The following is a 144,179-nucleotide window of genomic DNA, read 5'->3' on the forward strand; positions in this document are numbered from 1 at the left end:
AGTTGGCCCATTCAGGAACAAACACGACCTAATTTGCTCTCTGGTTTAGTCTAGGGCTTTGGGACTGATGGTGGGGGAAACAGAGCAAGTGATGGGTGACAACTACTGCTCAGGGAGCAAACACCCACGGTGCTGATGCCATGTGGTGGTCTGGATTCTATACATTGCAGACTCAGCACGTGACCCGTGAGCTTGCCTGGCCAATTACCTTAATGAGTAGGGAAGGGGGTCGTCTGAGCAGAGGAACTGACCACCAGAGAAGGGAAAGAGGGGCTTAAACATCTTTCTAGGAAGGGTGTGTACAAGCCTGAGCAGTCAACTCACAGTGGAGCAGCTACACAGGAGTGCAGTGGCAAGGTCTGCCCCTTCCTCAAGTGCAAGCTGGGGCACTTGCAACCTTCCTTCTTAAGGCTTTTTCTAGGTCTATGCTTTTATCTCCACTGGGTTTGCAACAGAACAGTAAACTGATGAATCCTGCAATCAGAGCTGATGATTTGGGGGATGGTCTTGGACCATCTGGACTTAAGTCACACTCGAGAAGAGGACATGGAGTGCTTGATATTTCACACACAAATCTTACATCTTCTAAGGCTGAGGTTGACTTTCACATTCAAATAAAAATGTGAAAATGAATCGTGACTCTGCTATATGGAATATTATATCTAAATAAAAGTAACTCCCAAAGGCTTTGTTTCCTGGCTCATTTTGGGTAAATTTTTAATTATTTAAGGTCAATTTAACCAAATAATGAATATCTACATAGCCTCTCATTCCCTGGCCCAAGAGCTAGTGACAGCATTTCCCATTACACAAATAAAAATGTAAACAAAATTTCAAAGGAAAAAAAAAAAGAAAAGAATGTTGAAAAGAAATACAAATCAAAGAAATTTATTGGTGTTGACAAAAATACATAATACAGAAACCAAAACAAAACACAACAGAAACAAAACCAGAAACCCCACCCTAGTGGGCCCATGTGCCTGATGTACTGACAGTGTGCCGACCCAGATGCCCCCAAAGCATGGCACTTAATTCATGAGGACCTCCATCTGCACCAGCCTCGCATTGGTGTCCCCAGACGTTCGGTACGGTATCATTCCAGCAAAGGTAATCAGGGTGCGGGCTTGACTTCGGAGTTGCTGAGAGAGAAGGGAAGGAAGGGAAGGAAATCGGTTAACTTTCGAGTCAGGGCACTATTCCATGTTCTTCTGTCCTCTACCCCGGGGTGTCAGGGACAGATCCCTGGTGGGTAGATGACAGTCATACCCTCCTCTGTCATATTCCTTCAGCATGACACAAAGTTAACAAAGCTCGTCCCCCGAAGCCCCTGTTCCACAAGCATCCAAACCCATCTATTAAGCAAAAAGCAGATGGGTTTGCCAGGCAAGCCGCCTCGCCCCAACACATTTGGCTAGCTTTTGACACAGCCCTGAGCTTCAGAACTGCCTGCTCCAATCTTCTGAGCCTCTCTCTCTGGCTGGTTTCTGTCCATCTGCTTTCACAGGGATCTGAGTCTCCAGAGCCCCATGAGGCCCTTGTAACACCGGAGGCAAGGGCGGTGACTGTGCAGTCCCAATCTGGCTCTCTTCCTCCCATGTATCTTTCCTCTTCCTTCCTTTCATTCCTCCTGTTTCTCCCTTCCTGACATAAACTTATCTTTTAAAATGTGCAGGAAGTTCTTATGGAGTCAACTAGAAATTAGCATTGTGTTCGATTTATTAAAAGGTAAGATTTGCAGACCTAGCACATCTTTTTATTTTTTTAAGCTTGAGAAGAGCAGCAATCCCTTTAATGTTTGATTTCCTCTGGGAGCCTCCTAACATGAGATTTATCCAGCTGCCAGGTACTAAGGAGAAAGAGCAGTTTTGGGTCATGTGGTCTCATAAGAGTGCAACAGATTCCAAACCAGAAAGGTGGTGCTTAGCAATGTTTCTCGCGAATGCTGGGATCTTACAGAGTCGCGGTCCTCGATGACTCGCTGGGGCCTGGATGACGAGGATGGACTTGTCCCCTTGAGCCTTTTAAACTGTGTGAACAAGATGTTCATGGTGGCAAGAAGCACTTCTGAGAGGTTGTGCCTGATCTACATAGAGAGAAAAACAGAGTAAAAAAAAAAGAACCAAGCCTTTGGGGCCAACCACAGATGGAGGGAGGGTGGGCTGCTCCAGGCAGGCCTGGTTGCATCACTCCTCACCATTGCCAGGTGGAGAGCCACACAGTCACCCAAAAGGTGCTCATGGCACTGAAATGTCAAGTGTGAGAAAAAAACCCAAGCAATGCTGCTCAGGTCAGGTGGTTACTGTTCCTGCTCCTTTATGCTGTTTTTCCCTTAGTCAGGGGCAGCGAGCCAAAAGCATGCTGACATCTGGGTAGCATTAGGCTTAGACTGGCCAGCAGAATGGCTGCCATTAAATAATTTGAACTTGAATGTCAGGAGGTACAGGTGCACACGCTACTTCTCCACACTCCCTACCACTCCCCACTCTCTCAAACTCACTGGGCTGTTTCCACTGGATCTGCATGGCCCTACCAGAGTCCTTGGTAGCGTCTACAAGGCCAGGCCCTGGTGTACTACTTTAATCCCTGATGCAATGAAGGATGCATTCAAGGAAAGGCTAGAAATAACAAAGGAGCAAGTGGCTAAGGGTAGAAGCCACAGCAGGTATAAAGGAAAGGTCAGCAAGGGGCAAGACCTTCTGAACTGTGTGTACCACAGTAGTCAACATCCCTCTTCATGTGCAGAACTGGCCTTACTTCTTTCTCTAAAACAGAAACCTTTTTTTTTTTTTTTTTTTTTTTTTTTTTTGAGACAAAGTCTCCCTCTATCGCCCAGGCTGGAGTGAAGTGGTGCAATCTCAGCTCACTGCAACCTTTGCTTCCCGGGTTCAAGCAATTCTCATGCCTCAGCCTCTGGAATAGCTGGGACTACAGGCATGCGTCACCACGCCCAGCTAATTTTTGTATTTTTTAAGTAGAGACGGGATTTTACCATGTTGGCCAGGCTGGTCTCGAACTCCTGACCTCAGGTGATCAGTCCGCCTCAGTCTCCCAAAATGTTGGGATTATAGGCGTGAGCCACTGCACCTGGCTGGAGACATTTTATAAAAGGCATATGCTCAATGAGGAAGAATTTTAAACTGAAGGACCACTAGTGACATCCCAGAGCCAGGCAGCTGGTTCTAGAGTCTATAGTGTCGACAGCTGAGTTGAGCGTTTGTAGTTGTAGAGAAGAATTTACCTGGGCCACACACTGGAATGACTGGGGGAGGTCTGGGCTGCAGCAATCAGGGAAAACAGAATCTCTGGGGTCTAGGCATGAGGATTTTTAGAAACTTTTCTAGAGATGCCAGTATGCAGCCCAGCTGAGTACCCTAGGCTAGATGCTGGCAATATGATAGAAACCCGATAGACGGACAGTGGCTCTGGGGCATATGGGGTGATAGCTTAGTCCACGGTCACTGCATTTGCTTCTTTAGACAAAACGGATTGGCTGGGCACGGTGGCTCACGCCTGTAATCCCAGCATTTTGGGAGGCCGAGGCGAGCGGATCATGAGGTCAGGAAATCGAGACCATCCTGGCTAACACAGTGAAACCCCATCTCTACTAAAGATACAAAAAATTAGCCGGGCGTGTTGGCGGGCGCCTGTAGTCCCAGCTACTCAGGAGGCTGAGGCAGGAGAATGGTGTGAACTCAGGAGGTAGAGCTTGCAGTGAGCCAAGACTGCACCAATACACTCCAGCCTGGGCGACAGAGTGAGACTCCTCCGTCTCAAAAAAAAAAAAAAAAACCATAAAAAAAACCCCAAACAGATCAGGGAGGGCAAAAGTGGCAGTGAATCATGATGTGTTTCATGTACCCAATGGAACTACTTAAAGATGATCAGAGTTAAGCACTAAAATACCCTCTAGCACAAGTGGATAATAGAAGAATTAAATCAGACTTCACAGGATCAACCAGAAACCTGTTTCTCCCAAGAACATGTCAATCACTGAAGTGACTGTATTTTCTCAATTAGGAATTCAGACAATAATCTGATGGGGATGTATGCACTCACAGAAAAGCCAGGCCAAGGTATCTGAAAGGGAACCACTCTGGAAAACTCAGTCTGGACAGTTACTGTAAGTAGAATTCTTAAAGCTGTTAGGTACAGGAGAAGAAAAAGCTTTTGGTGGAAGTGGGGAAAAAGGAATTCCATAACTCAGGAAGAAGGAACTTACTTCATCACTGAAATTTCTGAAGGCTGCCACTCTCTCTTCCACACTTTCCTGATTCAGGGGCACCAGCTTCAAGCGCTCAATTATCTGTTTAAAACAACCACCGGCCCCATGTAACACAACCATCAGAGTCATTTCATCTCTCTACATGTAAAGTCAGCACATCACATACTCCAAAGGGCTTCTTCATAGAAAACGCCATTCCCCCTTGTACACACAAAGGCTTTGATTCTAACTAGCTAACTTAATTCTTATCCTCATTTTCTGACACAATTTTTAAAATTCTGAGATTTCAAAGTACTTGAGAAACTTGTCTGTTTTCTGATTAAAGGGGAAAGGAATAGGAAAAAAAAAAAAAAAGCAACACAGGAAACTCCTTTTAAGTCCCAGGATTGTACTAGTCCTTCTTCATTTAACAAACATACTGGCAACAGCCCCTTTGTTTTAAGTAAATTCCATGAAGTGTTTTGAATTTTCAAGGGTGTACATTAACCTGCACTTCAAACACCTTTCCTGAAACTTACATCAAAAGCTCTATCAATATGACCACTATGATACTCGTCAAAAAAGGTGATCAAGTCCAAAAGAAGATAGAACGTGGAGTCCACAAATTTATTTGCGCTTATTCCTTGAGCTCTATACCTAAAAGACAAAAACGGGGTGGGGGTAGTAAGAGTGTATCGTGAATTTCTGTGTAATCCGTAACAGTGGAACAGCATTTAAAAAGACAGTGGGGTGTGGTGGCTCATGCCTGTAATCTCAGCTATATGGGAGGCTGGGGCAAAAGGATTGCTTGAGGCCAGGAGTCAGAGACCAGCCTGGACACACAGTGAGACCCCATCTCCACAAAATATTAAAATATTAGCCAAGTGTGGTGGTACATGCCTGTAGTCCTAGTTACTCAGGAGGCTGAGGTGGGAGGATTGCTTGAGCCCAGGAGTTCAAGGTTACAGTGAGCTATGACTGCACTACTGCACTCCACTCCAGCCTGGGTGATACAGGGAGACCCTGTCTCAACATACAAAAAATACATAAAAAGCATCAAAACCTCTTGAGCTCTCTGGGTGAAGTTAATTAGTGTAAAATGGTGTTTATTTTGAAAGAGCCAAGCACTGATAGTGGATTTGGTATGAATCCACCTATAGGTACTCCACATGGAGTGTGGTTCTCTAGCCTTGACCATCATCTCAGCATCCAATCTTCATGAAAGGTCGTGATGGGCAAAAAGCCCAGCGGCCATCACTGGGGATTGTTTGCTAGGTGGAGATATCTCATTTACCAAATAATGTTCTTTTTTGTTACCCCGGGAAGGCACTCCAAATCCAGTTTTCTCTGGGTCATTTTACTAGGAATATCTACAGAGAGCGCAAAAAGTAATGTTGTTAGCCTCAGCCTGGGACTTAAACTAGTTAGAAGTCTGATAATTCAGTTAACTCACTGGGGATCCAGGTAGTCTGAAACACTGGCCACGACACCTCTAAGAATCTCCCCCATCCAACCATCACTAGCTTTGGTCTTGAATGCCTTTGAGAGGGCTGATGAAAGTATATAACAGTATATAGGTGAGCATAATGCTTAAAATTAAACTTCATGTGCATGATTAAAATACTGAGATGCCCTTTCATACCCATTTCTTTGGCAAAAATGTTAAGTTTGATAGTACCAAGTACTAGTTCTGATGTGGGGACAAAGGAACTCACACAGTGGTGGTGGCATGGTGAGTTAGTGGAACCACTTTGGAAAGCTGTCTGCTGTTACCTAGTAAAGCTGAACATGCATTTGGGTGTGCATGGGTGGACATAGGTGTCCTGGCACTGGCAGTGGCACCCTCAGGGTCCCATGGAGCCAGCTCCTGGCTTACCGTTCGGCAATGGAGAGTGCCATGTTCTTCAGTCTCTCCTTGTTGGATTGCGGGGCACTGATCTGGGGGACGACAGGGCTCAGCAGTTTGTTCATCAGCTCCAGTACCTTGTCAGCATTCTGCTCAAGTTTTTTAAATTAAGGAAGCAATCAATAAAGTAATCAATAAAAGCAACAAATATATAATGCCCCCTACCCACCAAAGAGAACTTTCTGGGGTGATGGATGGAAATGTTTGGTATCTGGATCTGGATGGTGCTTACAAAGATATACACCTATCGACAATTCGTCAAGCTATACATATAATTGTTGCACATTTTTCTACATCTTAATTATACCTCAATCAAAACATTTTTTACCACCTCCCAAGTTCAAGCAATTCTCATGCCTCAGCCTCCTGAGCAGCTGGGATTACAGGCATGCACCACCTTGCCTGACTAATTTTTATATTTTTAGTAGAAATGGGGTTTTGCCACATTGGCCAGGCTGGCCTCAAGTGATGCGCCCGCCTTGGTCTCCCAAAGTGCTGGGATTACAGGCGTGAGCCCCTGCACTTGGCCTACAGCTGCTTTTTTGTCTACTTTTCTCAGTTGATAAAGGAGAGAATGCAATCTTGTTTAGGTCATAGAATCCTTAGCAGTTATCACATATTCTTAGTCATCATTTGTTCTTCGGTAGAAACATGTATTCTAGTCCTCTCAAAACGCCCAGCTGTGGTCTTATTTTCTTTCACTCCTTCCTGCACACTGATGTGGTCTTATTTTCTAACACCCCTGTTCCCCAGTGTGTCTGTGGCTGCCAGGGTCAGCATAATGTCATTTTCAACAGTGGCTTCACCATTGAAATGTGATGGATGGTAATTCTGCTGCCAAGTGAGACAACAGTTCAATGCCTGCAGGACATCCTTTCAATATGTTGTTTGGTCAGAAAAATCTTATGGGCAGAAAGAATGCTGTAAAATGGGAATTCTGTCCTGACTGGACCATTAACTGTCTAAGCACTAGAGCAAACGCCTCGGCAGGGAGGGTGCTACAACAATGACACTGTCCAAGTGGCTGCACATTTAATGCCAAAAGGCCGGCAGACCTGTGAAGTGCAGAAGAAGGAAGCGGGCACACTTTACCTTGGCAAGGTCATACAGCTTTGCTGCCTCTTCAAACAGTCCTTTATTTTCTGCCACGGAAGCAACTTTGTTGATAATAGGCTTTGTGTCGCTAGTAAACTTATCTATGACTCCAGGCTGACAAGACAAATTATGGAGGGGGAGGAAGAGAGAGACGGGTGCACAGAGCTATTATTTTAAACACAGAGAAGCAATTAGGATCCAAAAAATACTTCAAGTGAAATTGCTTGCCCTGGGCAACGCATATATTTCATCAGCCAGACTCTGGCTTTCTTGAAGATATAAAGTCCTATTAAAACTATAAAAGAGACCAAGGAAACTACACATGAAAGGGCAGACTTACTAGAAGTACAGAGGAGTCAGCAATAAGACATCTGTGCTTTCTAATTTTCCAAAATGACCCAGAGAGTCAGTGAAATCAATGATTTTAAATTTGCTGATGAGTAGGAACTACAGAGAAAAATCAGGAGGCTTAGAGAAAATATCTGAAAGATTTTGGATTTGCTTTCTAAGACAGATGGCAAAAGGAACTCAGTGCTGAAAAAACACACAGCAAGTGGTAACAGGACATTTCTTTTTTTTTTTTTTTTTTTTTTTTTTTGAGACGGAGTCTTGCTCTGTCGCGCAGGCTGGAGTACAGTGGCGTGATCTCGGCTCACTGCAAGCTCCGCCTCCCGGGTTCACGCCATTCTCCTGCCTCAGCCTCCCGAGTAGCTGGGACTACAGGCGCCCGCCACCACGCCCGGCTAATTTTTTTGTATTTTTAATAGAGACAGGGTTTCACAGTGTTAGCCAGGATGGTCTCCATCTCCTGACCTTGAGGCCCGCCTCGGCCTCCCAAAGTGCTGGGATTACAGGCATGAGCCACCGCACCCGGCTGGTAACAGAACATTTCTTAAAAAAAATCACCATCACCACTCAACAGCAACTAAATGGTCAGGACAGCATGAGAGAGGCCTTAGGCACCCTGGGAGAATGAAGGCAAGTGCATAACATCTCTGCCTGGCCATTCTGCTTCTCTGCTAGCACTGGACTCTCAGGGCTAGACCAGGTCGAGGTGGCTGGACCAGGTCGAGGTGACTTGCCCTGCCACTCAGGAGGCAGCAGAGGACAAGGTCTTATCTATGTTTCTAGCTCTGTCAACTCACACACACCGGGAGCCTCCTGGCCCCAGTGCAGCCTGCTAAAGAACAAACTATGCAAGGTGCTCAGCACAATGCCTGGTGATTGTCATCACCCAATAAGCAAGGCTACTGTCATCAGCACTGTCACTTGCCTTTCTTCTGAGGTAGATGGTGTGAGCAGTGTGAGTGCATCTACAGATTGCTGGGTCCAAATCACTCATTTTTACAAATGAGAAAAGTCAGTCCCTGAGGGGCAAGTGACTTTCCAAAGGCCACAGGGAGATTCAGGGTCAGGACTGGTCTCTGACAACAGGACCTCTGACTCTCCTGCCATGACAACCAATGGGCATAGTGAGTCCTGAAATCCCTCAAGCTTCCAGGAGTATTTCCAGGGTCACTGTGGAGTTCAAAGCCCTTGGAAACTGCATTTTGAAGGAGGTCAAGTGCACGTCTCACTCTCCTATCTTGGGAGAATGGGTGCAGTAATCAATTTCTTTTCCTTGCATGTTTTCTGAGCCAAGAATGGCAGAAATGTATAATAGCATTCTCAGCTCAAAAAATGACAGGCATGAACAAACGAATATTCTGAACATAATAAAAAAGCTATGTAATCACAAATTAACATATTTTAAGGAGAAATAAGTGTGTGTAAAACCAAGGTCATCATTTGGGCCCATAATTTTCATTCCATTTTTTAAATTAAGCAACTCTGTTCAGATTTGCATCTTTAGTACCTTGAATCTTAAAATCTAAGTGTATTCTTTTGATATTTATAAATCCCCAATGGCTAACGAACATTTCTCTAAGGATGCATTTAACTCACCTTTCTACTTCCGTCATTCTCTAGTTTCCCAAGAATCATATCGAACTGTGAAAGGAAAAATGTTTACCCAAATTATTGGACAAAGATATAAACATACTCCATAAGTCTTCAGAGAAAAAAGAGGGGAATCAAATGGGATGAATGGGATAAGTCTTAACGCAACTAAAAATCAGTGTGACTGAAATAAATATTTTCATTGTTAGAAACCAAAGAAACTCCAAAAACTCCCTAGGCCTTATCCACCACAACCATATTGAAGTAAACACACAGTACGGAATGAGCATGGGACATGCACACTGAAAACCATGGGGAGGAGAGAAAAGGAAACCCACTCACCTCTCGGCTTTCAATCACAAGCTCACTCACACAGCGCAGAAACATGTTTTCTCCTTGACTATCTTTCTCATCCCTGAAAGGGAAAAAAACAACTCAGTTTCCAGTCTGGACATGAGGTCTCTAATAGTCATTCTCAAAATGGCAGAAATTGAAACTAGCTGAAGTCAATGGTCAAAAGCAAATGTTACCTGAGGAAATAGAAGTACTGGAGGGCCTCCCTTGGGTCCGTGGACTCAAACTTCCGGGTGTACAGCATGAGGAGCCGCACAAAGTTCAGCCGCCGCATGCAAGGAGGGTCACCAGGCTCGTGGCTGACTGCATTGTGGGGGTCAGAATGGGTCACAACCACACTGCCCCTCTGACCCATGCAACCCAGAAACTATGGACGCTGAATCCACAGACCCAGCAGCATCTACTCCTGCAGCCCAGTCAATGTTTGCCAATATAAACTTTGGCCGGTCCCTTTTACCATCCTATCCTCAATTCCTCCCCAGGCCGAGTGGAGAAAACAGCACTTTGCCATAAATTACTAATATGCTGGTCTTTGAATGAAAAGATAATCCAACTGACGATTATGGCATGTGCTCTGGGATGACTCTGCTGCACCAATAAGGAACCCGCAGCCATTCATCCACATTTACTTCCTCTCTCTCCCGACTCTCTCATCCCAGGCAGGTATGCACACGCCTGGCTGGGGTTTCCAATGTCATTAAAGCTAGCCCTAATGGGAATCAGACCCATAACTCTAGGGGCTGCTTCTTCACCATTTTCCAGGCAATCAGACTGGACACAAAGCCAGCACTCTGAACAGCACTTTATATACTTAACTTCCAAGGGAATACTAATGCTGGGGGGGAAAGCAGGAACCCTTAACGCTAATCATCTAAAAAGCTCAACTGCCCACATGCTCTAAAATGACTGGTACCCTTTGCTCAAATCCTTATTGGTTGTAGTTTTGTGGCCACCGTCGCCCAAAGGGGGACGTGCTGTGGTTACATTACTGTCAACCCAATCCCAAATACTCACGGAGCTGAGCACTCTGTCCGGAGGACTTTAAAAGCAGCTTCAGCTCAAACAGCACCAATGCTACATGGACAGCATGGCAGCGCAGCCGCTCCATGCGGAAAAGAAAGGCAATTGCTGCTTCAAACTGCGCTGTCAGGAACAGCACTTGGAAGTAGAGGAAGGGTTGCTGGTTCACCGTAAAGTGGGACTCGCCTAGGAGAGAGGAGAGGAGAGGAGATAAAACCAACTCAGAAAGAAGGTGCTCACTGGTGGCCCAACCCCCAGGCAGCAGCCCTGTGAGCCCACAGGACTTGCTGGACAGCAAGAAAGCACCAGATTGAGTCTGAATTGATCAAGGGGGCCTTGAATACAGTAAACTGCCACGTGAAATGTGACCTGGCTCCTCCACCTTCTCTAGACCTCATAACATTACTGGAAACTGTGACTGTGCTGTAAAACTCCAACTGCTTGCATTAGGTGGGAGAGAAACAGAGCTAAGGACCTTAAAATGGACCACAGACAGTGTTCATCTCATTTACCCTGTTAAGTCACTCAAGGAGAGAAATGAAGATTTCAAAGGAGTTTCAGTTTACTCACAGTCACAGAAATCTGAATGCAACAACTGGTGACCACTATTTGGAATCTTCTCTTCTTCTCAGTTTTTAAAAAATACGGGAAAAAAGAAGAAAGGCTGTTTCTCTCTCTCTCCTTTGTGCTCAGATCTAGTGACTGGTAAGATCTACTAGGAAGCAACAGCTAAGTCTTCTTTGTCTCTCCCTGAGCATATGTCTATTAGAACAGTTCAAAGAATTAGAGAAAACAGATTATTGTGTATGACCATATAAGTTTTATGCATTTCTTAAGGCCACATGCCCTTTATTTGAATTTGGAATGGTAGTTTTGTTGTGTTTTGCCTGGACAATCTGGAAGAAAGACAAAAGTTCAGAGATGAAAAATTTTCCCAGAGGAAAACTGAAGTAGTCACCTTAAGTGGGCAAGAGAAGGGAAAGGTGGTTATGTCCAGAATCTTACCATAGTCTTCCAACAACTGTTTCTGGAACTGTGAGAGAGTAAGCCTGTCTTGTGGGGAGCTGGTGCCATCGTCGTCAAAACACACTTGGTTCAACTAAATCCCCAAGAGAAACACATGCATTGGTACAAACTACACCCTGAGCCACATGCACAGTTATAGCTGTTCAGCAGCCATGCTCAATGATGTCAGCTGAAAGCTGTGTTTAAGGCTATGGTTATGAGCTAGGAATTACACAACAAAAAATGGGGACAGGAGATGAGGAACCCACTGGTCCTGATCACTGTATTGGCACCATACATTAAGCAGGTAAAATCTTTGTGGGGACATGAGCACAGAAAAGGGGTAAGGCCCTGCGCGGGCAGGGGAAACAGTGCCTACCTTCAGCCACAGGTAATCCTCAGTTTTGTCCGCCACTTCACTCTGGTTGTCGGTGACATCACATCTGCCAATGATACAGTACACGGCCCGCTTGTAGGGATCTGTATTGTTTCTGAGGGCCCTACGGTAATGCAGCCGGAGTTTGTTTTCCGTAGCTGGGGACAATCTACAGACATAAGGGAACAGAAAGACAGATACACACTCAATAAAGATCCTCAAGGGCATCTGAAAGCGTCCCAGGTCCCAAACACGTAACAGCAGGGAAGCCTTCCTTCATCCGGGGTAAGAGACACTGTCTCTGCCCCATCCCCTCTCCTCGGTACCATCGCTTTAACCTGACTTGCAACTACCAGCACCTGCATCTATTGGCCTGCAGGTTTTCTATATGCTGAGGCCTTCATGGGCAGGTGAGAAATGCCAAGGAATTAGAACTCCACTCCACACCCCAGCAGCACTCAAGCAGTGATGGACAGGAGTGAATCCTTCCCTTAACTGTCTTAGCCCCTCTCTGGCCTCCACACTCCCTTATTCATGTGAGATCACCTCCTAAACAAACAACTTGCATTCAAATCTCCTTCTGGGGGAACCTTAAGACATTAACCCTACTTTAAATTCTAACATGAGCAAGACGGGGGCTTGTGGTTTGAGGCAATCTCTTGACATGACATTATTAATGCTGCCAAGAAAAGTATCCTAGTTTTTCACAAGTACAACTACAGTAACCGCCATCATTTCTTCTACATACACGTACATATATATATAAAACCTCAGTTTGAGTATGAACTTAAGTCCAATTACATTAGCAAAATCCAAGGAAAATTAATGCTTAGCAGTTCCTTAATGCAAGAGAACTTAAAAAGTTAATGAATCAATTCAATGATTATATTTCAATTTTACTAACTTCTAATTCTAGCCTTTAAGCTACGAAGTACATGACAACCTATTTTCATATTGGTTGACCAAAAAAGCACTAAGTGTTAACAAGTGTAACTTTTAAAAAGTCCCATTTTCTAAAGGATCCTTGATGTGCCTTAGATTTACAGAATAAGTCAAATCATGCTTCTGAACCTGGCCCTCCCTTGTAGGAACAGAAAAATTCCCAAACACAGATGCATGCATGCCTAGACATCAGTGTCAGAATGGGGCATTCTTTTAATGTTTTCACTCCTTATTCCCAAGAGAGTTCTATGTGCTTTCAAAATTTCCTCTTTCCCCCAAGCAGAAACTTGTTTTGGGCCCATCCAGGGAAAAGAGAATAATGATAGTGAAGGTTGCCCCTTTGATTCTGCATGGCTGCCCCTGGGTGTGCCACCTCATTCACCATACCTTCTGTCCTTGCTGTTCATGTACTCCTGGAACCAGGTTTTAAACTCTCCCAGCTGGTGCTGGGCTCGATTAACTACCTGTGAAGCGGCAAGCAGGTCTCCACAGCGCATGCAGTAGTAAATTAGTGCCCACACAGGATGGCCTTCCACCTCTCCATCCTAAAAGAGGAATGTTAACTGCTCAAAATAAACAAGGAAAAGCTGACTGCTTTCACATGTGCTAAAACCAAGCTAAGCCCCTCTCCTTTACAATATGTCACTTAATCTGCAGAACAGCTCCCTGCAGTGAGAACCATTAACAGCCTTTTCCTGTTTTACAAACAAGGAAACTGAGGCATGGAGGGGTTAAGTCATCTGTCCAAATAAGCCGTTAAGTGGCAATATGGCTCCAGAGCTTTTCCTCTGAAGCGCTATGTACCCAACTTGATCCAAAGCCACCCTGTGGTTTTTCCATGGAATCCCAGGGGCCCATAGTAACTGGGTAATGTTCTTTTGTGATAATATACACACATGCACTCCTACAATCCCACAAAGCAAAGGCTAAAGATGTCACTGACCAGTAAGAGACTATCCTTATAGTACTCAAGTTTATAAAATGTCATAAACATTTTACCCAGTATCTTGGCGTCAGGTACTGCTGGGCACTGGGGATCTGAGGGACAGCTCCGTTCCCACTCTCTGAATACTACAGCTTATTTATCCCAAGTCTGGTTTTGCCATTTGTCTGCACAGCGGCCTGCGCTTACGCTTCTGTCTTTGCTTTTCTTCAACTCCTCCAGAAGTAGACTTCAGGCCTCCTTTCTTGGCACTTCCACTCTTCCCTCAACAGGACTCTTTCTAAAACCCAGATCTGAACTTGCCCACTTAAATCCCTTTGAGCTGTTTAAGTCCAAAGTGCTGGGTCTGGCACTTAAGCCCTTCACTAGTGGGCCCCAAGCTTGAAAAGCCCTACTGTGCATCCAGTCCTCCAGATACTCTCTCCTGCCTCCATGCATTTGTGCATGTGTTACCTCCTCCTGGAATACTCTTTTCCAAAACTTCAGGTTGGTGAACTCCTATTCTTTAAGAGCAAGTGCAAATCTCACCTTCTTTATGCAGCTAATCTCCTCTATATCCTGCCACCCTTTGCATAAGGCTCCAGTTTAGGGCTTTGCATTACTGTATGATAATCTCCCCAACTGGACCATGAGCTGAGAACAGACCACATCCTAAAAACTACATTCAACTCCATTCTTCCAGCTGTTTTAGCCAAAAATCTTAGAAGTCATCCCTGACTCTGCCTCTCACACTTAAATCCATGTTCTTCAGCAAGTCCTATTGGCTTAGCTTTCAAAACATGTCCAGAACCCAATGACATCTTCTCCATGCACTCTTCTCCACCCTGGGCTGAACAACTACCACCATCACCTGGACTTCTGTACTATCAGCCTCCTAAGAGGTCTTCACCTTCCGTCCTCACCCCTCTCTGGTCTCATCTCCATACAGTAGTCTCCACAGATATCCTCATTTTAACTGAAAATGCCCATCTGAGGGCAACTGCTCTGGGGGTGTAACTGATCACACAGAGAAAGTTGTCAGTACCTGTAATCCAGGCAAGGGAGCTGGAAGTTTAATGTTCAGGAAACTTCGAACCAATTGGTAAGTCCCAGGCACCCCGCCCAGCTGGGCCTGATGCAAATTTCCAAAGACAGTCACAAGGGTATAATTCTTATAACTGGAAAAATTTTAAAGGAAAAAACAGGGAAGATTGAAAACATTTATTACACATCTCTATGCCCATATCCATGACATTACACTGTAGCTTGGAAGGGCAGGGCCTAGACTTCAAGCTCAATGCAGAAGAGGAAATAGTACATGCCTAATGAAGCAAATTACATTACTCAGTGGGCTGTGGATCACAGTGGATTTCTCATCACTGCAGAAACTCAAAAGAATCCCTGGAGGAACACAACTGTGGACTTCGAATACATTAAGGGTGGATATACAGAATAATAATTGCTCCAGCTCACAGCCTAATGCTCTGGTGGGTTCTTGTTAAACTTTTTATTTTGAAAACTTTCAAACCTACAAAACATTAAAAGAATAGTTCAATGAATGCACGTAACCTTTTACCTAGATTCACCAATTTTTAACATTTCTTTATGCTTTCTCTCTACACACACACCTAACATTTTTCTCCCCTCAAACCACTTGAAAATATGTTATAAAAATCAGGGGCTATTTTATCTGTAAATACCATATGGCTCTGAAGAACTAGGACCTTCTCCTGCCTAACCTCAATATCATTATGATACCAAGAAACTTAACATTAATTTATTATTATCAAAAATATAACCCACATTTCTTAATAGTGTCCTTTAGTTTTTAAATCCAGAATCTCATCAAGAAAATATAATTGTCAAGCCACTTTCCCTTAATCTAAGATAATTCCATTAATTCTACCCCTATTTTTGTCTTTCATGACAATGATCTTTTTTTTTTTTTTTTTTTTTTTTTTTTTTTTTTTTTTTTTTTAAGAGGCAGGGTCTTGCTGTGGTTCCCAGGCTGGGATGCAGTGTCTATTAACAAGTGCCCTTATTTTTTTGAGATGGATTCTCATTCTAGTTGCCCAGGCTGAAGTGCAGTGGCGTGATCTTGGCTCACTGCAACCTCTGCCTCCTGGGTTTTCAAGCATTTCTCTTGTCTCAGCCTCCCAAGCAGCTGGGATTACAGGCGTGGGCCACCACGCCCAGCTAATTTTCATATTTTTAGTAGAGACGGGGTTTCACCATTTTGGCCAGGCTGGTCTCGAACTCCTGACCTCAAGTAATCCTCCCACCTTGGCCTCCCAAAGTGCTGGGATTACAGGCATGAGCCACCACGGCTGGCCCACAAGTGCCTTTAAAGCACTCTACAGCCTCGAACTCCTGAGCTCAAGCAATCTCCCCACCTCAATTTCCTGAGTAGCTGGGGCTAGAGTTACACACCACCGTGCTCAGCTGGACACTGACCTTTTATTTACAGAGTCCAGTCCAGCTGTCTGGTAGAATATCTTGTAAGCTGGATCATTATTTGATTCAGGTTCAACTTTTTTGCCAGTAGCCCTATATAGCTAATGCTGGCACTTCCCACCGAATCCCACAATGAAGTAGGTAGTAGGTTCGCTTCTTTATTGGTAACACTAGATATGATTCACTTGCTTGAAAGACGTCCACCAGATTTCTCCGTTACAATTTATTATTCTCTTTGTACTTAATAAGTAGTCAGTGGGGCAATACGTGGAAGTCATGCAAGTATTCTATTCACCAACAATCTTTTACTCAACGGTTTTACTTTCCATTGATGGTCCTTGCTGTACCAGTTATTACACCAGTGGTCGCAAAATGATGATTTTTCTACCATTCCCTCTTCATTTATTTGCTTAGCATGCTTCTTAAAATCCTCTGTAGTGGTTTTAAGTGTTTCCATACAAGATTAAATAGTCCAATTCACAGATACCCAAATATGTGGTTAATGTAATAACTTTCTAAATATAATATATGTTCTTATCAAAAACAGGAGACTACCTCAAAAACTCAGGTGTTCAACACCAGGTTAAGTAAAACAACACAGAGAGTGAAACAACCTAAATCTTAATAACAGGAAACAGACTCAACAAAAAAATTTTTTCTCTTTTTTTTGAGACGGAGTCTCGTTCCATCCCCAGGCTGGAGTACAGTGGCGCCATCTCGGCTCACTGCAACCTCTGCCCCCCGGATTCAAGCGATTCTCCTGACTCAGCCTCCTGAGTAGCTGGGACTGTATACAAGTGCATGCCATCATGCCTGGCTAATTTTTGTATTTTTAGTAGAGAAGGGTGGTTTCACCATGTTGGCCAGGATGGTCTCAATCTCTTGACCTCATGATCTGCCTGCCTTGGCCTCTCAAAGTGCTGGGATTACAGACGTGAGCCACTGCACCCGGCCGACTCAATGAAATTTTATGCAGTTATGAAAAAAAATACAAGTCAAGAACGGGGGGAAAAAAGAAATATAACAAGGTAATAGGAGCCTCTAGATGGTATACGGGTCCTCCCCTCTTTTTTCACGTCTTATTTTTAGCATCTTCCAAAGTTTCTATAATAAGGATGTATCATTTTTATAATGAAAAACAAACAAAATTTAACAAATGTTAATGAGTTCCCCATCATTGGAAGTTTTTTTTTTTTTTTTTTTTTTAGACGGAGTCTTGCTTTGTTGCCCAGACTGGAGTGCAGTGGCACGATCTCGGCTCACTGCAACCTCTGCCTCCCAGATTCAAGTGATTCTCCTGCCTCAGTCTCCCAAGTAGCTCGGACTTGTGCTAGGTGCACACCACCACACCCAGCTAATTTTTGTATTTTTAGTATAATTGGGGTTTCACGATGTTGGCCAGGCTGTTTTTGAACTCCTGACCTCAGGTGATCCACCCACCTTGGCCTCCCAAAGTGCTGGGATTACAGGCGTGAGCCACTGCGCCTGGCCTGGAAGTATTTATAAGCAGAGGTTGGATAAGAAATTGAGGAGTTCTGTAGCAGTCAGGACAAACAGATGCCAACTATGGTCTCTTCCAATTTGAAGTAAGACAGTCCATGTGCTGACAAGGGCCTAAACTGAAGAAGTCCAAATTCCTTGAGGGCTAAGAAATATATATCAAGCCTCAAATCTTAGAATGTGGCAGGGAAGAGACAGACCAATCTTATATTTTCACAACATTTCAGCCTTGTAATTGAAAAATTATTTGGGACTGGTCTACTTTGCCATCTGGTGCATTACATCACTTGAACTATTATATGCATACTGTCAGTGAATCAGCAGCAGAGAAAAATATTTTAAAACTAAGTATAATTATTCTAAAATACCACCCTTATCAAAGGTGACAATGAATGCTTACAAAAGATGCCATCAGAGAGTGATGCCACTAGAGTGAAAAATAAACTTAAGATTACAATTATGAACAGGAAATTCCCAAATAGCTCCAAGAAGCACTGTTAAAGAAATTAATGGAACAAGATAATTTTTAAAACTAAACGAAAAGACTAAAAGAAATGGACTGGCTTACCAGCAATTTAAAACCAAGGAAAGCAGCCTAGTACCACTGGTGAAGTCAAACACCAATGTTAAGGATTAGGGTGATCAAGAAAAAAGTAGTCATGAGCAGTCATACACTTACACTCACTGAAAAAAAATTAAAATTAAAAAAAATCCTAGGCCAGGCATGGTGGCTCACGCCTACAATCCCAGCACTTTGGGAAGCTGAGCCCAGTGGATCACCTGAGGTCAGGAGTTTAAGACCAGCCTGGCCAACATGGTGAAACCCCATCTCTACTAAAAATACAAAAATTAGCCAGGCATGGTGGCAGGCTACCATGCTAGTCAGGAGGCTGAGACAGGAGAATCGCCTGAACTCTGGAAGCAGAGGTTGCACAGAGCCGAGATCACACCATTACACTACAGCCTGGGCAACAAGAGCGAAACTCCATCTCAAAAAAAGAAAAAAAAAAATAGCTAGGCATGGTAGCACACACCTTGGGAGGCTGAGGTGGGAGGACTGCTTGAGCCTGGGAGGCAAAAGTTGCAGTGAGCCCAGATTATGCCACTGCACTCCAGCATGGGTGACAGAGCCAGACCGTCTAACAACAACAACAAAAAAATTCCTGGAAGTTTTTATATAGTATAAGAAATTCTGACTCATTTTGCCAACTGGTAACAAATAAATGCTACTATGTATGTAGGTTCTTTATGGCTGAAGATCGATAAACCCAAAACTTAAACACAAAAATTCAGCCAAAGCTTGGATGAATTATTTTATAAACCCTTTGTTCCTATACTAGGAGAATAAAAATCCATTTTGAGCTCCAGATTTTTCTTAACCAGGGAATGGAAGCTAGTGAGTGTAATGTGTCTGATGGTGTTCATTTCAATAGCTCTCATCTAATTAATATAGTATTTGGTATAAAAACCTATTCTCTGCTGTATCAAGTTTGAATTAGCTCAGTAACATACAAGGAAATTTTCTGACTTCCTAATGAAGTATTGTTTTATTGACAAAAGGCAATCTCACTGCAAGGCTGCTGGCAGGTGCAGAGGCTGAGTGGCAAAGGCCTGCAATTTAGCAAGCGTATTCAACTTGGCTTTCTCTTCTCAGGCCAGCAGGGAGGGGCCCAGCACCCTGTCTCTAAAATAAAGAGATTCTATTGCACACTCATGACAACCCCTGCTGGCCAATTCAGAGTTGGAAGGAGTGTCCACAGGGAGGGATGATGGCATGGGTCCTACTAACGAAGGGAACAATACTTTGGGCACAAAGGCACTGCCACAAACCCCTCAGTGACCAGCTCTGATTGGTGAGGAGGTGGCAAAGAAACCCAGGCATAAATCACAGGCTCAGAATCATAAATCATAAATCATATCAGCTCAGAATGACCCTGACTTATGGGAATTAACCAAGTAGAGTCAGAACAAAAATAAGGGGAAAGGAGTTTTCCTAGGGTTTGAAGGTAGTAACATGCCTGGGAGTAAAATTAAAATGTGGAAAGAGAAGAAAAGAGCCTAAGGAGTAATGGCTGAACCACATTAGAAAAAGATTATGACCTAAGGCACTACGGCCTTACGTATTAAGAGAGTGTGGAGAAAGAAAAAGGGAATTCGAACAGTGCTCACTTACCATGATTTTTTAATGTGTGATTTTTATACCACTGCAGAAACAGTCCTGGTAGGGAAGTGAAACAGGATTTCTGAAACAGGATTACAACTCTGAGCCTTGTTCAATTTAACATAATAAATCTTAAATTATACCTACAGCACACTTAGCCTGAGGACAACTTAAGATCTGAGAAACAGTTGACTGCAAGGGATGTGAAAGCCAGCCCCACTGTGCTACTGCTGCCTTACCTCTGCTCAAGGTACGCCAAGGCCTGCCTGACAAACTCCATGCGCACTTCCACGCTGCTGCGGTTCTTCAGGATATCAGTTGCCGGTGTCAACAACACGTCTGTCATTTGTTTTACCATGGTCCACATGTCAGAAATGCTCTGCACATAAACGAAACTGCATGTGACAATGCTGCAGGGCCAGAGAAATTATCTAGTTCTTTGTGGCACTCTGACCTCCAAGGTGGGCAGAATGTGGTGGGGGATCAGGTTAATGTCATCTGTCTGTGACGGCTAGGCTTAAGCTCAGTGCAGAAGATGTGTCTCTGCTGGCCAGACTTCAGAGTTCCATCCACCGATGAGCACCCCTACCCCTGCCCTGAGTTGGTTTTCAGATCAATTACTATTCCAGGTCTGACATAACCACGTACATAATTAAAACCACACACAAGTCGCAAGAACACTGAATCTCAGCAGGTTATCCCTTTGGAGAGAAGGAATCCATTTATAGTCATCTAAAGTTCTAGAAGTTTAAACTCAAAGAGCTGCATTTCAGTCCTTACAAGGTTATCTGAGTTTCTAAAGGCTTAAAATAAGAGTTTAACCTAATAATACAGGTTTTTGTCCTCCCAGAGACGCTCCAGGGGCCACCGCTCTTACCTTACTTGGTGAGCGTCACAGCCTCCCATTTTCCTTCCCACTCACTCCCTTCGAAAGACGCCTCCCAGGAAAGGAGCGGGCGTTCTTTCCTCAGTGTTACCACCACACAGCTGGGACTCCCTCTCCCCAGAATCCTTCTGCCTGTAAATCGCTCCTTAAAAACAACGTGTTCCCTGAACCTTTGGCAATACTTTAAATGTATGAGTCCTTGCAGGATAGCACTGATTGGAGAAAAAGCAGGTTTATACTTGTTCCAAAGCAAAAGAGAAAATCCTGTTTTCATGGTCTCTCTCAAAAATTAAAATTTTAGAATGTCCAGACAAATGTGACTCTTCCTAGGTGGTGGAATGATTGGTGAAACCTGACTTTCTTCTTTAGATCTGTTTACATTGTCTTATATTTTAGTATTTAAAAAAATTAAGCTCGAGACCATCCTGGCCAACATGGTGAAACCCCGTCTCTACTAAAAATACAAAAAATTAGCCAGGCATAGTGGCGGGTGCCTGTAGTCCCAGCTACTCGGGAGGCTGAGGTAGGAGAATCACTTGAACCCAAGAGGTGGAGGTTGCAGTGAGCCCAGATCTCACCATTGCACTCCAGCCTGGGCAACAACAGTGAAACTCCATCTAAAAAAAAAAAAAAAAAAAAAAAAAAAAAGAAAGAAAGAAAAAGAAAGGAAAAAAAAAGTTACTTCTTTTTTTTGAGAGACAGGGCCTCACTCTTTGTCACCCAGGCTGGAGTACACTGACATGATCATGGCTCACTGCAGCCTTGATCCCCCTGGACTCAGGTAATCCTCCCACCTCAGCCTCTCGAGTAGCTGGGACTACAGGTGCATGCCACCATACCTGGTTAATTTTTCTATTTTTTGTAGAGAGGAGGTCTTGCCATGTTGCCCAAGCTGGTCTTGAACTCCTGGGTGCAAGCAATCCACCTACCTCAGCCTCAAAACGTGCTAGGGTTACAGATGTGGGCCACGACACCGGGCTGAGCAATTTTTAAAAAGACAAAAAAAATCTGTGTATGGGTGCTTGCTTCCATAATAGCCTTCCCTCCTTTCTTCCTTCCTCCTAGCCACCTACCAAGTAGTCATCCATCCACTTTTTTTTTTTTTTTATTTTTTTGCCCTTTATGGGAGAAAACTGGCCAGGAATAAGGGGTGAGGGAAGAGAATAAATAAAGGCAGTATATGTGTGTGTCAGAGGAACAGAACCAATGGTATATAAAGAATGCTCACAAAGGCCCCACCAAGTCAAGTTCGAGGGCTCACAGGTGTGAAAAGCCATCACCTTGACAATTCAGCTCTCATTAAGGAGCCTTCTAGATTGTGTAAGGAGGGAAACTGGTGAGTGGGGAATAAAAGCCTGACAGGACTTCAAAGCAAATACGGCTTGAAGAGAACTCTTGTGACTATCAATTGATACTAGCAGGGCCTTTTGAAGATGCATTTTAAAAAATTCATCATCAAGAAAACCACCCAAAGTTATTTAAAATAAAAATGAAGAACAGTTAACATTTCATTCCACAGAATGGGGTGTCCCCGCAGCACATTTCAGCCAAATCGGCAAGTTGCTAGCCCCATCGGAACACTGGACCCTGGTTTCTACTTGAGTTAGCTCTAGGTGCTACCTTATCATCCAGCTCGGCAACAGAAGCACAAAGGTCCACCAGGTTAGGCTGCAGGTGTCCATTTACAATTTTCTCATTATAGATATAAATCTGAAATGATAAAAAGCAAAGTAAATGGCACAGTATTTTCTCTTCTTTTTAAACCTCCTGAAGCAGGCAATGGCTGGCAGAAGCTTTGGCCAACCTTTCCTTCCTCGGAGTGGCTGAGCCATCCACACTGGCCAGCTCCCCAGTTGCGTTGGCGTTGTGGGTAACACACCAAAGCTAACTGCCACCCCACCTTCCAAACACCTGAGGAATGGGAGCAGCGGAGTCCAGGGGGAGAAGAACCACAGGCAGGTCTGTGCCTCTATGTCCTAGTGAGGAAGCACCCAGGGGAAGACAGGAGAATGGAAGGGCTCTGGCTGCTGCTTCCTAATAACCAAGGCAAAGGACTCAATTCTTTCAAAAGGACTGAATGGCCTTGGTATAGGGTTCATGGATGGAGTGGGGAATGTTGGGCACTGCCTCCCTCCACAAGTGTTAGAACAGCATGTGTGGCACATGTGGAATATCCATTTCTCCTGGAAAGAATCTCTGTTCTTCAGGTAAAATTTTCTTAAGGAAAATGAACTATGTGATATTTAAGGTATGGGAAAGCCACTCTTACTTTAGATTTTATTTTCAAGGAGCTACAATGATGATAGTAGAAATCATAAATTCACTCTTCTAGATTCAGAACTAGTTAAGTCCTGGTAGGGAAGTGAAACAGGACTAGTTAAGCTCTAAATCTTAACTAGTTAAGTTCTAAATCTTCTTGTGGAAGATTCTACTTTGTAAATGAAGTCTTTGCTCTCCCATGGTAGTCATGTTAGACAAATCATGACCCTGTTGAACTGTAGTTTCCTCTACGTTAAATGGGGAACATCAGTATCATTCATCTTCCAGGGCTGTTATGAAGATTAAATGGTTTCGCTGGGTGCAGTGGCTCACGCCTTTAATCCCAGCACTTTGGGAGGCCGAGGCGGGTGGATCACCTGAGGTCAGAAGTTCAAGACCAGCCTAGCCAACATGGTGAAACCCTGGTCTGTACTAAAAATACAAAAATTAGCCAGGTGTGGTGATGCATGCCTATAATCCCAGCTACTTGGGAGGCTGAGGCAGGAGAATCACTTGAATCTGGGAGGCAGAGGCGGAGGCTTCAGTGAGCTGAGATCGCACCACTGCACTCCAGCCTGGGTGAAAGAGCAAGACTCCATCTCAATCAATCAACCAACCAATCAATAAAATGGTTTTAAACCATGACATAGTACTTATTCACTCAATGAGCATTTCTTACAGGCCTTGCTTTGCAAGGTACTGTTCAACATGGGATATAAAGCTTCACTCTTTAGTGGAGAGGACAGCCGTGTAAACAGACACAACATTACGGTGTTGTATGTGCAATGAAATGTTAGTTTAATGACATCTTTAGTCTTTGCAGGTGTAGAAGACACACAGTCTGTCTTCTCAGAAGCCTGTATTTCATCAGGCCTCTCTCCGTGGCAATAGAGGAGTCAGCCATATAATGAAGGTGAAGGGTAAAGGATGCAGATGCACAGGGGGAGTAAAAAGAGAGGTATAAAATTGGAGCAGGAGGAAATAAATGAAGGCCAGTGGCAAAACATGAGGGGGTTGGAAGGAGGGGATTTCATGTGTGGGAAGGTGATGAAGCTGCGGGTTTCAGCTGCCTGGAGTTTGACGTGGCAATGGCACCCCAAAGAAGAGAGACTTTTAAAAAGACATTTAGAAAATTTCTCTCAACAAAGGGTAAAAGAGGGACTTCTGATAATACCATCAGCTAACCAGGTAATTCAATTCATGTGGAACTCCACTGACTAAATAACTGGCAGCTGAAGAGAGACCCCTTGGTTAAAGAGCACAGGGTCTAACAGTTTCTCACTGCCCCCTGCTCACCTTCACAGCTGCTCTGTTTTTGCCTCCAACCACCCTACTCCAGGCTGGAGGAAGATGAGGTGGGTAATGTTGAGGGTCACAAGTAGGACTCTTGGGTTCCCTTCAAAGAAACTGGGAGGTGGTAATGGCCGAGCAGATATTCCTGGACCACTGCTGGTGGAGGATAATCTTAAGGGGATGGAGGCCCACTGCCCTCAATTCAAGAAAGAGGATATTTTTCCTTCTTTGTACTTTGTGGGAGAAAGCAGCAAATTACAATAAAGCACAAAGTCGGCTGGCACTACTTTAAAAAGTCAATTCCAGCTATGTATGGTACTCAGGGTGGTTTCAGTCCAACAGAATTCCTGTGCTTACCACAAAGCATCTCAATCCATATCCATACTATTGGATGGTCCTCATCTACAACCAGAAGGATGACCCCTAAAATATTATGAGCTTTTCTAGGACAACAGTGGTATTAAGTAGTGAATACACTATGCTTATCAAGACAAAAAAGCATTTAGAAAATTTCTCTCAACAAAGAGTGAAAAAAGGATTTGTTAATACCATCAGCCTACCAAGTAATTCAGTTAATACGGAACTCCATTTGCTAAGCAGCACAGTTACCTGAAGCTGTACTGTACATGGGACTATTGCCAAAAACGCATACTGAGATGCTGTGGTCAGTGTAAAGGACAGATTTCAATTTCCTCAAATCAAATGTGAGTAATTCTATTACCCTATTTGATAGAATTCTCCAGTGGCCTATGGTAAAATATTAACTGGTTCTCTAAATGAAAAAATACAACTTGCTTTCAGGGTTTGACTTTTACAAGTTTTTGTTTCCTTTTACTCCCTAGAGGTTCACAAAGGCTTTTCCTGGCTTAATCCCCCTTGAAATCACACTCACCTGCCTCGCATAGGCCATCTCGATGTTATCCAGAGAGCTTCGACCAGGGAGTCCCACATCACTGATGTAGCTTGGCTGTGGATAAATACACATTCAGAATCAGTTAGGGACAGTATTCAGTCATGTGAAGAAATAAAATCACATCATAAACATATTCTTGTCTTTAACAGAGCTGTGAAAAGTCTGTTTCCTAGTTAAGAATTCCTCAAAATGATGATTTTAGGGATTTCAATAACATGCAACTTTTACTGTGAACACATGAGAAGAGAGCAGGCATGAGATTGGATTAACTAAAAAAGAGTGAGGGGCTGCATAAACCCTATCGATACCTCAATGACTGTTTCTGGAAATGTACATCTTTCCAATATTCTGTTTCAATCTCAAGCCCCCTCTCTACCTCATCTTCCCTTCCCATGTCTTCACACTAGTGAGGCCATTATTTTTATCAGTGGGGCTCTTTTTCTTCAATCACATCAGGCAGTTGAGGGAAAGCAGTTTATACAAACACCTGATTCAGACATTTCCACACTAGAGTCCACACTAAGACAACAGCTGCTGATTACTTTTCTGTTATCTGAAGATGTGAGACCAGGGCAAGTTGGACATTCATTCAGCAAATATTTGCCAAGTGCCTGCCACATGCACAGCTGTGCATATATCCATCTCCATAAGAACAAAAACAAGTCAGCCTGCAAAGCCTGTCCCCAAAGAGCTTACAATCTGAAGAGGAGAGTGCAATAAAAATACAGTCATATATTACTTAACAATGAGGATAGGTTCTGAGAAATGCATCATTAGGAGATTTCATCATTGTGTGGACTTCATGAAGTATACTTACACACACTAGATGGTTTGGCCTACTCTACACCTACGCTGTATGCATAGCCTATTGCTCCTAGGCTACATACCTGTAAAACATATTACTATACTGGATACTGTAGGCAACTGTAACACAATGGTAAGTATGTATATATTTAAACATAACTAAATATAGAAAACACACATAAAAATATGGTATAATCTTATGAAGCCAGCCACCATCACATATGCAGTGCATGACTGTGTATGAAAAAAGTTTCAGTCTTTTTAAAGAAAGAATATTCATCTTTAGCTAAGCTTATTCCTTCTATAAAGAAATACAGATCAAAATTAGGTAAATTCTTAAGTTCCCACTGACTAGTTTGTACTGTAGCATAGCAGAGATCAAATTCTTTAAGCTTATCTCATTTATAAAAAAAAGCTGAATGTTCCATATACTAAAATCTAAAATAAATCAGTTTAAACTAGGCTTTCTGTGAAACCAATAGGGAAGATAACAGCCAAGCTTCCCAGCACTATGAAGCTGGTAAAAGGAATAGTACAGTGGGCATGCACCAGGAGTTGGGGAGAGAGTGGAGGGGAGTTATCAGAAAGGCAGTTTGAAGCCCTTGGTTCTGGAGAATGAACACTGGACTGTCAAGAACGCCTGGGTTCCAGGAGGGCCATTTCACTCCCTGGCTTTGGGTTCTGGAGCAAAGCACCTCCTCAGATTCCCATTAGTCAAATGAAGGGGCTATCCTAGGTGATCTTGAGAGGTCCCCTCAGCTCTGATCTCCAGCTAACACTGGTATTAAAAGAGCTTAAACAGTTCACTGATCTGGGTAGATGCTGCTGGCTGGCCCAATGACCATTCCCAATTCCTACTTCTCACATCTTTACACTCTGCCACCTTTCAAGCTGGCATTTAGAGTTATTAGGTTGGTGAAAAAGTGATTGCAGGTTTTGCCATTACTTTCAACGGCAATCACTTTTGCACCCACCTAATAAATGTACCCAATAGTGTGCTGGTGAATGTTTTTTAACAGCCAGCTCTTGGGAAAAGGGACGATGGGTAGCATTGCTGGTGTCTGTGGTTTAAATTCTCCCACCATGGCAGATTTCAAGCTACTCAAGGTGATATCAACTAGACTGCAAATTCCTTGAAAATTTAACAACAGGTCCTCATGTGCTGATCCCTATACACCACTGAATACACCCTTTTCCAGACTCTACTGCAGCAAGGAATGGCACACCCTAGTTCTAGCCAATGAGATGAAAACACAAGCCTGCTAGTATACTTGGGGATAGCTTCTGCTTTTACTGATTAGAGGGTTGAGGCAGGGGGCCTGTCATGGTTTTTCAGCTCTCTCCCCTTCTTTCTGCCTTGAATGCGAATATAATGTCTAGAGCTCCTGCAGCCATCTTGTGAACCTAAAGTAGATGGATGTGCTAGAGAGGGTAGTGTGCCAGGACAGAAAGGTGTTGGGTCCCTGACGGCACTGCAGAACTGGATTAACATCAACACTCTCCACACCTGCAGACATCTTGGTAGGTGAGAAATATACACCCCTATTCAAGCTACTAAAGCTCAAGGTTTCCACTACTCACAGCTGAAAGCATTCCTACCTGAAACACAGATTTAATTTAAAAAACCACTGGGTTACAATAATAACAACAGCTATTAATGAGCACTTACTATGTGCCAAGCACTGTTTGAATTTCCATGTTATTAACTCCACCACCCTATGAGGTAGGTACTTTTATTTATTTATCCATCTTACAGGTGAAGACACAAAGGCACACACAGAGAGGTGAAGCAATTTGCCCAAGTTCACTTCAGTAGGAAGCAGTGGAGCTGTGGCTTGAATCCACAGTCTGGCAACACACTCTGTACTCTTTGCTACTGCTCTATCCTGCCTGCCAGGGCAGCCCAGGGCAACTCTCCAAAAACAGTCATCACAGAACAGTAGAGAGTAGTAGTAGTAGTGGTAGTGGTGGTGGTGGTGGTCGTGCTGGTGGTGGTAGTAGTAGTAGTAGTAGTAGTAGTAGTAGTGGGGGGGGGGGGGGGGGGGGTAGTAGTAGTAGTAGTAGTAGTGGTAGTAGTAGCAGCTGGAAATCCTGGATCCACTACTTATAACAATGTGACCTGGAGCATACTGCTGCCTTTAAGCCTCAGTTTCCTTAGCTGTAAAGTGGGGGTGGTAATGGTATCCACCACATAGGATTGGGATGAAGATTAAATGGGGAGAAAAATGGTATGAATCCCTACCTCACAGCACTGTTGTGAGGAATAAGTGGAAGACCTCAACACAGTGTCCAACATATGGTCAATAAACGCTAGCTGTTATCACTTTATAAACAAAAAGAAACCACCACAATGAACACAGGAGCAAATCCTACACTCAACAACAGACCTGGACAGATATGGACACCTCAGACAGATGTGGACACCTGGACAAATATGGACACCTCAGAAATATGAACTAAAGTATTTTACTTTGTGCAGGCTGAAAGTCTCATTTCATTTTTCTACAATGAATACACATTCCTTGTTTGATGGAGGCCCCCCCAAGCCCCCCGGCCAGGGCATTTTATACTTCTGGACTCATTCTGAGTCTTCCTATTAACACTGTATTAAGGACTGTTCTCTAAGACAGCCACCTTTCTAAAACAGAGCTATCCAAAAGCTGGAGATTCCGCAGTCTTTTTACAGGACACAGCACTAAGCCTGTTAATTCCAGTAACCTAGTCAAGGAGAATAAACAAGGAAATGAAAAGGAGAATAGCACTAAAGCATTTTCGCAAGGACACAGTTGTTGTAGCTAAATATACATGAGCAGCCTTGAGAAATATTTTCCAGTGCTAAAAACCTAATTTTTAAAATTATCCATTTAAGAAGTAGCTGGGTTTCAGCCTTCAAATTTCCATTTAAATTAATTTTGCCTAATGCTCTTGTTTTCAAAGGTACCTATCCTTCAGTTGCCCTTGACCAAGCCGCTATTTCACCACACATAAAGTCAATTATCCACAAGAGGATGTGTACGTGCACATTCCTGAACAGAGGAACCGGCAAATATTTAGCTGGAATTCCACAGCCAGGGACTGCCTGAGGGCTGGGAAAGTCACCAATCTCTGAGGTTCTCTGCACTGGGGCTTGGCGGAGCCATAGCAAGGACGACAGGACAAGATGACAGGAGCAGGGAGCCAGAGACCAAAAGAGCAGGGAAGACAACAGGGTTTCTTCTTTTAGAAGAAAACAAGCAGCTCACCCAGGAGTCTGGAGACAGACATGTGAAAAAACAGCAGCCTCTGGGAGCACAAACTGAGAACAGTCTCGTCAGAGTAGGTGGTGTTCCCAAGACAGCCATTCCAGGACAGGATGGTGACCGAAAGTGGCAGGAGGGAACCGCAAACTTTTATTAAGCACCTACTATTGTACAAAGTGTATCCAGGGATGCATAAAACTCTTTTCCCAAGGAAAGCACATTCTAGTTAGAAAAAAATGAAATGCAGGCAGGGTGTCGTGGCTCATGCCTATAATCTCAGCACTTTGGGAGGCTGAGGCAGGTGGATCGATTGAGTCCAGGAGTTCAAGAACAGCCTGGGTGACACGGCGAAACCCTGTCTCTACAAAAAACAAAAACAAAAATTAGCTGGGTGTGGTGAAGCACGCCTGTAGTCCCAGCTATAATACTTGGGAGGCTGAAGCGAGAGGATCACTCGAGCCCAGGAAGCGGAAGTTGCAGTGAGCTGAGATTGCGCCACCGCATTCCAACCTGGATGACAGAGACCCTGTCTCAAAGGTGGGGGAGAATAAGAAAAAAAGGAACGCAACTAGCACTCCTAGCAAAATGAATATAGGGTAGTAAGAAATACGATGATACTGCAGACGGAAAAGAATTTAATTTCTAAGTGGAATGTTTTGGCTTTATGTAAGCAAAACGGAAACACGGTGATTAATTTACAATAGTTAGCTTTAAAATCTGTAGGCAAAAGTCCAGTACTACTAGGAAAAAAAACACCAACCAGGGACCAGGGAGGACTAGAGTCCTAAATGCAATCCAGCTAATAACTGTGTGATCTTATTAACCCTACTAATGATTGTGTGACCATGGACAAAATGAGAGGAATACTTGGGCCACACATGGGCTGGAACACTATTAGAACTACTAAAAAACGACAGACACCTATGTGTACTAACCTAGGAGAAGTTGTAAAATATGTGAAAAAACATAATGCAAAATTATAGGAACTAACATATAAAATGATACTATTTGAGATAATAAATCGATAAGATATACAGATGTGCATGTAAGCCCCTGGGAGAAACTGGAAGGGTGTGCATCACTGACAGGTTGTGTTTGGGTGCAGGATGGGGAAGAGCAGCAGAGTGGGTCTACATTCCTCTACTGTCAGAAAAGCGTGCAAGATCAGACAAGGGCTGTTGAGTTGAGGTTTTTAAAAAATCTTTTTGAAAGAGCAGCAGAACACTTTCTATACCTGAACTCCTACTCAAACCCCTAACAGGTGAACTGGGTCCATCCCCAAGGAAACTGCCAGGGACCCACAAAATACAGCTCAGAATCCTATGGTCCACAGTTTTCAAACTTAGTTCATATGCTACTGTATTTCATTTCATCTAATAGTTCACCTATTGTAAAACACTGTTATGTATCAATAAGAAATTTTAAAATGCTGTTAATGATATAATGCTGAATTTAAGACATATCCTGATTTGAGAGATGTTGAGATGTAAAACAGATGCATGACTGATAAGTGATGGAATATGGTATTAAGAGTTATCAAAATTAGAGACTATGTTCAACATACACTGTTCACATATCATAGTGTGGAATGTTACCATCATTATCTATACTTACTAAGCCACAGTTTAGCTTCTTTAGTGAGATTTCTTGCTGAGTCATGTTCCAGACAATACATTAAGGGATTGCTCATTGACTATGTCTAATACCACAAAGCAGCCACTAGACTACACTCAGGTTAAATTTACCTTTAAATGTTGTTTTAAAAGTTGGCTAAGGTACATCACAGATTCCCCAAACTGCTCAAATCCTGCATGCTGTCATGCAAGCCTCAACAGGGAAGTTCTTCCTCATGCTGAGCAGACGCAAAAACTGGGATGTGAGGATTCGCAAAAACTGGGATGTGAGGATTCGCAAAAACTGGGATGTGAGGATTCGTAGCCAGGGGTCTCATTTTAATTTCAAAGCACATCATTTTTATTCACACCACAACTTAAAGAGTTAGTAACAATCTTTCAATTCCTACTTTCCTCTAAAAAGTATACCTTTCTCTTCCAATGATATCCTAAGGAAATTAATTTCCCAAATTGACGCTATGCTACTGAAGCATCATTTCCTTTATTAAAACTTGCTAGGGGGGCCGGACGCAGTGGCTCACGCCTGTAATCCCAGCACTTTGGGAGGCCAAGGCGGGCGGATCACGAGGTCAGGAGATCCAGACCATCCTGGCTAACACGGTGAAACCCCGTCTCTACTAAAAATACAAAAACTTAGCCAGGCGTGGTTGCGGGTGCCTGTAGTCCCAGCTATTCGGGAGGCTGAGGCAGGAGCATGGCATGAACCCAGGAGGCGGAGCTTGCAGTGAGCCAAGATCGTGCCACTGCACTCCAGCCTGGGCGATAGAGCGAGACTCCGTCTCAAAAAAAGAAAAAAAAAACAACTTGCTAGGAACAGATATTACCACTGTCTCCTTTAGAAGGAACTGGGGGAAACTCCTGTTATTGGAAGGTGTGGGAGAAACACATGTTTCAGAAACCACTATATCCTAGTCTACTTTTTGCTAAACGACAACAACAAAAAAAAGCTTTGAGCCTCTCTTTATATTAAATTACCAAAATTTGGACATTTTCCTTCAAGTGTTAAGGTCAGCTCAAAATTATGTGAAGCTGCCTTCTTAACTAATGACTCTGTATTCCAACGGCCTTATTCCTGACAATAAGGTGCCCAGAAAAGAATGTTTTAGATATTGTCGTACTCCTTTAATTATCTCCTCTATTTATATGCAAAGATTTTTTTGATTCCTAACAATACTTTATAAATCAAGGAAAACACTTAAAAAGGGATGGATCCATATTAAAATGATTAAAGTAAAAATGTGTATCTTACCAAATACCAACAATCGCACAAAGAATGCTAGAATATACTGACTGTGTACGCTATGCTAGGCACTGGGCCGGCCACTTTACATATTCTACATTCCTTACAACAACAGTTTTTTAAGAAAGACATTCCATGGCCAGACGCAGTGGCTCACACCTGTAATCCCAGCACTTTGGGAAGCAGAGGAGGGCAGATCACTTGAGGTCAGGAGTTCGAGACCAGCCTGGTCAACATGGTGAAACCCTGTCTCTACTAAAAATACAAAAATTAACCAGGCATGGTGGCACATGCCTGTAATCCCAGCTATTCGGGAGGCTGAGGCATGAGAATCACGCCATTCCACGCCAGCCTGGGTGACAGAGTGAGACACTGTTTCAAAAAAAAACAAAAACAAAATGATATTTCATAATGAGGAAGCCCAGGCTTGGGGACCCAAAGCCTGCTGAATACCAAAACCTGTCTTATGCCTTTTACATTGTGTAGTCTCCCATAAAGACGGTGGACAAGGTGTCCGTCCATGTGAAGTATCACCTTTCCATTATTTTGAAGGAAATTATATGGAAAAGGCCTATAAAAACACAAGGTTCCACATACACACTGGAATGGTTAAATTTAAAAAGACAGAAAACATCAAGTGTGGCAAGGATATGGAACAAATGGAATTCTCACATACTGCTGGTGGGAGGGTACACCAATACAACCATTTTGGAAGACAGTTTGGCAGTATCTACTAATGCTGAAAATATGCATACCCTCTGGCTCAGTAATTCCCCTCTTAGGTGTACCCAACAGAGATGCAAATATGTGCTCACCAAAACACACAAAAATGCTCACAATAGTACTATTTATAAAAGGACTGGAAACTAAAAGGTTCACCAATACTAGAATGGATAAACAAATTGCAGTTATACTGTTTAGCCATGAGAATGAATGGTTTAAAAGTACATGCAATAATATACAAAAGGTTACATAAAAGCAGCTAGAAACAACAGTAGATACTGTATGACTCCATTTACATAAAGTTCAAAAACAGGCAACATTAATTTATGATATTGGATGTCAAGATAGTGGTTTCCCTTGTTGATAGGGGGTGGTGACCAGAAAGGACCACAAAGAGGATTTCTGGGGCGCTGGCAATGTTTTGTTTCCTCATCTGGGTGTGTTCCATTTGTGATGATTCACTGAGTTGTACACTTTTTAAAAAATTTTTAATTTTTTGAGACAGAGTCTCACTGTGTTGCCCAGGCTGGGTGTACAGGCTGGGGTACAGTGGTGCGATCACAGCTCGCTGCAGCCCCAACCTTCTGGGCTCAAGCGATCCTCCCACCTGAGGCTCTTGAGTAGCCCAGACTACAGGAGCGTGTAACCATGTCCAGCTAATTAAAAAAATTCTTTTTGTAGAGACGGGGTCCCACTATGTTGCCCAGGCTGGTCTCAAACTCCTGGATTCAGGTGATCCTCCTGCCTCAGCCTCCCAAAATGCTGGGATTACAGGCGTGAACCACTGCACTCAGCCTGAGTTGCATACTTAAGTCTGTGCACTTTTCCATCTATACGTTATACATCAGGAAAAAAGTTCAAACAACAAACAACAAAATCTGTAAGATTCCAGAAAAGGGCAATTCTCTGGATAATCTGAAGAAAGACCTGTATGCATCACTTGCCAACATTTACAAACTACTCTGCCAGGTGTCACAATAGAGAATAGCAAAAACATAGATAACTCCCTTCCAAGGGGACTTGAGGTCAAGTAAGAAGAGTCTACTAAACAGACTATTCTATTTTTAAGAGAAGAGCAATCAAGAAAGAACATCCCATTATCAATTTATAATTACATCCAAATCCCAATACAGAACACAACCTATTAACACCATTTTAAAAAGTGAAGTTTATAAAACCATGAGCTGTTCTAATTATTTGCTCAGATTCACAAAGAATTGAGAAACATCAGGCTGACCAACAATATTATACATTTGGTTTTCATTCGAAAAGACTCTGATTTCAGTCTGAAATCGTTTTAAGTCTAAGAAATAAGGGACAGGGTCCTTAATGAGCAATTTCCCAACACAATGACTTTGGCATCTATTTATTTGGGGGCTAGTTTAATAAAACAAAACCAAAAACCCTGGTGTTTACATCAGGAACAAACCAGGAAGAGATACCGGATGTGCAGTTACCCTTTGCCAACCTACCTATCCTTGACCTAGACTTCAGTAGAGTAAGAGTCCACAGGTCAACTGTCCTGGGTCTCACGAGCATATTATGTGTCTCTCTGAGCCTCAGTTTTCTTATCTCGATGTGCAAAAAGAATCTTAGCTACTCATGAAACAACTTCTGGGGAAAAAAAGACATCAGGAAGCACTGATGATATTACCTGAAAACATCTAGCACCATAATTTTTGTAATGTAATTTTAAATCTTCACCTCTAAATTATATGAAACTGCTTTTTAAAAGACAATAGGGAATGGTTATTATGGGTCAGGTGCTTTACATTATCACTATCTTCCCCAATAATCTCATTTCAATCAGTAAAGACCCTGAAGGTCTGCAGCGTTCATTAAATAACTTGGACAAAGCCTCGGAACTAGTCACTGCTGATTTGGAAAAGCTAGGAAAAAGCCCAGGGCTGTCCTCCCTCAACACCAGGGTGGTAAATGTGTGGCAAGCCCTGGCTCCCTCTGGCACAAAGGCAAAAATCACAGATAAAGGGAGACACTCTTTTTTGCTGCTCCTAGATGTAGCCTCAAAATCCCTCTCAGGAAAGACCTCTGGGATACATGAAGGGAAAAAAGAAAAAATGCAGAACAGAGCATGCAGTAAGCTAACATTTCTGTAAGAAGGAATGGGGATAAGAACATACAGTCTCATATACTTGTATAAAGACACTTTGCAAATTTACACAAGAAAGTACTAATGGTAATTAGCTATGGGGAAGACAAAGGGAGAAGAGAATAGGGTATTTGGGGACAGCGTGCTTTAATATTTGAATCATACAACCACACTGCATATATATATACGTGTATATATATATATATATATATATATATATATGTGTGTGTGTGTATATATATATATATATATTTTTTTTTTTTGAGAGGGAGTCGCGCTTTTCGCCAGGCTGGAGTGCAGTGGCGGGATCTCAGCTCACTGCAACCTCCGACTCCCTGGTTCAAGTGATTCTCCTGCCTCAGCCTCCAGAGTAGCTGGGATTACAGGCTCATGCCACCAGGCCCAGCTAATTGATGTTATTTTTAGTAGAGACCAGGTTTCAGCATGTTGGCCAGGATGGTCTCGATTTCCTGACCTTGTGATCCGCCCTCCTTGGCCTCCCAAAATGCTGGGATTACATGCATGAACCACCACGCCCAGGCCACACTGCCTGTATTTTTAAATTAAATTTTAAAAACAGGGAAAAAAGTCTCAACTTAGCACTACTGTCAGTCAGTTAACACTGGCAATTAAGAAAAGGGCTACTTAACATAAACATTCTATAATACACTGTTTCAATATATCCCTAATAGTTCAGTTAGTATGAAGTTAGCTACAGCCAAATGATTCACTCAACAAATATTTCCTGAGCATCTACAGTATTCCAGGCAATGGAGATAAAGGAATAAACAAAACAAAGATCCTTATCTTCACTAAGCTTACATTCTAATGCGAGAAAGAGACAATATAAAGACATAAAACATACACTATGGCACATAGAAGGATGTGCCAAAAAGAAAAATACAGCAAGAGAAGGGGATATGCAAACTGTTGAATAAGAAGGGGTTGGTTTGGATTTCAGGGCCTTGGAAGGTCTGAGATGGCAATGGGTAAATATCTGAAGGAAGTGAGAGACTGCCATGCAGTCCTTTGGAGGAAGAGCATTCCTGGCAGAAGCAACAGGAAGCACAGAGGACTGGAGGAAGCAGCAGGGCTACCAGGTTTGCTGAAGGAACCTGTAAGAAGCCTGTTCGGCTGGTGCAGCAAGAGCAATGGGGAAAGCAGCACAAGATGAGCTTGGAGAGGCAACAAGATCATGTCATGTAGGGACCCACATGTCAAAGTGAAGACTTTGGTTTTCATTCCATGTGAGATGAGAGTCACTGAAGGGTTCTGAGCAGAGAAGTGACTCAATCTAACCTGTCTTTTAATAGTTGTGTTCTTGCTGCTGTGTTGAGAAGAGACTGTAGCAGCGTGCAACAGCAAAAGCAGAAAGACCAGAGTGGTCAGCAGCCTCTAAGATGGCCCCAATAACTCCCACCTCCTGGTAGTCAAGCCCTTGTATAATCCTCTCCCCTGGAGTGTAGGCTGGATTTAGTGACTTACTTCTAACCAACAGAGGTGGGATACTACTTTTAAGTTATAGAAAGATAATAGTTTCTGTCTTGGGGGCTCTTTAGCTCTCCCTTGGACCCATTCCCTCTTGTTCTAGGGGAAGCAAGCTATCACGCTGTGAGCAGCACAATATAGAGGCCCATTTGAAAATAATGTCTGCAGCCAAGAGCCAGAGAGGACCTAAGGCTTGCCAACAGCCATATGAATGACCTTGTGAGTAGATGCTCCTTGCATCTAGCCTTGAAATGAGTGCAGCCTCGGCCAATATCCTGATTGTGCCTAGAGACCCTGAGCCAGAAATACCAAGTAAGAAGCTACACACTTGTTTTCAACAAACAAGGTTTGGAGCAATCTGTTACACGGCAATAACAACAACCAGTTAGGAGGCCAGTTCAATAATCCAAGCAAGAGATGACAGTGATTTGTACCAGAGTGTTAAAAGTGGAGGCAGTGAGAAGTGGTTGGATTCTGGGTATATTTTAAGATAGGGTTAAATGGATTTGTCAACATGTGAAAGAAACTGGGTGTGAGATGGGCAAGATGGAGAGAACAGAAGTGAGGCTGAGGTGTCTGATCTGAGCAAGCGAAAAACTGGAATTGCCATTTATAAAGATAGGGAACTCTGTGAGAAGAGAAGGGGGATAGGGAAGGAGTTGCTATCATGACTCAATTCTGGACATATTTAGCCTGTGATGGCAATGAGACACATAAGCAGAGCCAAGAAGGCAACTAGATAAATTAACACTGGCTAGATAAATTAACTAGGTAAGTTAACACTAAGGTTCAAGGCTGCAGGCGTAAATCTGAAACTCTTTGACATATAGATGATAGGTATTTAAAGCCCCAAGCCCAGATGAAATCACAGGACAGAGATTGAGAGAGAAACTGAAGAGGTCAAGGACTGAGCCCTGGGACACTCAAACCTGTAGACGTCAGGGAATTTGAGGAAAGCTCAGCAAAGGAGACTGAGAAGAAGCAGGCAGACATGTTGGAGGAAGTCCAGGCAAATGTGGCATCCTAAAAGCTAAGTGTTTCAAGGGCAAGACAGTGATCCACTCTGCCAAAAATACTAGTCAAGTAGAAAAGCATTCTTTGACTTCATGTTTTTATTAAGAGTAGTTTATCTTTTGCATTCAAGCTACCTCGCTTTCTTGAGTAAAGTCAAGGGCGTCTTCTCCTGATGCCAGCAGTGTGTGCAGAATTCGCTGTTTCACTTGCTCCCACTCAACCAACATTGACTCTCGATGGTACTCCTCAGCCATGCCGAAGGTCTGTCAGAAAGGAACAGAGAACAATGACCCTCAGGAAAAAAACAAAAAAAAACATGGTTTAAGACCCAACAGAAACCTAAAGCCCTCCTGACCAACCACTTCTCCATAGGTAGAGAAAAAGCAATCTACTTTAAAAATTATCTTTAAAGAATTTACTGGCTGAGCATGGTAGTTTACACCTGTAATCCCAGCATTTTGGGGAGCCAAGGCAGGCAGATTGCTTGAGCCCAGGTGTTCGAGAGCAGCTTAGGCAACATGGCAAAACCCTCTGTACAAAAAATTAGCTAGACACGGTGGTGTGCACCTATAGTCCCAGCTACCTAGGAGGCTGAGGTGGGAGGATCACTTGAGCCCAGGAAGTCGAGGCTGCAGTGAGCTGTGATCGCAACATTGCACTCCCTCCTGGGTGACAGAGCAAAACCCTGTCCCAAAACAAAACAAACTGCACTCCAACCTGGGCAAAAGAGCAAGACCTTGTCTCCAAAAATAAATAAATAAACTTACTGACAACTGTTTGCAACATACCGTATTTCACTGATTTTAAGACATTTTAATAAAACTTTGGTAAAATATAAACTTTTTTTTTTTTTTTTTTGAGACAGAGTCTCACTCTGTCGCCCAGGCTGGAGTGCAGTGGCGCAATCTCGGCTCACTGCAACCTCCGCCTCCACGGTCCAAGTGATTTTCCTGCCTCAGCCTCCCGAGTAGCTGGGATTACAGGCACCCACCAACATGCCTAGCTAATTTTTATATTTTTACTAGAGACGGGGTTTCACCATGTTGGCCAGGCTGGTCTCGAACTCCTGACCTCAGGTGATCTGCCCACCTCGGCCTCCCAAAGTGCTAGGATTACAGGTGTGAGCCACCGTGCCCAGCCCACATAAACCATTTTTAAGTGTATAGTTCAGTAGTATTAAGTACATTCTCATTGTTGTGCAATCATCACCACCATCTCTTAGCTACTGGCAACCACCACTCTACTTTCTGTTTCTGTGAATTTGACTACTCTAGGTACCTCACATAAATGGAATCACACAGTATTTGTCTTTTTGCGAGTGAAATAAGCCAGAGACAATCAGCATAATGTCCTTAAGAGTTGTAGAAAGTGTCAGAATTTCCTTTCTTTTTAAAGCTGAAAAATATCCCATTGTATGAATATACCACATTTTCTTTATCCATTCATTCACTGATGGACACCTGGGTTGCTTCCACTTCTTGGCTTATGTGAATAATGCTATAAACGTGGGTGTACAAATATCCCTGCTTTCAACTCTTCTGGGTGTATACTCAGAAGTGGAACTGCAAGTGGAACTGCATGGTAATTTTATTTTTAATTTTGTGAGGAACCGACATGCTATTTCCATAGAGGCTGTACTATTTCACATTCCTACCTGCAGTGCACAAGGGTTTCAATTTCTCTACATCCTCACCAACACTTAATACGTTGTTTTCTGGTCACACGTGGTGGCTCATCCCTGTAATCCCAGCACTTTGGGAGGCCGAAGCAGGCAGATCACTTGAGGTCAGGAGTTCAAGATCACCCTGGTCAACATGGCAAAACCCTATTACTACCAAAAATACAAAAATCAGCTGGGTGTGGTGGTATGTGCCTGTAATCCCAGCTACTTGGGAGGCTGAAACATGAGAATCACTTGAACCCAGGAGGCAGAAGTTGCAGTGAGCTGTGACTGCACCACTGCACTCCAGCCTGGGCAACAGAGCAAGACTGTCACAGAAAACAAAAACATAAAAACCATATATATATATATATTTTTTTCCCTGTTTTTTTGCTTGTAACCATCCTAATGGGTGTAAAGTGGTATCTCACTGTGGTTTTGATTTATGTTCCCCTAATGATTAGTGATGTTGAGCATCTTTCCATGTGCTTATTAATATAAACATCTTTATAAAAGCTCTGAAATTAGATCATATGTCATAGCAGTATTTTTTCTTTGTAGCATATAAAATAATGATGGATTATAAAATCAATAGTATCTTACGATATAATAAACATCTAAGATAAGAAAAAACAAGTTTCTCCCAGTGTTTTATATTATTATTTTTTCTTTTTTCTGTTGCCCAGGCTGGAGTGCAGCGGAATGATCTCAGCTCACTGCAAACTCCGCCTCCTGAGTTCATGCCATCTTCCCACCTCAGCCTCCCAAGTAGCTGGGATTACAAGCATGCGCCACCACAAACGGCTAACTTTTGTGTTAAGACTTTTAGTAGAGACAGGGTTTCACCATGTTGGCCAGGCTGGTCTCGAACTCCTGACCTCAAGTGATCCGACCGCCTTGGCCTCCCAAAGTGCTGGGATGACAGGCGTGAACCACTGCACTAGGCCCCAGTGATTTGATTTGATTTTTTAAAGAAACACTAATACTTTCGTAGGAGGAAGCAAACCAGTAAAAGAAAAAGAGCCTTCTGGGATTAAATTGCTTACCAGGCTACTCAAAGTTCTGAAAAGCCACTGTCTACTGGTAGTTGCAGGTAGCTGCCAAAATAAAGGCATTCAGAAGGAAAAGAAAAAAGAAAGGAAGTCTGGGGAGGGGGCAAGAGAGGGAAGAAGGAAGATGACAAAAAAAAAAAATCTGAGAATTAAAACAACATAGATATATTGAATTATGACCATTCTCAGCCTATTATTCTCCAATTGGCAGACGAGGTTTCCCATCAGCTTAAGCCTTTTCAAAAAGCCATTTCATTTACAATCAGATTGGCATCTAATTAGGCAGCAATAAGGGAATGAGTATTAGCAATGCCTGCTTTATTATTGGCAACACAGATAATTTATACTGATAATATTGATATGCATGAGCTTTGGGGAGATGTTAGAAAAATCACATCCATATACTCTTCCTACAATTGGGATGTTTCGTTTTAGACCAATATTTATTAAAATGTGAAAAAAGGACATCAGACATACACACACACAGACACGTGATTAGGAAGAAGGTTGGTGCGTTGCTGGACCCTTTTCTAATACATATTCTGCAGACACAGGAGAAATGATAATTACAAATTTTAAAAACAGTCTTCCAACTGGTTTTTTTCTTTTCACTGAGAGTCAGGCAGAATGGACCATTCCAGTCAGTTAGCCTGAGCTGAAAAATACCCAGAGAAAAACCTTTGCTTCTTGCTCACATCAGTAAACTTAAACATGAAAGTTATGCATTTTAAATCAAGAGACGCATGACGGAACACAAAGGTGGGGTGGTGGGGGGGAGAGATAATTTTCTTAGAAGTTGTCCAGAATGGACAAGTGTAAGCCACAATTTTGTCTAAAACTTTCCTATATAGTGGTCAAACCAACTGCCTCCTCAGCCTCTAGCCTCTCCTAGCAAGGTAAAATGGAGGGCCAGGTAGCACAAGGATCAGGTAGGGTAGAAGTAAGGAGGCAGGGGGAGGTTGATATGCTATACAGCCTACCGAGCTGCAACATGAAGTGAGCACACCACAAAGTGTAGCAAGTCTTTTTTCTTAAGGACAAGACCTCTGGCTAAGAGTGGCAGAGTAGCAAAGGCAATTAAAGAAAACAGACAATACATCACCCACAGAGACTGCTGAAGAGGACAGTGGAGACAGACTTTCAGCATCAGGTAAGGGTCAGAATGACGACAGTGGGAATTAACCATTCCCTGTTAATTGGGCTGCCTGCCTGTGTGCCAAGAACTCCTGCTTAGTACTTTGAAAGTAGTTTGAAAACTATCAGCTTTCCGGGTTCAAATCCTCAGATATATCTGAAAGTATGCCAGGCTACTCATTTAGAAACACCCTCACAACCTGAATGAACAGTGCTGTAGTTCTATTTACCATTAGTGTGATAAGGAGCTTCAAATAAAAATAAATGGCCCAGGCGGACAAATTGCTTGAGGTCAGCAGTTCGAGACCAGCTTGGCCAACATGGTGAAATCCCATCTTTACTAAAAATACAAAAATTAGCTGGGCATGGTGGCAGATGCCTGCAATCCCAGCTACTCGGATGGCTGAGGCAGGAGAATCACTTGAACCCTGGATATGGAGGTTGCAGTGAGCCGAGATCACGCCATTGCACTCCAGCCGGGGTGACAGAGCAAGACCCTGTCTCAAAAAATAAATAAATGATCCAATATCAAAATTCTCTTCCCTTCACTGCATCACCCCCAGCTTAGCTTAATTACATTAGAGGTAATGGAACATTCAATCTGTGGGCTAATCAGGGATGATCAGCCACCCATCTGTCCCATTCCAATCTATTCTGTTTATATCCACATCTGAACCATTGAACTAAAGTGCAAAGAAGAATGCTAACTAGAGGAACCAATGAGAGGGAATCAACAGAACTGCTCAACTAATAACTAAGAGAAGAGGAAGGCAATGAGAGTCTAAGGTGAGGTGGGAAGCAGTGATAAGAAACTCAAGAGAAAAGAAAAAGGATAAGCTGGAAGGGTATGGAGAGATCCAAAAATTAAAAGGAAGGCAAAACAAACCACAGAAAATGACAAGACAGTGGAGAAACTATTATAAATTAAATCTGAATCTTTCAAGTTATTGTTCTGTGTGGAAAATATTTCTCTTTGAACACAGTTCAGAAAAAAAGCATGGAAAGAATTGGGCAGCTGAATTAAGAGCAGGTGGGGAGCATTTGAACCCCATTTTCATAAAGGGAAGAGGGCAATATGCTTTGACTTCACACCCGTTTATTACTGCACTGTTGCTGGCTTTTAGAAACACTGCATATGTTCTGATAATGTTGTTCTGTTTTTGCTGGGATGTACCAAATGGGGAAAGACAGGACACACTTGTGGTTTTGTAGCTTGTTTTCTTGGCATTTCAGCAGGACACTGGCAAGTTATTCAAACATGAAATAGTCACAAAAATACCAGAAAGTTGCTCACTTTTTGTGTGAAAATGATTCTTGCTCAGTGGCAGTTTCCTGGTGTCCAGACAGGTCAAAGGTCTCCCCCTAGGCTGGCTCCCAACACTGGAATGCCTCCCTCACAAACACATATGCACACATTTTGCACTGTGGTATGTCACCTAAATGTTTTGGCTGGCTGCACATTTAGTCTCAGTATGGCACAATGTTCAGAGACTGCCAATTCCAGAAACACATTCTGCGGGGTAAATGGATTAATAAAGCTTGGTAGCATTCAACAATCCTAATTTAATTTCATTGGTCCTTTACAGCAGGAGAATCAATGTTGGTGAGTAACTCAATGTGTGAACCAAAAAAAAATCCTTTAAAAAATATTTTCAGATCTGAATCAAGTGAATTTCTTTGTATCTATGACTAAGTACTATTGCCAACAATATAATTAATGAAATTTTGGGGATTTTATTTATTTTTTTGAGACAGAGTCTCACTCTGTCACTCTGGCTGGAGTGCAGTCGCACGATCTCAGCTCACTGCAACCTCTGCCTCCCAGGTTCAAGTGGTTCTCCTGCCTCAGCCTCTTGAGTAGCTGGGACTACAGGTGTGCACCACCACACCTGGCTAATTTTTGTATTTTTAGTAGAGACAGGGTTTTGCCATGTTGGCTGGGCTGGTCTCGAACTCCTGACCTCAAGTGGTCCACCTGCCTTGTCCTCTCACATGGCTGGGACTACAGGCGTGAGCCACTGTGCATGATGGGAATTTTATTTTGATAATTAAACATATCAGTCATTTAAATAATGACTTTGGAACATTTCCTTATAAACTGGAGCTGGCAAGTCTCCCTGCTGCCCTATTTCACCTCAGTACTACCGAGCCATGTTCACCCTCACAGAATATTTTAATAAAGAACACTGAGAAGCAGCATTTTTTTCACTTCATTATTTTTGAACTACATAACTAATAAATAAATTTCACTGGATATAAGAATTAAATAAGTAAACAGCAAAATAGAGGTGTCACTTCAAGCCTACTCCCTTTGCAGAGAGGGCCACTGCTAGCTGATGGAATGTACCCTGCCAGCCTCCTTCCTGGGGAAAGCTGCACTTCTAGAACCAATTCCACAAGACAACTAGCCTTTCTTTTCCCTCACCAAAAGGCCCCAATGGCCCCAAAATCTCTTTCACTATAATGGGATATTATGGAAAGGTTTTGATATTTGGATCCTTGTCAGAAATAAATGGAGATAACTCACATGTTAGTAAACAATCTTTGAGTATCTTGCAGGACTGCTTGTTGCAGAACATTGTTGCACATATAATGGCTGCTCTTTGGCGGACTTATTTACCATCTTTTCAAGTATGGAGCTAGTTTTATGTGTGTGTGCTTTTTTTATTTTTTTTGAGCTTGGAGAAATTGTTAATATAAAAGGTGGTCCACTCATATTGTGTAATAAAAGGAAAATAAGTTGAAGGAAATTGTCAGTGATCACAGCTGCTTTTCTGAACTGCTGATTCAGTACAAACCAAAATACCATTTATACAATAACAATGAAACCACTAATTTCCTGGTGTTTCCATTTTAAGATTAATTTAATAGTTAATTGTCCAGTCCAGTGTCTCAGATGCATTTCAGTCACTAAATACATAGAGTTATAAAGCATGGTATTCTCCTCAAAAAATGGTTCCTGTAGAACTCTGTAGGAGAGAACTAGGCATGGGACAGATTCCAGCTTCCAGATCCTACACTCCCCTAGTATATACTGCTACCCCTCATCTGCTTTTTTTTTTTTGAGACAGGATCTCGCTCCTCATTCTGTCCCCCAGGATGGAGCACAGTGGCGCGACTCGGCTCACTGCAGCCTCTACCTCCCAGGTTCAAGCAATCCTCCCACAGCCACTGGAGTAGCTGGGATCACAGACGTGTGCCATCATGCTTAGCTAATTTTTTGCATTTTTTGTAAAGATGGGGTCTCACTATGTTGCCTGAGCTGATCTTGAATTCCTGGGCTCAAGTGAACTTCCTGCATCAGCCTCCCAAAGTGTTAGGATCACAGGTGTGAGCCACCACGCCCAGCCCTCTTGCCCTCATCTGTATACATCTACATTTTGGTTAATTTTCTTACCCTCTTCCGGGACTCTTCAATGGCAGACAGCAGGGCATTGTCCTTCTCATTCTTCAGGAAGCCCTATAAATGGGGGAAAAATTAACACAACTTAAAATTAACTTTCAAAAAATCAAAAGTATACTGCAGGACAAACAATAACCATAATGATATCTACTATGCTACCTACACCTCACAAAACTCTCCCAACTTGAAAACATCAACATAGATGACTTTTACAGATGTTTCTTAGTTTCTTCCATTCTGGGAGCACATGATGATTGTTAGAAAGTAAAGTCCCCACGAAACAACAGTGTGGGGTTCTATATCCCATAAACATGTAAAAAGTGGAAAGTCAAGACTGTCCTTCAAAATTCCTAAATGGCTCATATTGCAGATACAGCCTTGGTGATGGAGCTAGTGACAGTTCCTCTAACTGTTCCTTAGTCTATATTTCTCTGTTGGTTTAATTTCTTCCTAACATGGATGACATCATCATTGCCCACTTGTCTGTGTGCTTTTCACTTGTTGGCCAATATCTGGGAAATTCTAAAAATCCTTTCTTTACACATTTCTTCCAGCGTTTTGCCATGTGCACTCTCTGTTTCAGGTTTGATGATGTCCACTGCTCGTTTAATATAGGTGAGGTGAAAAGACAGCCTATAAGTCTAGTTTAACACAAACAGGTTAAATGCCTGCAAAATGCAACTACACAGTAACACAATGGCCAAAAGGACAGGCTTTGAAATTTGACAGTTTCAAATCCTAGTGCCTCCATTTACTACTAGTAGCAGGACTTTAGCCAGGTCGCCCAAACTCCCTAAACCTCAGCTTACTTGTTTGTAAAAAAAATAAGATAATGTAATCAAGTTATTGACCCAAGGCTCAATACATGTAGCTCCATTATTAGAATCGATTAGATTTAGATCTGTTGGTGACTTCCATTAGTGAAAGAGATACCCAGGATGACCTCTTTGCTGCTGTTCATTGTCCTTATTTGCTTCAGCCGAGATCCGACAGGAAAAGGGCTGAGACATTATTCTGACAGCCACAGTTGCAGACAGACAGTCAGATATACAGAGTGCACTTCCCTGCCAACACCTTGCTCTTCATACAAGGGGGCAGTTTCTTTTCCATAGCCTGGGCTGGTGGGGGGCTGAGTAGGAACAAGGAAGACGACCCATCAATTAACATGTAAAGATCAAAATCTTAGTTGTAATATGAAGAACTCAAGTTACCTTACACATCAGATCCACCTATACTCCAATGCAAAGTACAAGCATGTCACTACTGGTGCATTTATACATGTCTAAAATCGCTCTGTCACGCAGGCTGGAGTGCAGTGGCACAATCTCGGCTCACTGTAAACTCTGCCTCCTAGGTTCAAGCGATCCTCCTGCCTCAGCCTCCTAAGTAGCTGGGATTACAAGTGTGCACCACCACACCCGGCTAGTTTTTGTATTTTTAGTAGAGACAGGGTTTCACCATGCTGGCCATGATGAGGCCAACATGTTGGCTTGACCGCAAGTGATCTGCCTCCCAAAGTGCTGGGATTACCGGCGTAAGCCATCGCACCCAGCCTCATGTTTTTGCTTTTTTTTTTGAGATGGAGTCTCGCTCTGTTGCCAGGCTGGAGTGCAGAGGCGCCATGTCTGCTCACTGCAACCTCTGCCTCCTGGGTTCAAGCGATTATCCTGCCTCAGCCTCCTGAGTAACTGGGACTACAGGTGCGTGCCACCACCCCCAGCTAATTTTTGTATTCTTAGTAGAGATGGGGTTTCACCATGTTGGCCAGGATGATCTCGATCTCTTGACCTTGTGATCCAACCGCCTTGGCCTCCCAAAGTGCTAGGATTACAGGTGTGAACCACCGCGCCCAGCTCTGTTTTTGCTTTTTAAAGAAACTTTGGGAAAATGTAATACAAAGTAGAATTTGGCAAAAGTTTTTAAAATGACAAGCTAAATTAAAACAACCGTTTTCTTGCATTGGAAACTTACTGTCATGGTTAATTAGTTTTTGATCATTTTATAATTTAACAACTGTAATGTTTTAGTATATAGTCATGCATCACTTAATAACAGGGATACATTCAGAGAAAGGCTCCTACTAGGCGATTTCATCATTGTGTGAACATCATAGAATATACTTACACAAATCTAGATGGTATAGCCTATTACACCAAGCTGCATATGGTTTAACTTGTTGCTCCCAGGCTATCAACCTGTATAGCATGTTACTGTACTGAATACTACAGGCAACTGTAACACAATGGTAAGTATCTGTGTATCTAATTATAGACAAGGTACAATAAAAATATGGTATTGTAATCTTATGGGACCACTGTTGTATATTTGGGTCTGTCCTTGACCAAAACATCATTATGTGGCACATTAGTGTATTCTGTTCAGTCTTTTTAAGAAGGTGGGGGAGGCAGGTTGGGAGGCAGGATAACATTGGGGATGTGCATTTAAATAAAACATTACTAATTATAGATTTCCCAGATTCCTTACATATTGGCCTATGTCTCCCCAACACGTGCTGTCACACCCCAAAAACCTGGGCAGTGCACTGGGATGGACAGGAACAATGACCAGCAGCCCAGGAAATAGTTCCCTCTTAAAGACTCCATGGCCGAGCACGGTGGCTCATGCCTGTAACCCCAGCACTTTGGGAGGCCAAGGCAGGTGGATCACTTGAGGTCAGGAGTTCGAGACCATCCTGGCCAACATGGTGAAACCCTGGCACTACTAAAAATACAAAAATTAGCCAGCCGTGGTGGCGGGCGCCTATAATCCCAGCTACACGAGAGGCTAAGGCAGGAGAATCGCTTGAACCAGGGAGGCAGAGGTTGCAGTGAGCTGAGATCATGCCACTGCACTCCAGCCTGGGTGACAGAGACTCCATCTCAAAAAATAAAAATAAAAAGACTCCTCCAGCACAGCCTCTCAGGCAGCTCTGAGGACACAACATGAAGACTCTCAAATACATATACTGATAACTGGGGTAGGATGGGGAATGGCATCGGTCATTTGCCTAATAATGTAATGACATCAATAAACCAGAGCACATAAAGCTAGGAACCCACATGGTTCATTCAGAAGGGGGCAGCTTGTCACCACCTACGTGCTTTTGGCTATCACAGGGGACCCAGACACAAAACAATGGCAGATTTTAATGGGCCTTGTTTGTATCTTTCACAGCAAATGATTATGTCAAGTCAACAAACCTTTAGTATAAACACATTTTCATTAGTGGTCTCCAATGTGGCTAAAGGCTTTAGTGTCACAGTTTACAAACAAAGCTATGAAACTATTATCAATGACTAATGCTCCCAAACAATGAGTAGGCATGGATTGTGCTCTGTGGCACATTTTTGTGGCTGCCGATATGCTGCTGATTGTCCAAACAAGCTACGTTTGGGGGTAGTGGAAGGGGGGGATTACCACTGCCTCACAAAGCCTGGTCTAATATTTTCTTTTTGGTTGTGGGGAGGGGAGGGACCTGGGTTAAGTCTGGTGTTCTGTCATATTCCTTCTCTGGGCTTCTTTTGTTCTTCCCAGTCAATAATGACCAGCCTATCCCATTCTTTCTTTTCTTTTTTTTGAGACAGAGTCTCGCTCTGTCGCCCAGGCTGGAGTGCAATGGCACAATCTCGGCTTACTGCAAGCTCCGCCTCCTGGGTTCAGGCCATTCTCCTGCCTCAGCCTCCCGAGTAGCTGGGACTACAGGTGCCTGCAACCACGCCTGGCTAATTTTTTGTATTTTTAGTAGAGACGGGGTTTCACCATGTTAGCTAGGATGGTCTCGATCTCCTGACCTCGTGATCTGCCCGCCTCGGCCTCCCAAAGTGCTGGGATTACAGGTGTGAGCCACTGCACACGGCCTATCCCATTCTTTTAATGACACCCATGTTCACATCTCTCTCTCTCTCTCTCTCTGTCACACACACACTTACAACACAAATGCAAAGCAATGACCACATGTGTTGAAAAGCAAAATAATATTCTGTAAGAAATGCTATTCCCAAATTTCTGAGAGATGAAATTTCAAGTAAGAATGAAACAGAAGAAAAAAAAGACATTATTGCTTTGGGATAGATTACTCTGGTCTTTAAAATATTTACTACAAAGCTACATTTTACAACTGTCAATAAATTAAATGAAGCATGTGTGTGTGATTCAAACCTCACCCACATATAAACAAAGACCATTAACCATTACATACTTAAAAAACTGGGCTCTAAGCACAAACTGAGCCCACAAAATAGATTTTGAATTTTAATTTTTCATCCTTTCTTCCTAAAATGAAGTGCTAAATAGGTTATACATCATATTTTATTTTAAAAAACACATGTGGTCTTTTTCAAAATATTTTTTAAAATACTAACATATCTATCTATCTATCTATCTATTTATCTATCTACCTAGCTATCTATCTGGAGACAGAATCTCGCTCTGCCACCCAGGCTAGAGTGCAGTGGCATGATCTCGGCTCACTGCACCTCCGCCTCCTGGGTTCAAGCGATTCTTCTGCCTCCTCAGCCTCCTGAGTAGCTGGGACTACAGGCAAACGCCACCACACCCAGCTAATTTTTGTCTTTTTAGTAGATACAGGGTGTCACGATATTGGTCAGGCTGGTCGCGAACTCCTGACGTCGTGATCTGCCTGCCTCAGCCTCCCAAAGTATAAAACAGTAATTTATACATCAGAATACTGCTGGGATCTGTGTGCCATCTAGTGGCAGTTAGTTGCTTTCAAATAACCCACACCTCAAGGAAAAGTAACAGCCCACTGGAATTAAAGAACTAAAAAGTTGGGCAGAATCATACCTGCCTCAGTCCAGGTCCCCCACAGATCTCCTGACTTCCCTTTCCTACCCATGTGTTTCCTTTCTCTCCAGACTCCTTCTCCTGTGAGACGCCTCTCATGCCTCACCCAGGAGATGTATAGCTTAAGGGAAAATGAGTTCTCTGGAGAAGGGAGCTGGAATGTGAAGGATGAATTGGCTCCCTGCCACTGAGATGCCCCCTGGGCACAGAAAAGGCCCAACAGTTCACCTCCCGCTGGTAGATGCCAGCATCTAATGATGACCCTCAGAGCTCCCCATCACTACTATTCCTTCATTCCCATCAACAAGCACTTATAATTGCTCACAGTCCCCATCTGATCCTTCTGCTGTGGGTCAGCTCAATAAAGAACACCCCCCAAAACATCTGCAGGCCAACTAGGTAAACTAACTCCTGACTTCCCCATCTGTGTACTGCTCCTCACTGCCAGGGTGCTGAAACAGACCCTTGCCTAACTGGCTCCTCAAATGTGTTTTGGCTTCCAGCTTTCTATAACACATAATAGCCACCATTCAGGAAGCAATTAAGGGCCAGACACTGCTCTAGGCAATTCAAAGACATTATTGCTAATCCTTTAACAATATGAAAGAACAGACATGATCATCCCACTTTCCCCTACCCCCAACCCCCACCCCATTTTACAAGTAAGAAGCTGAGATTTCCAAATTTAACTAACTTGAGCAAGAATTCCCGACCAGGAAGAGGCAGAGGCAACATTCAAACACAGTTCCGGCTCTCAAGACCAACCATTTCTGAGATACTTAGGGAAGGGTAAACCTCTAAACAGCAAAAATAAAGAAAAAATTTCTCTCTCTAAAAGGATGGAATCTAGGAGGAAAGTAAAATTTCCTTAAATTTGTTTTCATCATCAGGCTACCCTTTACGTTGAGGCTCAGAGAATACTTATGGCATACTAATAATAGCTAACACTTAAATGGTGATTATTTTGTGCCAGGTATAAGTGTGTTACACACATCTGGCTCTAGCCCTCATTTTTAACCCAAAGCTACTGTCTCTCAATACTACTTAACTGGATCATACTTTGAAGTATATCCTTAATAGAGATTTAAAAGTTGAGTGAGCTGTACAAAATGGTTTCTTGAGCCTCTACCAATTTAAAAGCTCTGTGGGGTTCTATGTCCAGATGACCCAGTTCATACGTAGCAAAGTTCAGACTCAGAACCCAAATTTTATGACCCCTTGTTTTCCCTTTTCCACTCTCCATGCTATCTCTCATCATAGCAAATCAAGGTGAGATAAACTGATATTTTATGTTTGCACATTTATTTCTCCCCCTCCCACCATACATTACATAGGAAAGAAATGAAACAACAAATGTCAAGTTTTTGGCATTCCTTTAGAACAGTGGTTTTCAAAATATGAGTCAGAACTCATAACTGGATCATGAAATGAACCAGTTTTTTGTTTGTTTTTTGTTTTTTAAGAGATGGGGTCTTACCCTGTTGCCCAGGCTGGAGACAAGTGGCACAATCACAGCTCACTGCAGCCTCAAACTCCTGTGCTCAAGTGATCCTCCCATCTAAGTCTCCGGAGTAGCTGGGATTATACATTCTTGCCACATCTGGCCCAATCAGCATTTTTTAATAAAATAAATGCAACAGAGATATGTGGTATGGGTATTGTTTTGTGAAACTTTTGTTTCAATTATATATGTGTGATTGTATGTGTGTATGAGTCACACAGTCTAAAAGCTTGAACTCATTGCTTTAGAGATCAACACCATAGTGTTCCAAAATAGTGCTACTATTATTGTTGTGGAACAATAAATGCCACACATCTGCCCAAGCAGTATCTCCAGTCATGTGTTCCATCTTTGACAGAGAAAGTGCTTCGCTGCCTTGCAATGTATCTGGCAAAGAACAACCCAGAACGTAACATCGAGGTTAACTTGATTCTCCTAAGGAACGTGTAGTCACATCTCAAGGACCTGGCAGCCAAGGTGGCTCTTAAATGGCTCAGGTCAAGAAAGGCATGAAACCGCCTTATTTTTAACTATCATGCAGACTCTGGGTTTCAGAATATATATGGCAGCTAATTCCTACTGTAGAAAAAGGGAGCAAGCAAAAGGATGTTTGTTTTTGCCAAATGGCCAAATAAATTCTCTTGGCTTATTTGTTCTCAAAAGTGAAAACTACATAAATAAGTCTTTGTGAAAAAAAAATTCAGTATCCACCTTAGCCAGGAAAGTCAGATGGCAAAAAAGTGCTCACATTGGTTCTTTCACAGTTCTGTCCTTCCTACCTATAGCGGATAAGTGACTGGACAGTTGGACAGTTACATAGAGTCTGAATTGATGAACATACAAATTTCCTGTTAAAATAAATAAACAAGAGTGTAATTTGGGCTTACAAAGCAATAGTCATGTTTTCATGGCCTTCAAAACACAAGAAACTATCTCATGTCTCTTTCCATTAAACAGACCAACCAGCAATCCACCATATCAAAATGTAAAAGTGAGGCATCTACAGCAGGCTGGACATTCACCAGAAGGTATCTGGTATGACACAAAAATAGGTGCCAGGTGCTACAAAAATCATGTATCATCTCTCATTTTAATATGTACAATACATACAAATTGATAGGAAATCTGTAGCCAACATTCCAAATCAAAATAACATCAACACAAAATGAGCAGTGGCATCAGGAATGGTCACTGTTGTTGAAATACCATTGCTAAGACACAAGCAACAGCTAGAAAGCAATGAAGGAGGAAAGAAAATATAATAAAGCAGTTAAAAATTAATCAATAAAGGATCTGCTCCAAGATAAAACAAGAATTCCAATAAGTACTGGAATACTATTAAGCATTCGGTTAGTACTGAAGTTAGTACTTTAGTTAGTGCAATGGAGAAGTATCCACATTCTAAGAAGACAGGAATGTAAGTTGTACCATTACTTTGCTTCAGCTCATTCTAAGTAAAATACTCCCTGAACCTCTCCCAAACCTTCTTGCCAATTTCTTAACAAACGAATGACCTCTTCTAAAAACTTCTCTTGGATAAAATTAGTACAAAGATAAAAAACTACTTATGGAGAAAACAAGGAAGGATGAAATAAGATACTGTTTTCAGATGAGCACAACAGAAATCCTACCAGTACCTGGAGAGCCTCTGGGCTTATCAGATGGTGTGGACTCGCTTTTCATTGGCTCCCTTTTGTGGTGACTACACGGAGAGCGCCTCAAGGATTTTTTCAAGTGCAAAGAGATGTTCATTACTGATAAAGCTCAGAAAATGAACAGAGAAATTTTTAAATTTGAGCAGTTTCAAGATTTGGGTGAACTTCCATAAGGGTTTATAGCATGTTTGATTATTTCATTAGACCACTATTACTGCAATAAAATAAGAATACATAAAACGTCAGCTTACAAGGCCCATGAAAAACTGAATTTCCTTCTGCAAGGAATACAGACTGAATAGCAAAAGTCCAGGCTTTATTCTCCAACTCAGATATTTAAAGTCCCACTGCTTGTTTTTTTGTTTTGTTTTGTTTTGAGATGGAGTTTTGCTCTTGTTGCCCGGGCTGGAGTGCAGTGGCACCATCTCGGCTCACTGCAACCTCTGCCTCCTGGGTTCAAGCAATTCTCCTGCCTCAGCCTCCCGAGTAGCTGGGATTACAGGCGCACGCCACCACACCCAGCTACTTTTTTGTATTTTTAGTAGTGACAGGTTTTCATCATGTTGGCCAGGCTGGTCTCAAACTCCTGACCTTAGGTGATCCACCTGCCTCGGCCTCCCAAAGTACAGGAATTACAGGCGTGAGCCACTGCACCTGGCCCCACTGCTTGTTTTCTACAAAAACTTTAATACTTTAAATTGTTCACAGATTGCATATATAACTTCAAAAATAACCCTGCAGAAAGCAGTGCTAAGTGGGCAGAGCTGACATTTGCCAACTGTAATATGTTTTTAATGCTGTTATATGATTTCTTGCTGTGCATTTATGCAAAAGCCTAGCTGCTCTCATTCAGCAGGTGGCAGCAGACGCTGTTAGAGTGGCTGTGGAGTTCCACCATTTGCCAGCTCAGCAGATCCATCACTGCTGCAGGCAGCTCTGGAGCCACAGGTGGCAGACCTTGGCGATATAACATGGCACTGTGTGGGCACCAGGCCATCTGTCACTGTCAGACTGCTGGGTCCCATTTTGTACATGGTTTCTGCTATTGGGCTAAAAAAAGGTTCACACAATTATGTGATGGATTTGTGTCCATTAAGGCAAAACAAATTACTTGCCCCCATGATTTAAATTGGTTTTCAGAATGGTCTATAAATTCTCACAGGTTAAAGAGAATTGAATGTGCATAAGGTGATTCAAAACCTGACAACACATGGCACTGGGTAATGCCTCCTCCTGGACCAGTAAAGGGCTTTACAGGCAACACTTTAGCCCAAGTGTGCTGGCATGCTTGGTCCCTTCAGGGGCATGCCATTACAGCTGTGATATAACTCCATCTGCACCTTTGCCTTCTGGGAAAGCCACAGGCCTTAGAGACACTAATGTAAGTCTATCCAAATGCCTTTTGCAGACCCTACCTACTACCACCCGTCCACCTCCCAAAACAGAAAAAAAAAAATTATCATGGAACAAAAACCCAACTTCAAAGATTTCAGCATCGGGTAAAAAAAAATAAAATAAAATAAGAGGTGGGACTCACTATGACCCAGAGGGGAAAGCTACAGGGAAAGTCATCTGCAATAATGGGGACATGCCATTCCTGTGGTGGGGTACTGAGGAGACCAGAGATGCATAACACATCTCCCTTGTCAATACAATGTAGGCACATAACGACTAGATGGCTCTTCTGATACCTACACCACGGTATCAAGCTGGGGCTGCTTAGCGCATCTGTTGCTACACTTGGGGAGGAAGGCCAAGGTTAAGGGCATTCCTATGATGGCCATTTAAATCTCCGTGCTACTGCTGCAAAGCCAGTTCTGCCCCTTTTAGGGGCCCTGAGGCATTTCTGTTATTTGCACTTCTCTCTCTGGTCATCCCAGGAAACAGTCCTTCCAGCTCAGTTACTGAAGGGCTCTGAGACTCTGTATGGAGTGGAAACAAGTTAAGGGCATAATATAAATGAATAAAATGATAAATGATGGCCACCCAGGCACTAATGGAAAAAATGCTTCTCAGCAGAACCTCCCTCTTCTCCAAAATCCAGTAAAGCCCTATGCTACCCTTTTAGGGTTGTAGAAGCAACTTTCCTTTGGAGGTCACAAGAGGGATAGGGAGAGGAATTGACTGCTCTGTACTGCTACTTTACTACCTCCAGAAAATCAGGCCAGAGCCCGTGTCCTAGTGAGAAGGGCCGTGATGCAGCAGGATGTGCCAGGCTGTGGTGGAAGGACCTCTGCTGGCCATCCTCTCTCTCCTCTCCTGGGAGGGTAGGGGAAGCAGGACCGACAGAAGTCCAGTGGGGGAGGGAGAGCAGCCAGCCAACTGCTGTCAGACTGCTGAGGTAACCCCAGGAGAGAAAGCAGGGATAACTGTGAGCATTTTATCCCCTTCCTGCAACCACTCCAAAAAGGTTAGGGCTAAACTTTGGAGACACAAGAAAAGAGAGGATTCGGAGGAGAAAATGGCTCAATCTAGCTTCGCAAATGGAATATTAACAGTGTGTCACAGTATGTCTGGCTTCAAAGAACAGCAGCAGAGCCCTCTCCTCATCCAAGGTATAAATAGATCTAAAAATATTAATCTCATAGTCATGCTAAGGTGATGGGAAAGATAAGATAAGGAAGATACATTCAGGGATGATAAAAAATGTTTCAATGTCTTTAGGGAACTGATTTCCACCTTGGAAATGGATTAATCCACATCCAAAGGACTCTGGATGCTAAAACTGCACTGCAGTACAAAATGGGAATGCATCAATAATGGCCTTTATCATGACCAGCATTCCTTCCCGCAGCTCCCGAAATCCACCCTACAAGAACCCACTAAAGCAATTCTTTACTATTTAAAGCACACACAAAGATCCCCAGCTTTGTCATATCTAGTGTCTTTTTCCCTTTGGAAAAAACAAACAAAAGCAAGATTTGGGGGCCATGAGCAGGAAAGGATAGCAGAGGGTGTGTCTCGCAGTCAGTCAGGTAGGAGCTGAGCAGCTTTGCCAGGCTGGTTTCTACAGCGCTCAGGATTAAGCCTCCAGTTCTACTTAGCAAGCACAAGGAGCGCTGTTAGTCAGGACAATGTTTGGGAACCAAGTCTCACATTTCCCTGCTGGTATACGGTGTCAGTCATTTACACTGCAGTCGAAAATCACAGCTCCTCCTGCTATGCAGCAATGCTTATGCTGATGGGATTGGAGCACCAATCATCACAGATCTGTCACAGAAAAGGGAGCTCTGCTTTTGCTGCAGTTTCTTCTTATTCAGACATTCTTTCTTCAAAAATGGATTTGTTTGGAGACTACTAAAACAAACAGACCTTCCCTTTTGTAATTTCACGTTCTCTTAAATGGAATTCATCAAGGTATTCCTTTGTTAACAGTATTGGTGATTTCACCCTCTCTAAAACCTTAATTAAGTCTGGAAACATTGTGACTTTACCCTGTCAGAGCTGAGGAATACTGCAGAATGCAACACTCACCATTGTCACCACAGGTATGGAAAACATGAAACACTGCTTAGCTGGAGTGGCAAATACAGGCAACAGAAAGAGAGATGGTAAGACCATTATTCAAATACAAATTGCCTGAAACTGACAGGGAGCTAAAACCTTTCACCTAGCTCATCCTTACTGGGAGGAGAAGAGGAGACTCTGCCCTGCAGGACCCCTCACACCTAGAGTTAAAGAGGTCGTGACCCGCTGAAAGGACATGTCAGAATGCTTGGCTCCATCCTAGCTTATAGCACATGAATGTAACAACTCTGCCCATCCCAGGAGACTTCACTGTTCATGCTGAGCCAACACAATGGACCCAAAAGCTCAACTTGCAAGATAGAGTTTATTTTTAAATGTTTGTTTATAAATGCTTATCATCTTCAACACAGGCCCAGGAAGACTCCAAGCACAGCTCAGAAAGTAATTTCTGGCACAGCTGAAAAGGAACATCTCTGTGAGTTAGGTTGCTAAGGCAAAGACAAGACAGACTTTGCTGAAAGCTCAATCCATTAGATCAATCAGTCACCAGCAAGCTGGCAGAGAAAGAAATGGAGTCAGATGCAGACAGAGACACAGCGCAGCACAGATTCAGATTAGGAGTCAGGTGGTCCAGATTTAGGGCAAAGTCGACTGCTTTCCAGATGTATGACCTTGAGAAAGTTATTTAACTGCAGTTAAGCCTTTCTTTACTTAACTATAACATGAGCTGATTGCACTAAACCCTAAGGCCAGCACCAGAACTCCAACTTCATGAGAGGTGGGAACAGGTGAGAAATCAATACTGTCATTACCACTATGACTATTGTTCACGTGCAAAATAATCCAGACCTTGAACCACAAAAGAAAGAAAATAACCTTTGTTTTTGAAGGTGGCCAAAATATATATTTTATATATAAAATAACTAAAACCCACAAAGAGCTAGAATGAAAACCAGAGACAAATAACATAGTTTCGTAGGAATGTTACTTCACCTCACCATAAAGGAGAAGCATACTGTCCTTTGTTTTCTAAAAATTCACCCTATGTTGGAAGGAGTAAATTTTTATGCTAAAAAAGAAAAAGAAAGCATAAGGCAAGGCATTTCAGAAGTATTAATACACAGTACTTTAAATTCCATTTTAACCATACTTGCCATCAATTTCTTAGAAGGAACATTTGAAGCCATCTACATATAAGTGCTAATTAAATCTTTACTTTGAAAATCTCAAAATTTTTATCTTCTAACAATAAAAAGTGGCTGTAAATAGGCAAGGCAGTGCTCCTAAAGGTGTCTTCAAACTTAATTTAAAGAAAATAATTCGTGCGGTCCACCCCTTACCACAGTGTTTCTGGTGACGCCATTTTACTCCTTCCTCTCTGCCATCTTAGTACCACGGAATGTTTCCTAGCGAGCTAGCTGACATGCTTGCTTATCCACATTATGGTACTGCCAGAGCAGTCAAAGGTTTGATACAAATACATTTTTTGTTGCAAAAAGAACCAATCCCTGACTCTTCACTATCAGCCAGGCTAAAATTTCACGAGAAAACTGAAATTTCCAGATTGAAGAGGTTCAGGAATCCCCTACAAGTACCAGAAAGGAGAGCCTCTTCCGAGCAGCCAAACTTGAGTAGACCATGGTGGAGGCAAAGAAAATAGGAAGAAACTGGGTCTCTCCTACCTCCCCCAGGGTACTTAATACCTAGCCTTATTATAAAGCCAGCAAAAGGAAAAAAGACCAGGATCTTCAACCAAGTTTTACTGTAAAAATTTCAAAGGGAGGCTTTGTGACACCCCCTGTGTCATCCAACCAAACATTTTATGCAAGCAAATCTGCAGTTAAAATGGAGTTCTAATTTGCTGACCTAAAACTCTTTCATTTCAAGGTGCAAGCCTCATAAAAACCAAGGGAAAAGAATCCCTTTGCATTCTACCATATATTTAAACATGTTAAATGCTGTCCCCATAATTAAAAAATTATGCTGAGATCTAGGCTCTTATTCTGTAAGTTAATATTTGCGCCACAGATTTATGGATCTTGTAGGATTCTAACCAGGGCTTACAACAACTGAACCTTCCTATGTCAATGGAAAGGCTGATGTGAAGAAAATCATTTTCTCCCTAGTTTCCAACATCTATTAATTAGAGAAGACAGCACTCGGTGAGTAGGATAAACAGGAGCTAGTGCAACAAGAGCTAGAAGAACAGCTGGCTTTATAAATTTGATATCAAGTTAAAAGGATTCTCAGATACCCAGTTCTGTGAAGCTTCAACTCCTGAAACAGCTAATAAAGCATGTTGAGCAAATTCTTCATGGTAAAGTTTACTATAAAATACACGCACTATAAATTCTTCAGGGTTTAAAAGATAAAAATTCTTCAGCCTTTAAATGAAACACAAATCAAAGTTAAAATCCACTTGTTTCCTCTTAGTAACAGTATAAAGGAACAAAGAAATAAGACGGGTCAAATCCAATTAATTTTAAGAATCAAGATTTATAAGCTTACAATTACAAACAAGAGTTTTACACAAGCAGCTTTGAAGTCACAACTATTAATTAAGTAGAAGGCACTAAAAATTATCCCCATGAGTGAGAGTGAAAGCCTCAATCTATTGATCTTTGAAAACAAAAATCTTGTTTTGTCAAAACATTTGTTTCCTGTGTATTTTAATCAGCTATTATAGGTCATTAACCCGGAAGCATTTTCATAAAAAACAAGAGCAAAAACAGGACACTAAAATTAAAATCCAGCAATTCTTTTCAGGAATGGAAAACAGACTGCTTTTAAAAGACAGTGAAAAGAAACCTGAACTCTTTTAAATTTACCATATTCAGATTTCTTTTTCCTCTCAAGTGTCATTTCCATTCATGACTAGTGATAAATTCATACTTCTCATTAACTTAAATTACTGATGATAATTTAGATCATGTGCTAAAATCACTCACAAAACCTATATTTTAAGTATATATATCACACCTGGTTTTTGAAAAATACATTAAAAAAAAAAAATCCAAGAACCTCTGCGCTACACTTTTCATATTTGCAGCGTTCATTTAAAAGTCTATTTTGCACATTCAACCAAAAGCAAATTTTCAACCTCTCCCCGCTATATGAGTACAAGAAATACTTACTGTAGACAAAAGAATTCCATTTTCTTTCTGGGAATATTCTCCACCTTCCTAAAGAACTCTTCTATACAATGTGCAAATTCATTTTCTTAGTTTTACAGTAACAAAGCTCCTGTGCCATGGAACCTAATGCAAATGAAATGGCCTTGCAGCTGCCTTCAGAATACAGCTCACCTCGACCATGATACAGCTAATTGTTAAAAATGGTGGCTGAGACATTTTCCATACATTAAATTAAGGAGCTCTGATGAAGGCGCTGGCATCCACTCACTTCAGACAAAGGAAAATAATTTGCAACTGTACCAAGGCATGGATAATTGAGTCATCTCCCATACAGGGTCAGTGTTAGAGGTTTCCTCCATCTTTACAAAATGCAAACCACATCTCATTGTCTCATCTCAGAAATCGATTCTTTGCAATGCTGCACTGGGTCAGAGTTTCAAAGGAATCTTAGTCATGGGTAAATCCAGAACTCCAATGCCAAGAGGAGCCGAATTCTCACAGTTCCTCTCCCTCTGCTGAGCAGCTCTCCTCTATTCCCCAATTGACAGCTCCTCAAGTCTTCCTATTGTTAAGAGTAAAGAAAGTCCCCACACCTCCAAAGGGAAATAAACCCCTCAACTAGGATGAACAATTTCCAAGTACATGCTTCAGAAAGAGGTCCAGACCCCACAGGTCCCACAATACAAATACATTCCTTAGGATAAAAAGCCATATGCATCATCATATTTTGTTGTTGCTTTTAAGGGAAGGCAACAAACAACCTGCTTTTTAATGCCGAATTAAATGTATTGTATCTTTGATATTAATCAAGGTATTAAAAGTATTGCAGGCAACATTTATAATTCTATCACCCTCCAGATAATGCTTACATGACTTAGGAAGTTTTCATTTCACTTACACAAATCATATTCTCTAGCCAAAAATTTGAAATATACTTAAAGAACTCCTATCATCTCTTTTGAGGCTGAATTTAAGAAATAAAAAAGAACCACCTCAATTTAAATTGCCAATATTTAGTAAATACTTAGGAATCCTCCTCTTTAATGTTACTGTTTAATTCTTCTCATTTCAAGCCTTATGCTAAAACATTTCCTGGGAGATAGTTCAAAAAATCTCTAATAGTACTTTTTCCCTAATCACCAAATATAAAGGACTGAATTCCTAAAGAATCCTACACACACACACACACACACCATACACACAAACACACACACACACACTCACTCACTCTCACCTGCAATCCCAAAGAAGGATCTGGTTTTAGCAAATAAATTAAATTCTATTTTCATATTCCACCTCATACAAGAATTCTGCACTTCACATGTATCTCCTTTAAAAATCCTAAAGACCACACTACTTGCTACTTAAAGAAGAAGTTCACAAAAATCCCAATAACCAACTATTTAAATATTTAAGCAAATGCTGCCCCACCCAAACATTTTTAAAAGAAAAATATTAGAATGGCAAGATACAAATCTGAACAATTCTCAGAAGAATCAAGTACTTCTTCTATCAAATGAGTTAACTGCTTCCAAATTTACCTCAAATTTTCAAACAAACCAAGACCTTGTCTTTCAGAGGCACTGCAACAACATGCTGCCACTCTATTTACCAGGGTGCATTTGTCTTAATTTCTTTACAAAACACGGGCAATCCTACCTGCAGCTCTTAAATTTAAGGAGTTACAGAACGGTCGATGCTGTCGATCACTGCAGCTCTTCCATACCTTCTTATATGAGATAAGCTCTGTCGGAACCAGTGCTCAAGTTTTTCCCACCCCAAACTGCCTGAATTGAGGGATGGGGGTGGGGAGAAGGATAGAGAGAAGAGAAAAAGAGAGAAAGAAGAAAAAGGAAAAGAACAACCCCTCTGCAAGTGCTGATGTGACTGAAGCACTAAAGAGTCAAATTAAACAATGAGATTGCAGGGTCCCTTTAAAAAGGGTGCACTGCAGCCCCCGGAGCACAGCATCACCATTCGTTGTGCTCTACACAAATTCAGAGAAGTCAGCCATCAGTTTGAAAGCACAAACTGATGGGAGTAACAGTTTATAGGTTACAGAAGGGTATTTTATTGTTAACGGACTGTACCAAGTTAAGATTTAAGAGGGGGAGAGACAACATGTAGGCAAGGAATGCTATGATACTTTTTTTCCCCAACCCAAACCACTGCAATTACTCTGATGTGAATTTTTGATGACTTCCGACATCTTGCATGGTTAATAATCGCTTCAGCTGTCATGTTTGGTTAATGTGGAAAATGCATTTGCTGCATTGTGATGCAGTGCTGTGGCCACAGATTGTAACACCAGTTGTGAAGCTGGTCCCTTAACTGAGCAGCAGGAATTTGCACATGCCATGATGCTAAAATAAATGGTAGTTAAAAGATTTTATACAGCAGCAGACAGATTCTGCCATTTTAGTCTACAGTATGTGTAGATACAACATACAGAAGCATCTCAGATCATTGTGCCCTTGTCAACTGTACTGCCCTTCAAGCAGAACAGTAAATTCGCCATCTTAAATGTTTGGCCTCTTAGTAGTTAAAAGATTTTGATACTGTTTAAATAACTATTCAGATTAATTATAGCTTTGAAAAGAACAGAGGTTATTTGCATTTCAGGAATATACAGCCAATGAAACTGTCACTGACACAGGAAAATGCAGACCTTTTATTAACATATGCTCAGCTCAACTGTCACTTCTTTGTACAACATTTAGGGGAAAATATATGGTGTGTAAGTAATGAATATTCCCATTCTACTGCAATGATTTTTTAAAAGTGCTCCTCAGGAAGGGGTTTTTTTCCTCCATGTTTTAACATATAACCTGAAAATTAAAGACTACATTAAAATATTATCATGTTTTTCACTGTCAAAAAAGGAAATTCAGTGTGGCAAACAACTGTACAATTATAGGAAGGCTTGTGAAAAAGCAAAGATAGAGCCACGCTAAGACCAAGGCACCAGATGATTAAAGTCAGGCTGGTCAGGTGATGGGCCATCATCATGGTGCAGACTGCAAAAGGAAAATAGAACCATTCTCTCCTCAAAAACAAAAACCACAAACCCTAAGATTGCAATCTGTTGGTTGCAAAACCAACATCTATACTGCAGAACCTGAAAGACACATAATATTTGCCAATTTCATGATGTATTTTTATATAAATATTAACTTGGCTATTTAGCATACAGAATTTGACTACTGACGGTTCTTACTCATCTACCATCATCATTTTTGTATTTTAAGAAACAAAACCAACTTACATTGTTCCTTTAAAAGAATAAATATAATTAACTTATTTCTTACATCAGTACTTTTGCCAATTAAATAAATACCCAGAGTTGAGATGTTTCAGACATTTCTGCCTTACAAAAACAAACAAAAAACCCGAACTAAACTAAAAAGAATGAACATAGGAACACACTGGTGTCTGAACAGCGAATAACAATGAAAGAACTTATGTTACTAGCATAAAAATCAACTCATGATTTCCTTTGTTTTATTCATTGTGATAACACCAAATGCATAATTTGGAGGTGCATGTGTTAACAAGCACCGTAAAGCTGAAGAGCTTTCTAGTTTTCTTACCCTAACTTAAAATTAACTGCACCAACAGTGCTATGTGGTGCCATAGCAGATGTCACAGTAGTTGTAGCTAACATTCAACAATCAAGCTTTTTTTGTTCCAGACCCAATACAAGGTACCACTAACGGCTGAGAAAACTGCACAAGGAGGGAGGGAGAAACGTGTGTGAGGGTAGCTTTGAAATTAACCAGGCTCAGCTTATGCTCCAATTACTGAACAAAAGACAATCCTAGGGGACCTCTCTCTGAACCAGTGCAAGAAGCAAACTCTTTTGTTTCTGATCAAATAAATACTGTACTGGAGCATGGTGGATATACAGCAATAGGAGTCTCTGCCTGGGGATGAAAAGAACCCAAAGACCCAAGTGTGGTTAAAGTCAAACTATTTCATGGACGTAAAACCTGTTCCCAAGGGATACATCTGAGGTTCACTACAGGGGAGTAAGAAAACCCTCTTTATTTACTGAAAAAAACCTCACCGAGTCACTGTTAAGACGTTTTTCCTCTTTAGTATTGCCAACAAATAAATTAAGAGGGTATTTCTTTAAGCTAGAATAAATTCTCAATCAGCTCAGCCCCTTCTTCCTCCATCTACGAGTATCCCAAGGAAACTAGATGAGTGGCTGACTTGGAGTTGCAAGATATGCTGGCTGGAAAGGACCTCAGAGCAGAAGTGTTAACTATCCTGCCTTCAGACCCCAGATGGCTGAATAGGTAAGGAGGTCACAACAAAAATGCTACCAAGAAGCTACCTTACAAAGGAGGTGCTTCTCTACTTATTTGTCACTAACTGAACATAAAGTGATCTATTCCTAAATTTGGTAGTCCATTGTTTAATTTTGTATTTTGGCTTTACATAACCCTAGACACCAAAAACTAAAGCAAAAAAGAAAAGGGTTAAAAACTAACGGGTCCAGCATTTATTAATATAAGGGATTAAAGTGGGCTCACTTAAACAAATGTAGAGATTACAGTCTAGAAAAGGGAGCTATTGAACTTTTGTGGTTCAAGTAGAACTATAATAATTCCCAGGTAAAATAATATTCAAGTGAACAACTGTAGAGCTCTACAGTACAGTGACCACATATAGGACTTTACCCAGAAAAACTTTTACAGATACTTGGTGGGCTCTGCTCTGTCTTCTGCCAGGTTCTCCAGGCTGCTGGGAAGATCAATAGTACTCGTGGGTAAGTGCTTTTAAGAGTAAAGAAGGAAGCCAGGTGAAGCTGGGTGATGACTCCCTCTATGAGCAAACTCCCAGCTTTCTGAGATATAGCTGGGATAGCTAGGTCCCTGCTCCCTTTCCACCCCACCACTACCAACCTCCTCCTGGCTTCTTCTCCTCACTGAGACCTTGGCCCTTTGCCTCCTGCTAAACATTTCTCCTATTACACATTCATTTCTACTGCCACAATTCTTCTCTGCAGGCCTGTGGCTCTCGAAAATTCTGTATGGAGCTGTTTTCTGAGCAATTTTCTTACCCCATCTCCAAATGCTTCAGGAGCATTTCCACAGTGATAGCTTACCAGAACATCAGAAACGGAAATGAAATCTCAACTCTCAATCTAGTTAATCTTCCAATTCCTTAGCCTCAACAAAAAGCACCCATCCTTCTCCTTGCCCTAACGTCACGTAATTTCTGAACATCCTTCTTAAGCCCATCAGGCACCATGTGTGGCAGATGTTTTATCCCAAATGTCCCTCACACATCTTTTTCCTCTGTTTTTTCAGCTACCACATTGGTCCTGGCTGTTGTCACCTCAAAGCTGTATTACTACAATTGCCTCTGAATGTCACCTAGCAGCTATCCTTCCACTGGCCAAACCAACTTCCATAAGCACTGCCATGCCCTCCCTCCTTTCTTCTCAACATTTACCTGCTCCGAAACTTTCAACACCTACCGCCTACACTCCACTGCCTGGCAGTCACTCCTTCCATGTTTGACTGCCCTTCCCTGACAGATTTTACTTCTTAGCACATAACTTCCATTTCTTACCTCCCTGACTTTGGTCAGGTTATTACTCTTCTTTCACTTCCTGCAAGCTAAACCCATTTCATTTTTCAAGGCCCATCTGTTCCAGGGAGTCTTTCCCAACTACCCCAGAATTCACTTGTTATTAACTGCTTCCACGCCTCTGAATTCCCATGGCATTTAGAATCCTGTGTCGCTCTCATTCAGTCTGTCTGTCACTTTTCACAGCTTGGACAGTTTGATCTTGCAGGAATGTCGGTGTTGGCTCTCCAGGCAGAAGACAAACTTCCAGAGGGCAGCATTCAGAATTTGTATTTATTCGAATTATCTCCATAGTGCTGTCCTTAATGGGCACTGAACAAAACCACTTCTTAATTTTTATTAGTGTCTACTAGGCCCTGCCCAGGTAGATGCAGGCAGTTATACTTAAAGGGGAGCTAAATATTACTTTTGCTTGTTCTTTCAAATCTTCTCACCTCCCTGAGATAATTCCAGCCTTAGGTGGTAAGATACTAAGGCAGTTCTTGGCCACTGTGCCGAGGCACTAAGCTCTTCTTTGTGACTAAGCATCATTACCAACAGTATTCAATTCCCAAAGTTGGCTTCCTCATTATATGCGACTAGAGCCACGGAAGTTCGGGGAAAATGAGATGGCCTGACCCAAAGTCAGTGGTATGGCATTCACAGCTCATCTGTCCTTACTAATCAGCTGAGAATGAAAAAGCAATCTGCTAATTTATTGCAGACATTTCATCCTGAATATTATTTTAGGTGAGGAACACCAGATTTAGGCAGTCAATAAAAAAAGAGAAGATTTCTGCACAGCCTTATTTAGCACTAAAACAAATTACAGTTCATTCTCTCTTGCTGATACACAAACTAGACTGCCCAGAGGTCAAGAAACAACAGGGAAAAGTAAGCTTTCCCAGCTAATAAGTTCCTGCTGCCCCAGAGTGGTGGTTCTGCCTTTGATATGACTATAAACCAAAAGGGTGAGAGCAGGGTTTATAAGTAGGCCAGATAAGAAATGCACCTCGGTGAAAGAAATTTCAGAAGATTTCCATTTTAAATGTGTTTTCAAGAAGTAGTTCCCCAATAAAAGCAATTACTAATGGGAAGAGGAAGTATAGTCCTCAATATTTCTCCAGGGCAATTCATTACAGTTTTAAGTAGCCTCCCAGATTTCTAAAAATCAAAATGGGAAAGGCTCTCTTCTTATCAGTCTGTCTCTGTTTCTGTCATACAAACACACACACACACGCTCACTCTCTCTCTCAGCATCTACTAAGCCTTGGTATTTAGAGAGAGAGAACAAATGAGACTTTCAGCAAGAACTTGTAGAATATGTGAAGAAGTTCTACCACAGTAAAAAATAAATGAAATAATAAGATATATGTTCATTGGATTCACAGCCACAAAATTTCAGGCACAGAGAGACTCAAACTCAGGTTCTGGCCCAGGTCTTGGCTTTGGGCCTAAGACCTGGCTTTCTTGTTTCCTTACAGAGAGAGCTCTTGGCACAGCACTATGGGACACGTACTGAGAAAAACTGCATGAATGCCTGCTAGAGCCCCAGATTTCATGGAATTTTAAGTCATTACATGGGGGATGGTGGTGGTTGCACAAGAACGGCTTCTAGCTTGTTAATTCTTGTTACCAATGTACTTTTCACAACAGATGTATTTCTTGCCAGGTTGATTGTAAATAGAATTCTTTTAAACAAATTCTATTTTAAATTCAGCAGGGAAGCTGTTATTTGAAGGAATACTAAAGCTGAACATTGTCCCAAGGTTTCTTTTACAAATCTAGATATTCAGATTTGGATTTGCTTATTAAAAGCAGAGTCCATCATAATTTTACTATTATGTTAAAGACACTAAAACCTTAATTTTTATATAGTTTATGCACATATTTATTATTTGTGCTACTATCTGGAAAACAGTGATATGGCCAGATACTGGTAAGAAAAATACAAAAGACTCCTCAACAGAAAGAAAAGGATTATTAAAATTATCCAGCCCTCAACGATTTAAACAAGGGGAAAAAGAACTGTATTTCTTTCATTATCGGGTTATAATTTTACTCACTGACATAAATAAAATGTAGCTTTCTCAAAGTTTTCTCTGAAGAAAACTTAAAGGCAAAATTCTATTTTTCATCAATTCCTATTATAAAATTGAAAATAGCATTCCTCAAAGCAATAAAAAAAAATCTGGCACCAACAAATAAAAGTATATTCAAGGATATAAACTTTAAGAAAAAAAAAAAACTATAAAATAACCAGACCAAAAATGATGAGAAACGACAGTAAAATGAATTTGAAACAGCAACTACGGTGATGACCTGTGGGATACTGGTCCTACATGAAGGGTGCGAGAGGTGAGGGGGCCCCTGCCTTTCTTCACCCCACTTCAGGTCAGGATAGACAACCATGGCAAGGGAGGGGTGGCCTTGTCTATGGGGCCCTAAAAAATACTGGGTTGGGCTTTCATCGCTGTACCTGTGCCCTCCTTATCTCAAAATAGGGGCACAAGGATCTGCAATTCTAAAATTTTTTTTGGAAAAACAGGCTGATTTTAAAATCCGCTTTCCCCACACTGTTCCCTCCATCAGCCTTCCAGCAGGGATGCGCAAATGGTTTTAAAAACAATGGTCCAGTTTTATTAACATGCTTCTTAACACTAAGTCCTCCAGCAAACTACTGAGGAGACCAAAACGTTTCCAGTTCTACTACTTTGCCATCTCACACCTTTAAGAAGATACTGGCAGGCCGGGTGTGGTGGCTCACGCCTGTAATCCCAGCACTTTGGGAGGCAGAGGCGGGTGGATCATGAGGTCAGGAGATCAAGACCATCCTGGCTAACACAGTGAAACCCCGTCTCTACTAAAAATACAAAAAATTAGCCGGGCGTGGTGGCAGGCGCCTGTAGTCCCAGCTACTCGGGAGGCTGAGGCAGGAGAATGGCGTGAACCCGGGAGGCGGAGCTTGCAGTGAGCCGAGATCGCGCCATTGCACTGCACTCCAGCCTGGGCGACAGAGCAAGACTCCGTCTCAAAAAAAAAAAAAAGACTGAAGAAGATACTGGAGCATTTTAAGTAGCCAGCTTCCCTCAGGAAAACCTACAACACTGAACCTGTAGTAAGAATGGGGACTATATTATATCTACTTAAAGTGCTTAACACAGCATCATGTGCAGAATAAGTGCTTGACATGACTGATTAACCTACAAATTGCTGAGTATTATTATTCAGAAGTTCTAGAAATGTCTACATAACTCCAGATGGTCATCAGCCTTTTCCAACTGTAGTGTTTCTTGGCAAACTATCATTTAGCATTTAATCTGGTGAAGTGTTCCTATGAAGCTACCTACACATTATTAGAACTTAATTCGGGCTGGGCACGGTGGCTCACATCTGCGATCTCTGCACTTTAGGAACCCAAGGTAGGTGGATCGCTTGAGCTCAGGAGTTTGAGACCAACCTGGGCAACATGGTGAAACCCCGCCTCTAGCAAAAATACAAAAAATTAGCCAGGCATGGTGGCATGCGCCTGTAGTCCCAGCTACTCGGGAGGCTGAGGTGGGAGGATCACTTGACCCTGGGAGGTGGAGGTTGCAATGAGCAGAGATTGCACCACTGCACTCCAGCCTGGGCAGCAGAGCGAGACTCTTGTCTCAAAAAAAAAAAAAACCCTAATCTGGTGACTGATAGGACTACCCAAATATGATTTCTAAAATCGAACAGTGATCAAGTCCAGTGGAAAGCATACTGAAGCTAGAGTCAGAACAACTGGGTTCTAGGCAACCAAATCATTCACCTCATGCCTCAGTTTCTTCATCTGTGAAATGAGAAAATACCACCACACCAGGATAAAGTAAGAGCACTGCATGTATTTTCAACTATCTATACAATAGGATTCTCTTCAAAGCCAAGAGAAGCCATTTCAAATGATTTCTAAAACACAGGCAGCATATTTTAATACATTTTTCAAATATGCAGACTGATTTAGACATTTCCAAAGAAATACTTATTCTGCTTCTCTGCTTTCTCTCATGGCATCTGTTGTTACTAGCAGCTAAGGAAAAGTAAAATCTAATGTCATTAACAGTAGACCCAAGATCCCTAGCACACATTTAATGGTGGGGGTGGGGGGCATACAGAGAGAAGCAAATGAAAAGTGAACAAAATGAGAATGAGAGGAGCTGGGAGAAAGGCAGAGAAATCAGGTTAATGAATAAAAACAAGTCCATCTTTCATCTCTCCTGGCTCCTACTGATGGCAGACGGTGTATTTAATCTGCTGAGAGACCAGATTTAAGGCCTCCTTTTGGCATAGTCCATCCATGAATTATTAACATTTGCAGAAGCAACAGCACATCCGCTCACAGCAATCAGAGAGGATAATGATGATTAACTAAGATGGGATTATTAATCCTCCCACTTCCCTTTCCCATGTCTCCCTCTCTTCTTTATTCTCCTCTGGGCTCTGACTACTTTTTAGGTAGTATATTTTGAGCTACAGCCTTAATATCAGATTCAATACCTCTATGATGAAAACAATTATAACTGACAAGTTATAAGTCATAAGTTTTTAAATATATATGTTTTAAACATATATTATATTGAACACTATGTCCTTGATGAAGCAAAGATAAAAACAAAGGTGGTTATAAATTCTTTATGGACTCAACTTAAAAGATAAATACACTGCTTTGCAGGCTGCTTTGTTTACAGTTTGTTTAGTGAAAATTCAGTATTAGTCCACAGGTGGACTGAGTTTAAAAGTTGGCAAAGACACCTAGAAAAGTAGGTTTACCTACAGTAGACTTCTGTTATCACTTAATTCAGTAGATCTCAAGCTGGAGTACTTGTTAAAACACAGACTCTGGGTTGCACCCTCAGAGATTTGGATTCAATAGGTCTGTGGGGAGCCTGAGAATCATATTTCTTAAAAGTTCCCAGGTGATGCTGATGCTGCTAGTCTGAGCGCCACACTCTAGCATCATTGACCAAAAGGCTTTTTTCTGGTTGCCAAAGGTATTCAGGGCAGGAGAGGAATGGAGGAGGAAATTAAACCCAACCTGAGCTAGAAAGTTAACAAAGACAGAGATGAGATCAGTGGCTCCTTCCCCTTCCTAACCCCCAAGGAAAAGCCTAGATGCCTGAAAGGCTCTGCAATGCGTTTGTTGCTCCAAAATAAACCCCATCCCATAACACTGCCCCATCCTCAAAAAAGAAAGTAGAATGAATAGTTAACAAATAGTGAAAAGCATATATGAGGTTGGGAGGTAGATTAATTTACAACTTCATTTCCGAAACACGAAACGCAACCAAATGTCTTCTTTTCCTTGGTCAGTTTCTTCCCCATTCTCCCCCTACTTAGATTTGGCTTTAATGTATAATCAATCACCTAATAATCAATAAGTTGCAACTCTCACCTCAAACCTTGGCTTACTAAGTACTTGTGAGGAAAAACCAATTCAAACTGTGTCTACTCTGCTCTCACAACACAATGACAATCAACACAGAAGACGTCCTTTTGGGTTTTTATGGAGGCTTCCTTATGTAGGCATGCCTGATAAAACCACTGGCCACTGGTGATCAACTTAACCTTCAGATCCTCTCTCTTCCTAGCAGGCTGGAGGAAACAGGGTCCAAGACCAAATACATATTTCGCACTATCACAGTACTATAACAGAAAACTCTTACAGGCCCTCAATACCAAGCTGAGTCAGACACTAAAAAACAAAGGTAGAAAATTAGCAGAGGCTTCAGGCAACGGCCAAAGGAAATGCACTTCAGGTACATATTACAAGAGCAGAACATGAGCAAACTGGCTAGACAAATAAAACTAAATTCCATTTATTTGGGGTTTGCAAATGCAGAAAACACAAGTAATGAGAGTATGTAGGGCAGTGGAGAAACAAGGAAGACGCCCACCTCTGATGGACAGCAAGGCTAGGCTCCCACAGAGCTTCCGGGCCCCCGATGGGGAAATGTCATTCCATAGAAAACAGGTTAAGAAATGGTCAGAGGAAAGGTAGGGGTAAAACATTAAGAAATTCGGCCAGTGGTGAAAGAACTGGCTTAGTGTCTTTGCAGAAAAGAATAATATGGCATTTACCCAATGAATCCATCACTTGATGCCTTCCTCAGCAAGGCATAAGAAAAGTAAGACTACAGGACAAGGTATAAAGAATCCAGAGTCCAATCTCACTCTCCAACTGTGTTCATTCCACAGGAAGATAGCTTTGGTGGGTGCATACTGCCAAGCTGTGGGAGCCATTCTAACAGCCATGTTTTCACAGCTAACACTTGATCAGAAAAATGAGAAAAAATTCTACCCAATCATGTTCTCTACCCTTTTTCTGCCCTCAATACCGCTGAGGCATCTGGTACACTCCCATTAGCAATGGCAGCTCCTGCTGACAGCCAGTCTAAAAAGGCTGAGGCAAGGGGACAGGTGGCAGAGAGAGGGATGCAAAGGACAGAAGGAAAGCAATAGTGAAAGGAAGAAAGGAGAAAAGACCAAAAAATAAAAAGAAAATGAAAAGGAAGGGAACAGAGAAGGTGGTATCCAGCATAAAACAGAAAGCAAAATAATGGCAAAAACAGAAACAAAACAAAGAAATCTTTCCTTCAATCTGATCTAAAACCCCTGACATTCCTTCCAGTCCACCTAAAGTTCCAAATATGGCATTTGTTTCAGTTTGCTACTTTTCATTTGCTTGGCAGCAATGATCTACTCAGACAGCATAAACCCAGCACCACTTCACATAAAGGAAAACAGCAGTAAACTATGTCAGCAGTATCAACAAACATCAGTATCACTTTTTGTTCCAAAGTATATCTCAGATGGAAAAAATTAGGTTTATCACCACTCAGTGTATAGTCCACAGAAGCCAATCATGCCAAATTACTCTTCTAAGTAGCATTTCCATCCCTAATTTAATCAGCAAGTCTTTCGTGCTGGAGGGAATAAATGGAAACGTCATTCCATAGAAAACAGGTAAGAAATGGTCAGAGGAAAGGCAGGGACAAAACATTAAGAAATTCGACCAGTGATGAAAGAACTAGCTTAGTGTCTTTGCTGAAAAGAATAATATGGCATTTACCCAACCAATCCATCACTTGATGCCTTCCTCAGCAAGGCATAAGAGAAGTAAGACTACAGGACAAGGTATAAAAAATGATTTGGGTTCAAGTTCCACCTTTTACAGTAACTAATCTATCTTAGTCTCAATTTCTTCCCCTTTTAAATAAAGATGATGCCAACACTCAATCAATCCATCTCATACACTGCAGTGTGGAACAAGAGAATGACAAAGCCCACTGAAAAGTATTATACAAATGAAAAGATTATTATGATGTGTCCCTCAAACTTCATACAAAGTTCCAGGCCTATTACTTCCCCCTAAATCTTCCAAATTAGGACAAAGTCACAGAACTTCTCAATAACCAGCCTTCCAAATAGTTTGAGGGGATAATGAAATGATTTAAGGGTTGTTCATGAAATCAGCACATCTCTGATCCCTTTTTGCACATAAAGAAGCTTTTCCATTACAGAATAAAGGAAAAGACTGTGTGTCAATTTATAGGAATTGACCAATTTTGAGCTATGAGGTTCATGTGTTTTTTTGTTTTTTTGTTTTTTTTTTTTCAGTAGAGACAGGGTTTCACCGTGTTAGCTAGGATGGTCTCGATCTCCTCACCTCGTGATCCGCCCGCCTCGGCCTCCCAAAGTGCTGGGATTACAGGTGTGAGCTACCGCGCCTGGCCTATGAGGGCCACTTTTACAGTCTATTTCTAACACACACTTCATGTACCAGTCCCTCACTTCTCTATTATCAATTTTCCTTGTCATTTCAAACAGAAGATGTTCCACCGTTTCAAGTACCTGGTTTAAAAAGTTCAACACTCCTTAAATGGTACCTGTCCTAACAACTTCAAGGGGGAGTACAACAGTCAAGAAAGTGACTATGGAGCCATTTTCCAAATTTTCTGAAGCAAGCCCATCTTATTTTTATGATTGGTGGGGGTGGGGGAAATCAATTTTCCCCCCTTAAAGCCATTCGGTTCTCATTTACTCTCAAAGTCACAGATTTAATGTTTTTGTCATCTCCCTCAGCCTTAACTCAAGGGGTGAAAACACACCCTTTATTCCAGTCAAAAGATGCCCAGGCTGTGAAAGAAGATGGTGAAAGTTTTTTGTGACCAATGATGACTTCTCCAACCACTCCTGAGCCCCTGGCCAGCTCTCTCCATAAACAGGATACTGCACCAGCCCTTCAGCTAGATTCTAATTTCAACTCCATGCCAGCAGAGTGGAACCAGGCAAACCTAATTGTCACCTACTCTTGCATACTCACTGACACCCCTTCTCCCTTCCCTGCTTAGTCTTCTCTTCCTGATTCCGTTACATTAGTTTTTGTTTGTTTATAAAAGCCAGATAGCTCAAAGAGTACCAGTTTGCAAGACATGAGGTGTTAATGTTCAGCTGAATGTCAATTCCTCACTTTAGACTCTTAAACGTGAATAATTTTGCTGTAGAGAAATCTGTCTTGTATTCTGGAATATACACACAAAGTTGAGGGCTTTGTGTCTTTAAAACCAAATACACATAGTACCCTTAGACAGACAAATCATATTATGCAATACAAGATTTCAACATTCTGGCACACTGCCAGGGCTTAATGGCCAGTCAGACGCTAAGTAAGGAAATGGGTTTACATTAAACCTACAAATAAGTCAACAATCAATAGTTCAGTATTACAGTAAAAATTTGATGTGCCCTTTAAATTGCTTCTAGCATCATGCTTCTAACTCAAGTTCAGCTTCAGAAGCAAAACAAAACAAAGATGATCAAGCAAGAAGCTGAACACAACCTATTTTCACAAGCACAAAGCTTTGGCATTTTGAAACTAAAAGCTGCTCCAGGATTTCACGGAAATCCTTTACAGTGTACCTGTAGGGCAGCAAACCTGAAAAATAATAGGCTGAGCTTTAGACAGTAAATTAAACTGACAGCTCAGCAAGCAGAAAACTATGGCAAAAAAAGCAAGCACCTGAAGATAAACGGATGAAGCAGGTTTGGTCTTTCTGCAAAACTAAATGCCCCTCAACCACCATCTCCCAACACTCCGCAAGAGTTCACATCAGGGTTGAGAAAGTATGCTCCAGCTTCTCCCTTAATCAACGTTATTTTACTACTAAGCTTGTGTAAATAAGAGCTATGCCTACCACATCCATTCAAAAGATGGTACACTTTTCTCCGGCATTGTGGGCTTTCTACTCTTTATTTTGCTCTAAATGAATGATCAATTAAACTTCTATTTTATACTTTCACTAACTTTCCTCCTTCTAATACATCCTGAAAAACTTCCCTCCTTCACTAAAACAGTCTTAGTCTGCAAATGCAACTTAAATCCTAGGCAGCTAAGAGCACAGTATCAGACTCAAATCAACAGGCTGGAGCTCTGGTCTGGCATATCTAGCCTCTGTAAGCCTTAGCTTCCTCATCTGTGACGTGGGGTTAACAATAAGTATCCACCTCAGAGGGTTGCTGGTAAGATTAAATGAGCAAGCCTAGGAAGTGCTTAGCACACGTCTGAACATAATAAATGCTCAATAAACCTTGGCTTTGCCTCCCTGATGTTAGCTGGGGTAAGACAAAAGTCACTTTTTTTTTTTTTTTTTTTGAGACAGAGTATTGCTCTGTCCCCCAGACTGGAGTGCAGTGGGGCAATCTCGGCTCACCGCAAGCTCTACCTCCCGGGTTCACACCATTCTCCTGCCTCAGCCTCCCAAGTAGCTGGGACTACAGGCGCCTGCCACCACGCCAGGCTAATTTTTTGTATTTTTTAGTAGAGACAGGGTTTCACCATGTTAGCCAGGATGGTCTCAATCTCCTGAACTCATGATCCGCCCACCTTGGCCTCCAAAGTGCTGGGATTACAGGCGTGAGCAATCACACCTGGCCAAAAAAAAAATTTTTTTTTTTTTGAGACAGAGTTTTGCTTTTGTCACCCAGGCTGGAGTGCAATGGCGCAATCTTGGCTCACCACAACCTCCGCCTCCCGGATTCAAGCAATTCTCCTGCCTCAGCCTCCTGAGTAGCTAGTATTACAGGCATACACCATCACACCCAGCTAATTTTGTATTTTTAGTAGAGATGGGGTTTCTCCATGTTGGTCATGCTGGTCTCAAACTCCCGACCTCAGGTGATCCACCCACCTCAGCCTCCCAAAGTGCTGGGATTATAGGCATGAGCCACTGCACCCGGCCAAAAGACAAGAATTTAATGTGTCTCTGGTACTACGTTTCACTGCAATGGTGAGAAACAGGGAAGGAAGAAGGAAGGAGAGAAAAACACAACTATTTAAACTTGTGGTACTCAAAATATGGTTAAAGGAGCACCGGTCTGCAAACAGTTTGCTCCCAGTCTGCAGCAGATAAGTGCAAAAACTGACAATAAGGATTTAGAGATTTTTACAGCAAACTGAGTAATTTTATAGCTATCAAATCCAATTTTAAAAAAGGCTTGTATTTTGCATGTCTTTTTTTCCTAGTAATTCATTTTTGTTATATTTTATAAAAGTATCTCTCAGTCTGAGACAAAATGAAGAAAAAAACTGGTTTGAGAAGCACTGATTCAGTAAAAGCACCTTTTGAATGAACAACATCCACCACTATATTCATTCAATGCTAAGACATCTGGGGCAGTTTAGGGCCTCATTACAGAATTAAATGATCCTGTAAATGCCCACAAACTTTCAAGGGTCCGCCAGGCCCTGCTCATTTAGAGACCGGTCCTCCTGTTGAGAAAGATTGATGTGCACTGTGAAAGTGAGAGAACCTACAAGAAGAAGAGAGAAAACTCCCAGGGAATATCACATTAGTTTATTTTGGTACCTTGAGCGAATCAAGCATATCATATAATCTTCCATGGCTGTTTCTACCTGTCCCTAAAATGGCAATAGCATTTTAAAATAGACTATTTTTTTAAAAGAAAAGGGAGGAGTGGAGGAAACTCTCCCCCATATCCTTTTGTTCATCCCATTCAAAGAAATAAATCAAATTAGTCAGTAATTTTTAAAAATCAGCAAGTAAATCCACACTCCCACTTACATTCTGCTGACCTAACCCTCCCTCCCTTTTGTTTTATAAATTAAACAAATAGTCTAGTCTTCATTGCAAATATGTCTTATAAGACAAGGGTTCTTTCTGAATAATTTCTTGGCAGCTGTGTCACGCCCAGCCCTGCTCAGCAGATTCTGCTGCAGTGCTTCAAGTGCTGCAGCTTTCTGGAAAGCACAGGCAGGATTTTGCTGATGGCATCTCAGCCTCACAGCCACTCCACAGTGAGAGGCAAGGACTGGCCCTTCTGTCCTCCAGGATAATTAAAGTGGTGAGTGCACCACTGCTGATCTTGTGATCGCTGTAGACCAGCAGCTGTCAGAATCAAGGGCCTTAGCCCCAGCATGGCCGTCAGCAACCTGGGCTTGGGGAACACATTCAGCCTCTCCATATCTGAAGTGCAAGATGGAAGCTGAGCATCTGTGAAATGGAAAGATGCTTTAAAAGGAAGCGATACACACTGGTTCTTAGAGCACTGCAGCACAAGAAAATTCTAAGTCTAGGTCTTGTCAGTAGGGGATGTTGCCCATCTTACCTCCCAGCTTCTTTTCCTGGTCCCTACCAAACAAACAAATGAAAAGAAGTAAAGCCAAGGGTCTCGTCTCTATGTAATCCCCTCTCTCGGTTCCATCGCAGATCATGGATTTTTAGTGAGACACTACTAACCTGGGCCCCAAAGTTTTGTAACCGAGAAGCCTCAGTTTGCCAACTGCCACATCAGGCTGCAGGCCTGCACAGCTTTGGATCGAACATTCCAAAAAACAGAAATAAGAGATCACAAGGTGCTGTGGCAAGCAGATCAAAGTGGCACACTGGGTAAAGGGCTGCCATCTGAGAACAACAGACTGGTCTACAGTAAAACATTCAATATCTGACAAGGCTTTAACCACAATTTAAATCATAACTACTCCAGTATCAAATAGTTCAGCAGATAAAAAGACACGCCCATTTCTGGTTCCTGCAACCGAGCAATTTATAGATGCCAGACTGAAGATGTCAATCTATGTTTCTCATCTCCAAAGTGCTGGGGCATCAGTGGTATCGGTAGGTTAAGAGACAGCTGGTGAAGGAGGGAGGGGACGACTCAACTCCAGTTCAAAGGCACCAGAGCCTGGCCAATATCTGAAGTCTTCTATTAAAATGTTAAATATTTTAGCCACGGGGCTTGTTCCAAAATACTCTTAGAGAACCATTCCAACTTCTTTCTTCTTTAAGTTGGTAATTGATATTCTCTTGCTCACTACAGGATATAAGAAACCTCCTAGAAGACAAAAAAGCCTGTCATTTCCTGCTCGTTCAGAATGCATTCAGCATCCATTTACTTGCTTGTTCTGCAAGACTTGCATTGAGGAGTAAGTGTGAATGGATAAATAAAAAGGCTGAAATCTTATATCCCTGGCTCACATAAAAGCAGTTTTTCACATTTTCCCCAGACCCATTTTTATTCCAAAGTTACCATTTTTAGTTCCATTCACAGAATACTTTAATGTAATTGCATACTTTGCCACCAGACCACAATGCCTACCTTTTCCCTTATCACACAGGCAGAAAAATTAAATCATTTCAATTTCTTACCACTGTGATCAGCATTAGGCTACCTAATTATAAACACAAAACAGGATGGCACATTAGCCTGCCTCTGTGAAGACACTATTTTTTTTTTTTACAGGTTTACTGGTTTTTACCAGCTCTAAGATTTATACTGGGTCAGGGTTTAATGATAAGGAACAGCAAATATGTTTATTAAGTAGGTGTGATGTAGACACCACCGTGTTCACATAGGGGACAAAGCTTGGCACCACTTATTGTTCCTCAACCAGAACAGGGCACAGTAAGATGTAATGTCTTTTCTACATGCAATTCAGTCACTACACCCAAATCTTGGCCTAAAATGTACCCAGTGTTCCAGGAAAGGATTTCTCTTCAACTAACAGACTTTGGATCTGGTGATAATCAGATTCATCACTCCTACTGAGCCCAGGAGCATTAACTATAGGTTGTTTTAAGTCCACGATGGGCAGCTGTCATAAGCTGAGAAAGAGCAAGATTCAAATATCCATTATATCCCTCTAAAAACTCAAAGGGCATCATGAACATCCTGTTTGTTCTCTTAGGGACAAGAGGAATATAACAAAGGAGATCAATAAATGCAAATGCTTAACTAAAAGCCTTCACACCATTAGATTCCACGGAATAGTCTCTTATATTTTTATATTATGTGAAAATATTTAGACAGCAAAGTCTTATTCCTTCAGGGTCCACAGTCCATCAGTTCAAAATCATCCAATTTGGGCTAGATCACCATTTTGTGCAGAAGAGCCCACTCAGGCATATTAAGAACAGAAACAAGATGGAAGATAGGGATGTTCTGCCTACTTAAACCATTTCCCAGAATCGTTACACAAATTATCAGTACGCAAACAGATGCAACTCTTAAGAACTTCATCTCTTCCTTAGATTTGCTAAAGCAGGTCTGGTAATAATACTTTTCCTTGGTAAACATGCTTAGCAGTTTCAGTTTCAGAAACAGATGAAAATGACAACTGTATTTCTTTCAGTCTTAGAATTAAGATACTGTTTACCCATTCAGACTGTACTTTCCCTTAACTGATTCAAGCTAAGGAAATTTTACTGCACTTTTTCTTCAATATTAATATTTTGCCAGTAATTCTTGAAGAGCTATTCACATACTAATCATTCTAGGCAAATCTGACCCTCTTTCCAACAAACTGCCACAGGATTTCTGCAACCTGTTCCCAACCAACAACTTGCCAGTACTACAAACACCCAATTAGTGAGCAACTACTTTTCCTCTTTGCTGTTATATATAGCTGCATTTAAGGAGCAGAAGATAGAAAACTAAAAGACAGACTATAAAAATAATTCAGGTGATAAGGGGTTACAACACTATTGATTCATTTTTTAATTTTATTTATTTTTTGAGACAGAGTCTCTCTCTGTCCGCCAGGCTGGAGTGCTGTGGTGCCATCTCAGCTCACTACAACCTCCACCTCTCGGGTTCAAGTGATTCTCCTGTCTTAACCTCCTGAGTAGCTGGAATTACAGGCGTGCACCAACATGTCCGGATAATTTTTGTATTTTTAGTAGAGATGGGTTTCACCATGTTGACCAGGCTGATCTTGAACTTCTAACCTCAAGTGATCTGCCTGCCTCGGCCTCCCAAAGTGCTGGGATTACAGGTGTGGGCCACCGCATCCGGCCACTGATTCATTTTTATACTTACCAAAACCATTTAGTTTCTTCTTACTATTTAAAAGACAAACTAAAAGTGGTTTGAGCATATTCTACATTTCCAAGTACAGGAAAAGGAAGAAAATAATGAATATGTTATAGATACAGTGTGGCAAGCAAAACAAGTTTTTAACAGTCAATTATTATCACACCTTTAGTCTTACATATGATAGTTCAGCTTCCCTAACTCTAATTTTTTTATGGTTATTTTATCCTGTTTACCACTTCTTTTCCTCTTTACTCATATAGGACAGATTTCCACCGGGAGATTTAGACAGATTATGAAGACCTTCAAAACAGAGTCTTTTTTTTTTTCTTTTGGGTAGAAGGGGCTGAATTTTCACTTAACTATGATTAGAATTGGCAGCTAAGTCAATTCCAACAACATAATCTAGATTTCTATTTACTTTGTAAGGGAACATTCAGAAAGTTTTGTCTTTTCCTAAGCAGGGAAGCCAATATACTATATTTGGAGGCTGTGGGGAAGACAGGTCTATTAAGACTACAGAAGAGGTGACATCTAAGGAAAGCCTTAGGGTCTTAGACTGAAATTAGGGCTTGGATGTTCCAGGACAAGTGAAGGCAGTGAGCAAAGATAAGTTATAAAAGAAAAAAGAATGGGTTGGGCATTTATACACATACACACACACACACACACACACACACACACACAAGCAGTTCCTTCTATCTTCGAAAAATGCCAAAATTTAATCCTATCTATACTTACCTTAAAAACTATATTATTTAATACTTTAAGAAGCAGAGAGTTTCTAGTTGAAAAATGTCTCTTGATAAATCTCTCAAACACATTACAGACTGTTAACATGTTTAGAAAGAGTAACTACTATTAAATTCTGAAATCAGATAAAAGTAGTCACCCTCATTTCCCAAAGGCTCAAAGGAGAATGAGGAGGATGACATGAGAAACTTAGTTGGGACCTGCAGTACCCAACGACTAGCAATGGATATCTTATCCCAATACTGCCCATGGATATGAAATGGAGTTAGATTTGAAGATGTTTCATTCTTTACAGTAACAGTTTTAAAATTTCTGGCACTATAAGTACAGTGGGTTGAAGTGTGTGTCCCACAAAAAGATATGTCCAAGTCCCAACCTCTGGTCCTTGTAAATGTGACCTTACTTGGAAATAGGGCCTTTGCAAATGTAATTAAGGATCTCAAGAAGAGATTATCCTGGATTTAGGGTGGGTCCTAAATCCAATGACTGGTGTCCTTATATGACATGAAAGATAGACCTGACACATACAAGGAAGAACCTGTGAAGATGGAGGAAGAGATGAAGTTATGCTGCCATAAGCCAAGGAATGTCAGGAGCCAATCAGAAGCCAGAAGAGGAAGGAGTCTCCCCTAGAGCCTATGGAGAGAGTGTGGTGCTGCCAATACCTTGATTTCAAAGTTCAGGATTCCAGAACTGTGACAGAATAAACTTCTGTTGTTTTAGGCTACCAAATTTGCAGTACTTTGTTACAGCATCCCTAGCAATTCAATATAGTAAGTTCAGCAATTATTTATTATTGCTCTGCAACGGTCTAATGCCATTAAAAATATTTTTAATTATTAGGGATACATCATATTTATTCAAGTTGTACATGTGATACTTTGATACAAGCATACAATGTGTAATGATCAAATCGGCAATCAGGATACCCTTTGCCTCAAGTGTTTATCATTTCTTTGTGTTAGAAACATTCCAATTCTACTCTTAGTTATTTTGAAAGTCTAATGCCATTTAAAAATATTATAGACTAATGCTGGGAAACTGCAGCTCCCATTTTCATGGCCAACTCAGGCTATTTCTGCACAGACTTCTTGAAATATACATGCAATCTAGTGAAAAAACCCAGAATATAACTGAACTATGTAAATTTGCACTTTATTATTTTATAATACATGTATCCATGATACATTAGGTCTGTTCAGATCACAGTAAAGATGTGCAATATGCCCTCAATATTTTTTTCTCCAAAGACAGAAGTGAGCAAGTGGATCTCTGTGAAAGGACGCATACTCCCAAGCACCACAAAGTCATTTAGAACAGATCCAGTAGAGCTGTTTTAATAGCATGTCCTGTTATCACTCTTCACCTCTATTATACAAATGTAGGCCTTCTTTATGACCATTTCCAAAAAATAAAATCAATAAACATTCAAAAAATTCTACTAGTATCATCCCTACATATATTTAAGTGGCGTTTCTTTAATATACTACCTTTGCTGGTCACAGCAATTTTTTTAAAATGCATTCACAATGCACACAAACATTATTGATTATGACAAACAACGAAATGGTAACAACAAAAACCGGTATTAATTTCAAGCTCCATTAGAAGCAGAAGGAAATATAATCAATGTTTACCAAATAGAAAAGGACAATGCATACATGGCAAAATGCCCTTAGGCTTATAAGTAATGCTAACAATGGATAGTACAAAGTCCTGGACAGTATTTGTCAAAGAATGCATCAGCATTTCCTTTTTATGAACAGTACTTTAAGTGGCTTATAAATTGACATAATAATTTCCCTCTGACTGATAGCACATGGAATTAGGGTGCATTCTCACCTCAAAAAAAAATGCATTGATTGAAAAACAAAAGTTCAATTACAAAAGTCCATCAGATTTATGGTATGTGAATTATATCTCATTTAAGCAATTAAAATAAATGAAAAAAAAGTCCATCAAATAGTATATCTGGCTTTTCTAAAGACAAATCACTGAAAATGTCCAAGTTTACTCTTCTTGGATAACCAACACATTATGAGAAGAATTAAGAGGAGGATCACTGCATGCCAGGAGTGCAAGCTGGCTTGGCTCTTATACTTGGTTACTAAACAAGAAGTCAGGGAAGGACATGTGTATAGGAAGTTTAAGCACAGGTCAACTGAGCCACACAATACAACTTAAAACCTCCAATCCCTATTGATAAAACGGAGTTTCCCCGGATCAGGCCAAAGCTAAATTTTCTCCTTTAAGCCTTTGCTGGCAAGAAGATGAAGTCAACAGAGAACTTATTTCAAAACTAGTAAGCCTTAAACTTTTACTTCAGGTCTAGATGATCAATTCCTAATTAATCAAGTTATCTTGGACTGACCATTTTGAATTTTTGAAGCTATTCTGGAACAGCACAACGAAGAGGTGAGTTGTTTTTTTTTGTTTTGTTTTGTTTTGTTTTTTGAGACAGGGTCTTGCTCTGTCACCCAGACTTGAGTACAGTGGTGCACACAGGAGGGACTCACTGCAGCCTCAACCTCAACCTCCTGGACTCAAGTCATGTTCCCACCTCAGCCTTCCGCTGTAGCTGGAACTACAGGCGTGCGCCACCATGCCCCGATAATTTTTTATCTTTGTAGAGAGAGAGTGACGTAGTTTGAATACATGTCCCTGCCAAATCTCATGTTGAACTGTAATCCCCAATGTTGGGGGTGGGGCCTGGTGGGAGGTGACTGGATCATGGGAGCAGATTTCTCATGAATGCTTTAATACCATCCTCTTGGTGCTGTCCTCATGACAGTGAGTTCTTATGAGATCTGGTGTTTGAAAGTGGCACCCGCCCCTGCCTGCAACTCTTTCTAGCTCCTGCTTTCACCATGTGACGTGCAAGCTCCCACTTTGCCTTTTGCCATGAGTAAAAGCTCCCTGAGGCCTCCCCAGAAGCAGATGCTGGTTTTATGCTTCTTGTACAGCCTGCAGAACCATGAGCCAATTGAACCTCTTTCTTTATATATTACCCAGTCTCAGGTACGTCTTTATAGTAATGTAAGGATGGCCGAATACAGGGGGTATCACTATGTCGCCCAGGCTGGTCTCAAACTCCTAGGCTCAAGCAATCCTCCCACCTCAGCCTTCTACCATGCTGGGATTAGAGGCATGAGCTACTGTGCCTGGCCAAGAGGTGAACTTTTGAAATGGAAGCATCCTTAATCTCAAAGTTCAGAGACTTCCCAGTGGTACAGGACCAAAGCTCTGATGCGCTCATTCCAAATTAAGAAATTCTCTTTGATGTAACTAAGCATATATTGTTAGAAAACCATCTAATGGCAGTGTTGAAGGAGGGTATTCTTCCATTAAGTAGAAGGTTAGATGAAATGATCATTATGACTCAATACCTTTACAAATCTGTCAATACCTTAAGGTAAAAAAATGGAGTTTCACATCACTGGAAATGCATGAAGTGCATCACAAAATGCTGTTGAGTATTCCAAATACCTACTCCAAGAATATCAAAGAAAATGTAAAAAAGACTTTGTTTTTCAAACAAACAATTTCTCTGGTATTTTCAACATTAAAAACAAACAAAAAACCCTTTCAGCAGGTGCCATTTCTTTCCACATTATTAGGGATGCTCCCAAAATATATGGTGAGTATTCATCCCTGTTATATGTATTTGTTAACAGAGAGCCTCAAGCAGTTGTACGGGGGAGGGGGGCTAAAACTTTAAAAAAAAGTTTAAAAAGTATACATGCCATTTTAAGATTACATAGAAATGAGAAGGCAACTATAAGTTGACAGGGAAAAATAATTTAGCATATAAAACTGGAAAAACTGGATTTTCATACTTTGGGAACATAGCAGCAATAGGAAAAATATCTATAGTTCTTCAACTGTCAACTCAAAGTAGTTTTAGGTTTCTGAATTCAAATAAATGCAGGAGAAATGTGGCCATTAGATGGACTAAAATGGTTCTTAGGAAGGTTACTGGGGTAGAGAGTATTAATTCAAATTGAGCCCAAATAATATTGCCCATTTCTACTAGAATTTGCCTCTGCAGGAGGCATCCTTTCATTTTCAGGTAAATCAATGATAAAAAAATAAAATGGTGCCCCACTGTCCCTTCACTCTAATGCAAATGCAGTGTTCCAATTCCTCAAAAACTAAACAGACCATGAGTTTTTTCCTTAACAATTTTATGTCAGTTTCTGATTAGATTAAAACAGCTATCAATTGCTTGTGGCATATTTGGTTAAATGAGACTGGAGTGCTCTATTAGACTATTTCCTGGTGCCACTAATGCAGCCAAACACTTCTTGGAAATCATTGAGTAGGTTTCAGTAAATAGTACTCTAAGTTTTCCCCAGCTCTTTGCCAACCAATACAAGTAAGATGTAAAAAAGAAATGTGGAAGACGAATAGTAAAATTATTTGAGATCTAGCAAAGAAAGTGAAAGAAACTTGCGACTAATGTCTCTGAGCCTTGGATTAAGCCCAAGGAAGGAAGAGAAATCTGTTCTCCTAATTATAATAATCTAAAAAGTGCAGGTTGGAATTGCTTTCTTAAATTCAGCCACACAGAGAGCTCTGAAAATAACCCAATGTTTTCCACTATACCTCCAAAGCTGAATTTACTGTTCTCTTAATATCTGAGGAAGAAGAAAATTAACAAAGAAAACTGAAATTCCTCAATCTGCTGGTTAATAAAGGGCCACGGTCTTCAGCCTTGGTTATATGCTCTGGGTTCCACCTGCACTTGGCAGCCCTTACCTGAATGTCAGTGTCCTTCACAGGCTCAAGAGGCTCAAAGGTGGTGGCTGCACTCAGACTCTCCAATCGCTGGGAGATGTGAGATATGTCAAGTCCCCGAGACCCGAGGAGAACTGACCTACGTGAGGATATAGAATAGGGAGATATAAGTAAGGGGGAAAGTAGGATTAGGACATCTAATATGCTTCATCAAATACTGGAGAGTATTTTTAATTCGAAACTTCCTATATACTGTCCAGACACTTTTACATAGTTGTTTTATATCTTTCCACAGAGATCACCTGGAATAAGAGCCATAACACTGTACTTTGTAGTAACAGATTCAAGTTCTAATCATGCCTGAATTTGAGAGCCTTGTCTAGAATAAAACGATACTACTACCACAGACTAGACTGCTCCAAACATGTCATAGTAAAGAAACCCATGAGGTACATGCTATCATTCATCCCCATTTTATGGATGAGAGAACTAAGGTACAAAGAGGTTAGCCAGCTTGCCCAAAGTCACAGAGTCAGGAAGTGGCAGAGGCAGGTCATCTAGTTCTGTGGCACAACGCTTTTCTTTTTTTTCTGAGACCGAGTCTCACTCTGTTGTCCAGACTGGATTGCAGCGGCATGATCTCGGCTCACTGCAACCTCCACCTCCCAGGTTCATGTGATTCTCCTGCCTCAGCCTCCCGGGTTGTATAGCACAACTCTTAACCACCATCCTACACTTACAGCCTCTGTAGATGGATATAGTGAACTACAACATTGTAGAAGTTTCAGGAGTAACCTAGTATAAACGTCATTCATGAGCTAAGGAAACTAAAGGTTCAAGGTGATCAATGATTTGCCCAGGGGCAATCAAACCAGAATTCAAGGCCAGTTCTCCACGGCTTCCCTTCAAAAGCCAAACGCCATGTTCAGCACATCTGCAGGTTCCCTCTCTGCTGCCCAGTCTAATAATATAGGAGGCTGTTATCTGATCAGTAAATGCTTTTGAAGAGAAATGGGAATAATATAGCCATCTTTATTTCTACTCACCTGGGGCAACATAACAAGGGTTGTTTTTTAAAGAAAAGGTTGCACTAATATCTAGAACACTCTCTGGAAAAAAGAAACTTAGGGGAACTCAATTTCTATTCCACCACTCTCCACTCTCCACTCCACTCCACTCCATTCCATTCTTCTATTTTATTTTATTTTATTTTATTTTATTTTATTTTATTTTATTTTATTTTATTTTCAGACAGGGTCTTGCTCTGTTGCCCAGGCTGGTCTCAAACTCCTGGCCAAGCAATCCTCCTGCCTCAGCCTCCAAAAGTGCTGGGATTACAGGCGTGAACCACCACATCCAGCCCATTAATTTGTAGACTGTTTTTAGATTATAAATTAGTACCGAAAACTCTCACTGATAACATTTGTGTTCACTTTGAGTAACTTAGTAGTCAGATAATTTGGCAGCACATGTAACCCTAACACCTACAGGTATAACACCTAAAAGTTTCAATCCCGAACTAACAGACTTACTGGAGAAGAGAAAGGATTTCGAATATGTAGTTCTAATACAATAAATACTACAGCAACAGATTACATTTACCCAGAGGTTCCTTCCTATAGATTTTTGTCTCTTCCAGGTCAACTATGATGCCATCCCCGGGGCTTTCCCTCCAGGTTGCCATATCTTGCCTCTCTCCTCTAATAATCCTAAATAGTTAACGCTCTAAAAGAGTGGGTCTCTCTTCTCAAAAGAAGACATTTATGCAGCCAACAAACATATGAAAAAAAGCTCAGTATCACTGATTATTAGAGGAATGCAAATCAAAACCACAATGAGATACCATCTCATGCCAATCAGAATGGCGATTATTAAAAAGTCAGGAAACAATAGATGTTGGCAAGGCTGTGGAGAAATAGGAATGCTTTTACACTGTTGGTGGGAGTGTAAATTAATTCAACCATTGTGGAAGACAGTGTAGCAATTCCTCAGGGATCTAGAAACAGAAATACCATTGACCCAGCAATCCCATTACTGAGTATATACCCAAAGGATTATAAATCATCTACTATAAAGACACATGCACATGTATGTTTACTGCAGCACTATTTACAACAGCAAAGACTTGGAACCAACCCAAATGCCCATCAATGATAGACTGGTTAAAGAAAATGTGGCACATATACACCACGGAAGACTATGCAGCCATCAAAAAGAATGAGTTCATGTCCTTTGCAGGGAGCTGGATGAAGCTGGAACCCATCATTCTCAGCAAACTAACACAGGAACACAAAACCAAATACTGCATGTTCTCACTCATAAGTGGGAGTTGAACACTGAGAACACGTGGACACAGGGAGGGGAATAATACACATCGGAGCCTGTCAGGGGGTGGGGGGCAAGGAGAGAGAGAGCATTAGGACAAATACCTAATGCTTGCAGGCCTTAAAACCTAGATGATGGGTTGATAAGTGTGGCAAACCACCACGGCACATGTATATCTATGTAACAAACCTGGGTATTCTGCACATGTATCCTGGAACTTAAAGTAAAATTTTTTAAAATTAAAAAAAAAAAAAAGAGTGGGTCTCAACCCTGGCTGCACATTAGAATCACCTATCTTCAGGAGTAACCTAGTCCAAACTTTCCTCCCAATGACTGTGATTAGTTGTGATTAACACTGGACTCAAACTCCTGGGCTCAAGAGATCCTCCTGTCTTGGCCTCCCAAGTAGCAGGAACTAAGGATGCTTGCCACTGCGCCCAGCTTTATAATTTATCATTTAAAGTATACAATTTGGTTATTTATTTACTTATTTATTTTGAGACAGAGTCTCGCTCTGTTGCCCAGGATGGAGTGCAGTGGTGCAATCTCAGCTCTCTGCAACCTCCAGCTCCCAGGTTCAAGCAATTCTTGTACCTCAGCCTCTCAAGTAGCTGGGACCACAGGTGCACACCAACACACTCAGCTAATTTTTGTATTTTTACTAGAGACATGGTTTCTCCATGTTGGCCAAGCTGGGCTTGAACTCCAGGCTCAAGTGATCCACCCACCTTAGCCTCCCAAAGTGCTGAGATTACAGGCGTGAGCGACCAGCCTGGCCTACAATTCAGTGATTTTTATGTATTCATAAAATTGTACAACCATCACTATAATAAATTTTAGAATATTTTCATCACCCCAAAAAGCAACCCCTGACCAATAGGTGGTGATTCCCCATTTCCCCCCAAACCTCCCCCATACCCTGGCAACTACTAATCTACTTTCTGTCTCTATAAATTTGCCTATTCTGGACATTGCTCATAAATGCAATCACACAATATACAGTCTTTCTAACTGGCTTCTTTCATTTAACATAATGCTTTCAAGGTTCATTCATGTTGAAACATGTATTAGTACTTCACTCCTTTTTATTGCCAAATAGTATTCCACTGCATGGACATACCACATTTTATGTATCCATTCATCAGTGGATGGGCATTTGGATTATTTCCGCTTTTGGCTATTATTTTTAAAAGTTGCCATGAACGTTCCTTCACAAGTTTTTGTGTGAGTATACATTTCCATTTCTCTTAGGTATATACCTATGAGTGGAATTGCTGGGTCATATAACCCTATGCTTAATTTTTTGAGGAAATGCCAGACTGTTTTCCAAAGCAACTATACCATTTTACATTCCCACCAGCAATGTATAAAGATTCCAATTTTTCCCACATCCTCACCAACACTTGTTACTATCTTTTTGATTACAGCCATTGTAGTGTTCCACTTGTTTAAAGCTATTATAGAAAAAAATTAAAAACACAAAATTTTGGGAGCCTCCGAATAGCTACCAGAGAATGTAGAGAAATGTCTGGATATCCAGGCAGAAGTCGGCTACAGGGGCAGAGCCCTCATGAAGAATCTACTAAGCAGTGTGGAGGGGAAATGTGGGGTTGCAGCCCCCACAAAGAGTCCCCACTGGGGCACTGCCTAGTGGAGTTGTGAGAAAAAAGCCACCATCCTCCAGAACTCAGAATGGCAGACCCACTGACGGCTTGCACCATGTGCCTAGAAAAGCCACAGGCACTCAACACTAGCCCATGAAAGCAGCCAAGGGGGCTGTACCCTGCAAAGCCAAAGGAGCACAGACGCCCAAGGTCTTGGGAGCCTACCCCTTGCATCAGTGTGCTTGGATGTGAGACATGGAGTCAAAGAAAATTATTGTGGAGCTTTAAAATTTAATGACTGCCTTTCTGGGTTTTGGACTTGCATGGGGTCTGTAGCCCCTGTGTTTTGGCCAATTTCTCCCTTTTGGAATGGGAACATTTGCCCAATGCCTGTACCCCCATTGTATCTTGGAGGTAACTAACTTGTTTTTGGTCTTACAGGCTCATAGGCAAAGAGATGTGCCTTGTCCCAGATGAGACTTTGGACTTGGACTTTTGAGTTAATGCTAGAATGAGTTAAGACATTGGGGGGTCTATTTGGAAGCCATGACTGTGCTTTGAAATGTGACAAGGACATGAGATTTGGGAGGGGCTAGGTGTGGAATGATATGGTTTGGCTCTGTGTCCCCACCCAAATCTCATGTCAAACTGTAATCCACAATGTTGGAGGGGGCACCCAGTGGGAGATAACTGGACCATAGGGGCAGACTTCCCCTTTGCTGTTCTCATGACAGTGAGTTCCCATAAGATTTGGTTGTTTAAGAGTATGTAGCACTTCCCCCTTCACCCTCTATCCTGCCCCACCATGTGAAGATGTGCCTGTTTCCCCTTCACCTTCTGCCATGATTGTAAGTTTCCTAAGACTTCCCCAGCCAGGCTTCCTGTACACCCTGTGAAAATGTGAATCAATTAAACCTCTTTTCTTCATTAAAAAAAAAAAATTAAAATAGTAAACCTCCTTATACCCATCACCCAGCCCCAACAATTCACATGTCGTAGCCAACCCTGTTTCATCTACATCCCTACCTATTTTTCTCTATCAACAAATATGCTTATTTGTTATATCCAAGATATTGCCTAATTTTTTCACAACTTTTAAAGTTCTGTTTCTTTAAATGAAATCCAAATAAAGTCTCTACTTGTGGATGATTAATATGCCTCTTAAATTTCTTTTCATCAATAGGTTGCCCCTCCATCTCATTTTTTTCTTATAATCTTTGTTGAAGATTCTGGATTATTTTATCTTGTAAAGCAGTGTTACTCAAGCTTTAAATGTACATGTGATGACAAAGGTACAGAGTAGAAAAAAAAAGTGCGTATGAATCACCTGGAAAGCTTGTTAAAAATGTAGATTCTGATTTAATAGGTCTGGGATGGAGCCTGAAAGTCTCCATTACTAAAAAGCTCATGGTTGATGCTGATGCTGTTGATCCACTGACTACACTCAAAGTAGCAAGGCTATAGTTTCCCACAGAAAACATTTTACTGATGGAATCCCCATGATATCATTCAACATGCTCCTTTGTCCTCTGTATTTCCTGCAAATTCAAAGTTCCAAGGGTTTGATTAGATTGAGGTGCCACTATTTCTATGGCTAGATTACTATATATTTTTCATCAAGAGGTATTTAATATCTGGTTATCTCTATCTGAAATATTTGCAGTCTTGATGATGATTGCTTAGATCCATTTACTCCTCTGTAGTTGCAAAATGGTGCTATCCTAATTCCATCTTTATTAGCTGGAATACTTCCATTCCAAGAAACTCTAAAATCAACTATGTAATTACCCTGAATAATGAGTTGGTTCTCTAGCATTCTCCAAAGGCGATCAATGAGTTTTGTTTCAGTATATAAACTCATAAATTTTAAACATATTTGATATGTTTCAATCCAATGCAGTTATTATCCTAATTGATGATCAAATAATCTCATCTTTGGCCAGTAGAAGCCTCTTCACCTTGGTTTCTGGGTCCTTCTGACATGACTGTCCTAGCATCATTTGTTGAAAAGACTGTTCTGGCCGGGCACGGTGGCTCACGCCTGTAATCCCAGCACTTTGGGAGGCTAAGGCGGGCGGATCACGAGGTCAGGAGATCGAGATCATCCTGGCTAACACAGTGAAACCCTGTCTCTACTAAAAATACAAAAAAATTAGCCAGGCATGGTGGCGGGCGCCTGCAGTCCCAGCTATTCAGGAGGCTGAGGCAGGAGAATGGCATGAACCCGGGAGGCGGAGCTTGCAGTGAGCAGACATTGAGCCACTGCACTCCAGCCTGGGCGACAGAGCAAGACTCCATCTCCAAAAAAAAAAAAAAAAAAAGACTGTTCTTTTCACAATGAATGGTCTAGGTACCCTTGTTGAAAATCAGCTGATCACAGACACATGGGTTTATTTATCTGGATTAATAATTCCATTCCATCAATCTACATGTCTATCCTTATGCCAGTACCATAGTCTTAATTACTGTGACTCTGTAGTAATTTCTGAAATTGCAAGTGTGATTCTTCCAACTTTCTTCTGCTTTTTAAAGATTGTTTTGGCTATTCTAGGTCTCTTGTATCTCTATATGGATTTTAGAATCAACTTGTCACTTTCTGCAAAAAATCCCAGCTGGGATTTTGATAGAGACTGTGCTGAATCTGTAGACCAATTTAGGGAGTATTAATATCTTACTATTAAGTCTTCTGATCCATGAACATGGGATGTCTTTCACCTGCTTTCTTATACAAATGATAGAGTACTAAACACTTTTTTCTACCCTGCATTTTTTACTTAATAATATGTCCTGGAATCACTCCATATTACTGTATATTCTCATTCCTTTGTACTACTGAAGAGTACTCTACTACATAGACATACTAAATTATTCCACTAGTCACCTACTGATGGACATTTGTTTGTTTTCAATTTTTGCTATTACAAATAATGCTGTAATGAATATCCCTGTGCACAGGGTTTTCTTGTGTGTGTTTTTTACCAGTATATCTTTGGGACAAAACCCTAGAAGTGGAATTGCTGGATCAATTTTGCTAGTTATGTCTAAATTTTGTCCCATGGTGCTGTACTGTACCAGAGACACCTAAGAATGTATCCAGTGCCAAAATAATTTTAATGTATACCAGGACTTTGAGAACCTCAGAATTTAAAAATTAGCTACTAGAATTGTTAGAAAAGAAAGGTCATTTAAGTGGTTGACACCTGTAGAAACTGTTCAGTGTGTGGCTTATGCAGTGTATGGCTTATACGATGCATATGCAGGGAGAGAAAGGACTGATGAAGGAGACAGGGAATCTAGGGTAGGGATGGCTTTATAAATAAAGCCTGTACTTTCAGTCTGTAAGGGTGGAAAAATCCTTAAGAACGTTCCCTGCCTTCTACCTGTTTCAATTCCCAAAAGCCAAGCAGTCCCGCATGAGCAGAAAGTCATGGAAGCTGGAGTCTCCTTCCAGTTCCAGGGGAGTAGAAGGACAAGGACTGTTCCCTGCATACATGGGAAGCATATAAAATGTCAAGAGGCCTGGGTTCAAGTCTCACCTGTCACTTACTGAAAATATTAGATACATCACCTTTCTAAGCCTCAGTTTCTTCCTCTGTTGAATGTGGGGGAAAGTGCCTATCCTACCTCTCAGGCACTGCAGACCAGTCAGGAGAGTGCCTGTGACAATCCTTCAGAAACTGAAAAGTAGCATACAAATATGTGGGGAAAAGAAAGAGAGATCAGCCTGTTACTGTGGCTATATACAAGGAAGTAGACATAAGAGACTCCATTTAGTTCTGTATTTGAGATGCTGTTAATCTGTGACCCTACCCCCAACCTTGTCCTTGCAAGAGACATGTGCTGTGGTGACTTAAGGTTAAAAGGATTTTGGGCGGTGCAGAATGTGCTTTGTTAAACAAGTGCCTAAAGGCTGCTTATGGTTAAAGGTCATCACCATTCTCTTAAATCTAGACAAAAAGAAAAACATTTGTCTCCTGCCCGTCCCTGAGAGATGGAACATCTCCAGGTAAAACCCTTTGTGTGCTTTGTTTACTGAGTAAGGAGAAAACCGCCTTTAGGAATAAGGTGGGGCTTGCTGGAGCAATACTGCTAAAAGGTTTATGGAGATGTTCGCATATGCATCTCAAGACACAGCATTTTCTTTTAAACTTATTGATGTTTCAAGGATTTTTTGTTCATATGTCTTACTGCTGATTTCCTCCCTACAATGATCCTATTGTCCAGTCACTCCCTTATCTTTTTGATGGTAAAGATAATTATCAATAAATACTAAGGGAACTCAGAGGCCGGGGCCGGTGTGGGTCCTCTGTAAGCACAGCACCGGTCCCCTGGGCCCCGCTTTTCCTTCTCTACATTTTGTCTCTGTGTCTTATTCCTTTTCTCAAGTCTTTTGTCCCACCTAACGAGAAGCACCCACAGGTGTGGAGGGGCAGGCCACCCCTTCACAAATATGAGGAATTCTTACTAAGTTGGATTTGAAATTCTGGCTTGGCCACTCACTATTTGACTTTCCTCAAGTCTAAAATACAGATAACACTTTCACAGGGTTATTTTAAAAAGAAATTATATAATGCGTGTAAAGTGTATGGCACAGCGCCTGACAAACAGTAAGAGCGTAAACAACAGCTTATAGTATTATCACAAGGAGAGTTATAATTTGCTGGAAAACTTTGGGGTAATAAATGTTTATATATGCTTGGCGTGAACATGGAGAAGTATGTGAAAAAATAAATTAGTAACATTGGTTACGCTGGATGACAAAGTTAGGGAGAAAGAGTGACTACTGGCGTTTTCTTTATACACCTCTAGCTTGCCTGATTTCAGAGTTTGAATGGAAAAATCTAGTGTGGCGTCTTTGATGAGAAAAGAGGGGTATGCAATTGATAATGGGCACCCTCCAACCTCCTGGGCTCAAGCAATCCTCCTACCTCAGCCTCCCGAGTAGCTGGGACTACAGGTGTGTGTCACCATGCCCAGCTAATTTTTTGTAGATGGGTTTTGCCATGTTGTCCAGGCTGGTCTTGAACTCCTGAGTTCATGCAATTCACCTGCCTCAGCCTCCTAAAGTGCTGGGGTCACAGGCACGAGCCACGGCACCCAGCTCAATATTCTGTTTCAGTTGATCAATGTGCACATAGGTATTCATTCATTTTATTATTTATACCAGGAGTCAGCAAACTTTTTCTGTAAATAGCAGATAGTAAACATTTCAGGCTTTGCAGGGCACATGATCTCTGTCAAAACTACTCAACTGTCATACTGTAGCACAAAAGCAGCAGACAATACAAATAAGCCTGGCTGTGTCCCAACAAAACTTCAAGGCTGGATGTGGCTCATGGGCTGTAAACCCCGATTTACATTTTTATATATGTTAAGCATACTCTTCTTTATGTGTGGAAAAAATTTAACAATTGTAAAAGATCAAACACACACATAAAAAAAGCTATCAAAGCTATTCTCTAAAACAAAATATTCAACACAGTGTATTTGGACAAATAAATAAATTTGGCACATAACATTTCAATCTTAAATCTACAATCTAAAATCTTAAAGACAGAATTTTCTTTCAAAACTTATTTCATGTAAGAAAATTTTTCCTACTCAGTTCTCTCTTCTGCCCTCATCTTGTATGTACTAAAATATTCACACCACACTTTATGTCTCTGCCTATCAAGAAGACGGAAAAATACAGTCATCAGCCCTTTGGTTTCTTTTTAAGCACCTGCCCCACCCTATACCCATTCTTTCAACATTCCAACTTCCTCCTCCCTAAAATAATGAATTTAAGGTAGAAAGAAATGAAAAAGAATGGAAATTTACAAGAAAGAGAGCATGACCGATAATTGTTACCAAGAAAACATTTTCCCTTTTTGCTCTTAATAGGCTGTAAAGCTGATGCAATTAAATTATAACTATAGCAACTAAGCTGGCATCATGGGCCTTTCGCTCCAGCAGTATCTTTGCATACAGCACAGAGCCTGCATGCTCAAGACTGGGGCTAACTGCAGGCAGCCAGGAGTAGCAGGTAAGGAGCCTGGAGGGAAGGCAAGTTAGCAGAAGTGTCTAAAGGCTGGTTGGGCTGTGAGAAAGCAGTGTAGGGAAACAGTTGGCTGCATTTAGCTGCAAGGCTGCAGGGTAAAAAATCCCTGCCAGGGTTCCTCTGACTTGCTTTTACCAATGCCAACAGAACCAAAATCAACTAGTTATTTTAGAAAATAACATTTTGGGGAGGCCTACAGAAGAATTTCCACAACATCCTTACTGACTCGACAGAGCAGCCAAAACATTCAGCTCTCAAGAACAGGAATGTAGCCCACTCCTACATAATACTCCTGTGACATCTGTTAAATGCTTAGAGCAGACAATGTCCCACGTTAACACCAGCACTTAGTTCTTTCTCAAGTTCAAGGAATAAAGACTGAGGAGAAGACTGACAATTTTCCATATTTCCTGCACAGAATCTCAGTGTCTTTCCAGACCCATCAAAGGCACAAGTAGCAGCACCCTCTCCATCCTCCCATGCCCTTCCATCACAATCAGAGGAGTATGCACTCTGGAGTCAACCTCACTAGGTTTGAATCCTGACTTTACCACTTGCCAGCTGTGTGATCTGGAAGAGTTACTTGCCTTCTCTGAGCCTTTGTTGCTCAACTGTAATGTGGAGATTGTAGCCTAATGATGGTTGTGAAAATTAAGCAAAATCTTAGTCTAGCCAAGCTTGTAACACACAGTAAATAATCAGTAAATCAAATTTCTTAAGGAAAGCAGCATAGTCTTTTTCTGCCCCACTCCCCACATTATAAGCTCCTTGAGAGCAAGAACCATGTCTAATTCACGGTTGTTGCCCCAGAGATGGTCCAGACCTGGCACAGCGTGAACCTTAAACACATGTTTGTGGAATCAACAGCCCAACTGGTGCTGTGTGGCAGCAGTGGCTGCCAGCCCAGTCAGTCAGCACTTTTCCCCAGCTGCACTCTCTTGGGGCTCACCCACTCTCCTGTTCTACAATCAGCTGGGTGCACTGTATTTCCAAAGCCTTTCAGAAGCAGCCTCCCGGGTCACTGACAACAAGCAGACAGAATCACTCCTCACTTGGATGGTTTTTCGTCACTAACTGCTCATCATTTCTTCCAAATGCTCTTAAAAACTGTCCTCATCACTGAGTGCTCTCTGGCTTTGAAGGTAAAACTTATCTGTGGGGCCCATATGTATTAACATAACGGGAGCCATTTATGACCCAATGGTCATTGAACCCAAGCAGGAACTACTGTGACCAGATTCAGCACGACAGAGCTCTTTCACCCCCTCCCACCTTGTGATCATCTCTCCCTGTGATATCGGCTCATAACTTGGTAAGGCAGGCAGGCTAGAAAACCTGAGAGGCAGGGAAACAAACCAAGGCTGCTGCCCTGTTTACAACACCTTTCTGAGTTCCCAATAATCTGGCTAGTGGCTGTCATTCACAGATTGGATCTGAATTCAAGGCAGGAAAGAAGAAACAGATCCTGCCCCCAAGCCACCCAGTACTAATGCCGCCTCTCTACCAGTACTCACGCCTTGACATCTGCCGTCTCCTGGGACGTGCGTGTGAGGGTACGGGAACGCAAACGCTCGCCTGCCTGCTGGATCTCCTGTAAGTTCCGTTCCACATGGGGAAGCTCTGAGATGCCCTCAGTCTCAGCAGCAAGCTGTTCAGCTTGCTGAAGGAGCTCACCAAACCCCTCAGTATCCATTGGAGATGCAGATCCTAGATGGGAGAAAAAAATGAAAAGATCTAAATCAAGGGAAAGACAGGTTTCAAACACTGCCTGAATCTGTTACAAGCTTAACAAAACAGCAGAACTTTTTGTAAACAGACGAGGACACAGCTCATCAACAAGCAGGATTTGTTCCTGAACATAGCCCAAGAACAGGCCTGACAGAGAAAATGAGTCAGGCTGTGAAAAAACAGATCATTTCTGTGCGTATTGACAGCCCCGAGATTGATTCCTGCCATCAGAACAAATGCACAGATATCAAGTCACAGACCAGAATTCCTGCCTCCTTCCACAGACTCAAAGCAGATAAGGAAATGGAAACCACTGTGGCAACCTCTAGGAGGCTTAAAGAACAGTCAACCTGCACCTCTTATTCTCCACCCATCTTAGAAAAACACTAAGGAATGTGTTTTTCTAAGCACCCCAAAAGCACCAGGCAATTTATAAGACCTTATCTCAAATGATCCTCACAACCACTCTGTGAGGAACAAAGAAAGAAGAACAAATTCCAATCCACAGAAGCTGAGTTACATGCCCAGAATACTCTCTACTGTGATTTGGCTGAACCAAGACCAGGAAAACATAGGCATTCTTCAGACTAACCACCACTAACTCTCCCTCTCTCCCCTACTGTTACTCTAACACACCGGCTCCTTCACTAACATAGAAGAAATTCTTCTTTTTTTCTTTTTTTTAAATACTCATGTCCAGGTCTCCATTCACACATTCTTTATCTTACAAGGTTACTGAGAGCACAGATCTGTGCCTGCTTGTTATATATGACATTCAGGACATTAGATTTGTTACTGTACCTGCTACTTTTAGAAATGCCAATAGTACAGAATATATACTGCACTATTCTTATATAAGGTTCTTGACCAAGAGAATGTTTTTAACTCCTACCACTAATTAAATCAACAGAAGATAAAAAGTAGCACCATGGTAAGAAAATTGGGCACGGTGGCTCACGCCTGTAATCCCAGCACTCTGGGAGGCCGAGGCGGGCAGATCGCCTGAGGTCAGGAGTTCCAGACTAGCCTGGCCAACGTGGTGAAACCTCTATCTCTACTATAAATACAAAAATTAGCTGGGCGTGGTGACACACACCTATAATCCCAGCTACTCGGGAAGCTGAGGCAGGAGAATCACTTGAACCCAGGGCGGGGGAAGATTGCAGTGAGCCAAGATCACACCACTGCATTCCAGCCTGGGCAATAGAGTGAGACTCTGTCTTGAAAAAAAAAAAAAAATTTTACATTGCTAAAAGGTTAAGAAGAAAACCTTCCATTAAAAAATTACTTGTACAATAGCTCTTGTTATACTTTTTTTTTCCTTTTTTTGGGAGACAGAGTCTTGCTCTGTCAGCCAGGCTGTAGTGCAGTGGTACGATCTTGACTCACGGCAACTTCCGCCTCCCAGATTCAAGCAATTCTCATGCCTCAGCCTCCCAAGTAGCTGGGATTACAGGCGTGCACCACCACACCCAGTCGGGGTGACACTACCGGCTTTTTTGTATTTTTAGTAGAGATGGGTTTTGCCATGTTGGCGAATAATTATATGTCAGCTATGAAGCACAGGTTAATTGTCAAAAGGACACTGTTACTGCCATAAATCCATTAAGAACTTTTAAAAATGAGCATTAAAGGACATTAACTTTAAAGGCAAAGGCACAAGGTTAAAACAAAAATAGCTCAGCTGGAGTAAACATAAAGACACTTTGGTATTCTTTATGAAGTTCCAAGCTGACTTTAATCTTCAACAAAAATTGACGTACACAATAACTCTTAACCTCAAGTTTCTAAACAAATATTGTAATTTTTTTGACCCAATATAATCAGGCTGTAATTCGCAATCTTTATTGTGAGAAAATGGAGATGGGAGAATTAGGAAAGTATCCTCGGGGAGAGAGGAGGAAACACAAGAATTTTGAGGAGATGGGCATTTTTAAACTACTCCGGCCTGATAGAGAAATGTGTTTTCTCAGGAATGTTCAAGGCCAATGACATTCTACTAATTACACGAAACCAAGGTCATTCACCAGAAAGGGAAAAGAAAAGCAAAGCATTCCCTTCTCCGGAACCCCACCCCACCCCCCCGCTCATTATTTTTACTCTAAGATAAAAATAATTTTTCCAACAGAGTCAAGGAAAAGAAAATACTTTTTTCTTTCATGAGGAAAACTTTGGAAATCCCTAAATAAAGAACTGAATGAAACAAAACTTTTCTATGATTAAAAAAGAAGACAAAGAAAGATAAAGGAAGAAAGAAATACAACTAATATTTCATGCCTAAGTCAGACAAAGGAAATGCTCAGCTTCTCAAATGACCAGCCCACCCCAAAGATTTTGAGCAATGAATTTGAGTTTAAGTAATTAATACAGAATCAGTCATTTACTTTAACATGGTCTAATAAAGATTTTTTTAAGTTAATTATATAGAATTGTTTTTGACAATGGTAAAATAAAGGTTGAATCTCTGAACAACATCCGAAATGTAATATCCCAAAACTGGGCTCTAACTTTTCATCCACAAAACCTGCCCCTTGGCCTTCTCAGTGTGTGAAGACTTCATTATTCAGTTGCTTGGACCAAAACCCATGATGGCCCCATAACTTACATCCTACATCCAATCAACCAAGAAAGCCTTTCAAATCTACCTTCAAAATACATCCAGAATCTGCCTGTCCTCGCCATCTCTACCTAGACACCTCCCCACATCCAAGCTGCCTCCCTAGACTCTCTCAGCAGTCTCCCTCCCTAACCTCCCAGCTTCAGCCCTTGCCTCCCACAGTCTATTCAGTCTATAGCAACCCAGCAACCAGTGATCCTTTTACAGTCAATCAGATCACATCCCTCCTGCTTAAATCTCTTGTACAGAATGAAACCCTACAAAAGGGGCCCCACCTCCCCTCATCACTCAGACTCATCTCCAGCCCTATCTCCACTCCTTTCATGGGTGCCAGCCACTCTGGGGCCTCTTTGCTGGTCCTCAATGGATCAGGCACATTCCTTCCTGCCTTACAGCCTTTGCACTCCGCGTTTCCTCTACTGGAATGCTCCTCCCCCAGAAACACTCAAGGCTGACTCCCTATCTGTTTCGGCTCACCTGTCACCCTGCCTTTGAGGCCAACCTAGAAAGCTATTTAAAAAAACAAGCCACCCCCAGCAATCCCCCATCTCCTTTACTGTCTGTCACCTCTGCAAGAATATAAGCTACACAAGCACAGTGTTGTTCACTGACGTACCCCAAGCTTCTAAAACAGTGCCTGGCACATAGCAGGTACTCATTTTTTGAATGAATAGGAGGGGTTTTTTCTTCCGTTGGTGAGAGTCTGTCCTTCTCAAAGGCTTCCTGCACTCCCTTGCCAAATGGGCACCCACTAGCTAGCAGAGATCTGAACAAAAACATTCCCTTCCAGTTGGTATCAGATTACCAACTGATACTTAACATTTCTGAGGCAGCACAGCATAAGGCAGTGACAGTCTAAATGGCATGAATTCATATCACACTTGGTCCAGACTAGTGCTTTCCCTCTAAATACCAAGACCAAAAACCAGGTGAACAGAATTACAAACCAAAAGAAACAGATATATATAGAAAGAATTTTGCTACATAACTTCAGGGTAGGAGTAAAAAGAGAATAAGCTTGTTCCACATCTACACAGAAGAAGAGAGATATGTATGAAATACTATATTTGGGAAAAACTGGATCTGTCCTGCATTATTACTCAACCAGTAGAAATTAATTATACAAAAAAGTTTTATTAAAGTTTCCAAATTTATACATTTTTTGTTACCATCATTGTGCAACTAAATCTATACTTTGATGTATTAATCATCCCACTGCACTAAAATGCTTCAATTTATGGCTAATTTCATAAATTTAGGATAATTTTTATCCCCACCACAGAATAAATATCAATTTAGCCACAAAATATAGAGATTAAACCACTAAATCAACTTTGACCCAAGAGACTAAAAACTAATCATGAAAATAACCTCAGTAAGCTTTGTCCAGTAGAGACAATGAAAATGATCTATGGGGGAAAAAAACTGAAGTCCAAGCCTTGTGTTGGGAAAATCTGGCCATGTAGCCTGGACACCAGCTGCATCCTTGGGGAACTATGGAGGAGAGGCACAGGAAGAAGCAACACTAAGAAACCACGGAAGCAGGACCCGGAGCAGTCAATGCAGCACAATTGGGGCTGGACAGGAAAAGGTCAGCAGGGACTGCGGAACAGCACTAGGGCTCCTGTATGACAGCAGTGACCAAGCCCTTGAGCGTGATTGGGAATCTTTTGGCAAGGCAACACTGGCAGGCACTTCAGACAGTATCGCAAAGTATCAGGGCCTTGGGCAACAAATTACTCTCCCTATAAGTAGGACTTGGCAGAAGTGCTACTGAGCCTTCATAGAAACTCCTCAACAACCTGGGCAACTGAGAACCTTAAAATGAATGGCAAACTTATCACTGCTGTTAGAAGGCAGGATTGGTTACACTTGTGGGAGGAAGAACAAAAGGGGAAGGATGAGGAAGGCTTTAAGGGGGCTGGCAATTTTCAGTTTTTTGATCTAACCGTTGGTTGATAGTATGCTCACTTTTCAGAAAATTAGTCAATCTTGACTCATGATTTGTGCATCATACTTCAATAAAAAGCTCCCCGCCCCACTGCTGCTGCCAAGCAAACAAAGGACAATGACCCACTTTTTTTCAGAAGCTGCAGTAGGATACCCCACTATGCTAAAAATCAGGAATGTTCTCAGTGGGAAGGTCCCATAATGTAGATCTCTTCACCACACCTAGAGGATGCTGAGCAAATTAACTAAATGAAAAAAGTAAAACCCACAGTTTGAAAGAGAGAGCTCCTACCTAGGGCTAAACAAAGGGCTGGCCAAACTTCTACTTCCTCATGCTGGTCTGCGTTCACCTGTCATTTAGTGTCTAAAACACATGTCCCTTTAGGACATATCAACATTCATAAATGAGGTGGAAAAAAATTCCCAAACTGCATGTAAGGTGAAATGAACTAAATATAAAGGCAGAGCAAAAAAGCACAAAATAATTTCAGTTCATTTACTATTAACATGTCTTACGAAAAATAAAATCATTTCCACATTCCGAATATAACAACTATGTTAAATATTTAATCGAGCCAGAAAGAGTAGATACTTAAATATTCAAACAGCTAAGCACTTCTAAACCATTGTAAATCAGTATTCTCAAAGAGTGGCCCCTTCAGGATTTTGTAGATGGTCTGAATCTTAATGTTATAGTATTCATGCTCATTGTATTAAAATCCCACATCTCTGTTTTCTGATATTATTAGTTCATTGGTTTCTTTTATTTTTAAAGCATCAGCCACGAGTAGAATACCTCTCGTCCTTTATTCAGGGCTTATGGACTCTCAAGCTGGGGAATCACTGAGTCATCCCAGAAATAGCTGTTACTTACTAGTTCTCTAGACTTAAGCCTATGTTACTCCCAGGATATACTCCAGAAAATTAAAGCACTAAAGCTACAAAGGGAAAAGGAAAATGAAACAAAGGAAGCTATAAAAGAGCCTCAGAGCCATCCATCCTAGACATATCTGCCAAACGCTTGCCCAGTTTCTAGTCTCCTACGGCAAGAGTGAGCAAACTTCTTCTGTAAAAGGACAGGTAGTGAATAGTTTGGGCTTTGTGGGCCAGGCTCTGTAGGAACTACTCAACTGTGCTGTTGTAGCTTGAAAGCAGGCATAGATAATATGTAAACCAACAGGCGTGGCTTTAACAAAACATTAATAAAACTTTAATAAAACATTAATCATGAACACTAAAATTTGAGTTTCATATAATTTTCACATGGTTATAAAATATTTTTCTCTGGGTTTTTTTTCCCCAGAGGATCCAAAGATGTAAAAACCCTTCTTAGTTTATCTGGCACATAGGCCATAGTTTGCCAACCCTTGGGCCTAAGGTATTTAAGCTAGACTTGATAAGCTACCCTAACTAGGCCCCAGTGTGAAAACATTGTTAAAAAGATAAAATGAGTGACACAATAGGTGTGTTGCCATCTCGTTTCCTCTTTAAACTGTTCATTTGGACAGCATATTTGGGGAAGAAATCTGTTTTGTAAATGATGATGCCTGTCCCATTGACCTAATGCACAGGATGCTAAAGGGAATCCACGGCTCTTAGTATAATGCAACATACTAAACTCATGTGAATTTTCCCTTTTCCTTATCACCCACAATCCAAACAGCCCAGTTATGCAAGAAATACAAAGGGCTGAGAAAAAGATGAAAGAATAAAGACAAAGCCATCTGTCTTTTCTTCCATGTTAATGAAATCTCTCTCCATTCACTGACTTGCATGGGGAGATGACACCAGCTATTTTCCTGCAGAATTTCAATATAATCAAACAATACTGACTGAGGAATTCTAATTTAGTAAAATGTATGTAGTGACATACCCAAATATTGTCTCTTTCAACTTCAAAGATCATGCAACCTAAAAAAGACAGTTGTTAGCACTGCTATTTTTTTTTGATGTTGTCAAAGGAGGAGATTTTATATACATCAGAGAAAGTAACAGATGTTGCTATTTATATCCTTTCTTCCAAATGTACAACTGACAATGTTCTTCCTTTTTTGATTATTTTAAATAATTATTTTTGATTATTTTAAATATTTTAAATAACAGTAAGATAACAGTAAACAGTACTGTTTTTAATAACAGTAAAAGAAATGGAAAATAAAAACATATTTTAGACAGAATGGGTGAGAAGATTACACCATGAACCCAAACACCTGGTTCCAATCCAGACTGTTCATTTACTAGCAGATAAACTGATTTACCTCTGAGATAAAACCCCAATTTCTGTCTCAATTTCCTCATCAATTAAAAATGGTAATTCCTACCTACTTCAAGGAGTTGTTGATACATAAAAGTATCTTATAAACTCTGCTGATTTATATCATTGTAAAATGCTATTTTAGCTTTTCTCCCAAGTTGCCAATTTGGCAACATTTTATCATTTAATTATAAACATCTCTGCTTCAAAATATCTTTTGGTAAATATTTAATCCCAAATTATAACTTATTTAATCACAACTTTATATCATTAAGTAAGAACTTCTGGAAGACAATTAAAATGTTTAAATGTATGTTGTATTGCCCACTACCAAATATGCTTTTTATTATAAATCCAGATTTCCATAATGAAGGTGTGATTCAAAAGAAATTTAGCATTTAATTTTAAGCAGAAACTTTGCCCTCAAACCTTATTAATCAGACTATGACAGGAGTAAAACATAAGAATGGTGTTCAACATTCTTGTGAATGATTCCTTCTTTCTCATCCAAGATTGATGAGAAAAACCTCCGCTCAAGGTATCAAAAGTTTAAAATACTGATTCTGTTCTCCTCTCTTTTGAATACATAAACTAGCTAGATGACAATATCATTCCACTTTTTACTATTATCTGTCAGCTGTCAATTACAACAACAACCCAAAAGAAAATTAAATCTTGACAGACATCATTGTTTCAGACGCCTCTGGAAAAGAGAGGAGAGGATAAAAAGAAAACTGTTGGAAAGTTCTTTATAGCCCTGTGAGACTAAGTAAAAGAGTTAGACTTTATCATTATTCAGAAGGTAGAGTTCTGGAGAAAACAAAGACCTAAAATAAATTAACCTAGACAGAAGAAAAAGACTTGGGTGATTTAGTAGCAGTACTGCCCTCAATGACTCAATGTTTGCAATAAGGAATGCGTAGTATCAGCTTTCCTGATACATAAAATATCACTTGTATTATTTCCTCTTCAATGAGCAAAGAGAAGTAATAACCTGGCATCACAAAGAAAAATAAATTACCCACATAAGTAACTTCCTGATAAACTCTTGGCTGTCCAGCAGAAGGCCCAGCTGGGAAGAAAGTGCTGTGGACTACAGCTTGGCTCCATCCCACGCCAGCCCTCTGTCCCTGGGGCTGGATCCTCTCTTGATGAGGGGCCTGCTCACCTTAAAGAATTTACAAATGTGAGATGTTTTAACTCGGTCTTTAAACTTACTTGATGCTTCCTGGGAAACAGCCCCATTTTAGTGGTGATGGAAATTATCTCTATAGAGAACCTTAGGAATTATACTAGTTCTGTCTTACAACTAGCATAAACAGGGGCAGATCACCAAGTTGGCCCCAAAAGCCCTGTCGCTTTGGCTCTTCTCTCTAAACCAATGCTACTCAACTTTGCCACACAGGGGACATTCAGCAATAGCTAGAGACATTTTTGGTTGTCACAACTTGGGAGGCAGAAGGTGTGCAGATTCTAACAAAAGTCTGGGTCCCTACCATAATAATTTTAAAACCACTGCATGTACAGAATTATCCCACTTGGGCTTTTTATGGCAGTATATTCATACCTTGGTATACCACACAGCAATGGAAAAGAAATTACAGACTACACAGAACATGGATGAATTTCGCAGACATCACAGTGAGCTGAAGAAGCCAGATACAAAAAGAAAAAAAAAAAAAGCAAGCACTGTATGACTCCATTTATACGGATCTTAAAAACAGGAAAAACGAATCTATGGCACTAGAGATCAGAATACTGGTTATCCTTGGGAGTGTAGGGGGAGTGCTGATTGGGAGAAAGCACAGCAGAGCTTTTCGGGTACTAAGGACTGAACTGTGTTCTCTCAGATTTCCTATGTTGAAGCCCTACCCCACAATGTGATGCTATTTGGAGATGGGGTCTTTGAGAAGTAATTAGACCCAGATGAGGTGACGTGGTTGGGGTCTTCAGGATGGGATAAGTGCCCTTAGACACACCAGAAAGCTTGCTTTCCTCCACCTACCTCTCCCCACACATACACATCAAAGAAAGGTCTTGACTACACACTGAGCAGCTAGGAAGAGGGCCCTCACCAGAACTCAATTATGCTGGCATCCTGATCTCGGACTTCCAGCCTCCAAAACTGTGAGGAAATAAATTTCTGTTTAAGCCAGAACAACAGATATTTTGGTATTGTATTATGGTGATCTGAGCTGACCAAAGTACCAGAAATGCTTTATATTTCAATATGGACAGTGGTCACATAAGTGAATAAATGGGTAAAAATTCCCTAAGCTGTATACTTAAGGTTGACTCACAGTTTTTTAGAAGGAATAGCAAGAAACAAAACACTAACTTAGCAAGAAACAACCTAGCATTACCAAGGTGAGAGTTGGGAGACTTTTCTACTTTTCATTTGATTCCCTTGTCAGGGCAAATTCTTTTCCATGAGTATATGTGATCTTACATAATTTTTAATAACTTGTTAATTTTAATATTGCTCTAAATTCCCTACTTCAGAGTGTGTGTCTCACCACTGCCCTTGAAGCCTCAATGGCAATGACTGTCAAATCCACACCCGCCCCCGTGCGCTCAAACTCCAACCGTGAGTTTCCAGGCACCACTGGTGCATCTCCTCTCAAGCACATAACTGTCACACCCACCATGTCTCCAAATGCAGTTATCCACCCCCAACTCCTCCTTCGCCTCTGCCCCGGCTTCTGTCTCCCAGGTTCTAACTCACCCTGATCCTTTGCATCTCTGTGTGCCCTCAGATTGTTTATTTACAGGTGTCCCTCCACTCTCAGACTCAGAAACCAAACACATGTAGATACATTTTTCCATAGCAAGCAGGCAGGTATTCCTCATTATCCAAACTATTGCTACTCTCTAACTAAAACTCAGGAAATGAAATACTACAGACTCAGATAACATGATATTCCTCACTCTCCAAACTCTCATTACTGAAACAGATTATTTATTTATTTTTGAGATGGAATCTCGCTTTGTTGCCCAGGCTGGAGTGCAATAGCATGATCTCAGCTCACTGCAACCTCCACCTCCCAGGTTCAAGCGATTCTCCTGCCGCAGCCTCCCGAGTAACTGGGATAACAGGCATGCACCACCATGCCCAGCTAATTTTTGGGGTTTCACCATGTTTGCCAGGCTGGTCTCGAACTCCTGACCTCAAGTGATCGGCTCGCCTTGGCTTCCCAAAGTGCTAGGAATACAGGCGAGGGCCACCACGCCCGACCCCACCTCTCTTTCTGACACAGCTGTTGCCCCTGCTCAAAAAACCTCACTGGCTCCCACTCACAGGCATCCGGGTGAGACACTGCTTTTAACTTTCTACCTCCCAGAATAAACCTTGTGTACCAGTCACCTGATTTACTTGGTCCCTGACTATCCTTGCACATGTCCTGCTCTATGCCATTTTTCCCAAAAAGAAACACCTACCCAACCTTCCACTGCAGCCCTGAGCTCCAGCCAGCTCCTTCACTCTTTAGCTCGATGACTTTGGGCAAATTACTTACTCTCTCTGGGCCTCATCTGTGAAATGGAAAAATAACTGTATCTCCCTCACCTGTCACAAAGTAACCACTCAATAAACATTAGCTATCATTATTACCACCAACTCAAGTCCTACCTACCAAATGGTCTTCCTCAATGCTCATTACCTACAGAAATTTTCCCTCATCTAAATTCCTTTTATTCCATTCATTTATTTGCCCGACATCATCTCCTGAGCTCTGTCTGTGTATGAGTCCCCACTATGGGCTTTATTTGTATAATCTAATGTCATCCTCACAGCTGACCTGTCTGTGGTGTCCAAAGGGACCAACTGGTACACAGGTTTTTCAGCAGGGGCAACAGCCATGTCAGAAAGATAGAGATGGGCGCAGACAGTAGGGTGTATGGAATGGGAGGGGTTAGGAAGAGGAAGGCCATATTCTAGCATCTAACAAGGACTTGGACCTTCCCCATCTTCCTCATTTCAGTAAATAGTATCTTCATGCTAGAAGCTGCTCAGGCCTAAAACCGTGGCATTGTCCTTAACTTCTTTTCTCCTCTTACATCCTACATTAGCAATTCATTTCTACACTACATTTATTCATATATACATGAGTCAGACCCACTTTTTGTCTCTTCTACCACTATCATGCTGGTGCAAGCCACTCTCATGTGTCACATCTGGGTGATATAGTAGCCTCCTGTCTCCCTGTTCTTACTTTGTCCCCTCCCACTTCCCAGTCTGTTCTCCATACCACACTGGGAAGGATCCTCTGAAGGGGCTCAAACCTTCAATAGCCCCCATCACTCACAGGCTGAGATCCAAAGTCCTCACCCTGTGCTGTGAGGCCTACATGACTGTCCCCGACCCAACTCCTTCTGTTACCATTCTTCCCCAGGATTATGTGCTTTGGTCCTACGGCCTTCCGCTCTTCTTCAAATATGCTAAATATACTGCTGACTTGGGCTTTCAGTTACTGTTTCCTCTGCATCTGCAGGAATATTCTCCTCCAAAATACCTACCTGGCTAACCTCCTTAATTCTTTCAAATCTCTGCTCAAAGGTTTCCTTTTTAAAGAAGCTTCTCAGCACACCCCAGCTAAAGCAGCCCCACCGTCCACTCTACTACATTTCTGTTTTACCTCGTTGGTAGTATGTTATCAATTTCTGGCATCACATGTCTACCTGTTTGTTCATTTATTGTCTGTCTCCTAACAGGCTCCTTGAGTCTGGGAACCTTGTCTGGTCTGTCCACAGCCCCATTCCTAGTGCACTGAACAACAGCACCTAATGCTCAATAAATATGTGTTAAGTGAATGAAAGAAGGAAGACTATAACTTTGGTATACCTTATAGATCAATGTAGGAATTTTCAGCAAGGTTTGAGGAAGTTTCTTCTGGCTGTTAGCAACTGTGTATGGGGGATCTAGCTGTTTGAGGACACTGTTGAAGATATAAAAAAGTATAAAGCTACAAAATATTTCAAACTTTATGTTATTTAGGGGAGAAGAGATGTAGGTATTAACAGACATTAATATAAGGCAAATAAGTGAGCTAGGAGGACTCTAATCTATCAAAACAAAGGGGATTCTCATATCTCTATGTCCAGCCCAACTCTTTTCCCAAGCCAGTATTTCCAACTGTCCACCTAATACCTACACCTGGATGACTCACGGGTGCCTCAAACTACACATGTCCCAAATCAGATTCATCACTTCTCTCTCCTTAGCCACTGCCACCACCAATGCTTCCTTCTCATGGGTTCCCAGTCTCTTTTGGTAAAACAATTAGCACACAGTCAAATAAGCCAGAAACCACCTTTCAAGTCACCCTAGCGTCCCCCTTCACCTCCTCAACACTCAGCCAATCTCAAGATCTACTTCTCAAACCTTTTGCAAAGTCATACCCTCATCTCTTGCCCCTTCTCTGACTTGCACACTGACTAAGGCTTCTTGTTCCTCCAATCAACCTCCCCATGGTCAGGGAGGTCTTTCTGAAATGCTTTCCTGCCTTAAGTCCATCAGGGACACCTTCCGTCCCCTACAGAATAAGATGCTCATGTTTTGACAGAGCTATAAAGGGTGCTCTCCATAGAACAGACACTGCCACCCTTACTATCCTCATCTCTCGCTGCCTTCCCCCAATTGTATACCTTAGCAATTCTCTATTATTTGAGGTGCCTGTTTACTCCCTTCATAATCCCTTACATGCTAAGTACACACTCTCTATAACACATTCCCACCCCTATCTTGTCACATGGGGAACTCCTATGTACGCTGCAGCCAGCTGGGAAAGTCCCACCTATGCCAACCCCTCCCACACTACTCTGAATCTTCTATACTGTTCTTCCCTAGTGCAGCAGTTGTGATTATTTCATCACACATATGTCTCCCTCTCTAGTGGCAAATTTCCTATAGGGTAAGGTCCACAGATGCTCAACTCCGAGTCCTCAGCATTAAGTCTGGCACATAATAGGATCAGGTACATATTTGTTGAATTAAAGTGACCTGTTCCCTGAACACACCTTGTGAAAGATCTTCCCTCTAACTCCATATTCTTTAAATAAACTTTTTCATGAGGAGTGGGCCCTCTCACCTTCGGATCTTTGCTCCAACCTGTCCCCCTCCTTGGCACATCCATCTTTCCGTCAACCTTATTTTCTACATCAGTCCATCAAGAAGCTGGTTCAGACCCTCAGGCTCACCATATCTCCAGCTGCTCACACTGCAGTGTCTTTGTACCTGCTCTACCCCCTACCAGCAATGCTCTCAGATAGTCTCATGACCTGCTCATTCATTTCAAGTAGGTCTCTATTCAAATATCCCTGTCCTCCTTTAAGAAACAGCCCTGACATCACACTTCCTATCTGTGCTTTTATTGCTAGTGGTACCCTCCATAGGCTTATCAGTTCAATGAGGGCAGGCCTGTCTCATTCACCACCGCATCCCCATGCCTGCAAGAGTGCCAGTAACATTCATCTAGTTCATATTTTTTGAGCACCTACTGTGTGCCGACCTAGGTGCTAGGAACACATCAGTGAACAAAACAGATAAAAATCCCCTCACATTCTACAGGGGGAAGACAACAATACACAAGAAAAATACGTGAAATATAAGTGCTAAGAACAACTAAAGCAATGAAGGGAGGCGGGAAATGGGGAAAGCCTCACTAGGCGCCTCCCTAGTAAAGACCTGGAAGAAGTGAGTGCAAACTACATGGATATTAACTTGCAAGCACAAAGGCCCTGACGCTAAAGCATGTCTGATGTTTGGAAAGGGAGGGAGCAGAAAATGAGACTGGGAAAGTAACAGTGGGTCAGATTACATAGAGCCTTATAGCTCACTGTAAAGGGGTTTGTCTATCATTATTAATGAGATGGGGACCCACTGGAGGGATTTTTTTTTAAGTAAAGAAATGATACGATCTGACAGCCTGTGTTTTAAAAAGATCCCTCTAACTGCTGTGCGAAAAACAGGGGCCAGGACAGAAGCAGGAAGACCAAATGGGAAACTATTTCAATAATCCAAACCAGAGGTGGTGACCTGACCCAGGGTGGCAAGTATCACTTGTGGTGTGAAAAACAGAGGGCTGGGTGTTTTTCACCTGTAATTCCAACACTTTCATGGGAGTGGCCCACACCTGTAATTCCAACACTTTCGTGGGAGGCCGAAATGGGCGGATCACTTGAGGCCAGGAGTTCAAGACCAGCCTGGCCAACATGGTGAAATCCCGTCTCTACTAAAAATACAAAAATTAGCCAGGTGAGGTGGCACACGCCTGTAATCCCAGCTACTTGGGAGGCCTAGGTAGGAGAATCGCTTGAGCCTGGGAGGCAGAGGTTGCAGTCACACGATGACACGAGATCGCACCACTACACTCCAGCCTGAGCGACCGAAGGAGACAGTCTCAAAAGAAAAAAAAAAAAGGAAAAGAAAAGAAAAAGAAAGACAGCAGTCAACAATGGCTCAAAGGTTATTAGCCAGGGTCTTTCCTATTATTGAGATGAGAAAAAAAGGCAACAGGAGCAGTTTGGGGAGAGTAATGAAGGGGAGCTTGCTAGCCCTCTCTTGGCATGTTTAATTTGAGTTGCCTATAACCCATCTCAGTGGAGATATTAAGTGGGTGGCTGGATAAAGGTCAGGGGTGAGGCCTGCGATGGAGATATAAATATGGAATCTGTTAGCCTCTGATATATAGGTATTTAATGCTATGAGATCACCATCAATGAAAATAAAAATATTGCAAACACAAATGCACGAAGGAGAATTTAAAGAAAAAAAATAAAGAAGAAAAGCTAGGATGACCGAGGATACCCTCCCACATCCCCCGGAAAGAATACAAAAAGGTGACCCTCGCTTTTGCTGAAAGACAACTCGGTCAAAATAAAAAATAAATAAAACCTCCTTCCCACCGTCTAGCAGAAGGGCAAATCCAGACCAGAGGCTCTGTCAACGGGTCTTTCGTACTTTCACCAAGGACCCATGGGGCCGGCCCCATAATTTTTTCAAAAGAAACCCTGCGAACTTAGGCATCGCCTCTGCAGAGGACGGGATGGAGTAAGCACAGAGAAGGGTGGGCCACCCCTGGGTTCCAATCACTAGCATCCTCCTGGATGTACAAAAGGTAAGCCAAGGGTTGGGAGAAGTTCCCCTCGCCCCAAAGACCCATTCCCTCGCAGGGCAACGCCTCCCTACAGGGTGTGTCCACGAGGGGTAGGCGAGCAGGCAGGGCACTGTCAGGAAGGTAAGCAGGCAGGGCGTTGTGGCGCAGGCTTAGGCAGGGTGGGCTCGCGAGGCACGAGGTGGAGGTGAGGGCAGGGGCGTGGCGCGAGGGCACCACAGTGGGGAAGGGGGAGTCGGGAGGCCTAGGTTCTGCATTCAGAAAGTGGGCGAATGAAAGGCACCCTCAGGGGTGCAGCCCGACTCTAAGCCTCGGGGGCAGCTCGACAAGGCGTTGTGTCGCCGGCGTCAGGCGTGTCCGGCTGCCATGAGGAGAACGGGAAGTGTGAGCGGCGGGGTTCCGAGCGTAGGGACGGCGCTCCACCCAGTCACGGGGTCCTGGGTTCAAGGACATGCCCAGGGTCGCATGGACGCGACCAGACACATCCTTACCTTGTACTACAGCCGTCTCCGCCGCTCAGGAGCCGGCTTGAGGACGCGACCGCCGCTTCTCGCGCCGCTCTCCCCCGCTTCCTGATTGGCCAAGGCTGGCCGTTCCCAGGAGCCCTCGCGCGGTGAGCCGCCAAATGAACTTTATGGAGACCCGTGGGGGAGGACAAGAACAGGGGCGGGGCCGGGGGCGTGGCGGAGGTGGGGCCTTGGGCCAAACCGTCACCCCTGGGCCACAGGCAGCTACGGACCTCGCCTTTCCCACTTGGTTAGAGTCAGCTCTGCCGGGAGAAAGCGATTCCAGAATTCCCTAAGTTAAAGGAATTTCTTACTCCTTCCTGAGCGCCATCCAAGGGCCAGGCCCTAGTCTAGGAACTGGCAACACAGTGGCGACCACGTCAGACAAGATCGCTGCCCTCATTGAGTTCCCAGGTTGGCAGGGGAAACAAAAATCTAATAAATAACTGCAGTTTGCAAGAAGAGCTATGAAGGGAAAACAGGGTGATGGGAGAGAGAATGCTTGGATGTTGAAGGGAGGCCTTTCTGAGATGGTGACATCTTGAGCTGAATAAAGAAGGATGAGAAAGGATGGGGCTTGCCAAATTCTGGCTTCAAAGAATTCCAGGCAGAGGGAACAAGAGTGAAGTCTCCAGGGGAAGCCAGCTTAGTGTTTGGAGACTAGAAAGAAGGGGTGTGTGGCTGGAAGATGGTGAGTAGGGACAAGTGGAGTCAGACTCATCCGTAGACTGGATGGCTTATACACAACAGAAATTTTTTTCTCACAGTTCTAGAGGCTGGGAAGCCTTAGATTAAAGCACCCGGAGATTCAGTGTCTGATGAGGGCCTGCCTCCTAATTCATAGATAGCACTTGATATGGTTTGGCTGTGTCCCCACCCAGATCTCACCTTGAATTATAATCCCCATAATCTCCACATATCAAGGGTGAGACCAGGTGGAGGTAACCAGATCATGGGGGGCAGTTTCTGGCATGCTGTTCTCATGATAGTAAGTATCATGAGATCTGGTGGTTTTATAAGCGTCTGGCATTTCCCCTGCTTGCACTCATTCTCTGTCCTGCTGCCCTGTGAACATGTGCCTTCCACCATAATTGTAAGTTTCCTGAGGCCTCCCCAGCCATGCGGAACTGTGAGTCAATTAAGCCTTATTTCTTTATAAATGACCTGGTCTCAGGTATTTCTTCACAGCAGCATGAGAACAGACTAATATAGCACTCTTCTCCCTGTAACCACACACAGAAGGGTGAGGGGAGCTCTCCAATATTTTAGAGCCCTTTTATTAGGGCTCTAATCCCATTCATGAGGGCTTCACTCTCATGACCCAATCACCTACCAAAGTCCTCACCTCTTAATACCATCCCAGGCCGGGCGCGGTGGCTCACGCTTGTAATCCCAGCACTTTGGGAGGCCGAGGCGGGCGGATCACGAGGTCAGGAGATCGAGACCACGGTGAAACCCCGTCTCTACTAAAAAATACAAAAAAAAAAATTAGCCGGGCGTGGTGGCGGGCGCCTGTAGTCCCAGCTACTCGGAGAGGCTGAGGCAGGAGAATGGCGGGAACCCGGGAGGCGGAGCTTGCAGTGAGCCGAGATTGCGCCACTGCACTCCAGCCTGGGCGACAGAGCGAGACTCCGTCTCCAAAAAAAAAAAAAAAAAACCATCCCAATGGGGGACAGAGTTTCAACATATAAATATGAAGGGGGAGGACACAAACATTAAGAAGTCTATAGCAACTAGTGTCCAGCTTTGTTTATTTTTAATACCTCACACTAGCATATTGTGAGTTCCCTATAAATAATTGGTGCTGATTAACAATATGTATGAATGTGGCCTTTGCCCTGAAGCTATTAAATATGTAACCAGACCCTGCTGTGGTCAGAGAATATCTACAAAGATAATAGTATCTTGCATCTGAATAATGTTTTATACTTTTACCTTGCTTTTCCTTTACGTAAAAAAAAAAAAAAAAAAGAACTTTTAATGACATAGACAAATGCTTGTGCAATATTGCCAAATGAAAATTCAGGACACTTGCCTTTTAAAGCTGAATATTTCTACATTGTAAAACCCAGCAATTCAACTCCTAGATATATGCCCTAGAGAAACTCTTACACATATGCACCAGGAGTTATCGGCAAGAATCTTCATAGCAGCACAGTTCATATTAGCAAAAAAATTGAAACAAGCCAAATATCTGTTAACCAAAAAAAAAAGGATAAATAAATTGTGGGATATTATGCAATGGAGCATTACACAGCAGTGAAAAATGAGTGTGCTTCAGCCACAGATACACCATGGATGAATCTTGAAAACGTAATGTTAAATGGAAAAAGTGGCCAGGTGCAGTGGCTCACACCTGTAATCTCAGCACTTTGGGAGGCTGAGGCAAGAGGGTACCTTGAGCCTCAGAGTTCAAGACCAGCCTGGGCAACATGGTGAAACCCTGTCTCTACAAAAAATACAAAAAAATTATCTGGGCATGGTAGTGTGCAGCTGTAGTCCCAGCTACTGGGGAGGCTGAGGTGGGAGGATCACCTGAGCCCAGGAGGTCAAGGTTGCAGTGAGCCGTGGTCGTGCCACTGCACTCCAGCCTGTGCAACAGAGTGAGATCTCATCTTAAAAAACCTTGCAGTTTTCCAGATGGTGTTCCCATATTCCTTCCTATCGCTAGAGATAACCACAATCTGACATTTCATATTTATCATTCCAGTGTTTTATAGTTTTATCGCAAATGTATCTGTGCATAAATAATATATTATTTGTTTTTTTTGGTTTGTTTGTCTTTTGTTTTTAAGAGAACTGGGTGCATTGGCTCACTCCTGTAATCCCAGCACTTTGGGAGTCCAAGGTGGGAGGATCACTTGAGCCTTGAAGTTCCAGACCAGCCTGGGCAATGCAGTGAGACCCCCATCTCTACAAAAAAAAAATAATAATAATTAGCCAGGCATGGTAGCTCATGGTCGTAGTCCCAGCTACTCAGGAGACTGAGGTGGGAGAATCACTTGAGCCCAGGAGGCAGAGGTTGCAGTGAGCTGTGATCATGCCACTGCACTCCAGCCTGAGCTACAGAACAAGAGCCCGTCTCAAAATTAAATAAATAAATACACAAGAGACAAAGAAAAGAGGATATTGAAATATGATGAAGTGGGAATGATGTCTCTCCTGGCTGGGGGAACCACAAATGAGTCCTTAAAAGCTAGTGTACTTTTCAAGGTTTCTGCAATGAAGTGACCATGTATAACTCCCATAATCAGAAAAAATACACTAAAACTGAGTTGGTTGGTTTTGTTTTGTTTGCACAGAGTTATAACCAACATCAGCTTCCCAATATTTGCCCAGGTATATGATTCAAAGAATTTCCTTTGAGGATTCTGAACTCACCTCCAACTCCGCTCCTTGAACTGTCGTCTTGTCCAAATGCCCCAGAGACAGGAGTTTTTATCTCCTGGTGGCAAGATCTGTAACAGAGCAATTTCTGGAGCTGTTTCTGTCTGTCAATTAATTACATAGCTTAGAAGAGCTTTTTTTTTTTTTTTTTTGAGACAGAGTCTCGCTCTATTGCCCAGGCTGGAGGGCAGGGGTGCGATCTTGGCTCACTGCAACCCCCGCCTCCTGGGTTCAAGCAATTCTTCTGCCTCAGCCTCCCAAGTAGCTGGGATTACAGGTGCCCGCCACCACGTCTGGTTAATTTTTGTATTTTTAGTAGGGACAGGGTTTCACCATGTTGGCCAGGCTGCTCTTGAACTCCTGGCCTCATGATCCACCCACCTCGGCCTTCCAAAGTGCTGGGATTACAGGCATGAGCCACCATGCCTTGCCAGAAGAGCGTTCTTAAACATCACTTTATCTGAGCTCAGAATCTTTCAAGAGCCTTTGCCTTGAGAATTGTTCTGAGATGTGCCCCAGAGCCCCTGCAAAGCCCCTTTCTCAGAGGTGGGGATTTTCAAGCTCTTTCCTACTTAAAAGGGAGCTGGGTGGTGGCAGAGAGTCCTTACCTTCCCTCATTTAGTCCTACTGGGTCCCAAACATTATTTAACAGAATCCTGTTTTTCAAAGGAAGTCTTCGATGGAACCCTGTATTGTAACACAGATTTTGTATGTCTTCTATACATACCAAGTGTATAACTCTGCTTTTTTTGGCTGCATGATGATATCAAACAAACACAGGCCTTTGTACTCTCCTCTGGTTGAATTGTGCTTTTGAATATTCTTAGTCTTCAGATGAACTCACTGAGTATATGGGATGTGCATTCGATGCACTATACCGTATTACCAGACAGTTGCTCTCTAATGGGACGTCTTTTAACACTTGGACTCCCCTGTGGAGCATTCCTGCCCCAAATCTCAGTCCTTGTGTTTTGATTGGTGGCATGTGACCCAGGCCTCACCAATCAGAGCAGAGTACTGCAGTACCCTGGCCACAGGGACTGGTTCAGGAACTGGTTTATAACCCAATAGGATCAAGAAAATGCACTCTTAAGATGTTCTGCTCAGACAGTTATCTTTATGACTGGAATAAATTAGAACTGTGAAAATGTTTTTGTAGGCATTATCATTCCTTTCAAATTTTTGTTTGTTTGTTTGTTTGTTTTGAGACAGAGTCACACTCTGTTGCCCAGGCTGGAGTGCAGTGGCACAATCGTGGCTTGTTGTAACCTCCGCCTCTCAGGTTCAAGTGATTCTTGTGCCTCAGCCTCCCTAGTTTCTTGGATTACAGGTGTATGCCACCACGCCCAGCTAATTTTTGTATTTTTAGTAGAGATGGGGTTTCATCATGTTGCCCAGGCTGGTCTGGAACTCCTGACTTCAAGTGATCTGCCCTCCTTGGCCTCTCAAAGTGCTGGGATTACAGGCATGAGCCACCATGCCCAGCCTGTTTAATTGTTTATTGTCCACAAGGGAAGAATTTGTCTGGGAAGGAAGACAATACAGAAGAGAGCAATGTAGTGATGGAGAGAGAGCCTGTACTCAAGTGACATTGTGACACAGCTTCTGGATTAAGCTGTGCCTAAAGCTAACCCTATCCCTGGAATGTTTTGTTGCACGACCCAGAAAATTTTATTTTTTGCTCATTTTCACTGAGGTTTTACATCATTTGCAATCAAAATAATCCTGAAGGATGCAGGTGTTACTTGAGCCCTTACAGCATCTCATCTAACATGCTTGTTATAAGGTCAATAGGCCAGAATTCAGTAAACTTAATTCAGTAAACTTTTCCCAGTTGAATTGCTTTTCCATCACGTGCAGTATAGGGAGGTATTTTCCACAACGTCAAGAAGAATGTTTTCACCATCAGATTACATTTTATTCTACCCATTAACAAAATAATATTAAACAGTTCCATTTACGAAGAAGCTGAGAAAGTCTTATTTTCATGTTCGTTGCATTTTGTTCCACAATGACATTGTAACTTGGCAAGGAATACAGAATTATATTGCATGGTTTTGTTTCTGTGTAAGTTCGATCAAGACAATGGTCAATTTTTATTATTAAAAAGATGAGGCTTTTGGATACATGGCATTACAAATTTGCTTGAACCCACAGAATGTACAACACCAAGAGTAAACCCTGATGTAAACTACAGACTGGGCGATCATGATGCGTCAAATGGGCTCATCAGTTGTAAGAACTGTACCACTCTGGTGGGGGATGTTGGTAATGGGAGAAGCTAGGCGTGTACAGGCAGGGGGTATGTGAAAAATCGCTGTACCTTTGGCTCAATTTTGCTGTGCTCCTAAAACTGCTCTAAAAAAAGTCTATTAAAACATTTTTTAAAGCAAGGCTCAGCCGGGCACGGTGGCTCATGCCTGTAATCCCAGCACTTTGGGAGGCTGAGGCAGGCGGATCACTTGAGGTCAGGAGTTCGAGACCAGCCTGGCCAATATGGTGAAATCCTGTCTCTACTGAAAATACAAAAATTTGGCCGGGCGCGGTGGCTCATGCCTGTAATCCCAGCACTTTGGGAGGCTGAGACGGGCGTATCACATGGCCAAGAGATTGAGACTATCCTGACCAACATGCTGAAACCCCATCTCTACTAAAAATACAAAAATTAGCTGGATTGTGGTGGTGCATGCGTCTAGTCCCAGCCACTCAGGAGGCTGAGGCAGGAGAAGCGCTTGAACCCAGGAGGCAGAGATTGCACTGAGCCAAGATCATGCCACTGCACTCCAGCCTGGTGAAAAAAATAGAAATAAATAAATAAATAAAAATACAAAAATTAGTTGGGGTGGTGAGCACCTGTAATCCCAGCTACTCAGGAGGCTGAGGCAGGAGAATTGCTTGGACCCAGGAGGCAGAGGTTGCAGTGAGCCGAGATTGCATCCCTGTACTCCAGCCTGGGCGACAGAGCAAGACTCCATCTCAAATAAAAATAAAAAATAAAAGTGATTCATTGTTATTCTTGTGACTTTGTGGGGAAAGGGCCTCCATTTGACCTCCTTTCATTTAGTCTCTTGAAGAATATTTGTTGAGTGCTGCTGTGTGCTGTGTGCTGGGGATTCAGAATGAATGAAATTGATGAGATCCCTGGCCCCATGGAGCTCACATTCTAACAGGGCAAACACACAATAAACAAATGAACAGATTTTGGGGAAGGTTAATTTCAGGGAGTGATAAGCCTGTATATAAAAAATATAGAAAGAGCCAGGGGCAGTGACTCATGCCTATAATCCCAGCACTTTGGGAGGCTAAGGTTGGGGATCACTTGAGCTCAGGAGTTCGAGACCAGCCTGGGCAACATGGCAAATCCTCATCTCTACAAAACATACAAAAATTAGCCGGGTGTGGTGGCACGTGTCTGTAGTTCCAGCTACTTGGGGGGCTGAGGTGGGAGCATCACTTAAGACTAGGAGGTCGAGGCTACAGTGAGCTATGATTGAGCCATTGCACTCCGGCCTGGGCGACAGAGTGAGACCTTGTCTCAAGAAGGAAAAAAAAAAAAGAAAGTGCAGCTGAGGGGAGTGAGTGCTGCTTCAGCTGGGGAAGTAATGGTAGACCTCTCTGAGGAGATGGCATCTGAGCAGAGACCTGGATTCCCGAAGGAGCAGCCATGTGGAGCTATTCGGGGTCAGCAAGTGTCAAGGCCTCTGGGACAGACAGGATTTCAAAACACACCTTCTACTTACCACCAAATCAAACAAACACACCAAAACCAGAAAACTCCAGGCCCAGGTGTCTTCACTGGTGAATTCTTTCAAATATTTAAGGAAGAAATAATACGAATCTTACATAAACTCTTCCAGAGAACAGAAAAAATAAGAACACTTGTCAATTAGTTCAGTGAGGCTGGCATAACCTTGATTCCAAAACCTGGCAGGACCCTACAAGAAAAGAAATAGAAGAACAGCCCTACTAAATGTAAAGGCAAAAATCTGAAATAAAATATTGAGAAACCAAATCTAGCAATGTAGCAAAAGGATAATACATCAGGATCATAGGAAGAATTTTTTTTTACCAAGAACGTAACATTAGAAAATGTATGTAATTCTCCACACTAACAACATAAATGAGAAATATAAATGTTTATCTTAATAGATGCCAATAGAAAGCATTTAATACAATTCAACATGTATTTACGATAAAAACTTTTAGCAAAGTAGGGATAGATGGGAACTTAATCTGATGCAGGGTATCTATTAAAAACTTTCAGCAAATATCACTTAATGGAAAAATATAAATATTTCTCCTAAAGTCGTGTAAACATAACAAAGATGTCAGCTGTTACCATTTATATTCAACATTGTATTAGAGGCCTTAGCCAGTGCAGTAGGCAAGAAGGAGAAATAGTAGGCATAAATTGGCAAGAAAAAAAAAAATCACCATCATGAACAGATGACATGAATACATAAGAAGAAAATCCAAAATAATCTACAGACAAAATATTAAAATTAATTAATGAAGTTAGCAAGGCTGTAAAAAAACAGGTCAATGTAAAAAATTAATTATATTTCTATATATTTGTGAAAAATAACTGGAAAATGAACATTTTAAAGATATCGTTTGCATTAGCATAAAAATCATATAAATAGGATTAAACCTCACAAAAAGATGTACAAGATTTTGATGCTAAAAACTATAAGGCATTAATGAGAGCAACTGAAGAAGACCTAAATAAATGTTGAGATAAGCCATGTTTTTGGATTGAAGACTCAAGATGCCAGTTCTCCCCAAAGAGATTTATGGATTCAATGCAATCCCAACCATAATCCTAGCACATTTTTAATGGAAATTGACAAGCTGATTCTAAAATTTATCTGAAAATGCAAAAGGCCAAAAACATTCTTTTCAGACATTCTTAAAGAAGAAAATGTGGGAGAGGGACTTATGCCTCAAGATTTCAAGACTTATTTAAAAGCTGTCATAATTTAAAAAGGATGATCTTGGCAAAAGAATGAATAGACCAATGAAACAGAATAGAGAGCCCAGAGACAGACCCACACTTATATAGTTACCTGATTTTAAAAACAGTAACTCAGGGGGAGAAAGGATTCTATTTTCAATAAATGGTATTGAATCTATTGGCTCTATAAAAAATTTAAAAAGAACAGCAGCATTCATCTCATCCTTACCTCACACCATAAACCAACAATGAATTCCAGATGGCTTATAGACCTGAATGTGAAAAAAAAAGTACAATAAACTTTCTTAAAGATAAGAAAATAGGCTTAATGACCTAGAGGTTCTGGGGATTGGCAAACATTTCTTAAACAAGACACAATAATCATTAACCGTAAGGAAAAGACTGATAAATTAGATGGAACTGAGAGAGTGAAAAGGCAAACCACTGGAAGAAGTTTGCAATACACTAATCTAACTAAGACTCATATCTAGACTATATAGAGAACTCTTATAAATCAAGAAGAAAAAGACAGATCCTGTTAGAAGTGGGCAAAGACCTAAACAGGTATTTCACAAAAGAGGATATGTGATGGTTAAATTGTATGTGTCAACTTGACTGGGCTATGGGATGCCCAGACATTTCATCAAATGTTATTCTGAGTGTGTCTGTGGGGGTGTTTCTGGATGAGATTAACATGTGCATGGGTAGACTGAGTAAACCAGACTGCCCTCCTTAATGCTACATCCAATCAGTTGAAGGCCTGAGAAAAATGCAAAGGCTAAGTAACGGAGAATTCCTTCTACCTATCTTTAAGCTGGGACATGGGTTTTTTTTTTCTGTCTTTCGACTCAAACTGAAACATTAGCTCTTCCTGGGTCTTGAGACTGTCAGACTGGGACTGGAACTACACCAACCACTCTTCTAGGTCCTGGGTCTCCAGCTTGATGACTGCAGATCTTGAGACTTGTCAAGCTTCATAATCATATTAGATCTATCTATCTATCTATGTATCTATCTATCTATCTATCTATCTGTCTGTCTATCTATCTATGCACACACTTCTGATTGGTTGTGTTTCTCTGGCGAACTCTGACGAATACAATATCAATAATATATACAAGGTGCTTAACACAATTGGTCATCAGGATAATGAAAATTAAATCCATAATGAAAAACCTCTACATATCTATCAGACCAGAATAACTAGATATTTTATGGAGGATACTTCCATACAATAAAATGCACTTGTTTTAAGAGTACACTTAGATATATTTAGTACATGTATATATCTGTATGACCATCACCACAATCAAGATGCAGAACATTTCCATCATCCTGATGTTTCCCTCATGTCCCTTTGCAGTTAAGGCCTGTTGGCTAAATTTCATGTAAATGTAATCACACTTTATCTTTTGTGTCTGGTTTCTTTAGCTCAGCATCATGTTTTTTTATGTTTGTCCATGTTGATGTCTGTATCAATAGTTCATTCCTTTTTATTGATGAGTAGAATTCATTATATGGATATATCACATTTTATTTATCCATTCATCTTTGTTTTGTTTTGTTTTTTGAGACAGAATGTTGCTCTGTGGCCCAGGCTGGTGTGCAGTGGTGTGATCTTGGCTCACTGCAACTTCTGCCTCCCAGGTTCAAGCAGTTCTCCTGCCTCAGCTTCCCAAGTAGCTGGGATTACAGGCATGCGCCACCACACCCCACTAATTTTTGTATTTTTAGTAGAGACGAGGTTTCGCCATGTTGGCCAGGCAGGTCTTGAACTCCTGATCTCAAGTGATTCACCCACCTCACCCTCCTAAAGTGCTGGGATTACAGGCGTGAGCCACTGCGCCTGGCTTATCCATTCATTTTGATGGATGTTTGGGGTTATTTCTGGTTTTTGGCTATGAGGAATAAAGCTGCTGTGAAAATTCTTGTACAAGTTTTTGTGCAAACATACGTTTTCATTTCCCTTGAATAAATACCTAGAAATGGAAATTCTGGGTCATATGATGCACATATATATATAATTTTATAAGAAAATGACAAATTATTTTCTCAATGGTTGTATCATTCCCACCAGGAGCAATGTATGAGTTCCTGTTGCTCCAGTCTTTGCTCACACTTAATATTGTCAGGTTTTTTCTTTACTCGAGGCATTCTGATAGACGTACAGTATCTCATTGTGGTTTTAGTCTTCATTTTCCTGACAACTAATGATGTTGAGAAAATGGCTACACTTTAAAGCTGACAATACTAACTGTCCAAGAGGTTGTGGAGCAACTGGGACCATCATATGCAGCCAAGGGTTTATAAATAGGGACAACCACTTTGGAAAACTGGCAGAATATATTAAAGCTAAATATACACATACGCTATGACCTAGTACATCTATTTATCTATCTATCTATCTATCTATCTATCTATCTATCTATCTATCTATCTTTAGCATAAATGTGTACATATTTTCATTAAAAGCTATGTACACCAATGTTCATAGCACCATTATTTGTACTAGCCCAACAGTGGAAACAACCCAGAAGTCCATTAACAGAAGAAGGGAAAAATAAATTATGTTGTGGTCATATAATAAAATAATTCAGAAACAAAAAAGAATGCACTGCATCTGCAAGCAACAACATGAATGAATCTCACAGACATAATGTCATTCAAAAAAAGCTAGACACAAAAGTATAATTTCATTTATATAGAGTTCAAGTAAGGAAAAACTAATCTATGGTGACAGATGTCAGGACAGTGATTATCACGAAGCAGGGAGAGGTTGTTGCCTGGGAAGGGGAATGAAGGAAACTTCTGAGATCTCTTAATGTTCTATTTCTTCACCTGGATGCTGAGTGCGTGGATGTATTCACTTTTTAAAAATTCATTGAGCTGCACATTTAAGATTTGTGCACTTTACCATACATATATTATTCATTATGCTACAATAAAAAGTAAAAATAAAATAGAATATTCCCTTCACCACGGAATACTTAATATTTTTGCAATCCAAAATTCATGTCGCTTTCCCTAATTGTTTGCAGTCTGGAACCTTGCTTTCCTTCTTTGGTATTCCCCACAATACCTAGCATGTGGTTCATGGAAGGAAAGCAAGAAATATTTCTTAAATAACAGAATCCAGCTCCACTAATTGTTACCCCCTATCTTGAGCTGCTGCTGCCAGAGACATTTCTTAGTGGGGAGTCACAAATTACATGAAACTTGGTGAGCTGTGGCTGAGTGATCAGCAATATTCCTCAAAAGTCATTAAAAGCTTTGGCTAGGCAAAGTGGCCCACACCTGTAATCCCAGCAGTTTGGGAGGCCGAGGCAGGGAGATCACTTGAGGTCAGGAGTTTGAGACCAGCCTGGTCAAAGTGGTGAAACCCTGTCTCTACTAAAAATACAAAAATTAGCTGGCATGGTGGCACGCACCTGTAGTCCCAGCTTTCAGGAGGCTGAGGCAGGAGAATCACTTGAACTCAGGAGGTGAAGGTTGCAGTGAGTCAAGATTGTGCCACTGCACTCCGGCCTGGGTGACAGAGTGAGATTCTGTCTTAATTTAAAAAAAAAAGTCATTAAAAGCTTAAAAGGGAAGCTTTCTTACTTTGCCTTTCAGATGGGTTTCATGTCAGCGGCACAGAAGGTGACTTGACATTATCCAAGATAGCAAACAGGCTTTCTCTAGAACACCAACCCCTGGCAATTGGTTGAGTTTGTGGGAAGCCAAGGGTTAAGGATACTGAGAGCAAATCCCAAATCCAGGCTCAGTGGAGGAAGGCCAGGACCATTTGATCTGTCAGTCGGGATGATTGAGCTGCAAACAACCAGTTGAAATTGGCCTAAACAGTAAGAAAATGCATGAGCTAAACTAATTAGAAGTCCAGTGGTAAGGTGAGTGTCAGGTTGGTTGATTCAGCAGCTCCCCAAGGATTGAGGTCTTTCCATCTCTCTGCTCTGCCATCCTCAGTATACACTCCATCTTGGGGGCAGTAAAGATGTTTCTGGTCAAAAAAGGTGGACAGCTCCTATCCTATAAAATGGATCGTAATTCTTAGGCTCTGTCAGCACTCCTGACAGATGTGTAGCACTTAAAGGTATTCTCTCCTGCTGGGATATGTTAAAAAGTAGACAAGAAAGGCTTGCAGTGAGCCGAGATCATGTCACTGCACTCCAGCCTGGAGGACAGAGCAAGACTCCATCAAAAAAAAAAAATAAAAAAAATAAGAAAGGAAAGAGAGAGAAAAAAAAGAAAGACCATAGCAATCACTAATTAAGCACAAACTGTGTGCAATGCCCTGTGCTAAGGTCTCTACAAGATTTTTCTCATTTAACCCTCACAATGACTCTTGGAGAGGGTTGCTATAGAGAGCCCTGTTTTACAGATGCAGAAAATGAGGCTAGAGGGCCTTAGTATTTCAAGGCCATGTAGTGAGCCCAGTGCAGAACAATGATTCAAACAGGACTCAGACCCATGCTTTGTATTAATCCCAACACTACATCTCCTCCCTCAGAGTAACAGTGATACCCCGTACATTGTAGAGGGCACCACAGTTTAAAGTTAACAAGCATTATAAAGATCTAGAGCAACTAGGCTGGGCGCGGTGGCTCACGCCTGTAATCCCAGCACTTTGGGAGGCCAAGGTGGGTGGATCACTTCAGCCCAGGAGTTCAAGAGCAGTTTGGGTAACATAGTGAAACCCTGTCTCTACAAAAAATACAAAAATTAGCTGGGTGTGGTGGTGCACACCTGTAGTCCCAGCTACTTGGGAGGCTAAGGTGGGAGGATCGCCTGAGCACAGGGAGTAAAGGTTGCAGTGAGCCATGATTGTGCCACTACACTCCAGCCTGGGCAACAGAGCAAGACCCTGTTTCAAAAACAACAACAACAACAACAAAACGCACACACACAAAACCCACAATTGCTTTGGAAAACTAGCAATTTCTAAGAACGTTAAACACATACCTACCCTATGACCCAGGTGTTCTACTCCTGGGTTATTTACCCAAGGGAAATTAAAACACATGTACACAAAAATACTTGTACAAAAATGTTCATAGCAGTGTTAAAATATGCTCCCAGCTAACAGACAAAATGGCCTTCCCATGGCAAACTGAGGTGCTCAAAGTTAAAACAGAACCAGGCAACCATAGGTGGGTGAGTGAGCAGTCATGTACTCTGTGATCTCAGAAAGATGTAAAAGTGTCACAGGACCTCCCTTTCTACAATCAAATCAAACTCATGCCTGTTTTCAGTGGGAAGATAAACTGCCCCTTCCCCTCACCGGGCCTTTTGAAAGAAACCTTTGATAGAGACTTCTGGTTCAGGGCTTAGAAACCACCCAATCAGGGCTCAATTATATATATATATATTTTTTTTTTTTTTTTTGTGAGACAGAGTCTTGCTCTGTCGCCCAGGCTGGAGTACAGTGGCGCAATCTTGGCCAACTGCAACCTCCACCTCCCGGATTAAAGCGATTGTCCTGCTTCAGCCTCCTGAGTAGCTGGGATTACAGGTACGCACCACCACGCCTGGCTAGTTTTTGTATTTTTAGTAGCGACGGGGTTTCACCATGTTGGCCAGGCTGGTCTCAAACTCCTGACCTCAAGTGACCTGCCTGCCTGGGCCTCCCAAAGTGCTGGGATTACAGGCGTGAGCCACTGTGCCTGGCTTAAGACTGGACTATTTTGACTAATCAGAACTGAACCAGTTTGAATCCTTCATTTGTATAAGCAGACCTAATTGAGAATTTTCCCTACTGAAGCCAGACTCTACCTTTATGCTTCCCAGAGTAAGCTTTCATTATGCTGAAGACTGTGCTTCCCCATTCTGCAGATTGTCTTCCATATATATATATAGAGAGAGAAAATAAAGCTCTCCCTCTTCCTCTGCAGATCTCATGGTCTTTTGTTAATGGCAGCTTTATTCATAATAATCCCAAACTGGAAGCAATTCAGATGTCTACCCACAGGAGAAAAATGGATAAACAAACTGGAATAGCCACCCAGTGGAACACTACTCAGCAATGGAAAGGAACACACCACTGACTGCTGCACCAATAGAAATGAATCCCCAAAACCTATGTCAATTGAAAGCCAGACATAAAAGAATACATACTATGAGATTCTATTTATCTCAATTTCAAGAACAAGCAAGCTCATCTCTAGTGATAGAGGTGAGAATAATTGTTCCTTGAAACTATGGGCCAGGAAAGAGCACAGGGAAATTTTTGGGGTGTCAGAAATATTCTATATCTTGAGCTGAGTGGCAACACAGGAGTATACACAAAAATTTACTTATTTATCTATTTGTGTATTTATTTAACGTATTTTTTTGAAGTAGGGTCTCACTCTGTCACCCAGGCTTGAGTGCAATGGTACGATCTTAGCTCACTGCAACCTCTGCCTCCCCGGCTCAAGCTAACCTCCCACCTCAGCCTCCCAAGTAGCTGGGACTACAGGTGCAGGCCACCACGCTCAGCTAATTTTTGTATTTTTTGTAGAGACGAGGTTTCACCATGTCGCCCAGGCTGGTCTCCAACTCCTGTACTCAAACAATCTGCCTACCTCAGCCTCCCAAAGTGCTGGGATTACAGGTGTGAGCCAGTGGGCATGGCCATAAAAATTTATTAAGCTATACACTTAAGATTTGTGCATTTTACTGGATGTAATTATTTCTCAAAAATTTTAAATTAAGGAAAAAGTGATTGACAGCTATTATTCCACTTGAGCCTTGCAACAACTTAGGAGTAGACAGGGCAGAGTTTATCATTATGTATCCTATGGGGAACCTAAACTCCAAGGGGATTGAATGACTTACCCAAGTCATATAAGGAAAGAGTGGCAGACCAGGGCTTGCACTCAAGTCTTCTGAAATCAAGGCCAATCTGGGTGCAGTGACTCATGTCTGTAATCCCAGCACTTTGGGAGGTCAAGGCAGGTGGATCACTTGAGGTCAGGAGTTCAAGACCAACCTGGCCAACATGGTGAAACCCCATCTTTACTAAAAATGCAAAAATCAGCCAGGTGTGGTGGTGCATGACTGTAGCCCCAGCTACTCGGGAGGCTGAGGCATGAGAATTACTTGAACCCAGGAGGCAGAGGTTGCAGTGAGCCAAGATTGCATCACTGCACTCCAGTGTGGGCAACAGAGTGAGACTCTGCCTCAAAATAAAAATAAAAAAATATAAAAAATAAAAATCAAGGCCAGTGCTTTTTATCTCAAGAAAGCCTCAAAGGTGAATTTAGAGCCCTTCGTTAACTCTATTAAGGAATTATCCAGAGAAGTCCTTACATGGACATTCCTGCCAGCTTTCTGAATTGAGATTAGAATGAATCCCTTACTCATTAATCAGCAGCAGCTGACTATCAGATGACATTGTCAAGGTGGTAGGTTTTTTTTTCAACATCTGGTTGTTTTATTTGTTATTAAACATACTGACTGTTGAATGAGAAAAATCCCCATCCTACACATCTCTCCATTGCTGCTGTTTAAAAACAGCTTTGCTGACATCTATCAACTTTGTTTATGTCAAATTGCACAATTTGTCACTGATGCTGAATTTGCCAAAAGAAAAGTGAATTTGATTGACAAGGCCCAAGGGCTTCACTCTCTTCCTTTTCAACACTCCAGATGTTTAAAAAAGTTGGATCCACCCCAGGAAGGCTCATCTGTGGGTGAAAAATGTACCAAAGGAGCTTGGGGGATATGGTTTCGGTTTTTGTAGAAACTTTGCCTCCAAGAGACCCCATCTTCTTGATTGGTTCAAATTACCCTCCAATTTTAATTGCTGCCTTTCAATGGAGCCATCTGTTTCAAGGCCCATCTGTCAAGGGCTCTCTTGTGGTTGATTATTAAATGTATTTGCAGCTGGAGTTTCAAGAAAAAAACTTAAATGATAAAAGAAAAGTGTCCCCAAGAGTGAAAGTAGAAAACAGAAACAGACTTGTAGCTATTGCCACTCTTAGAAATCAGAGGACTTAGGCCAGGCACGGTGGCTCATGCCTGCAATCCTAACACTTTGGGAGGCTGAGGAGTGTGAATCACTTGAGGACAGGAGTTTGAGACCAGCCTGGCCAACATGGTGAAACTCCATCTCTATTAAAAATACAAAAATTAGCTGGGCATGGTGGTGAGCACCTGTAATCCCAGCTACTTGGGAGGCTAGGGCACAAGAATCGCTTGAACCTGGGAGGCAGAGGTTGCAGTGAGCTGAGATCACACCACTGCACTCCAGCCTGGGTGACAGCAAGAGACTTTGTCTCAGAGAGAGAGAGAGAGAGAGACAGAGAGAGAGAGAGAAAGAAAGAGAAAGAGAGAGAGAGAAAGAAAGAAATCAGAAAACTTAGTCTTTCTCTGCAAACCCAGAAGAAAATTAATATCAGCAAGCCAGTATGGAGAACAGTAGTGAACCCGGCTGGCTTTGGGGCCTTCCAACACCCTTCTTTGGTAACTATACGAAGAGCTTCTCCCCATTTACTTCCCAGGGATTTACTTCTTTCACATTGTGGATATTCTTATGGGGATAATGGTAATCCACCATGAAGGGTGGTTATAAGGACTGGGTTATTTAATACATGTTAAAGACTTAGAACAGAGCTTTGCATATGATAGGTGCTCAGTAAGTGTTAACCATTTTATTTTTGGCAAGGCCGGTGACCCCAGTACTCTAGAATTGAGTAGCGGTCTCCTTGCCCCACCAATGCAAAGCTGTCAAGTACCCTACACACATCATAAAAAGTTGCAATTTTTTATTTTTATTTTTTAGAGACACGGTCTTGCTGTGTTACCCAAGCTGGAGTGCAGTGGTGCAATCATAGCTCACTGTAACCTTGCACTCCTGGGCTCAAACAATCCTTCTGCCTCACCTCTGGAGTAGTTAGCACTGTGGGCACATACCATCATGCCCCTTTATTTTTAAAAATTTTTTGTTGAGATGGGGTCTTTCTATGTTGCCCAGGCTGGTCTCAAACTCCCTCAAGTGATCCTTCTGCCTCCTCTTCCCAAAGGCCTGGGATTACAGGTGCAATTTTTGTTTTGTGCATAAATTTCACTAGAATGGAAGCCCTTGAAGGCTTTGTGTCCATTAGTGGGTATTCAGTGAATGTCAGTTTAAAAAGGTCCTGAATGACCTGCCAGGAGACTCTCAGAATGGAAGCTCAAATCACCCAAGTTATCCAATTGCTTGAAGGCAGAGTCTTAACTCAAATTTGACCCAAACTGGGGCTAACACTGGCATGTGTGGCATAGCAGGGAAGACCAACTCCTATACATGACCTCTCTTGGGGGTCAGCCAGTTCAGCTGTTCTGTAATGTAACTGTCTAGATCTTATCAGCCTCAAAGGATAAGACTGCCCAATGCTGGCCACTGGGCAGAACTCAGACTTCAGTAAACCAACCCCACAGTTCTGAAAACCGTAGAACACACAAGCTGGAGGCTGTAGCTCCCTGGTTGATGGCTGTCTTAGAGGTCTCATTCTTTTTTAGAATAGGTAATAATTTTTAAAAATCTTGAAAAAGTCAAGCAAAAAGTCAGGAAAGAGAGGATGCGCAGGCAAAAACAAAACTTTCTTTATCCATCTGGCTGACAATGTTGTATTTGCTTTTCATGGAAAAGTATGTTTACGTGCTTTTTTAATCCCTAAGTGTCTTCACAGCGTTTACTTTTTGTAATGTATTTGATTTTGTATTATGAGAAGTCTGATTTTTAGTTTCATGGTTCAGTTAAAATTGGGAATTGTGTGGCCAGGTGTGGTGGCTCATGCCTGTAATCTCAGCACTTTGGGAGGCCAAGGCAGGAGGATTGCTTGAGGCCAGGAGTTCAAGATGAGCTTGGGCAACATAGTGAGACTCGTCTCTACAAAAAATATTTTAAAATTAGCTGGGCGTAGTGGCATCTGCCTGTAGTCCCAGCTACACAGGAGGCTCAAGCAGGAGGATTCCTTGGCCCAAGGAAGTTGGGGCTGCAGTGAGCTGAGATCATGCCACTGGACTCCAGCCTGGGTGACAGAGGGAGACACTGTCTCAAAAAAAGAGAAAAATTCAGAGGTGTGAAGGAAGAGTTTTTATTCCAATATGGTCTTAATTTTTTTTTTTTTGAAATGGAGTCTCACACTGTTGCCTGGGCTGGAGTGCAGTGTGGCACGATCTCGGCTCATTGCAACCTCTGCCTCCCAGGTTCAAGAGATCCTCCTGCCTCAGCCTCCTGAGTAGCTGGGATTACAGGCACGCACCACCACGTCCAGCTAATTTTTTGTATTTTTAATAGAAACGGGGTTTCACCATGTTGGCCAGGCTAGTCTCGAACTCTTGACCTCATGATTTGCCCGCCTCGGCCTCCAAAAGTGCTGAGATTACAGGCCTGAGCCACCGCACCTGGTCATGGTCTTAATTTTTTAAATAATCAAATTCTCTGCTGTTTTTTTTTAAATCTATGCTGGCAAAAATCAACTTTTCTATTCTGTTTTTCCTGAAATTAATTACCACAAATAAAATGCAAATATGTTCACTTCAAGCAAAGCCCTGTGTAGAATAAGCTATTACTACATGTATGCAATGAATAAAAGAAATACAACAACCTGAGCAGAACAGAAATAACTTCTGTGCTGTGGGTTTGGCTGGGCATGGCTTAGCCCATTGTTTCATTACACCTGTTGACAACAATCACATTTATAGAGGCTGCAGGGAACTAGTTAGGCCTTTTTGGCTTGTTTTTGTCTTGCCCTTCTGCCTTCTGCCACGTGAGAAGACAGTGTCCAAGGTGCCATCCTGGAGCAGAAACCAGACCTTCACCAAACACTGAACCTGTTAGCACACTAACCTTTGTCTTCCCAGCCGCTCCAGAACTGTAAGAAATAAAGTTCTATTATTTATAAATTACACTGTTTGTGGTATGCAGTCATAGCAGCACAAACAGGCTAAGCATCCATTAACAAAAACCAAAAAGTTCATTTTCCCTATCCTCTCACAGGAATAGCAGCCAGGTATAGAAATTAGACTTCAATTCAGCTACGTAAAGAAACAAAAAACAATGGTGACAACAATGCCAACACTTAGTGGCTTGAACAAGATAAGACATTATTTCTGTCACATAAGAGAAGTCCGAAGAGAAGCCTTCTAGGCCAAGTGGTGGCTTCAGTCATCAAGGACCTGGCCACCTACATTGCTGCTCCCCCATCCTTAGCATCCTGCCTCAATCTCCAAGATGGTTGCTGGAGCTCCAACCATTATGCTCTTGTTCCAGCCATTAGGAAACAGGACAGGGACCAGAGCGGCACCTCGTCCCTTTCAAGGATACATTCCTAAAGTTTTATGTCCACTTCCACTTACAAATCATCGGACAAAACGGTCACATGGCCACTCTTGGCTTCCAGATAGTCTGGGAAATGTAGTTTTGGCTGTATGTCTACATCCCAGACACTTGTCAGGTTCCTATTACTAAGAGGAAGAGGGGATAGATAGTGGGGCAAATCCATTGTCTCTAACCCACAATTTCTTGGGTTCTTAAATTCTGGGTTTCTTGTTCTATGTGGCAGGTGTGTGTGTGTGTGTGTGTGTGTGTGTGCGTGCACACTCAAAGGCATGTATGTTAGGGGAAATGGTGTCAACCAGGGCAAAAAAAAAAAAAAAATAGTGCTTCATTATCTGAGACCAGTGGACCTCAAATTTTAGTGCATAACAGAATTACTTGAGAAGTTTGTTAAAAATATAAATTGTTAGTAGGCAAATATTCTTAGAAAACTAGCACTAAACAAAAGCGACAAAACGATAAACTGGTCCTCAGGAAAAACGAAAACTTCTGATAATCAAAAGATACCATTAAGAAAATGAAAAGTGTGGCTGGGTGTGGTGGCTCACACCTATAATCCCAGCACTTTGGGAGGCCGAGGCAGGCAGGTCACTTGAGGTCAGGAGTTCATGACCAGCCTGGCCATGTTGGTGAAACCCCATCTCTACTAAAAATACAGAAATTAGCCAGACGTGGTGGCACATGCCTGTAATCCCAGCTGCTCAGAGGCTGAGGCAGAAGAATTGCTTGAAACCGGGAGACAGGAGGATTACTTAAACCTGGAGGCGAAGGTTGTAGTGAGCCGAGATTGCGCCACTGCACTCCAGCCTGGGTGACAGGCTGAGACTCCATCTCAAAAAAAAAAAAAATTATATATATATATATATATATGTATATATACACACACATATTAGTGTATTTTATCAAATGTAAATGTAATTTTACCCCCAAAATTGTGTGTGTGCGGGCGCAGTGGCTCACGCCTGTAATCCCAGCACTTTGGGAGGCCGAGGGGGCGGATCACTTGAGGACAGGAGTTGGAGGCCAGTCTGGCCAACATGACAAAACCCTGTCTCTACTAAAAATACAAAAAACTAGCCAGGTGTGGTGGCATGCTATTGTAGTCCCAGCTACTTGGGAGGCTGAGGCAAGAGAATTGCTTGAACCCGGGAGGCAGTGTTGCAGTGAGCCAAGGTAGTGCCACTGCACTTCAGCCTGGGCGACAGAGCGAGACTCCGTCTAAAAAAAAAAAATTATGTGTGTGTGTATATAAATTGCTAGCCCTGAGCTCAGAGATTGTGACTAATGAGATAGGGGGAATTGACATTTTGGGGCATTTTTATCACCCCTTCTTCCCTGGGGAATTTTGATGTAAGTAGACAGGATGGACAGGGGTTGCTCACGCTGGGGAGGAAGGTGTGGAGGTGTGTGGCTCTGAAGGGAGTGGTTCCCTAAAATCTGGGGGACCATAAGGTCTTGGGTCTGCTGCACACAGTGCCCTGGAGGAGGTTCTCAGATACTGCTGGTACCAGAATATCTGGGGACACTGGTGCCTAATACTGGGATCTTGGGGGAGTAGACAGGGTCCCATCGTGGAGGCTTGTGGTCAGTGGTGAGGGTGGCTGGGAGGGCATCTTTGTGGCCTGCTGAAAGCAGCTGCGGCCAATGGCCAGTGGAAGCACAGCCCCAAAGCAGCCTTGTTTGTGCAGCAGGATGCCTGGTGACAACAGTGTCCGGGCTAGTAATCACAGTCACGGGTGACATTAGCTGAGCACTTCATCAATGCTAAGTTTTACATGTATTTACTCATTTCATTATTCCCATTTTAGGGATGAGAAAATTAAAAATCCAGGGGGATTTCAGCAACTTGCCTACCTCACACAACTAGTAGCAGAGCCAGGATTTTAACCCAGACGGTTCCAGGGCTCAGGTCCTTACCCTCTGGGCTGGACTTCCCCCTCCACTGCCCCCTGATACCCTCACTTTTCTGAACATTGGACTCATTCCTGTAGCTGGAGGTAGAGGATGGAAACTCAAAAGATGATTGAAGATTAAAAAACAAGATGATTGAGGTTGGACTTCTCAAAGCGTTGGTGAGTGGGAAGCCACAACTGCCTGCAGGGCCAACCTGGTCTTGTAAATGATTAAAGTGGCAGGTGTGATGTATTAGGGAATGGTGGGGCCTGTGGCAGGACTGCTTTAAAGGGGGTGGCCATTACTGAGATGTGCCCTTGGGGCCATGCAGAAACAATGGCCCAGGGCTCTGGAAGATCCAGGTTTCTTAAGATTTTGATTTTTATAGCTCATGTTGCAGAAAAATAAAACATATCTGTAGGTGTGCTGCAGCCCAGGGTGATGGCAATGTCTGCTCTCCTCTTCCTCCTGGGTGATCTGCACCAGAATGGGCAGCAGGCCAGTGACCTTCAGAGGCCCAGGCCTTTGAAGAATGAGGATGCTTAGCCCTCTGTGAACCCACTATCCCCTGCACCTTGAACCAGGGCTTTCTGAAACTGCTCTCCTGCCTGCATGCCCCCATCTCCTAACAAAGAGGAGCTCCATCTCAGACTCGAACGATCCTCTGCCAGGTCTTTCCGTTGCTTTGTCCAAAGGCCTACACATCTGCCAAAGTTCAGGGTTATCTCCCCTCCACCTTTCCCTTTGTCTCCAGCTACCTTTCTACTGACTGATTTTGTTGTTGTTTCTTTTTGTAATTCCATTTGGGCTATCATGCGGCCCGATCTTCCATCTCATTCCACATCCAGCTGCAGCCTGAGCTTGAGCGTTTGTGAGCTTTGCAGCCAGATATGAACAGAAGACAGATTCATTTCCTGCTGCCTGCTTCTCCAACCCCAAATCTCCCAGTTTGATCCGAGAGCCCTGAAGATTTGCCTTCACCCGGCGCCCCCCAGATGCTTCTTTATAAGCCTTGCTCGTAAATAGGTGTCAGTAAGGGTCTTACCATGCAGGATGTGGGCGTGTGCATGCTCCAGATCCCCCCACTGGCTGTCACCATCCTCCTGCTGTTGTCAGTGTGTCCCTTGAGGATGCCTGGCAGGTTACACCCCTCCCCGGGGGCAAATGGTGACTGACAACAGAACAAGCGCTCACCCGCTTGCCCCACAGCAGGACAGTTCAGTTGGAGGAATTTGTTCTAGAGCACCCTGGATCAGGCCGAGGCTTTCCTCTTCCATATTCGGCTTCTTTTGCTCCTCTAATAAGTCGCGCGTGTGGAGCCCTAAGGAGCTAAAAGAAAATTGGAAATGAGCTTAGCTGGCAAGAACAGACACAGGGGTAGAGCGGAGTGAATGTTCTGAGAAATAGGGTCAACCGCAAACAGCTCACTAGCACCCAAATATCCTGTTGCAAGCATTCAGCTCACAGCCCACCTGCACCCAAGCTTCCTGTCTGCAAGCCTTCAGCCCAGACATCACAACTTTATAAAGTCCCCTGCAGCCCCTGCCTTTTTGCAGACAGCATTCCCTCTGCTATGTTGCTCGTTGCTCCCTTGGAACATATGTCCTGCTTTCCTCTAATAAATCTACCTTTTTTTCCCCACAGCTGTCTTGGTAAATTCCTTCACCACCTGTGACACTGCCCCCAGGGAGTCAGTTTTTTGTCCATTTGTTTGTTTTGAGACAGAGTCTCGCTCTGTCGCCCAGACTGGAATGCAGTGGTGCCATCTCGGCTCACTGCAAGCTCTGCCTCCCAGGTTCAAGCGATTTTCCTGCCTCAGCCTCCTGAGTAGCTGGGATTACAGGCATCCACCACCACGCCCGGCTAGTTTTTGTATTTTTAGTAGCGATGGGGTTTTACCATGTTGGCCAAGCTGGTCTCAAACTCCTGACCTCAAGTGATCTGCCCGCCTCGGCCTCCCAAAGCGCTGGGATTACAGGCATGAGCCACCGAGCCCAGCTAGCCCCCAGGCAGTCGCTGACCATGATAACGTGCACCTGAATCCCTGTCTCCAGCTCTGCATCTGAGAAACTCGGACGTAAGACAACTCCTTACAACACTACAGTGGGAGAGGGGGTGTCTGTGGGCAGAAAAGGGGCAGAGGTGGGCTAAGTGGAGATCAGGGCAAAACACTCCCATGCTTCCATTACCAAAGGCAAGGCAGGTAAATCCTACATGTCATAGTGAAAAATTAAACAATCTCAACTTTCCAACAGTAAGGAACAGACTCAATATATCATAAAACATGCTTATGATACATATTATGCCATCATTAATGGTGCTGTATCAAGTATTTAAAAAGTTGATACTTGTTGAAGCTCAAGGAATGGGTACATGGGGGTTCATTTTACTATTCTCTCTACCTTTGTATATGTTTGAAATTTTCCATAATAAAATGTATGTTAAAAATGGATGGAGAAATTGCTGTAGCATATTGAATGGTATTTAGAAAGAACTCACACTGTATAGTTAGGTGAAAATACTGGCTAATATATAACATAGTAAGTCTATATGTATGTCAATTTTTTTAAATATTAAGAAATTGAGAGGCCAGGCACGGTGGCTCACACCTGTAATCCCAGCACTTTGGGAAGCTGAGGTGGGCGGATCACGAGGTCATGAGTTTGAGACCAGCCTGGCCAACGTGGTGAAACCCCCGTTTCTACTAAAAATTAAAAAAAAAAATTAGCCGGACATGGTAGTGCGGCCTGTAATCCCAGCTACTCAGGAGGCTAAGGCAGGAGAATCGCTTGAACCCGGGAGGCGGAGGTTGCAGTGAGCCGAGATCACACCACTGCATTCCAGCTTGGGCGACAGAGTGGGACTCCGTCTCAAAAAAAAAAAAGAAAAGAAATTGAAAGCTGGGTGCTGTAGCTCACACCTGTAATCCCAGCAACTGGGGAGGCTGAATGGGAGGATGACTTGAGCCCAGGAGTTCAAGGCTTCAGTGAGCCATGATTGCGCCACTGTGCCCCAGCCTGGGTAACAGAACAAGACCCCAAAGCTTAAAAAAAAAAAAAAAAAAAGAAAAGAAATTGAAATGTACTTTCCCGTTGACCCAGCAATTCCACTTGTAGATAGAGAAATCCACACAGGAAAGGACATAGGTACAGCCTAAATGTCCGTTAATAGGAAAATGGCTTTTAAAACTGTACCATATTAAGCCGGGCTCAGTGGTGCATGCCTGTAGTCCCAGCTACTTAAGAGGCTGGCTCATGCCTGTAATCCCAGCACTTTGGGAGGCCAAGATGGGAGGATCACTTGAGGCCAGGAGTTTGAGACCAGCTTGGGCAACATAGTGAGACCCCTGTCTCTACAAAAAATAAAAATAAAAAAATTAGACAGATTTGGTGGCCATTGCCTGTAGTCCCAGCTGCTTGGGTAGCTGAGGTGGGAGGATCACTTGAGGCCAGGAGTTCCAGGCTGCAGCGAGCTATGATAGCGCCATTGCACTCCAGCCTTGGGGACAGAGCAAGACCTTGTCTTTATAAAAAGAAAGAAAAAAATAAAGAAAAACAGGGGCCGGGTGTGGTGGCTCACACCTGTAATCCCAGCACTTTGGGAGGCTGAGGCAGGTGGATTGCTTGAGGTCAGGAGTTCGAGACCAGCCTGGCCAACATGGCGAAACCCTGTCTCTATTAAAAATACAAAAATTAGCTGGGTATGGTGGTGTGTGCCTATAGTCCCAGCTACTCAGGAGGCTGAGGCAGGAGAATCACAGGAGAATCACTTGAATCTGGGCGGTGGAGGTTGCAGTGAGCCGAGATTGTGCCACTGTACTCCAGCCTGGGTGACAGAGTGAGACTCTGTTGCAAAAAAAAAAAAAAAAAAGAAAGAAAGAAAAGAAAAGAAAAGTCTCTATATTTCTATGTATGTAAAGAATAGTCCAGAGTGCTATTTATTACCCTGATGAAGTGGCCATCTGATCTGAGAGGTGACAAGGGTTGAAGGGAAAGGACCAGGAGTGGGGCTGGCTAACTACTGAGACTTAAGACTTATCTGTTATGTTTTAATTTTTTACAAGAAGAATATATTTGTCTATCATGCATAATTAAAAATTAATAATGCCCAAGACTACATGCATATACACTAAAGTGTTCACAAGGATCATCTCTGGGTGATGAGAGTTTCTTAGTTCTTTTCTATAATTATGAATTTTCTACCGCAAGCATATATGACTTCAGCAATCAAGGTTGGGGGAGGGAGGAAGGGAGAAGAAAGAAAAAAGAAACTAAAGTATCATTACTGTGCCAAGATATGCCCCCACTTTCACCTCCAGGGTGCATCCAGTTCATTCCGTCTACTCAAGGCCTCCCCATGCAAAGTTTCCTGCTCCCCAGCCCCTCCCTCCAAAAAGAGACTGCTCTTTCCTCAGTGCTCTCTGAGCCTTGGATAAGATCCCCATAGCAGGCACAAACCCCACAGGCCCACACTGGATGGATGTGTACGTTTCCATACCCAGGGCAGGCCCTCCCTGCTGGCCTCTGACCTCCCGGCAGCATCCCCCGACCCCACTCTCCACCCTGAGCCTGGCCCCTGGGCATCAATTATAGTTGGTGAAATTTACATTATTCAGAGACCTTCAACAGAGAAGAGGAGTCCTTCACATGTGCCTTTCCCTCCCCACTTGGGGTTCCTTGTGCATCCCAGGGGTCTTCTTACCATTTCTCCCAGCCCCTGTTGCGTGCCAGATATTGTTCTGGGCACTGAGATACAGCAAAATAAGTGAGTGGCCCACAGTGACATGCTCACTAAATGGCAGAGACAGGACTTGACCCTAGGCCTTCAGATGCCATGTCCAACACTGACTCCAGAACCTCATACCCCAGAACCATTGAGGGTGAAATTCTTGTTTTTATTATAGCCACAGCAGCAATCACGATTCATTTCTTGGCACTCGTCTGCCAGTGTGGTTATTCTGAAGTTCAGGGTGATTACTTCACAATTGCCCTTTGCTGTTCTTATTCCTTCCTTGACTGAATAAATCTTTAAGATAATAAGAAGAAAAAATATAGTCAGATCTCCTCTGGGCCTATAAAACCAAGATGTGAGATCATTATATTGCTTCATGTGCTAAGTCAAAAAGATAGAATATTTTAATGCATCATTATAAAGCATCTTTTCCTATAATGACATAATATATGTCAGCTTATAATTGCTTTTCTTCAAATACTGCTCCTACTTCCAAAGAGGGAGATCTTTAATTTACAAGTTTGCCTTGTCTGACTTTTTTGTTTTTTGTTTTTTTGAGAAAGGGCCTTGCCCTGTTGCTCAGGCTGGAGTACAATGGCATAATCACAGTTCAATGCAGCCTCAACCTCCTAGGCTTAAGCGATCCTTCTGCCTTGGTCTCCTTGGGAGGTGGGACCACAAGCACATGCCACCATACCTGGCTAATTTTTTGAATTTTTCTTTTGTAGATATGAGGTCTTGCCATGTCCCCCAGGCTGGTTTCAAACTCCTGGGCTCAAGCAATCTTCCCGTCTCAGCTCCCCAAAGTGCTGGGATTACAGGTGTGAGCCACCATGTCCAGAGTGTGACTTATTTCTTAAGTATACACCCTGCCATTTATGTATTTATTTTTATTTATTTATTTATTTATTTATTTATTTGTTTGTTTGTTTATGTCGAGACAGAGTCTTGCTCTGTTGCCTAGGCTGGAGTGCAGTGGTGCCATCTTGGCTCACTGCACCCTCTGCCTCCCAGGCTCAAGCAATTCTCCTGCCTCAGGCTCCCAAGTAGCTGGGACTACAGGCCTGCACCACAAGGCCTGATTAATTTTTGTATTTTTGTTAGAGATGGGGTTTCACCGTGTTGGCCAGGCTAGTCTCGAACTCCTGGCCTCAGATTATCCACCTGCCTAGGCCTCCCAAAGTGCTGGGATTACAGGTGTGAGCCACTGTGCCGGACCACACCTTGCCATTTAATGTCTGCAGTAAGAAAGAATTTTTCCATTTACAAGATCCCTGCCCTTATGGAGTGTGGAGTCTGTCAGGGGAGATAGACAACATCAAATAAAAATATGGGAGGTTAGATAATGACAGAGGCTCAGGGAAAAAAAATAAAGCTGGAAGAGGAGTGGGATGGGTTTCTGAGGGGGAGGGAGCTGAGTGAAGACTTGAGGGAGGTGAGGGAGGGAGGGAGCCAGGTGACAGAGCATCCCAGGCCCCCAGGCAGCAGGTGCAAAGGCCTTGAGGCAGGAACTCTTGGTGATCTTGGGGAAAAGGAAGAGGCAAATGTGGGTGGTGGGAGAGAGTCATGAAGGGCCTTTTGGGCCAACATAAGGACTTCAGCTTCTAGTCCAAGAGAAATGGTGAGCCATGGAAGGGTTTGGAACAGAGAAGTGACCTGTTCTACCAGGATGAATCCTGTGGCTGTGCTGAAAATACATGACAGTTCTGGCTGCAGTCGCCTGAAGTATCTCCTAGCCTCTTGAAACTTCATTGTTATTGCTATTAAATACCCAATTTATGATGGTTTGCCTTAGGATTTCTTGACTTTACAATGGTGCAAACGCATTCTGTAGAAACTGTACTTCGAACACCCATACAGCCATTCACCTTTTCACTTTCGGTGCAGTATTCAATAAACCACGTGAGATGTGCGACACCTTCTTATAAAATAGGCTTTGTGTTAAATGATTTTGCCCAATTGTAGGGTAATGGAAGTGCTCTGAGTGTGTTTAAAGTGGGCTAGGCTAAGCTATGATGTTCAGTAGGTTAGGAGTATTAAATGCATTTTCAACTTACAATATTTTCAGCTTATGATGGGCTTACCAGGATGTAGCACCCGCCTGCCCCCTGAAGTCAAGGAGCATCTGTATTGTTCAATTTAAAAACAGCCGAAGAAGTTGACTTCTGCCCAAGTCTAAACCTCAAATAACCATTTTATCTGGGCTGGATGGACAGGGACGTGGCCCAAGCCTGGAAACTGAGGGTCAGGAAGACTCCTCACCCTCAAGGTCACCCAGCTCACTGAGTCACCATAGCAACAGCTCTGACACCCCACGACACAGGATTCCCAGATGGCCTTGCTCCCAACAATGTGCTGGAAAGCTCTGTGCATTAATTTGTCTATTTCTAATGATCAGACAAATTTGGAAAACACTGCTTTGATGTATAAGATGTTCCTGTCTTATGGCACTCTGAGTGTGTCTAATTATCTCGAAGTATACAAAATTCTCAAAAATATACTCACAGAAAGAATTCAGATGCACTGGATCATAAATTATAAATGCATTTCAAGTGGAACCTTTAGCAGTAGGAAAGGTAGGGGCAGAGTGGGTGTCCTAAACATGCAAACTAAGGTAGGCCTGAGGAAAATGGGCAGGTCACTGCTTATTCCAGCTCTTTCTAACTCCAGACTGTTTTCTCAAAGGCCTGTGTGTGCACCTCTCACGTGATCTGAGCTGTGGGGCTTCTTTCTAGAATCTAAGGAAAGCAAGTCTGACTGTCTTAACCTTTTTTTTTTTTTTGACAGGGTCTCACATTGTCACCCAGGCTGGAATGCAGTGGCGCAATCTCGGCTCACTGCAGCCTCGACCTCTCAGGTTCAAGCGATTCTCGTGCCTTGGCCTCCCAAGTAGCTGAAATTACAGGCATGTGCCACCACGCCCAGCTAATGTTTGTATTTTTAGTAGAGACAGGGTTTCGCCATCGTCTTAACCTTTGCATGTGCTGGTTGGGTTGATTAGGGACACTGAATTGGGAGTTCCATCAGCTTGCAATAAAGAGAAATTACCACCAGGGGACAGCAAACGTACAGTAAGCAAAGTCAGTGCCTTTTGAAAAAGTACTCAGGCTTTGCAGAAGTGAACAGAAGGGCGGAGAATCTGTGACAGTGGGTGGGGAGCACTTAAATTCTTGGTAACCATAGCTGAATTGTGTTACTGATTTTTTTTTTTTTAACATACCCAGCTTTCAAACTGCCTAGAATCCCCCTACCTTTATCTAGGATCTTAATTTTAAGAAGGTACTTACTTGATAAACTAATCAATGAATTAAACTAGTTCTCAACTGGCACTGGTATTATTTTGCTTCCCAGGAGCATTTGGCATAATTTAGGAAAATTTTAGTTGTCACAATTAGGGGTATCTAATACTACTGGCATCTAGTAGGTTGAGGCCAAGGATAACGCTAGACATCCTACAATGCACAGGACGGCCTACAGCAAAGGATGATCTGAACCTATATGTTGATGGTGGCAAGGCTGAGACAACCTGGGTTAAACCAACAAAGTCCTACCTCTCATGATGTGAAACCTGAGCTCCCGGTGACTCTTCTCTCTGTAGCCCAGCCCCGGTCTAGAATGCAGCAGGGGGAATCACCCGTAATGTCTGGGAAAATAAGATATTATCGCTGTCCTCAAGGAACTGACAGTCTGCAGGAACTGAAATTTCAGATGTCTACAGGGCCAGGAAGGTAATATTAAGAGATGAAGCAGGCAGGTAGGAGATGGGATGGGGAGTGGTGAGGAATGGGGCAAGTTGGAGAACGCGGCTCTAAAAGAACAACCACCACTTAGCTCAGCTTGTTGCCATGTATAAAAGTGAGCCCACAGGCCAGGTGCAGTGGCTCACGCCTGTAATCCCAGCACTTTGGGAGGCCCAGGTAAGTGGATCACCTGAGGTCAGGAGTTTGAGACCAGCCTGGCCAACATGATGAAACCTTGTCTCTACTAAAAATACAAAAATGAGCTGAGTGTGGTGGTGGGCTCCTGTAATCCCAGCTACTCAGGAGGCTGAAGCAGGAGAATCACTTGAACCCAGGTGGTGGAGGTTGCAGTGAGCCAAGATCATGCCACTGCACTCCAGCCTGGGTGACAGAGTGAGACTCTATCTCAAAAAAAAAAAAAGTGGGCCCACTATTGCCAGACCTCCAGCTGTGGGGAATAAAAAGGGGTTACATTTGGGCCAGTCCTTGAAGGATCAGCAGAATTTTGCTGGGTAGAGAGGAAATAGGTGAGAATTAGTATTTCAGACAGGGATGTTCCAATCAGAAGCTGCAAATTAACCGGACCTGGCCCTCTGACTTTTCTTTGGTCCACACAACCTTTTTCTTTCTTCTCTTTTCTTTTCTTTTCTTTTTCTTTTATTTTACTTTATTTTATTTACTTACTGAGACAGGGTCTCACTCTTTAGCCCAGGCTGGAGTGCAGTGGCATAATCACAGGCCCCTAGAGCCTTGACCTCGCAGACTCAAGCAGTCCTGAGCCTTGGCCTCCAAGTAGCTGGGACTCCAGGTGCAGGCACCATGCCCAGCTAATTAATTAATTAATTAATTTATTTATTTATTTATTTTATTTTTTAGAGATAGGGGTCTCACTCTGTTGTGCAGGCTGGTCTCAAACTCCTGAGCTCAAGCAATCCTCCCACCTTAGCCTCCCAAAGTGTTGAGATTGAGGTGTGCCTCTTTTATCTTACCTTCTTTTTTTTTTTTTTTTTAGTTTAAGCTCCTGGAACTGACTCTTTTCTTTTAATGCAACTTTTTATTGCAGTAAAATATGCATAGCATAGAATTGACCATTGTAACCATTTTTAGGTATATAACTCGGTGGCATTAAGTACATTTACAGTGTTGTGTAACCATCGCCGCCATCCGTTTCCAGAACATTTGCATCATCTCAAGCAGAAACTCTGTACCGTTAAACAATAACTCCCCATTCCCTTTCCCACTAGCCCCTTGTAACCTTTATTCTCTTTTCTATCTCCATGAATTTGCCTCTTCTAGGCACCTCATGTAAGTGGAATCATAAAATATTTGTCCTTTTATGTCTGGCTAATTTTAGTTGGCATAATATTTTCAGGGTTCCACACAATCTGTTTAAAACTTGGATATTTTACATAAAAATCTGGATTTCTGGCTTGTCCTAAAAAATGGCAAGATTTGAGTGGCCTAAGAATGGTTTCACATTTTCAAAAAAAATTTTTTTTTTTTAAGAGAAGGAGGAGGAGGAGGAGGAGGGGGAGGAAGAGAAAGAGGAGGTAAAGGAAAAAGAGAATATACAACACAGATTGTATGTGGCCCACAAGGCCTAAAATAATTACCCTCTGGCTCTTTACAGAAATGTTATGCAGACTTCTGGCCTGCATACTAATAAAATACAGTATAGCAATTAAGAACTGAAGAGTTTTGAATATTTATTCCCTTTATTTATTTTGATTTTTTCTAAGATGGAATCTTTCTCTCTCACCCAGGCTGGAGTGCAGTGGCACGATCTCGGCTCACTGCAACCTCCGCCTTCCAGGGTTCAAACAATTCTCCTGCCTCAGCCTCCCGAGTAGCTGGGATTACAGGCAAGCACCACCACACCTGGCTAATTTTTTTGTATTTTTAGTAGAGACGGGGGGGTCTCACCATGTTGGCCAGGCTGGTCTCGAACTCCTGACCTCATGATCTGCCTGCCTCAGCCTCCCAAAGTGCTGAGATTACAGGCATGAGCCACCACACCTGGCCTATTCCCTTTATTTTTAATATAACTTATGTAATTGTAAGTTTATATAATTTTTAGTAAAGGCTGGGTTTGAAAGTGGTTTGCAAAGTTTCTGAAAATTTAACAATTGACTCCCATGAGCCAGTACTGGCTGGCTTCAGAACCACTGTTTATCTTTCCATTTGTTTAGAAAGTCTTAATATCTCTTAATAAAGTTCTATAATTTTCCCTGTAACAATTTTGAAGATTATTTGTTAGATTTATTCCTGGGCACTTGGTATTTTCTGATAATACTGTACTTGGTATTTACTCTTTAATTGCACTTCTTA

General features: G+C 42.2%; 1 protein-coding gene across 3 annotated transcripts; it reads right to left on the reverse strand.

Annotated features, from left to right (window-relative positions):
- Window positions 1-700: 700 nt before the first annotated feature.
- NUP93 (nucleoporin 93) lies at window positions 701-111,945 on the reverse strand. 3 transcript variants are annotated; one of them, XM_030796696.1, is made up of 23 exons: window positions 111,830-111,868; window positions 108,068-108,161; window positions 96,193-96,385; window positions 84,731-84,848; window positions 44,721-44,783; window positions 37,612-37,740; window positions 25,205-25,279; window positions 22,381-22,470; window positions 20,114-20,253; window positions 14,805-14,937; window positions 13,225-13,382; window positions 11,899-12,064; window positions 11,520-11,613; window positions 10,509-10,700; window positions 9,671-9,797; window positions 9,483-9,555; window positions 9,147-9,191; window positions 7,200-7,316; window positions 6,078-6,196; window positions 4,741-4,858; window positions 4,220-4,303; window positions 1,955-2,083; window positions 862-1,139 (listed from the first exon to the last, which is right to left on the reverse strand). In XM_030796696.1, exons 3-23 carry the CDS (start codon window positions 96,369-96,371, stop codon window positions 1,029-1,031), a joined length of 2,460 nt encoding a protein of 819 aa, XP_030652556.1. In that variant the 5' UTR covers window positions 96,372-96,385; window positions 108,068-108,161; window positions 111,830-111,868; the 3' UTR covers window positions 862-1,028. The 3 variants fall into 3 exon arrangements, with proteins under 3 accessions (XP_003263132.1, XP_003263133.1, XP_030652556.1); XM_003263084.4 differs by lacking the exon at window positions 108,068-108,161 and having other exon boundaries at window positions 701-1,139; window positions 111,830-111,945; XM_003263085.4 differs by lacking the exons at window positions 84,731-84,848; window positions 96,193-96,385; window positions 108,068-108,161; window positions 111,830-111,868 and adding an exon at window positions 60,947-61,369 and having other exon boundaries at window positions 858-1,139.
- Between the last annotated feature and the right edge of the window lie 32,234 nt (window positions 111,946-144,179).

The sequence above is a fragment of the Nomascus leucogenys genome, chromosome 2 (assembly GCF_006542625.1).
Source record: "Nomascus leucogenys isolate Asia chromosome 2, Asia_NLE_v1, whole genome shotgun sequence".
NCBI classification, from domain to species: Eukaryota; Metazoa; Chordata; class Mammalia; order Primates; family Hylobatidae; genus Nomascus; species Nomascus leucogenys.

Bases quoted from the DNA above. Each gene is read 5' to 3' on its own strand.
- NUP93 (XM_003263084.4), bottom strand. From the start codon at position 96,371: ATGGATACTGAGGGGTTTGGTGAGCTCCTTCAGCAAGCTGAACAGCTT. The intron at 11,614-11,898 runs GTAGGCACTGTT...TTGGGGATTTAG, and splicing joins AGGATTACCTGTGGCTGAAG to TTGAACCAAGTGTGTTTTGA. The intron at 10,701-11,519 runs GTAAGATTCTGG...CCTCTCTCCTAG, and splicing joins ACAGTTGTTGGAAGACTATG to GCGAGTCCCACTTTACGGTG.